This window comes from Pinus tabuliformis, chromosome 3_2 (assembly GCF_031772625.1).
Source record: "Pinus tabuliformis cultivar Carrire ecotype Pingquan chromosome 3_2, CPIR1, whole genome shotgun sequence".
Taxonomy (NCBI): Eukaryota; Viridiplantae; Streptophyta; class Pinopsida; order Pinales; family Pinaceae; genus Pinus; species Pinus tabuliformis.
Window position 1 is genome coordinate 354,248,371 of NC_142302.1, and position 128,778 is coordinate 354,377,148.

General features: G+C 35.1%; 1 protein-coding gene across 1 annotated transcript; it reads left to right on the forward strand.

The window, feature by feature from the left end:
• The first annotated feature begins 18,263 nt into the window (after nucleotides 1-18,263).
• Nucleotides 18,264-85,400, forward strand: LOC149180924 (uncharacterized). The gene is made up of 4 exons (XM_089416390.1): nucleotides 18,264-18,418; nucleotides 18,903-19,403; nucleotides 19,532-20,939; nucleotides 81,116-85,400. The coding sequence occupies exons 3-4, from the start codon at nucleotides 19,689-19,691 to the stop codon at nucleotides 85,028-85,030; spliced, it is 5,166 nt and encodes a 1,721-aa protein (XP_089272516.1). The 5' UTR covers nucleotides 18,264-18,418; nucleotides 18,903-19,403; nucleotides 19,532-19,688; the 3' UTR covers nucleotides 85,031-85,400.
• The last annotated feature ends 43,378 nt before the right edge of the window (nucleotides 85,401-128,778 follow it).

The following is a 128,778-nucleotide window of genomic DNA, read 5'->3' on the forward strand; positions in this document are numbered from 1 at the left end:
CTTCAGAAGAAGAGGCTCGTTTCTTGGAATTAATCCAATTGGATGAAACCCGTCGTGATGCCGCTTTGGCTAACGAAGCCCATAAGAAACGAGTCAAGGCTCAGTTCGACAAAAATGTCAGACCCCGTGTCTTCTCAGAAGGTGATTTGGTCTTGCTTTATGACCAAGAATCCGATAAATTGGGAGCAGGTAAATTTCATTCCTTGTGGATGGGCCCCTATATTGTTAAAAGGGTGTTAGCAAAAGGAGCCTACGAGTTAATGGATTATGACGGAATTCCACTGGCGCAGCCCCGTAACGGGTTGTACCTCAAGCGTTACTATGCTTAAATAGTAACCTGCATTCTTTTGTTGTATTTTGTTTTCGCTAAAGTATTTGTTCTGGTCAAGTGATCCACCTTTTTCATTTGTGGCAGATGTCGAACCTTCTGGAGACATGTGTTGGATATGCCGACGGAGCGAGTCGTAGTTCGCGGAATCTATCCTCCGCAGCCTGGGCCATTTTTGATCCAAGCGGCGAGTTAGTAAGTTTCAGAGGTGTGTGTATTGGGCAATCAACGAATAACATCGCTGAGTATAGCGCGTTGATAGAACTACTCTCTGATGCCATCACACGTGGCATATGCCGACTAATTGTCAGGCTAGACTCACAGCTCGTAATACTACAACTCAATGGTATATATTTCGTTCGCAATCCAGCTATTTATCGCATGTTCCTAAGGGTTAAGATTTTGGAAAGACAATTTGATTCAATTCAATATCAACATATTTCCAAAAACTTAAACACATTAACCGACTCATTAGCAAATTATGTGTTAGATAGACATTTGCAACATTTATAAAAGAGACACATCATCAATGATTGTACATATGGATCATATAACTCAACCAGAATAAAACTCGAAAATAAAAATATATATAAGTTGTTTATAGTTCATACATAATGTTCTGTAACCAAGAAAAAATTGGTCATATGACCTAAAACTCAAAAAGATGCTAGGGGGCACCCTAGCCTAGTGGTGCTCATGGTAGCACGTCACGGCCTGTGCAATCATGTGCAAGAGACGAGTCCATCGTCTAGGCACACCAGTAGTGTGACGCTGCAGCTGTAAAGGTAACTCATCAATCCTCACATCGGGAATGCCAAGAGTAAGGCTCTCAACCTGCTCCTGCACAGCTGTAAGGGTCTCAGTATCGTCAAGGTCGCGGAGAATAACTCTCCTAGCAGGCTCCACTGCCGGGGCAGCAATTGGCGGTCTCGGACGAACTGCTGGACGGACAGGACCAACATCTGCATGCACCCAAGAGTATGATTAAAAGTCTTGATAGAATAAAGCACAGCAACATTATGAATAAGAACAGTAAACGGTGATATGGTCAAAGAGTTTACCAATAGTGCCCCACTGCTCGCCATCCGGTAGCACCAAATCCGGATCACCTCGGAAATCCATACCCACATATGGATACTCGGAAAAGACCATCTCCTGGCGCTCGAACCACCTGAAGAAGGCATCAGTGAAAGTAATCTGAGGTTGACCAGCATGCCTAGACATGTGATCTACCCACCTCTGCATGCGTGGCTCGGTCGGAGAAGGCAAGTCAAGTATAATGTACTGAGGCTGCATCAGTGGGATTTTCTCCAAGGCGAAGGCAGTCAGAATAGAACCAAATCCAAAGTTATTCAGCTTCCCGTCCTTTACCTTGGTCAACTGACTTTTCATCTGAACAAGTACTGCATCACACCAGTTGAATACTTTCGGTTGGAGACACTCCAAGGCGTGCTGCGCATAAGATCTGTTGGCAACATGTAGAGCTACGCTACCGGCCATCCTACCAATGGTATACAGAATGGACCTGAGAGACCTGTCAGTAATCTCACGGATAACAACCTTGCCGTCTCTGCTCGGCTGGGAACCTTCCCTGCAATACTGGCGGACATAATCTCTCACGGAGTCGGTCCCCCGGGCCGTACCTGACAAAGAAATGGGGGCACCTCACCTTGACAATCCAGTCAAGAAGTAAATGTCCTCTATGGTCGAGGGGATAGATTTTCCCCTAATCTGGAATACTTGGTTAATGGGATCCCAAGCATCAAGCATATACTGCAGCAAAGTGATCTGTGCTCTCATGCTAGAGATACAGAAAAACTTCAGCAGGCCACAGTTCCGCAGCGCGTTCACCGTGACAGGGTCATGGAGGGCAATCATGTCCTCCTCTTCATGTTCTCGTTCTCGCCATGTAAGGGACATTTTGTTCAAAGTTCCCTGCAAAACAAACAAGAGAAGGAGTAAGTTCCTGAGTTTGATGAAAAACTGGCGAAAATTCATCAAAAAATGAGCTGAAAACTCAGTTTTCTGAGCCCAACGCAGGCAGAGAGTGTCCCACCTGCGTTGAAGGTCAGGCTGCCTTAAGGCAGCTTGACATTCAACGCAGGTTTCGAATGGGAAACCTGCGCTGAAGTTAGGGCGCCCTGGCAAAACCCCTGAGGCTCAGAAAAGCTGGGAAATAGGCACAAAACTGAAAAAGGAAACCATGAAAAGAAAGAGCTAGGGTTTAGCTCCTACCTGGTCCAGACGGCGCTGAAAATCATTCGCAGAATCTCCTGGAATCAACTGATGAAAATCAAGGGGGAAGAGGCACCTCCAGAGCTCCAACAAACCAAATGCAAATGAAATGGTAAAATGAGAGGTAAAAACACTTTTTAATGGCTTTTTACATAGTTCAAAGCGAAATATTAGGGTTTTCATCTCATGTTTATGTATTTCTAACAAAGTTTGTTGCAGCAATTGAGAAATGCAGTACTATCTTTGAAAAGAGAAAAGCTATTTATGGTAAAAATCAAAATTTGACTATAAATCGAGCAGTTTTAGCATAAAGTTCATGCTCGTTAAAAAATAAACGCAAGATCCGAGCAGTTTTAGCACATAGTTCATGCTCGTTAAAAAATAAACATAATATTGAGCAGTGTTTTGGCGCATTCGAGCTCTTTAAAAAATGAACCCAGTACCGGTAAATAACCATTTGAGACCGTAAATTCATCAGCCATAAAAAGCCTTGGTCGTGTTTGCACCTGCCACCTCCACTTTCATTTGGCCGATCGTCCACCCCCATATGATTGTTTACCCATTTTGAGGAACAACTGCAAAGAGTGATTTCACCTAGCCATCCTTGTGACACTGCCGTGATTGGAAAATTCCAACCTGTACCTGGAATCTGCTGCTATCCCTGTTTATCACTCGTTCCTCAAAAGACGAGTCTTCTTTGAGCTCTTTTCAACTGACTCGTAATATATGAAAAGTTTGCCGAGTTTTGGCCTTCCAGCTCGTTAAAAGGACCGGAAGAGCTATCCCTCCTCTAGATTTTAATCTTTTTGGACCTGAGGGATTATTGCACAAAAAGGTTTAGCACTTGTTTTATTCGGCTCGTTAAAGTTATCGAAAACTCATCCCTTTCGTATCGTTTTATACTTTTTCGGACTTAAGGGATTAGATGACGAAAAAGGAATTGTGGAGTTGACTTTATGTACCTTTTCAGACTCTCTAAAAATGAAAAGGACCAAGTTTTCCTTGTCGTTAGACTCGTTAAAATGATTAAATACCGACAAACTTGTCTTTAGACGAGAACGAGTTTCCCTATCGCTAGGCTCGTTAAAACATAGCGATGGGCTTGCCCGAAGGGCAGGTTATAGAACAAGCATATGTTATCCTCCTCAAGCTTGACAAAAATAAAGAGGTACTGGTCAGAAATGACTGGGGAAAAATTGGGAGAACCTCAAAGCTTTAATGGTAGCAAGTCGCTCTTGAACATGACACTTTTCCTCCGTACCACATCGGGTTGGGTTGTTTCATTCACCGGTCTCATCACCATGGTCTCGCCAAACCATCCACATTTGGGGTAATGCTACCGATCCATCGCATCAGTGTCGTTATATGTTCAAGAGATGTTGTTCAGAAAGAGTCAACCGTGTCCCATCCACTACCATACATCATCTTTCATCCTTTCATGACCGCCACCCTGAATCATATTTCACAGATTGTTTTCACCTCCATTAAAATCATTAGCTCCGTTCCGTGTCACTGATGTGGGATTCATTAAGGCCCTCCTTTGACATATCGCTCCTTGTTGACATCAGCTCATTATCCAAGGAGTTGGTCTAGGAACAACCCCTTCAGTACTTTGAAGCTTGCATGCCTCAATGGCAAGTTTCTCACTTCTGGCGACAGGTATACATCAATGACCTTCGACCAGAAGATTTTGCGTGGTGTTCGACGCCAAGTCCTATATTCACACCACGTGAATTGTACTGCAGTACCTTGAGGGTCATTATCATTATCGGTGATTCCTCTCGCGCTTGTTAACGGTTTACATCATTGGCCGGTAATCAAGCGATGTCTTTCCATGTTCGACTTCAGCGCAATTCTCACATGGATTGACTTGTACTTAGAGTGAAGATCGAACGAGTTTGAAGACCCCGGATCTAGTTTCATCCATCCAGGCTGCGATATATATTCAGGAAATAAAGACATTGACATGTGCAGCAGATGATCATCCTACTCAAAGGATGATAATTTCAGCAGAGAATTATCAGTCTATCATCAGACGATTGTCTGTTCTATGTACAGAAAAATGTATTTATAAAGCTGAGCATGGGAATGCCCACCTCAGCTAGATCATGAAAGCAGTATGAAAAATAATGTATTGTATTGTATCTTATTACAGGTCACCTCTCAGCGATTGAATGAACTTCGGATCCTCCTGATAAAGCATTTCACCCGATAAACGACCTCATACTTTAGGGGGCAACTGTTATAGACATTTTTGTGCCTTACAGCATGAAGCATGAAATGTCCATAATCTAAGGGATCCAAAGTCCCTAAGCATGTTGTTCCTACCCCTAGAGGAACAAGGTCAGCAAACCACAGCACTGAATAAAAGTTCTCCACTTGAAAACACTCAAAAACAAGGCAATTCTGGATCATGTCAACTGCTCCACTGAGCATCTGCGCTGAATGTCAACTGCTCCACTGTCACCTGCGTTGAATGTCAACTGCAAAGAAGGCTACCTGCGCTGGGCGAGTTTGGACATGTGGCACAGTCATTCCTCAAGGTGTCAATTCCCAGGAAGCTTCCAAAATGACACTTGGATCAGAGAATTCGACTGGTGATGAGTAAGAGGTTCCAAATCTCCAAGTGGAAGCAAGAACCTCCAAGTGGACTTAAGAACTGAAGTGAGAGAGGACACTAGTCAGCTTCATGCCAGCCTCAAGCTGACTCATCCTTTCTCCAAAACTCCTATATATAGATCTCTCTCATGAGGTCTAGGGAGGCTGGAATCTTGTGAATGTAAAGAATTGCTGTTGGTTTGAGTTTAGAACTATTGGGTGATTTGCTTTGAAGGAGGTGAAGAGGAGATTTCTTTCTGCTGGGAAGGTGATGCTGGATTGGGCCTCTTATGGTTGTATCACTTCCTGAACTTTACTTCTTCCATTAATAAAGCATTTGAGGTTCTTCTATATGCATGTGTCTCAATGATGTATTGTTATACTTGTGTATTTGATTTATTCTAATCCTTGAATCAATTATGAATGTATGCTTCTTGTAGTTTCCCTCTCTTGCCATTTTGCAGGACCTTGGTGTAGCTGGGTCCAGTGAAAGAGCAAGGAGTTGGGAGCAAGCAGCAAGGAGAGAAGATTGGATCAACCATTAGCGAAAGACATCGGTTAGTGGATCTCTTTCTCCCCTATTTTACTTTCATAAAGAAGAAATCTTAGATAGCTTTGCTTTGATTGTTGCTGAGGTACTATCACCCTTAGAGTGGGATAGGGTCATTCCTTATTGGATACTTTTCCCAACAACAAGACCGAATAACGCAAAAAGCTTCTATCGGCACTTCTCCCTTTAATTTAGTTTATGGGAAAGAAGTGGTTCTTCCGACTCATTTATCAATTCCCTCTTTGTCTCTAGTTCAATACATTGATGAAGTACCCACTTCCTCCTTATAGCTAAGACGAATGGAAATAATCAAATTAGAAGAACAACGAGAACAGGTTAGGAAAACGCATGCTCATCATCAAGCACTAGTAAAATCCTCTTTTGATTCAAACATAATGACCAGAAAAGATTTTCATATGTGAGACTTAGTTTTAAAGTGGGACAAGGCTCATGAAGAAAAGGGCAAACATACAAAATTTCAAAGAATGTGGCTTGGTCCTTTTCAAATTTTAGAAGTCATAGGTCCATCAACGTTTGTGTTACAGTATTTAGCAGGTAAGAGAGATCCTTTGCCTGTTAATGGACAAATTCTCAAGAAATATTTTCCATAGAAGATTATTCTTCTATTTTTTGTAGAGTAGTTATTTTTCTTTTCATAATAAAACCAGTTGTGAGTAGTTACATTAGGCATTTACGAAAAAGACACCAATTCTCTTTCAGATTTTGAACTTTTTGCTTGTATAAATAGCAAATCTTTTGGAAAATTGATCTCTATTATTGATAGATACAGTTAAAGACTCTAGCCTAGAGATGATACTAGTTTCAACTTCAAAAAATTTGATGAAAACAACCTTTAGTGAAGAAATTGTTTTATCTCAGTACAATGAAAGGTATCAATAACAAAATAAAGATTCTCTATAGAACAGTTGTTTCCAAAAACTCTATTATTGTCATCCAGAGCTATCTTAAGGAAACAATGACTTCCTCCCTACTAAGGAAATCGCAACTTTCAGAGGAACAACCCAAGGATACACTTTATCTTGAAGAATAAGAGGTCTCATCACGAGCCGGCTTATCATAATCACAGATATTATAACTTGCTGACTTTGCCGATACTGTACACCACAACAGGGCAATGACTCAAGATTGTTGCAATCAAAAGACAAGGGGTCTCATCACGAGCCAGCTTGTTCAGCAAAGTTATAAATCAAGTGAATGACTGTGTCATAATTTGGCTACCAAACTAAGACATTGTTCTTTAAGAATAAAAAAGAAAATCAAAGCAATAAGTGTGGATATGGATTTTTCTTTGAAAGTTGTAGGCTGCCTTAAGTAGGATACAGGATCATTGTTGGGTAACAAGTAACCCTGTTGAGGCTATAAACGCCTGCTGGCAGCAGAGGCTCTACCTACGACAAATGAGCATATTTAAAACTGGTTTACAGAGGAGACTTTGTTTTATCTTTACAAGACCAAGTAATGACTGATGTAAATACAAGGACTAGCCTGAGGAAGCAAATAATCAAAGTGGAAAATGGTTGAAACAAAATATCATTGACAGTTTAGAGCATAATGTACTTTATCTTTCCATAATAAAGTTTAATTTTCTGAAAAATTTTCTGTTTTGGAAGTTTAGAAAATTCAATAGAATAACAGAGATAACTGGTTCTTCCAAGTGAATCGCCAATTGTTGTGGCCACCAACAACCCCCTCTTTATTTAGTATTAGCAATAACACTAGGTAAGTGGGGACCCTTAGTCAAAAAATTCAAAAAATCAATTAGTGCTCATATATGTTACTCCTTAAGAAACATCGCATCGCACAAAGAAGGATAGGACATTTCCTTATGAGTAAAAATGATAAACTGCGAGATTGCGACGCGAACTCCATCGCATCGCATGCATTAATAAAAACTCACATTGGAAAACCTTAAAAAATCACCGATATGCGATATCACATATCGCAAAAATTGCATGAAAAACACATAACGATTTAACGATTACAGTGATATGCGATTTTGCGATACCGCGATTTTGTGATACTGCGTTCTGCGATATTGCGATACTGCGATCTGTGATCTTGTGATAGCGCGATCAAGAAACCTTGCGATAGCACAACACGATGAAATTGCGGTAATGCGATACAGCGAAATGCGATACTGCGATGCAAATCGCAGAAACATTCCATCGCAGATTTTCCTGGCTCAATATTCAAGAAAAAGTTTTCCATAAACCAAGGACTGGATACGCGCTTTAATGATAATTAATGAATTATATGCCAGTTGTTAATGAAAGATGGTTTTATGTTGTTCAAAGAGCCAGTTCACATCAAGTGGCGTGCTTTTGCATATCCGTAGCATTTAAAACTTTCCTGTCGTTATTTATTATCATTACTCTCTCCTCACCTGTGAACTGCAGGAACGAAAAACAAAAGTTACACAAAGCAATGTGCAGGAAGCTATGAGGAAGAAGGGTAAAGCTCCAATATTCAAAGACAGAGAAAAGACGCCCTCATAAACAGATACCGCATGCAACAGAGCCGCAGATTCACAGAATTCTGCTGAGCCATCCATTATAGACCTTTCATATACGGCCATGGTTAAATGAGTACTGAAGGATGCTGATATCAACAGGCAGTTTAATGCTCAGGGTCAAGAGCTCACAAGGACATTATTTTTACAAATTTTGAAGCTTTATACCCGATAAAGATGAAGAGGTGCAAAAGGAGAAAGACGCATCAGAGAAGCCCGAATCAAAGAACGGAGGCAGTTTCCGATGCGCGATTAGCGCCTAGCGCTAATCGCGCATCGCTGAGAAAATTGTTCGAGAAGGAAAGCCTCTAACTGCTCAGTCACCTGTAAGCTAAAGAAAAGGCAGAAGCAATCCAAAGGGTTAAACAAGTGAACTTGGATTATTACTGGGCATACGCAGTAAATCCACATAGTCAGAGGATGACTCTCGAGTATATCATCGACTTTGCTAAGAAGATGGTGCCAGCTCTTACCAATTCTGTTTGCTTAGCTCAACCAAAAGCAGAAGACAGTCAGCCGACTCTACCCAGGCCAATACTGAATGCTTGCAACATTAAGGAGCAAATGCAGAAATAGTTAGATATCAGAATTAATTTTTAGAAATAGTTTTGCTTAGAAAAAGGGCGGTCATTTAAACCGTATCCTGAATCTGTGTAATTAAGTTAGTAAGTTAGTAGTATTTAAACCCTTTGCATGCATTTAGAGAAGGGTCCAGAAATTTATCAAAAACTTGTCCTCAGAACATGCACTTTTGCACCCTCAGAGGGGGTTTTGGTGAATGAATGGATCAATATTTGTTGATGTTTGCATTTGATATCTGCTACTGATGTTGCACTTATGTACTCTTAGTGGATGTTAGAGCAAGAAGAGATAAATCATTGTCGCTTGAAGCTTATGAGTAGGACTAATCATAAATGGTACTTTTATCTCTTGACCATTTCTACTTATATGTTAAAGTGATATACAGTTTTTAGTTGTTTATGTATTATTGCATGAATGCCTGAGTTATCATTTGGCACTTTTGTACGGTGATAGCTATTTATTTATGCTTAACGTATGAATAGCTCATTATGCGATATGTTTTTCACAACTGTTTCGTCTAACTTTTTATGAGAAGTGGTTCATCCTTATTGATTTCCTTTCTTATAATCGCTGAATGATCTTTATTACCAGTTGTTATTTGAAATTTCTTTAGATCGCATAATACAAGAATTACATCCCGGGTTAGTATAGACTTAGATGTGTTGTTTATTAGAATTCAATAGCATAGAATTAGATTAAAGTTAGAATTAGAATATCTTAAATAGGAACTGTTAGATCAACAACATCGAATTCTACACACACACACACACAGATTGGGAAACTGGTCCCATTATCCCCAGTCGGACCCGCTATACCAAACGAATAAGGAGCTGCCAACCAAGGTCCGGACCGGGCGGGTATCCCCCTTGTTGTCGACCCGATTTTCGGGGCTTCAACAAAACCCTAAAAAGAAATCAAGCTTGAAACACACATTAATCAAATCAAGAGGCAATTGCAGTCATACAAGCATAACAACCAAGACAACTATGAAAATAATTGACAGAGTGTAAAAAGGCTGAGAACAAGAAGAAAACCCTAATTTTTTTAATCCTCTAGGATCATTGTGCCTCTTAATGGCAAAAGGGCAATGCAAGAGTAATCAGCGCGACTGTAATTAACAAATCAATGATGGCATCACGACTATTAAGACTGAAACCACGATGGGCGAGGAAAATAAGGGAAAAAAAACTTCAAGACTAGTACAGACTGAGTGTCCCCAAGCAATAACTAGTAAGTGAAAATAACTACAAAGAAGTAAGCAAGCCCAAAAACTGACGGTTGGTCAAACTCATCATAGAATCAGGGTGAAGGATTGGATGGAAAGGGTTATATCTTCCCCAGTGGAGTCGTCATTTTGTCGTATAGGCAATCCTCTCTGTGGACATAGATGATCCCTCTAGCCCAATGAGTGGGACTAGCAACCTACGTGAAAATACACTAGACACTTTCCTAAGTTACAATCGAAACAGAATAAGAGGAAGATGGCCTACCTCGTTCTGATGCTACGATATCCTCATTTGTCGAATACCTCGAATCGCTTGCGCCACGGGCTCGGTCCTGCTGCTCGTAGTGTTTTAATGCCTGCACAAGAGATTAAGGTGCAACAAAGAATGCAAGAAAAAATAGAATAATCGAAAGTAACCTTCTTAACATATCAAGGAGCATTAAGATAAATGATGCATTAACATACACATTTATGGAAAATGAACCAACAATTGTATATTTTAATAAAATAAAGGAGGAATCATACAACCAAGCCTTGATGTCAATAAGCTCTCCTTGAATGAATGTTGAAGGCCAAGCTAAAGCTCTCCAAGCACTCCTTCTCCAAGCCAAATGAGTAGCATGTAGGCACAATCTCAGCATAAGGGTGCAAATAGCCAAAGACCAACCATTTGGGAATGGGAGAGGATGAATATATAGGCAGGGAAAGGGAGTTAGGATCTTTCCAAAGATAGGAGAAGGACCTCATCTCAAGGAGGTAGCTCATATGGATAAGATCAAAAGGCCAAGTTGAGAGAACTCGACCTCATCCATGCCGAACAACCTCCAACTTGTCGTTCTGGAAGCCTCTAGATCACGAAGCTTCTTGTCCTCTTTGGGAAAATTTCCTTTTAGGGGTCATCACTGATATCTAAGGAAAAAGTACGATGGCATCGCGGGGCTAGTATAGTGCAACTAGCGACCATCATGATTTTCAGTATCAAGGGAGCGATTATTCTACAATTAGGGTTTTAGAGCCATTTCCTTCAAGGGAAGCTCAAGACATTTTCCAATCAGTGTTTTAGGGAGGATCTGAGTTGCATATCTGGATTAGTACACTGCATGATGGCCATGTTTTGGGCACTCCGGGGTATGTCATGCGTAAGTGCAGGAGGTGTGACAAAATACTATGTAACACCTTGTCCTTCCTCTAGAGATTGAACCCTAAGCTATGTCCCTTGGCCCTAATATCCCCACATATTGACCAACAAATGGAGTTTAATAAAATAAGCACACTTAACATACAAAAACTACAAGAATGAGTATAATATTGTAAATAATTGAACCAAATGGTAGAAATCACATTTCCCCTAGGCTAAATTCAAGACACAAAAACCAAGACCAAAATACTAAGCCCAATACATGGAAATTAGACTATAAACCTTGAATTTTTTTTGTTGATTACTTCTTAAATCCATTGTCATAAATTTAGAATTCTAGATGTTTGACCTAAAGGCATAGATAGGTATTACATGGAGGTTAAAGGTCACCTTGGTGCTCAAAGTACATATATTATAGATCCTAAATACCTAATGCACCATTATCCCACAATATTGACAAATTAACTTGAGACCACATTCACATTGTAGAATTGGGGTAAGAGCTTACATGTTAGAGTGATGGGAAACCATCCATGTGATTCTCATCTCTCTACAAGCTTGGTATGCTTGATAAAGTTTCATATGATGATTAATGTAGGTTCCATGTATCATTTCCACATCTTAAAGACTTCAAGGGATACAAAAAAATGACCTCCATGCATTTTTCTCCCTGGTATAAATGAGAAGTTGTTTTCTATGCCCCTAAATCAGCGTTTGAATTGAGGACATACAACACATGGTAAAGTGAACTTTTGAATTGAATCCTTGCCTCCTTTTTGACTTGAACATTATTCATTGTAATTTTGCTATTCAACAAATTTATTTTTTTAACCTCACTTTAATAACTACATCATAATCACGAGAAACTATCAAAAACTTAATGTTGTCTTCCTTCACTAGGAAAAGACCCTGTAAAAATGCAGAAACTTTTACTTAATTATTTATAAATATTTGTATTCCCAAAAAATAAACAATTTTTATTCTTCCTTTAGGATAGTAAAAGATCCCCTCAAAACTGCTACACATCTTCCCATAAAACATTAAATTAAATATGAAGCTTTTCATTACAAAATAAATTTCACTAAAAATAGTTATAAAACTTTCATAGGTCAAATATAAGCAAAAATTACCCATCTTCCCATAAAACATTAAGTTAAATATGAAACTTTTCATTACAAAATAAATTTCACTAAAAAATAGTTATAAAACTTTCATAGGTCAAATATAAGCAAAAATTGACAAAAGCAAAATCTATACATTAAAGATAGAGTGAAAATTAGGTTGATGTGCCTTCCTCAAAGGTATGATAATATGTGTTATAAGCATGACATATGGAGTCCATGTGTATATGGTTGAAGACACCTATATTGCTACCAAATTCACGTCCTAGAATTTTCACACTATTTTTACATGCATACAATTAGTCCATAAAATCTAATCATGTCATGCATAAGGGAAGGGAAGTGTATATGGTTGAAGTCAACAACATTGCCTACCAAATCCATATTTTAGAATTTCCACGTAAATTTTTAGATGCATGCAATCAATTCACGAAAATATCACTTTCCCTTGCCAATTTTGACTAGCTTACTAAAATGGATGTACAAGCTTGCTTACAAGTTTAGTTAGTGAGTGTTCTTCATGATATAATTGGGGTGTAACAAAACATGATAAAACTATGTTTTTTAAAATTATTTAAATATTGTATTTTATATATATTAAAGTTTTGAGAGTTAGTTTAATTATCAAATTTTATCATTTAAAATATCTTTAAAATATTTTCAGATCAAATTTTGTAGTTAAGTTTGGTCTAAAATAATCTTTTTAAATAGATCTATTTTTATAAATATGAACTACATAAAAAATAAACAATTATAAATATATTTTACACTATCACATCAAATTATTTTCAATTAAAATTATAAACTCTCAAAAAATAATGATTTCCAAATTTATATATATAAATATAAATATAAATAATGTATCAAATTGATTACCAAGTTTTTATTTATATATATAAAATGTATCAAAATATTTTATGTAATTTTTTTAATTAATTGAAGTGATTTAATTTATTTACAAATTAAAAAAAAAAATTAATTAATATCATCTCTTATTTCAAAAAAATAAAAAAATCTTTATATGTAAATTTGTATTACAATATATAAATAATGTATTTAAATATTTTATATAGTTCAACTTATTTGAGAAGACATAAAAAAATAATATATAAAATAACTTATTTAGTTTAATTTACTTAAAAAATCATAAAGAATAATACACCAAATGATCTTATTTAATAATGGTTTGTTATTACGGATTACTATTTTGTTATACGAAAAGAATGGAAATAAAATCGGAAATAACTATGGAGTGTAAATGAAAACTTTGTTGAATTTATTGATTAGTTAATATTTTTAATTTGAAAAATTTATAAGTTATAGAGTTATACGTGAAAAACTAATTATAAGTTTTTTTTGTTTTCTTTTTAAATTACATATATATATATATATATATATATATAAATATTAAAAATGTTTTTATTATATTATTAGGAAAATTGAAGATATAAAATTATTTTTAACTATTTTTCCAGTTGGTTGGATTTATTAGTGAGTAGAATTGGAATGTAGTGCATAAGGTTTTTATAATAAACATTTATTTTGGAAGGGCTAGATAGCCATACATGCTAAAAGGGAGACAAAATAAGTAGAAATTTTGTAGATGACATATCAAGGTGATGGTTGAAGAGGATGCATGGGTGAAGCTACCATTGATCTATGTTGCCCGTGCATATGGAAATTGATGTGTTCCATTTTGACCTCAAGTTCACGCAGGAGGTCATTAGTGTGTCATTGGCTCCTGCGCATATTGGCCAGTTGATGAGCCCCAAATTTGGTAACATTTTGGGCTCATTTGGCCTAACTACCCTTGCTCAATCCTTCATTTTTCATAACTTATGCATCATTTTTTAGTATGTTTATGTCATTTGTACAAATAAGGGCAGTCACTATTCCTAGGTGGCTAACACGTGCTCATTTCAGGTTTTTTGACACATGTTGGAGCAAAACCGAGCAGATAAGGGCTAGGAGACAGCCAAGATGGGGTTGAGGATTCGTAGGAGGGTTGTCCACGGCATTAAATGGCCTTCCTCGGGATCTTCACCCCCAACTCCGAGCTCCAACAGCCACCACAACCGGATTTAGAAGGCAGCCAAACTGATTTTGAGGAAGCAGCTGTTCACTCCCAGTTTGGTAAGCCAAGTCCCATAGATTTAGGAGGCCAGCTTGGGGCCTCGTGATGTATAAATGATAAGGCTTCAGCCTTCGAAAAGGACTTTTGGAACACTGTTGCACATTCTGCACTACGAGCTGCCAGCTCTGTTTTTGCTCTTTTGTAGCCATCATTGGCAGACCTTTTGACTTATGATTATTATTTTTTAATGGGAAGCAGTCAGATTTGATCTCAGTTCTGAGTTTCTAAAGGAGCCATAGCTCTCGGGGTTGGGCCCAACCTGAGAGCCTAGGGCCTCCTTCTTTTGTATTGATATCTTTTCTTTCAGCAGTATGGTTTTCTTTACATGCATTTGAAACGCAGTTTGTTGAGTTAGATTTCATGGTGTGGTTAAGTAGGTCATTGTTAGAAGATAGAGTTGCTCCATATGTTTAGAATAGAGTAAAGAGATTAGAATTGATAAAAGTTCCAGAAAAGGGTTGCCTGCACTCTCATTTTCACCTCTTTCTAGGGGCTGGAATTGCAGACAGTGCTTCCCAACCAAAAACATTGGTTTGCGTATTCATGCAGTCTTTGGTGCAATATTTTCATTTGTAGAAGTTATCCATGCGCTCAGACCTCTTTGAATGTTTCTTTGCTTCAGTACCATACATGGTTCTCTTTAGAAATAACGTTGTTGTTCATTGGTTTCATTAAACAGTTAGGATAGATTAGTAATATTTTGATATTGTGCAGGACGTGGATGATTTGGTTCAGTTTATATTGTGCAGTGCATCTCCAGCATTCTCTTGTCCTCCTAAGCTTCGTCCAGGCCAACTGCTCATCTCCAAATTAGACCCCTCGTCTCACAACTACTCTACTGCCCACGTCATCCTACCTTTTTGGCCTTCCATTTCCTCTGCCCTCTTTAAGACAAACTAGCTTTACACACCCTCTCATCACCTCATCTCTCTGTCACTAAGCCATTACAAACCCCTCTCCTACCTCCCTATCCATCCATGCAGCCTCTTCCACTCACCCATCACCCAAAATCCAATCGTAGAACATCCTGTAGAAATTACTGAACATCCTGTAGAAATTCTGAAACATCCTGTAGAACCCCTGCAGACTTCCTGTAGAAGCTCATAAACGCGGTCTCTTGGCAGCCAAACTTTGTGAAACTCTCTGGGAGGATGTTAGGGACTCCTTAGACCCTCTCTGAGCCTTCCCGACTTCTTCCAAGCATTTCTCCTCCATGATCCGCCTCTGCACAGTAAGAAGCCAGTTAAAAGCACATGCATGATAATTATACATAACTTATTCAAAAATACAAAAAGATGTTTTCTTCAGGTAGAAGTAGTCTAGACACATGCATCTTACCTTCATAGAAGTAATGGCATCTCTTTCAGTAGTTTGCATTCCCATCTTTGCATCAGTAGGACTAGCTGGTAGAATTAGGGTTTGCGTTTCTTGTTGGCTTTCAGTTTCTCTCTGCAAGTAGATTAGCTTCCTTTGAGTTAGCTTTCGTCCATCAGTTAAAAAGCTTCTTCTAAGAGCTCATAGAAGTTGGCTTAAGCCCCTAGCGGACTTGTGCCAGCTGACCAAGTGACAGCTGCGGCAAGAGCTAGTATTTGTGCATACAGCACCGTCGCTTCCAAGTTTGTTACGAACTACCGGGTTGATAAAATTAAAGAAGGAAGCTCCAGGAGTTGTAGCATTATTGCTACAATACTGGAGCCCACCACCAGTTTCTCCAGAATCTCTATCTAGCTATATTGAATATCAGTCATATATGCCACAAACTTGTTTTGGTCCTCATATCTATGCTCTCTGAGAATATCTAGGTTGGCGTGGATTCCCTTCAATTGTTTCGTGAATGATTCCAAGGTGACTGGTAGGTCCACGTGACCTGGAGAGCAGCCCAGGTCCTGGGCAACTTCGCCCTCTCTATCCATGCTCATGGAGTCTTCCTCGATGAACGAACTTTATTTGTTGACTCTTGTCGCAGCCTGCCCATGCTGGTTGCCACCTCTGCGAGGTCATCCTCGTTGTTGGGGCATACTTGCATAAAAAACTATAACCGAGACCTGGACCACAACTCGGTCACCAACACCTTCAAAGACACCCATCAAAGGGACCCATAGTAGACACCAATAAACCAAACTAGATGAAAGTCAAATAGACCCCAATGCTCCACAAATCCCGCAAAGACCAAGGGTGGTGGATTTCTTGGCCAAACTCAGATGGTGCTTCCAAGCGGCTCAAAGGCCTTTTGGATTTAATACAGTTCCCCACCCCAACTAGTACTCCCAAATAGACACCGCTTTGCAACAAGCCTAGTGACTAATAGGTTTTCCACATACAAAATGACAACACACACAATTTTAACAAATCCAATGTGAGGTTGGACCAAAGGCACCACTAGACAATATGTAACAGGATGAGAATAGACCTAAGGGAATCTGAGGCTTTACCGCCCTGAAGCAGCAGGAGAGAAGACATAAAACACAACTTGGAGGGAATTGAGAGAAACTCTATGACATGGGAGCGCCACAAATCTGACCTTAACAGGTGAGCCCAATACCTAGAGCACGAAATCCCCCACGAAGAAAATCAGGTTCCTATCCCAATAGACACAAATGACCCATGTCAAAACCACAAGCTAGATAGAAGGAATACCTGAATACAAGTGAGTGGATCTCGGGACAGGGGCCAACAACGCTTACAAAAGTCGTCGCTGGCGGTTGCAATTCCTAGACAGAGAAGGAGAGCTCCAGGGTAGAAGGGTTGCGCGTCTGGATCCCAAATGAACCCCTGAGAGTTGCCTGATAATGAAACTCCAACATTAAGACCTTCCTCAAATTTGCGTTGCCCGTTCGGCTCCAAGAGCAAGCCCCCTTGGTAGCCACTACATAGTCTTGCCTCCATATCCCCTTTATTCATCTCCCAATTCACAGAACCATTCCATATTTGTCTGAAGAGAGCAATAAATATACCTAACGCGTCTAGAGACTTCGTTGTCTAAACACACTATCGATCAATACCATTTATGGCTAAGAGTATGTTTGAGCATAATAAATAAATAAAACCTGAAACCACTTAAACCATTGATGGCTCACCCATGTAAAAAATTTAATTTTTAATATAAAAATTAATTATTATATATTTATATCACATATTTTTATTTGACGCTTCATATCGTAGTTTCAAATAAACCAACTCCAAAATGTAATCTTAGTCGCAACCTTGTTTCATTTTGTGTAGTGTTACGCTAATTTAGGGAATTTTGGAAAACATTGGAAATAAAACTGGTTGAAAATTTTGAACAGATGAAAACGTACATAGTGCGTTCAATGATTTTGAAGAAGAGTATTTATTTATGTTTTCGAGGGTGAAGAGAAAAACAAGAACAAATATTAATACGAGGGATGCGAGATTAGACGGGATCACAGGCAGAGCGATTAAATGAAATAAAATAAAATAAGAATAATATGAAGACGGAATTTAGGTCGGAGGGGTGTTACGATTTTATGTTAGATTCGGAATTTGTGGAAATCGAGGTGGGGTTGGGCGTCAGAGTTGGAAGCGGGAAGAATCACGCACAATTATTTGGAAGGGCGAGGGCGAGACAAGACATGACATGTCGTAGATAAATATAGATGTATATATATATATACTACTCTCTTCCTCTTGCACCTTTCGCACGGGAAACCACAGACCCCACCCCATACACACCCACCCGCATTCGGTGTCACCATCGTCACCGCTATCATCATCATCATGGATCATGGGTATGGATGTATGGGTGTGGGTATGGATATGGATATGGATAGATGAATGATGCCCATGGGATATGGAGTATTCGCATCCATCTTCCACCGGCATTTACAGAATCGCTCGGTCGGTCTGTCTCTCCATTTTCATTTTTGCCTCTGCGCAGTGCCCCGGGATGGAGAAGCTGCTCTATGTCTTGCGGGGAATTATCATTTTTCTGTCGCTTCAATAGACTGCTTTTCCAGGTGAGTCGTCCTCCCTTCTTGTTTCCCTTTTGTTTTTTCCTTTTCGTCGGTGGGGGGCGACTGTGAATCTGTCAAAATACAGATCTGTTTTGCCTTTTCTTTTCTTCTCTGGTGTGGCTTTGGGCCATGGACAATAAAGATCAAGCACCGCCTGCAAATGGTTCAGGAAAGTTCCGCAAGGAATATAGTCGTTGGCAGCCCCTTTCTTTGATGGAAACTGATCTCTTGAGTCAAACCCTCTTTGTACACGGATCTGTCGAAATTTCTTGCAGGTTTTCCACCATGAATTTCTTGAAAGGTTCTTGTTTTCCGTCCACATCGCCTTGAAAAAGGGCCGGCATAATACTTTAACGTGATCGGTCGACTTTGCAACGATTTCAAATTCAGATGCTATTTTACTTGGCGAACAAGCTTGATATTCTTGATTATTTAATTTTTCCTTCAGAAATTGGAATTTTTAGATTATATTTTGACGGCATTGCAGGAGGCGTCTGAGACTTGAAGGTCTGCCGTGGACTTTTCCAAAATATAACCTTGACTTGAGCACAAACATGGCATACCTGTTCCTTTTTTTGTTTATATGGTTAGGTAGGTGGAAACAGCTGTTACATAGGGTAGTTGAGGTGCTTTTAATATAAACAGGTTTCCGTTACACAGAAAGGAGGACGATAATACAATCGAGGGGGGAAGTACAGGTGTTGTCCAACCATCTATGGCTGCCGACAAAATTCATCCAAATGGCACTCCGCCAGTTTCGAACCTGCGGAATGTAGGGATGAATACTGAACCTAATCGTCCCGCAGTGGTGGCTGCCGAGAACGCTTTATCTGAAATTAAAGCGGGCCAAGAAGTTGGAATTCCGGTTTTAGAATCTTAACAAAGCCGATCAATGTTTAGGGACCTCCAGGAATCCGGGGAGTTATTTTGAAGACCGGCCTCAGAATATTGACGGCAGAAGCGTCCTATGCGAAGGTTTCTCCATACGGTAGGTTAAACTTTAAAGCTTTAGTCTTTCTGCGTTTCTTTTTAGGCATTGAATTTTTCGTGCCGGACGAGATCAAATGAATCTTCTTTGCCCTTTAAATATTGCGTTCATGGTTCTTGGATATACAGTGAATATGTTGCAAAAGTTAGAAGTGTGGACATAAAGAAATGCTGGCCACTGTCTGAAAGCCTACTCGATGCTAGTTTAAAAGAAGGGCGAAAGCCCTCACTTCCGCCTCTAGTTAGGCCTAATTACAGATGGTGGTCATGTCAACAGTGCCTGGAAATGTTTGGGGAACATACGCACTTTGGGGCGTCGGTTGACGGGCGCAAATCTCTGGGTTCTTTGCCGGAAAATAACTCCCAGAATATCGGCCACATCATGGAACAGCAGCTTATGGTTTCTTTAGATACAGATCTTGACGTCGCTCCGGGTATTTCTCAGGATGGACAAATTAGAACACTGTGCACAGTTCAAATCTCGGGACAGGAGGACTTATCAAATATTGCTGGAAGCGAAGACGCTACAGAGAACAAAAGTGAGAGGGTGGATAATTGTTTGGCTGAAAAACATGGTCGGAACTTTGTTGCGCCTGCTTCTATTAAAGACCGTCACTCAGAATTTGAAGCGCCAGAATGTATTTCTTTGTCAGATGTTAATGCTGCTGAGGTTGGAAAGGTACATAAACGTGTAAAAGCAGATACGAGTAATGGCACTCGAGGTAATAAAAAACACAGTGTGACCAAAGAATTCGACAGCCACACCCAGGTAAAGAATTCAACACTTCATTTAATGGAAAAGGAAGGTGATTTGCTAAATGATTTAGGAAACTGCAAGAAAAAGGCCAAGGCAATTAGGGTCCCGGATGAGGCAGCAGATCAGGCTCGAGCGCAGTCAGTCTCATTGGAATCTGAGAGAATCAAAATTGATAACCTGAATCCGGAGGCAACCAAAGTTGAGGGGATAAGACACCAGAATTTTGATATTGGCGGTATTGAAAGTTCTGGTGTAAAAGTATGTCCAGTTTGTAAAACATTCACTTCAGCGACCATCACTGCTGTAAATGCTCACATGGACAATTGCCTTGCTGAAGTGTCTAAGACAGAGAAAAAACAGATTAGAATGCGAAAACAGAAATCAAGAACACGAAAGAAGCGGTCAATAGTTGATATTTGTGCAAAAGCTCCTCCAGTTCAAGTTAGCCTGGACTATCTAGACAATTTCCAGATGTATGAGGACACAAACGAGTCAGACTGTTCGCATGGTATGGATGTAAATTCGGACGTAGCTGTGGATGGCACAGCCAATGGCGCGCTAAAAGAAAGCAGGAAAGCAACTCAAACCAGTTCAGAAACTGCAACTCGGGATGACTCGTCAACTCTTAAAGGCAAAAGAAAGCATACGGCTGAATCACATTACTCCATTGAATTTGGAAAAGCTGCGAATGGAGATGGACAATCAGAGTCTTTAGAAATGAAAAGGAGAAGACAACGGATCGGTATTATAAGCTGCTCTTTAAGGTCAAAAGATTTGAAGGTACGTCTCATTTCATGCTATACATCTTTCTTCTGAATAATTCGTTATTTTGTCTGTGGATCTTGATATTTGCTTATAGCAATGGAGTTAATTACTTTTCAAAAAACCAGGCACTTATGCATGAAAACTTAAATATCCTCTTATGTTCATCAAAAAATTAAAACCAGCTCTTTCTTCAGGCACATATGCGTGAAAACTTAAATATGCTCTTATGTTCAAAAATTTAAAACCAGCTCTTTCATAGTAATTGATGCCTTTGGCCTGATGTCAAGGACTTCCGTTTCTTCAGTAATTGGCCCCATAATGTAGTAGCTTTTAATTTTCGCAACTGCCAACTTGTGACAAGCGCAGGGAAATAAGTATTGGTTCCATAAACCCATAAACAGTACAAAGATTTGTTCTCTGGTAATGAAAAACATGGATTTGTTCTCTGGTAATGAAAAACATAGTGTAGATGGTTGTCATTCAATATTAAAAGTTGCAGAAATAATCAGGAACAAGGACAAGAACGAAGATGCTGTGTCTAGTTAGTTCAGAAATTTGCCAACAGATTGGTAACAAGAAACCGGATTTTTTAACTCTACTAGTGATTTGAGGGATTATACATCCATTCATATTGACCAGGGGTGTAAGTGGGACTTTTGTATGTCCATGAAGATATAGTAGAGTTTAGACATATTGGTCTGATTCTTATGAAAACCAAAGGAATTATAATCCATTCATATTGACCAGGAGTGTGAGTGGGACTTTTGTATGTCCATGAAGATATAGTAGAGTTTAGAAAAATTGGTAAGTCTGATTCTTATGAAGGCCAAAGGAATAAACTGCTGCTATTTTTGTTATTATTTTAGGGAATGGTTTGTCTACAACGTAGGAGACCTGCGATTTTTGTTATTCATTTTAGGGAATGGTTCGTCTACAATGTAGGAGACCTGCTATTTTTATTATTCATTTTAGGGAATGGTTCGTCTAGGAGACCAGGAAAACTAAAGAGGTGAATTTGTTATTCATTTTAGGGAATGGCTCATGTACAATGTAGGAGACCAGGAGAAGTAAAGAGGTGAATTCAAAAGAAGTTTTAGTAAAATAAGTTTTTATTACAGGCCACAATAGTTACCCTAGCTGTAACTTCCATAGAATCTAAGCTATGACTATGACCATCTATATAATAGAGTTTGAATGTGAATAGAATTAGTAGTCATGACTAAAATGCTAAATGCATAGAATTAATCGAAAGTTCGAATTTAAATTGAATGAGTATTAATCTTTAACGGTGGCCAAAATGCAGCAAGGGCTTTATATTAAATTGTTATTCACTATCAAGATGAGCATATAACCATCAATGACATTCCCAAACAAAATTATCTATTATATAATAGAAAGGGCGGGAATCAACTCTACTGAATTCAATTATCTTTAATGGTCAATGCAAAAAAAATCCATCACAAAACACTATGGAAAAGACCCAAAGCAACTCCAATAAAACTAGTAACTGAAAATTTGGTGACTAAGAATAAGTTTGTCCAACGATTTGTATGTTCCTCGGCATCTTCTAGATTCCCATCGTAGGAACAAAATGAGTTGTTAATGCCTCTCTTCTCTAATGGTACATGGTAAATAAATCCTGATTAATAATTCGGCATTGTAGTTAGAGCCAGCTGAATCATCCTCAGTTTTTGAACAAGACAAAAAAGACCAGCTATAGCATCGAAATTATTCAATTCGTTGATTTTAAATTCCAAAATTTGGCTTCGAACCTGTAAAGTTTTGTCCTAATGTTCAGTAAGAAAAGCAATGGCGAATCCTTGAAAAGCTTACTTGAATTAATTAGGATCTCGGGTTAAGCAATCTACAACACTAACTCGAAACCCTTCGTCTCTTAAACCTTCACCTCTTCTAGCTCGACTTTGCTGCAAGCGCTGTTCAGGCAAACCAACAGATGTTATATTATCACCTGCAAAAGTGAAACCCTTGATGCTTGGTTTACGCCCCCCAGAATGAGACTAGAGAAAAGACACCATCTAGTATTTATTAGATCAAAAGTGTATATTTCTTCCCAATCTAGTTTTCAGACTGAGTTATGGTATATGCAGGTTAACAATAAATAGATCTTAACCTGCATTTATTACAATTAAAATATATATATATATATATATATAAATTTTAATTTGTCAGAAAAGTCGGTTAAGTAATAATAAAGCCCACTACTTTATTAGATAAAGACAAAAAAATATGTAACTTTTAATTTGTAAAAAATCATTTGACTAATAATAAAGGTCACTGCTGTAATATTTAAGACCTCTTTAAAATAAAATAGGTGAGACCTTTTAGATGTGAAAAACCTCTTTATTTGCGAAAGAAGTACCTTGACGTTTTTATTTTAGATGATATGCATTATAATATTTAATAAGCCTTTCACCTAAATAGATAAGGCACTTCGATTTGGGAAAGACACCCTCATTTATAATATATTATGGTAATTAATTGTACTTTTAAATTTAATATTTCTTATCATTGACCTTTTCCTTTGGTACCTTGTTCGTTTTTATTTTATATTATATTATAATAATAACTAATAAGCCCTTTACCTAAATAAATGAGGCCTTTGGATATGGGAAAAGACAGACCCTCATTTATAATATATTATAATAATTAATTATACTTTTTAATTAATATTTCTAATCATTAACCAGATTTTTTTTTTAATTAATATTTTTTTATCATTTATTTGATACATCTCTTTCACATAGCTTATATTGTGCAAATAGCTTAGTATTTTTTATTTAATATTTCACCAACACAGTAAAGTAAAACTGTGGTGATGATAAAGTAGGAAGGGGTTCCTTTGGAGGACTTTTCAAGAGTAGCGAGGTGAAAAAACATTGGTCAAATAATCTATAATTTTAATTGAATGGATTAAAATTTTTAATTTTTTAAAGTACTGATTATTGATTTTAATAAATAATAAAATAGGAAGAAAATCAAATTATTTATCTAAATAAAAATACATATCCCTAAACAATTAAAGCCAGTATCTTATAACTGTCGTAAATAAATAAACAATTTATCCTGGTATAGAGCTTCTATTCCAATATGAAGCTTAGCTCTTGTAAAAGGCGCTCAGCTCTGGTAAAAGGTCAGCAAAGAAGGTTCCATGAGATAATGCATTTTGTCAACTTATCATACTTGAGAGCTAATGCTGTGCTATTTTACATAACTACAATTTATCCTTGCATAGGGCTTCTAATCTAATAGGTCTTACTTACTGTAGAAGGCCAGCAAAGAGTGTTCCATGAATAAATGCGTTTGTTTTGTTAGCTTATGAGAGAACATATCTTATTTTATAGAATAAGATTAAATTGAATTTGATGTCGTTTCTCATCCACATCAAAGAATATTACTAGGTAATCTTAGAGCATTAAAGAGGTTTTGTATGGGCGACTTTCATAAATAGGGAAACGCATGGATAGGTGAACTTGGATGATAGCCGGTTAAACATGATGATTTTATATATATAGATATTTAATATATAATTAATAGTTATTTAGTTATTAAAAAATTAAAAATAACTGATGTTACTATAATATAGATATTCAACATAATGATTAAAAGTTTAAAGTTTAATATTATTATGATATAGATATTCAAAAGATATGTTTATATATTAAAAAGTTTAATATTATTATGATATAGATATTCAAAAGTTATGTCTATATATTAATGTTGTAGAGGTTTATGATGACCTTTCTCCTCATTTTAATTGGTGTTATAGTAGATCATTATCTAAGACATTATCATTAATATTGGATATTTTTAAATCATTTTTAGAGAAAATCATGATCACCAAAATTGTGAAAAATATTTCACAAAGATTACAGATCTATGGTTTAAAGTTTATTGTCTATATTTTGGTTTAAGGTTTATTGTCTCTCGTAAGGATTATAGATTTATGATTCAAGGTTTATTGTGGTATTAGAATTAATTTATCTAATATTTTTTACTTGGAGGGGTTGTTCAGTCTATTATGTTATGCTATGATATGTAAATATTTTGATTTAGGCAATGTACATAAAAATAAAAATAAAGTATATATATATAGCCTAGATCCATCTTAATTCTATATTTATTAAGTATAGAAAGAGACCAAATCTCTAGGGGTGCATATTCTTTTTCAAGTTTTGCACTCAAAAAAGAGGTTTGTCATTACCCGAGAGATTTAGATTCAGAGTTAGATGAATTGAGACTTATGTTAGTTTGTCTATCTAAGATAAAAATACCTTTAGATGAAGATGAAATTTTCGGCTAAAATTATATGTTATCATGTATATTTAGACATAATCACTTAGAATTTTTATAAATTGATAATTGAATATGTTTTACTTTTTTCTTTTTTATCTTATTAATTAATAATTAAAAATAAGTAGAAGTGTAGAATACATTTATCAATTTAAAAAAAAAAAAACATATATTTTTTAAATAAGGATTTTTTTTGGGAGCAATTTTATAGGATAAAAACTTCACACTTTAAATCACATTAATGGTGGTTTAAGTATTTTGGAAAAATTTGACACAATTTTTATCCAACCCCAACATGCAATAAATAGGCATATAAAATCATAAATTTTTTATGGTTTTCCAATTTTACATGTTGAAAACCACCAAAAACTAATTGGCTAGTGGTTATTGATTAGCATTCATTCATTCTTAGTAATTTTCAGTTATTCTCTACTATTGTTTTTCATTTCCTATGGGTATGAAACACATCCCAACATTCTCCCACTTGTCATATACCTTGCAAGGGTACAAAAAATAATGCATCAAACTTTAAGCTAATTTCTAGGGGTTGTAAGGCTTGTAGAGTCACAACACCACTTGAATTTATCTTCACTCACCAATTTTGTCAATACATTTGTAACATTATATAAAATGTCATCTTTCTCTAGCATCAATTTTCCATCCTATACCATTTCCCTAATGAAATGGTATTGGGTATTTATATGCTTTGTCTGAGTATGAAAGGTTGGGTTCTTAGCTAGAAAAATGGCTTTACTACTATCACATTGACCTTTAATGGATCTCTAACTTGACATTACTTATGATAATTTCATTAACCCAATGGCCTCTTTATAGGCATGAGTAGTTTCCATATATTCCACCTCTATAGTGAACAAAGATACCACGTCTTGTTTCTTTCTCATCCACTTAATGCTTCACTAAACAATCAGTAAATGCATATTCTTGTTGATCTCCTTCTACTTACATCCCCTGCTTAATCAAATTTTATATAACCTTGTATATCCACCGAGTGTGGCCTCCTAAGACATATTATGATGGAAAATGAATATTCATAACTACACAAATACTTGAATACCTTCCTCAATGTATCCCAATGTTTACATCCAAGATTAGTTATGAACCAAACCAATATTCTCACTACTTGGGTAATTCTTGGTCTAGTACAAACCACAAAATAGAATAAGCTACCAATTACACTAACATAAAGAGCATGAAACATATTTCACATCATTGTGAGTGTTGTAGGAAACTACTCAATTGAAAGGATAGTTTCCATAGAAATTCCATAACTCTCAATAGTTAGCAATCTGCTATGTGAAAACATTGTAGTATAGAGTTTACATAATTCTAACTCTAGGTCAACCAAAGCTTTCTATTTTCTCTATATTTCCTAATCTCCATTTTTAGGATATGTTTTGCCTATCCCAAGTCCTTCATATCAAATTGTGTTGAAAGTTGAGACTCGAAATGATGAGTCACATTCTTATTGTTATCAAAGAATAACATATCATTTGCATATAGAGTCATAACATGGAAGTAACTACCATCATGATTGTGATGCATACAATGATATGATTTGAATTTCAGAAATTCCAACCCTAACACAAAAGAATTATACTTTTGGTACTACATTTTGAGAGGATGTTTGGGAACATATAAATTTTTTTTGTGGGTTAGAAACCAATAACCCTTTCTCTCTTTTAGTTCCCTACTTTGGTTGTGTCATATAGATATTTTTCTTCAAATAACCATTTAGGAATATTAAATTTTCACATCCCTTTGTTCTATCTCTAAAACAAAAGTTGCTACTATAGATACTATGAGTCTAACATATGGCAATATATCAACTAGGGAAAATATCTCACCAATTTCTATCCTTTTAGCTTGAGAATATCTTTTTGTAACCAAATCTCTTCTTGTTCTTCTCAACGTTTCCATCTAAATTGATCATTATTTGGGATACCCATTTACACCAAATATTTGTTTGTTCATCAAGCAATTGTACCAAGTTTCATGAATCATTTTTTCAAAATGCAACTATTCCCTCATCAATGGACAATCTCCAAGACTCCTTATCTTCCATCTCTATTTCCTTTTTCACAATTCCAGGCTAATTAGTGTTAGCAAATAAAGAAAATATACATTTGAAATCAAATGGATTACAATTATACCCATATGGTTTCCTTCTCTCCTAGGTGAACGTTCTTAAATTTTGAGGTGGAATTTCTTCCTCCTCTTTTGAACTTTCTAAATTGTCTTCCTCATTAGGCCCATCATGAACCTTTTGTTCATTTTCTAGTTCAGCTTTCTTAATATTGGCCAATTGCTAAACCACTAACTTCTTCTCATGCTCTTTTGGTCGCATCATTATGGAAGAAGATTTAACTTCTTTGAAAATTCCGTCTTTTCCAAGTGGACCTTCTTAATGTTTGAGGTGGATATTCTTCATCCTCCTCTGAACTCTCTGACCCGCCCTCCTCATTAGGCCCATTGTGAAACTTTTGTTCACTTTTTGGTTAAACTTTCTAAATATTATGTGGTTGCTAAACCGTTGACTTCTGCTCATGGTCTTCTAATAGTACCACTATGGAATAAGACTTAACTTCCTTGAAAATAACATTCTTGCTATGTAAAATGTCTCTAGTGACAAGATCTCAAGCTTGTACCCTTTCACACAAACTCTATAGCTAATGAAGATGGATTATACAACCTTGTTATCCAACTTTAGTTTGTTCTCCTTAGGCACATGACCATATGTCTCATCCAAAAACACAAAGATCCTAAAGTGAGGGCATTTTTCTCGTCCGAAACTCCATAAACGTCTTCTTTACAAGAGCTTATGTGGGAGATTGGTTAATCAAGAAACATGCAATAACAACTACTACTACCTAGAACTTCTTCTCTAAAATTGCTCCACTAAGCATACTTTTAGCCCTCTTGATGAACTTTCTATTCATTTGCTTTGCAACTCCATTTTGTTGAAGAGTATAAGGAGTTGTCTTATCTCTTTCAATGTCATTCTCCTTACAAAATTATCATGACTATGTAGAAGAAAACTCGTCGCCATTATTAGTACTCAACACCTTAATATGTGTACCAATTTGAATTTTTAACAGAGTTAAATCCATTGATACATTTTGCAACTCCATCCTGTTGAAGGGTATATGGACTTCTCTTATGTTTTTTAATCAGTCCTCAACATCTTAATCTTCTTACCATTTTGATTTTCCAAGAGAAATATAAACTCCTTAAATCAACTAAAAGCCTCATATTTATTTTCAATAGAATATACCCATGTTCTTCTAGAATAATATTTAGTGAATGGCACGTTATACGAGTCCTTCGAAATCAAAGAAACTTTAACTAAACCAAATACATTAATTAAATCCAACATGCTCGAAGATTTATGAGAACTAGAATAAAATTGAAATTGAGTTTGTTTTTAAAATATGCAGTGGTTGCTCAATTGGTGATCGTCATATTATGATGTATGATGTAAACCATGGGATTCAATGTTCAAATCCTTGTGGGTCAATCCAAAAAACATATATATATATATATATATATATATATATATATATATATATTGCAAAAATTAAATTCTAGAGAACAACTATTCAATCAATTGAGAAGAAATTTTTTATTTTCAAGGCTCATGGGCCCTTCTCACTTATATGGTTCAATCTTTGGTGCCATAACTTTGTCTTCTTTATAGGTAACATGCCCTTTGAAGTAAAATCTTGTTTAGGTACCTAATAATCATGACCAATAGAAGTATATACATGTTTTGATTGTGAAGGTGTGGGGCCTAGAGATCACTTTGTGATAGGAATTGAACTATTATACTGAATAACGCATGCATCAAGTTGAAACAAAGTGACCACACGAACACCCTTAACCATATCTCATCATACTGTCATACACCCTTTTTCCCATCAGGGAACTTGATCAAGATTTTAGCATGACAAACCATGTTGAGAGGAGAGTCGTGACCAAGGTATACCATTCCACCATCATATTTTCCATACATTGAAAACTAGTGCCAATGGGATGTCATGAAATGAAGCCTTGAAATTTATCAACCATGAGCTTTATCTTGTATGGTTTCCAAAGCTACAACAAAGGTATCTCCACCATCCTCTTGAGAAGATATATAGACTCATCACCAAAATCATTATTTGAGTTCTTGTTTTTCCTCTTCCTTGTAGTTTCTTCTAGAATTCATGACCTCGCCATAGTTCCAACATTTTTCCTTGGACTTTCCAAGAGACTTATGTATCACATGAGAATTGGATCCACAATTTTCTCTCTCCTTTCCTCTCCTTAGTTCTGCAGAAAAAGTTTACTAGCCAAGGATTTATCTTGATATAAATCCTTCAACATCCTAGAGTTGTAATTTTTTATTCTAAAACATTCAATAATATTGAGTTAGCCAAACATAGCTTGGCCTTTCTCTGCAACATCACACACTCTTCATCTTTCATACTAGCAAGTTTGGTTCTAGATACTAATCTATGAGAAGATCTTGCATATTCAACTTCCATAACTCAAAGTTAGTGTCATAAACTTCTTTATTTTTAATCCAAATGTTCTTACTATCCTTTTACAACAAGATTTTCTTCTACACTAGCTCCCACTTGACCAAGAGTAGATAAAAATACTTGTCCCTAACACCTTGGGTTCAAGGTGATTAAGCTTTGATACGAAATGAAAGGATGTTGAGGTGCAGAGTGTGCTCCCTACACTAGTCAGCGAGAAAAAATGTAAAAATTAAATAGAGACAATTATAGAAATAAAAAACATAAGAACACACAACCATTAGACAATGATTTTGTGCGAAAACCCTTCTAGAAGAAAAGTTACACTCTATAAAACACATTGAATGTATTATTCAGCAAGTAGTATTGTAAACATTTTAGAAAAAATTTGACACCATAATAATAAGTTAAAATTCACAGAATATCTTTCTCAAAACCTAAGTATAAAAGAATTCCTAAATACTTTAAGATTTTTCAATTCTATATACTAAAAACCATTCATTACCTAATAGTGATATACATTTATTCCTTCCACTACTTAATAGTTTTCTCTATCGTTACTATGCATTTATTCTCTACCATGTTTTGCATTTATGTCTTACTATACTACACAATTATATCATTTTCTCTATTGTTACTATGCATTTATTCTCTACCATGTTTTGCATTTATGTTTTGCTATACTACACAATTATATTATAATAATAATAATAATAATATCCATTTTTAATTAAATTAAGTGGAACATCTATGTTAGCCTTAAAAACAGAGAAGCTAAGAATATGATAAGTTACATATGATGCTGATTTGTGTATAGATAAACATCATAGAGCTTTTTATGAAATGATAATAATTAATAATCGGTCCCTGAGACAATTTTATATAAAGGATATTGTAATCTAATAATCTAACTATTAAACATTTCCCAATTTCCTTAATTAGCATCTATTGATATTGATAGTATATGTGTGTTATGTAAATTAGCGAGAAGGAAAACGTTTGTAATCTATTTTAAAAGAAAGAAGTTAAGAAAATATAAATTAAAGAATTGTTTATTTATTTTGTACATAAAAAGAAAGTAAGAATGAAATATACTGAATGATATAATGCTTATATAAATAAACAATTAATGGTTTAAAAACATATATTGATAAAAATATTAATATAATAAAACAGAATATTTATTACATAGGTCTTTTATATATATTTTACTATGTTTATATATTTTTAATAGAAATATTCAAATTTTAACAAAAAATTTTTAGACATCTTTAAAATAATTGAGATTAAAACTATAATGATATATTTACGTTTATAATTTTTAATATTATATTAATATATTAAATAAAAATTTATAATATATAATATTATAATAATATTAAATTATTTAATTATAAATAAATTAAAATAAATCTATTTTAATTTTAATCAATTATATATAAATAAGTTTAGTTATTTTTAACTTTCAAATTATGTTTCAGGTAAAGCTATTCTAATTTATTATTCACCTGAAAGTCAAATATGGGCATGTAAAGTACAGTCCCCCGAGAACAAAATACTTCCATTTTTTTTTTTTGTGATAAATGATGAAAATATGCATTCCCTAAGTGACTGAAGTTGAGATTTTTTCTAACCTGATACCTTAGCAAACTGTTTTAAAAATCGGGTATCATATAAAAGGAACGTAAGTTTTCGTGCAATGTAACATCAACAAAACAGAATTGGGTGCCGGCGGCTTTACTTGTAACTCTACCTCACTATTATTATTCAGAACTCTTAAAGTTCACAAAAGTAGTCCAAGTCCAATCATGCTGACGTACCATGGATCGGTATTCTCTATCTGAAAATTTTCACAAACTCTTAAACAATGGCTTCAAATTCCGGACTTCAAACGTTGTCAATAAAACAGTACAGTTGGGTTTTAGAGGTTCAGAAACTAAATGGTCTAAATGATATGTGTGAGGCAGGCCATCTTTCAAACGTTCATTAGTTTGGTGACTAATATTTTTATCATCTATAAAGAAATTTCTGTTGTTGTCAGAGGTTTTTGGTTCTACACGACGTGTTTTGCATGCAACAGTTGATCAAATCTATAATTACAGTTGAAGGGAAACATATTTTTTTGGAGGTCTCTACCCCCTACGTTGCTTTTGATAGGTTCGTTATCATTAACATTTTACTTTGTATTAAATCAGAAGAGGACGCAGATTTAACAGGCTTCCATTTCACAAAGCTTGTGATTGCAACAGCAACTAACTGGTGTATTTTTCGTTAAGTGAAGTCCATGCAGTAACGTGACTCTTTAAGCTTGAATGAGCAGTTTCGTAGTTTCTATTCTGTGCTCTAATACCGTAGGTTTTAAAAAACAAGCAGTCTTTCCATTCATCTTAAAACCGGCGTTTATCCGAGTTTTCAGTGTGCAGCCTAGTTGAAGGGAAACAATACCACTGTCAAAAGCTTCGCACTCCACAGTACCTTTATTCATTCATCGTCACAAGATATACAGAAGCTGAGCACTCCACAGTACATTTATTCATTCAACGTCACAAGATATACACACGTACTAAAACCAACCAGTATGAGTTGGCAAAACGAACGTTATTAGTCATAGCTACTTGAAACAACTTGAAGCAAGGCGGGACAAATTTTCCTCTTTCAAAACCAGCAGGCACGATCAGAACATAAAACTTTTATACAATTGTGAATATAGGGGTTCTCCAGTCTGGTAGGGAAGAGGAAGAGATGTAATTTGTTGTTTATGTTAACTAAATATTTTTAGTTGCCAAATAAAAAAAGTCAATTTACTCTTAGTTTGGGCTCCATATTTTGACAACTCATCATTTTTCCAATAACATTCTTTTATATATATATATATATAACAAGATCCAATCTCTGAAAGTGTAAACTTTTTGCATAAATTTTACATCTCAAAAAATTTCATGTTTATCTGTTTCATAAATCCAGAGTAAAAGACTGATTTAACACCCAAAAAGAATAGGTTAAGAGCACTGCAATATCCCAGTTACACCTATCGTACTTAATGTCCAGCTCCAATCCGCAAATCCCACTAATCTATCGCTACTAAATTTCGAACAAAACTGCTAAAAAAGTATACCAAAAATCCGTTTAAACAGTTAGACTACGCGCTGTGAATAGTGCTTCGTAATTTTAGTAAAAAACCATCCGAGATTTGTACATTTACGTTAAACAATGATGCGGTGGGATTTTTGTTCGAGGGTTTTGGTCAATCCCCAAAAAGTGAGGGATTCGCATCAGGTCCGGAAGATATGTAAATCGTATATTGAGGTCAAACGAGTGGGCTGTCTTTATGATTAAACTTGATAGCTTGCACTTGGAGCTATCCGTACGTCCAATTTAACCGTGTGGGATCATCCCAATCAGAATAGGTACCCAATCCCATCAGCGCGGAGGGACCGGCCGATACCATTACGAAAAGCAATAATTAACCGGCGGAAGTTCGCCGGAAAGGGAAGAGTTTTGAGTGCCAGTTGTTCTAACCCAAAAGACGAAACCAAATACTGGAGACTAGGATATTTCATACGTAATTCAGAGTTGGAATTTCAAAATAGACATACCTGTCAAATTTGACGGGTTTGGGTTGCAAAAGATTTTAACGGCAAATCACCTCGACCGTCAAATTCCATTCCTGCATATATTTTTTGTTGCCCCGTCAAATTCCATTCCTGCATACGTTTCTGTCGCTCGATCATCGTCAGGGCGTGAGAGTGCGACCAAATTCGATGGAAGATTGCGCGACAGAATGAGCAGCACTCCAGAAAATGCCGCCCCGTTAAGTGGAATCGTTGGGGCTTTTAGTGGAAAAAGTTGAACGGAAGGGGGCCTGCCCTGCCCTTATGTCAACATCTGGCCAGCCTTATGCTTGGCTTGCAACGAAGTGATATAACGGCAAAGACAGAGTTGTACCGAGTACGCGATAACTACTGTGTGGTGGCGATTCGCGAATCTGCGCTAATCCGCCTCTGCCCACACGCGTATGGTCAACTTCGCATTGGTGAATAGAAATATTAAAAGGACCGCTCCACCGTAATTTTAATTTATTTCGATTTTATGTCGTCCTGGGCACACTTACCCAAGTCCTATTCCCGCCCCCACCAAAGTTCTTACATTCCATATTTTCATAATTGTCATTTAAATTCATTGTACTAAAGTGACGTTTGTGTCAGGTTTGCTGTAAGCAAAAGATTCATGACGAGGTGTGAGTTAATAAATAGACCATCTTCGATTTAGATTTTATAATCTAAATCCAATACACTGAAAAATTGAAAAGATGTTTGTGTTAATTTTTTTATTATTTTTTCCAGATTTCTTTATTTACTTTCAATTTAAAACTTTTGTGTGATTTTTTAATTATTTTTTTGCAAGTTTCTGCATCGACTTACTTTATTTTTATAATTTTGATTTAAAATCAGTATACTGAAGGTGACGTTTGTGTTAATTTTATTCGTTTGGCTGCTCTTTTTCAAATTAATTTATTAACTTACTTTATTTATATTTTTTATATTAAATTTAAATTCAATACACTGGATAACGTTGTTTTTCTTAATTTAATGGGAGTGACTGAGTTAATAGGTGACTAACTTTCTTTTCCCTTGTTAATTTAAATTTATAGTGGAAGGAGTTGCTTAATAAGAAGGAAAGTTTATTTTTTAAAAATTAATGAGCGACAAAGCGAGTGAACTCTAAATATTTTATTTAATTTTTTAAAATCTAATTAAATGTTTTAACAAAATTAATTTAATATTTTCAATAATTTTAAATTTAACTTAATTCACGGCGAATTAATTTGAGGAGTATTTGAAAATATAAAATTAATGGAAGTTGATGTTTTAAAAATTAATGAGCGACAAAAGCGAGTAAACTCAAAATATATATATATATATATTTTTTAAAATTTAATTTAATTTTTTTTTATAAATAAATAAATGTAATATTTTCAATAATTTTAAGTTTAACTTAGTTTATGGGGAGTTGATTCGGCGAGTATTTGAAAATATAAAATCAATATGCTAGGAAAATGTTAAGAATTTCTAAATGCAAGACCAATCTAATTATCTATTCTATTAACTTTTTTTTTTAAATTAAATTATTAATCTTTTCAAATAATTTGGAAAATCTACTTAACACTTTTTTAGTTAAATTTTATGATTTTTTGGGTAATCATTTTAAAGAAATCTTTTAGAGTTCGAAATATTTTACAATATTGGAAGTTTTACAAGTTTTAAATATTTTTGAAAATATTTTGCAATATTGGAATGATATGTTAAATTTAATTTTATAAGTTTTAAATATTTTTCCACAATATATATTTTGATAAATTTATTTCACTTGTGAAACTTTTTATACCAGTTTTGTGATCTTTCAATTTTAAATTTTTTTGTATCATATAATATATTTTTAATTTAAATTTTCAATAAATATATTATTAATATGATGGTGATGGTTAACGTTAATTGAAACTAAACTTTAGCCTATTGAACCTAAAAAACGAAGCGAAAACGAATTTAGGAACTATGAAATATGTACAGAGTACTTATCCTTATGTCCAAACGATATGGACTTTCGAAGTTCAAGGTGGATGCAAAAATACACAATTCCATTGTGAAAATAAGGAATTGATTTTAGACGGTAACACTCTTTCTCTCAATTATTCAAACTTAAACCTATAAATATTACATAAATCATGGAATTGATTTTAGATAGTAACACTCTTCCTATCAATTATTCAAACTAAAACCTATAAATCTATATGTAATAATAATTCATACTTAAAATTAAAAGTAAATTAATAAGAAAACATTTTATTTTAATTTTTACGATTCTCCCTCGAATCATTAATGGCTGGAAAATACAATAGAGCCTCGGAAAAATGAAAGTTGGCCGCTTAATAACGGAGTTGTCTATAATGCGACTTTTTGGAGATTTCGGTGATGGAATCCGGCGGAAGAAATTGAGGTTAAATCTTGATTTGTTGCAGTTAAAATGGTTTTTTAACTGCATATTTGGATTCAGCACCCTTCAAAACCCCTGTGACACTTTCATTGTGCAGAAACTAGCGATCAAACTTGTGATTCCAATAAATTCCTATCGGATTTCGACCGGAAAAACCCGCCAGAAAAACTTTCAAAAAATCGCGTTATAGACCACTTCCTTGATAACTCACTTACTTCCTTGAAATTCACCCAAACAACGACAGCGTTTTATTAAAGAAAGCGTCACCTCATCTTGACGTCACCAATTCAATACTGCCTTTTCAGCGTAAAGCGAAAGGTCGGAGCGGAGAATGCGCCTCTGAGCAGAAACCATGAAAGGTTAATTAATTTAAGGAAGACAGGACGTTTTCTGCTCAAAATTTTAATAATACTCGAGGCGTGTATCATCTCTCATCGCTCATGTGGAGAGCCAATCTCTTGTGGTGAGTTGTCCACATCGGACAGCTAAGTCGGGTGAAGTGTTCGGAATGACACATTGGCCGTCATGTTTCACGAATTTGTTTTTTTTTTTGTTTTCACGACTTATTGGAGCCAGTTTTCTTAGCCTTTTTTCGCTTTCATCACCGCGCTTCAGAAAGCGATAGGGGATGCTTTTTGTACGCAAATCGATTTTATAAAATCAAATAATATCTGATTCGCTCTACGTGCAAGTCGCTTTCAGTGTTTGTTATCATCACTGGAAAGTCATTTCCTCAGCTCTACGTGCATTGTTAAAGTTATATATTCGTTTTCAGTGTTTGTTATTAATTATCACTGAAAAGTCATTTCCTCAGCACTGTGCGTCGCTGACTGACTATACAGGGCATTGTTTCTTTCTTCACTGGATTGCGTATACCAAAAGAAATTGTGAAGATAAATTGTACTGAACAAGGAAAATAGGCAGTCGAAAATGTCACGATAAATAATGCCCCCTTGAAATTGCGAATCTTTATAATCCGCAATGTTATATACGCTGGCTTAGAATACATTTCTCTGAAGTATTAGAATATGTATAGCATAGCTGATACTGTGATTAAAACTTTTATTACTCGATCATTGGGAGTAGGTTGGAGTTTGAAAATTAAACCACAAAATGAAACCACGTATTAAATTTCAAGGTTTCGTTAACTTCATTACCGGTTTTAACATTTTTATTAAAGAGTGATAGTTATCCAAAAATCGTAACCGGCTTTACCGAATTTGACAGGCAAATTAGTCGGTCAATTTCCATTTTGTAATTTAGCAAAGAAAACTTATGGCTTTCATTGAGCTTTCTACAGTTCAGTTCAGTATTTAAAAATTTAAAAAATTAAATAACTCTACAAAATATTTAAATAATATCCCACTCATAAAAAAAATTTGCACACAATTTTTTTATTATAATAAATTCATATTTAAAAGAAATCAATATATGCTAATATTAATACTGCTAATAATATTAATACGGCTAGTATTAATAATATTAATACTGTTCAGAAATTTGCACATAATTTTTTTATTATAATAAATTCATATTTAAAATAAATCAATATATGCTAATATTAATAATATTAATACTGTTCAGACAGATTAATAATAAAATTGATGGCCATAAGGCATGCACAATTTTATCCCTATTCAAATTAGATTAATGATTTCTTTTGGTTCAAATACAATCAAGTCAATTTATTGGGGACTAATATCCACCCTGATATGTTGAATTCCATGTTATACATTCTCGGATCTCGGATTATTACAGTTAATCCCATTATGCATATCTCCATATCCACATGTATTATTGGATTATTAATAGTAATATGATGATACAAGTTGATATTCATTATCAAATTATAATAATGCAATGAAGTATATGTATCCCTCTACGTTCAATATTGAGCAGCAAGGTGAATATGGTTCACCCCATTCATAATCTACCTGTTATCGAAATTCTTTTAAACATCTCAAATGACCAGGGAACGGTCGTCCTATGCTCGTTTCTTTTGTAGCGTTTTATTTATTTAATTAAAAAATTTTAACCATCGGGCATACATTATCTTGTTCGAAAACAATTTCAAAACTAAACAACAACTTAACATCAAAAATAAAAATTTCCACATATATTTCCCAAACTTGAAAGACGATGATCTAAAACTGTAAGACTAAGTTATCTTTTCAATCATAACAAAAATATAATTGTAATTTTTATCAACTCATTGTTTAACATATAGTATTCCAGCTTAATTTGATTTTAATTTTTATTAACTCATTAGTGTAACATATAGTATTCTAGCTTAATTTGATTTTAGATTTAATTTTTGTTAACTTAGTGTAACCTATAGTATTCTAGCTTAATTTGATTTTAGATTTAATTTTTGTTAACTTATTAGTGTAACCAATAGTATTCTAGTTTAATTTGATTTTAGATTTAATTTTTGTTAACTCATTAGTGTAACCTATAGTATTCTAGTTTAATTTGATTTTAGGTTTAATTTTTATTGATGATGATGATGATGGTTAACGTTAGCTGAGACCAAACATTGGTCTATCGGTCCTAAAAAAACAAATTATTTATTTTTATTTAAGATTTTATTCCTATGCTCAAAAAGCTTGGAGGGAAGCCTCCCGAGCTCACTATAATTTTGACATTGTAAAAGGCTAGGAAGGTCAGTATTGTAATAAAGATTGTGAAACTGAGATCTAATGTGGTTGTATGCCGGGCACTCTAAGAGGAAGTGGTTTTCATCCTCAATGTTCCTATTCTCACATATATGGCAGATCCTTTCCATCCATGGCGTTTTAGGAATTGTCCAACGACATGTTTCACTATGGAGCTCATGATAATACGTTCTAATCTTTACTATATTAATTTTCTTCTTTGAGCTAGTTAAAATAGAGAGATACTTTTGATCTTCTAGGGTGGAGTTGATGACCTTCTTATAACAACTTAATTTTCTTTTAGCCGCTAAATCTCTCTCACACCACATTTTTTCTTTGAACTTCGAAGTAACAATATCTTTAATGTTATTTATGTTTTGCAATGCATCATTCTCGTTGATCTCCCAATAGTTTAACCAAGCCCTTGTGTCTTTATGCCACCCCCGATTGAGCCTTAGGTGGTTTTCGCTGGAATTTAAAGCTAAGCTTAGGAAGTCTATAATCGTCTATGTTATTGAGTTATCTTTTAGTGTAACATATAGTATTCTAGCTTAATTTGATTTTAGATTAAGTTATCTTTTCAATCATAACAAAAATATAATTGTAATTTTTATTAATTCATTATTGTAACATATAGTATTCCAGCTTAATTTGATTTTAGATTTAATTTTTAATAACTCATCACTGTAACATATAGTATTCCAGCTTAATTTGATTTTAGATTTTTGGAAATTGAATAAATATGAGGAAGTGAAATAGTTTGATTTCCCAAATATTCAATTTTCCAAAATATTCCAAAGTCTCCGATCAATTATAAATTTTCTAACAATGAGGGGAGTGAAATATACAAACCAACAATGAAGGGAGTGAAATATACAAACCAATGGATGCGAAACATTTCAACCCTGGGCTGGTCATTTGGCTGTTGGCTGAAGACGATTGTACTATAGAGTTTCTCGTGTAGTTAATGGATCCTTTCTCCATAGCCTATTATAAAATAATTATTGATAAGCTATTGGATCTTCCTAAAGATTCCCTTCTTTGGTTGTCGAATAAAATTAGAAACACAACGTTATAAGCCGTTTCCAGCATAGATTATGAAACGCTTCTAGATAATTAGGCTTTTGATACTCATAACGAAGAACCTACCTGCCATCATAGCCGATGGCATTGGTAGGTATTGGTTGCATAAAACGATTCTCGCGCGATTTATTGAGTAACTGCCTTTAAACCGATTCTAAATAAAGTGAATTAATTATCTAGAAGAGGTCAATGAACATATAATTTATAATTTTGGAGGTTCGATATTTAAGACCCATTTTTTTATTTTATTTTATTTAATTGTAAGGTGAATTTTATATTTTCACGTAATTTTCGAAGTATTATCTTGTTAGAGTCGAGTAACTGTTTCTTATTTTGACTCATGAAATCGGATTCTTTGCTCCGTTCCTCATCGACAACAATTTTACGTTGTCATAAACCATGTGATTTGAATTTTGCTTGTTAGTGAAACAGTCATTTTTTGCTTTATTTTTTTTTAAATAATATTATAATAAGTGTGATTTGGTATTACTCGTGAATATAACTTTATTTATTATTTAATTTTTAATTCTCTAGAATAATTTATTGATGATCTATTAATGGACTTGATTCTCTTTAATATTTAATTATTTAGAATAATTTATTGATGATCTATTAATGAACATGATTCTCTCTAGACTGACTTTAAGGTTTTAAGACTAATACTAATACGTTTAAGACTTCAAATCATAACAAATAACTTAGTTATTTATTTATATTAAAAAATAACACTTAAATAAACATAATCTTAAGTCATATAACATTTAAAAATATTTCATATAATTTATATTAATTAAATATTTTGATTTATCTTATTAACTTTTTGATTTCTAAAATTGTTTTATAAGTAAATTATTTTTTGTAATAAAATTGTTTTTTATTTTAAAATTATTAAATTTTTTAATTTTTAAATAATTATATTTTATAATAATTATAAGGTGAAAGTTTCCCTTTTCTATCATCACGCTCATGGATGACCTCCTCCTTTTTGAAAATTTCGGTCTCTTTATTAGGTTGAAGTTTCCGGGTCATTTGGGACACTTTACTTCTTTTATCATGACGCTTGTTGACTACTCATCCTCCTTTTTGAAAATTTCGGTCTCTTTATTAGGTTGAAGTTTCTGGGTCATTTGGGACACTTTACTTATATTATAATAACGATTATTGACGACTTTTTTGGTTTTGAAGATTTCGCCCTTTTTATTAGGTTGAAGTTTCCTCGTCATTTTGGATATTTTGCTTTTTTTTTTTTTATTTGAAAGAAGGGTTATTTGATTAGGTTGAAGTTTCCTGGTTATTTTGGACACTTTGCTTCTTTTATGTGAGCGAAGGTTAGTTGATTAGTTTTATTATTTTGTATTTTTGTATTTTATTTTTTATATAATTAATAAGAAAATTATAAAATTTAAATTTTATTACAAAACTGATAAAATTATAAAGTATGTTTAATGTTAATTTATTATTATTAAAAAAATATTTTAATAATGTTATGTTTAGTTTTAATTATTATTATTTTTATATTAATCTATAATAAATTTAGTGTTAAATATTTCTGGAATAGCACTTTGTAATATCTGTGATTTGTCTGAAGTTTCTGATGGTAGCCTAATCTATCATTAGGGATCAAAGAGAATCTTACAATGATGGATAGAATTACCATGAACAGATCACACATATTACATGGTGAAATTTTTAACAATATAAATATGAAATCATTCATTCATATTTGTCTTTTTAATATTTATATTATTTTTTTTCTATTTTAAAATTAATAAAATTATAAAAAAATTTAAAATTGAAATTCTAAATAGTTTTTTTAATTCAGTTTCAATAAAAAGTTAATCATCTATATTTATTAAACAGTTTTCTTTTTCTTCTATTTTGATTTCTAGAAGTATGATGATTACAAACAAAATGATTTTAATTTCTAAAACTATAATGATTAAATAGTTTTCTTTTTCTTCTATTTTGATTTTTCCAAAACTATAATGATTACAAACAAAATGAACTATAATAATTACAAAAAAAATAATTTTATTTATAGAACTGTTATAAATATTTATAAGACAATTTTTTCTTCTATTTTGATTTTTCCAAAACTATAATGATTATAAACAAAATGAACTATAATAATTACAAAAAAAATAATTTTATAAACTATAATGATTACAAACAAAATGAACTATAATAATTAAAAAATAATAATTTTATTTATAAAACTGTTATAAATATTTATAAGACAATTTTTTAATGATATATATATATGAAATAGTTTTCTTTTCCTCTTATTTTGATTTCTACAACTATAATGATTATAAATAAAATTATACATATTTATAAGATTTTTTTTTATTTAGGAGCAAATCCTTATACCTGCCATGCTTCCTATTGATTCTGAACAATAATTACAAACAAAATGATTTTGATTTCTAAAACTATTATGGTTATAAACAAAATTATACGTATTTACAAGAGAATTTTTTAATCATCTCTCTATATGAAATAGTTTTCTTTTCCTCCTATTTTGATTTCTACAACTATAATGATTATAAATAAAATTATACATATTTATAAGAGAATTTTTTATGCAGGAGCAAATCGTTATATGGTTTGTTCAGGTTCGTGAAGTTCAGTGCGGCAGCATCGTCAGCCACCCGATCAACCACGACTCTCCCTTTTATAGATAATATTTGTATTTGAATAAAGTGCGCTCCGAATCACGTATATTTTTCTATCTAACCATTAAATTACACTCTAGATTTACTGGTCAGTTTGTGGAGACCAAATTTTAGAGGAGTGGAGACCAAATTTTCTCCTCTAATAATTAAACCAAGACCAAACTCTAAACTCTAGACTTGCTGCCTGCTTGTAAGGACCAAACTTCTTCATCTAACGATTAAACCACACCCTAATCTTGCTGGCCAGATTTGGCATCCTTGAAGGTCGAAATGCTCCCAACCATGCGAACAGCCCTATCTCCTTTGCGCGTTGTTCGTTTGGAACAAAATGTGCTACGGGAAACCTCCGCTATGCTGTCTCAGCTATATATGATTAATGCGGGTTCACCTAACATACTACTATTCTTCGAGGGAATATCATGCACCCGCTCTCTCCCTCGTCTATCCTACACACTTTGTATTAACTCGCGGTTCGTTAATCGAAACATGGAAAGTGACTAAATCCAAACCCCAGTGATTAGTGTGAGTTGTTAAACACAATGTAAATCTGTCCACGTATATTATATTTATTTATTATTTTTAAATTGGGTGGCCTTAATTTAATAAGACTACCTCTATTTGATTTTCAATATGTGCCCCTATTATGAGAACGCACATGCTCTTCATAAGTAGACCTATCCAAACTGTATCTATGAATATTTTAATGAAACTTTGACTTACTCACATGAGGGGTCTATATAAACCAAGCTTTTATTTAATTAGTGAAATTCATTAAAATATTAACATGGAGGCTGGAGATGATCCCCTCCCTTCTCATGGTTGTCGGAAATAACCCCATCTTCTCTGTGCCGTTGGCTTTTGGCTAAAATTAAAAAATCTAAAACATTTAATAGTTAGGAAACGCTTTTTGAGTTTGGAACAAAATCTGCTAAGGAAAAACGTCGTTATGCAGTCCGATTCGTACTCCCTTCATCCTATGGTTTATATTATTTCGGGGTCCAGTCCTCCACGTGATAGTTAATCACCATTTAACTGAGTGTCCTTATATTTTAATGAATATTTTTGGCACCAACATGTGGTAGTCGTGCTTCAACCGAATTTTTATTTAATTAATGAAATTTTAATATTGGAGTACGACTTGAGGAGATAGCCATTGTAGTTATTATTATTATTTATAAATTGTTTCATTTTCAAAAAGATAAAGGAAAGTGAATAATGAAGAAACAGAGGAGTTTTAAATTGGAAATAAATATAAATGAGAGGAGTTTTTTTCTTGTTTGTTTTGTGTTTTTTTTATATGGTAAAAGGTATGAAGGAGAATTAGGAAGTGTTAGTTTATAAAAATGACAAAAATAAAGAAGAGATATGAAAAATAAAAATAAAAATAAAAGCGGATAAAATATAAATAAGAATAAAAAAAAAAAAAAGAAGAGCAGTAAAAGAAAATTTAAAAAAAATTAAAAACAAAATTATTATATATTAATGAAAAAATTTAGAAATTAAAAAGTAATATTTAAAACATAAATATAGATAAAATTATTTATTTACTAATATTATTGATAAGAAAAATTGTCTGTAAATAACATGAAACTTAATCCCCAGAAATTCTAAAGAGCTCTTGAACTTTGGTTTATTATAATAGATGAAATCCCTCATATATTGTCGGCGTAAATTTTATAAATGTTTTTTTGAAGTTCCAAGAGAATGCATATTGAGCCAAGGAAATGTTATTGGTTGGTTTTTTATATTTATTTTGTGAGGAATTTTTATTATCATATATTTTCATGATTTTTTTAATCAGTGGGCTTTGCTTTTTTATTTATTTTTAATTATATTTTATAAAGTTTATAAATAAATTAATTTTAATTAAAAATAATATTTATTATTATTATTATTATTATTTTATGTTTTAATATATATAATTTTTTAATAATGTTATATTTTAATTTTATTTTAAATTTAATAAAATAATTTTAAGAAGATTTAATATTATTTTTTTGAATGGAGTAAAAACTATATATTTGGAAGGGGTTTTTTATTCATAAATATAGGGCTTATGGTTTAGTATGTTACTTGAAAAAACAAGGTATCTGTTAATTTTTAAACAAATTTGAAATTTGTAATTAAAAGTTAAAATTTTGAAATTTGAAGTTAAAAGTGTGGAGAGCCGTTTGAAGTGTGATAATGCTAGAAGCGTGGAGGAGCCTGGAGGGCTGAGGAGAGCCGAGGAAGAGCGCCGAGGGTTGTGGATGCTGTGAGCAATTATTGTTGTTGGTGCCCGTTGTAGCTGTTGTGAATCTTGGAACTGAGGTTTTGTTGTTTTTTGAGTTCGTTGTGCCATCCATAGAGGCTGCTAAGTGTGCTTGAGGAGGTCGAGCCATGGGAGAAGGAGATGCTTGTCCGATGTATTGGATCATGTGCCAGCATGAGAATAGGTCATTGTTCTTGCACGACCAGTTTATTATAGCGTGTGCGGTGCCGCCTATGGAGCTCTAGACTAGCGCTGGAGTGGGAGCGCATTATCTCACTGATTATTGGTTTCTTCAAGAGTTTCTAAGGAGATTTGACAGCTAAGCCTGGCAGAGGCTAAAGTCAATGCTTGGAGCTATGCCGAGGGTGTTTGGAGCGACCTCGGTCAGAGCTGCGAAAGGATTGTGTTGGCTCGGATTTGTGTGTCGAGGGGTGGATAGCTGCCTGTAGCATTGTCGAGCTGCGTCGAGTTGCTGTCATAGTGAGCGTTGTCACGAAAGAGAAATCCGAGCAACAAGGGAGTTTTTCTTGTGGAGCAGTATGCAATTGCTGATTGTTGTTTGAGTTGGTGTTTGCATTGAATGAGCTTGTGTTGAATCTGGGTCGGTCAGAGAGCAGTTGTTACAGCCAGTGGTTTGTGTTGAATAATTCATCCACGTGGACCTGTGTGCGGAGAAAAGTATGTGTTGTTGTGCCACTGTTTATTGAGCGTCTGATTGCTTGGTGTGGACAGTATTTGCTGAGTGAAGCGTGGAATGGTGAGGAGTCAATCCTACTTATGGGTGAGGACTAGGCTGTTGCTGCTTATTGTGATGTGAAGTAAGAGGCGTGAAAGTCGAGGAGTTTTCGGTGGAGCTGTTGCAGCGCAGAGGAGTAAACTCTGTCATGGCTACTGTTTGACGAAGCTTCTGGAGCTAGTGGGATCGTGAAGCCTAAAAAAGCAATGAACATTGTTGCCTGATATTTGACTCCGTGTGTGGAGATATTACCGGGAACACCGTGTGTGGAGCGCCGCGTAGAAAGTCACCGGTTTGATTGGAATACAATGCGTGCGATAATGTTTGATGGTGAATTTTTTATGATGTTCTTTTAAAGAGTCTATCTGGAAGTATTTTTGGGCCGGGTAATATTTTTTTTATTCCGGTAAGATTTTTGAGTCTGGAATTATTTTATAAATATAATGGTTTTATTGATGAACATGAATTTCAAAAGGTGTAGTATATTCCACATGTTCCTATAATCACTGACAGCAAAACTTGCTTTTCCCAGAACCAAATTATTAGAAATTTGATTGGATTCGCTTCTAAGATGATTGCGGCAGTGGAGGATACAACCATGAATATTGTTGAGAGGCTGCTCATGTTAGAAGATGACTGCATTTTGGCGGCTCCTCATGGAAATGAATATTGTTCAGAGGCCGCTCATGTTCGAAGATGACTGCATTTTGGCGGCTCCTCATGGAAAGTGGGGAGAGAATGGATTGGATTATCTTGTTTTCATTGTTCCGGATGTTGCCTTGCATCCCAATCTGTATAGGTTGCTGATGTTAAGTACTTAAGCAATGAGCAAAATAAGCTCATAACGAAAGCAAGAAATGTGAAGATGAAACTGCATCAACAAATGAACAAGGATGGACCCTTTAGCAAAAAGGCAAAAATAAAAAATATATTGTTGTAAGCCTAGCTGAGACTTAGACTAGCAGGCAAGTTAAAGTTTAGGTCATCGTGTTGGACTTAATGATTACATTCCATATTTAAGAAGTTGGTTTGTGATGGTTGAGAAATTCTCTCAACCTCTCTATCTAATTTAGCAATAAGTTGGATTTCAGAAACTCTATTTAAAAGAGTAATCTGAATGTAATGGTGTGTGAGCGTGTTTACACATACACCAGTTGTGCATAATATTAGCAGGCAAGTTAAAGTTTAGGTCATCCTGTTGGAGTTAATGCTTACATTCCATATTTAAGAAGTTGGTTTGTGATGGTTGAGAAATTCTCTCAACCTCTCTATCTAATTTAGGAATAAGTTGGATTTCAGAAACTCTATTTAAAAGAGTAATCTGAATGTAATCGTGTGTGAGTGTGTTTACACATACACCAGTTGTGCATAATATGATTGTGTTTCTGTAATTGTGTATGATTTAACGATTTCTCTTCGGTGTCGGTAAGACATCAGTTTCAGTAGATGGAGATCATTATTGATTCTCATGCTTATGCATGTATAAATAATGATGTTTAGTAATGAAATAAGTAAGCTAAGTTGATGAGTTCCATTTTCTGTCAACCCTCACTCTCACTCGTAACTAGATCCAAGTTTGATTTCTTTAGTGTTCATCCTATTATAGTTTTCGAGCCATATGAAAATTGATCATATGCTAGATTGATAATCCCTCTACTAACAGAGCAAAACATACTTCCTTAAATAGTACAAATAAGCAACCCAGAGCCAAGCAACTCGTAACTAGATCCAAGTTTGATTTCTTTAGTGTTCATCCTATTATAGTTTTCGAGCCATATGAAAATTGATCATATGCTAGATTGATAATCCCTCTACTAGAAAGAGCAAAACATACTTCCTTAAATAGTACAAATAAGCAACCCAGAGCCAAGCAACTCTTCTTTCTCAACACTATCGAGACAGAGTTACACCCTTTTCTGGTCTGGGATTAAACAAGTATTTTGACAAGGGATTAAACAAGTATTTTGATAGGGGACAATAACACAGAATATAGATTCTATTAACTTTGGGAAGGAATTAATTACAGAGGAAGAGAAATACAACCCCGCAATAATTTCTAAATTAGCACAACTTAAACCCACAAAAATCATTGTAGAGAGTTACGCATAGATGCCCAAAAGACTAAAAAAGTTTGGATTAATTCGTGGTCCAGGAATATGTACAGAGACACAAACCTCCTGTCCGAGTTCTTCTTGAAGTTCCCTAGGAAACTGCACCCTTTTTCTACATAATACCTTGTGTACACTAATAATGTTGAGAAAATATCTCTACAAACACGTAGAATTTGGACATTTATCCAATATTCTAGAACTACCTAACAACTAATCTAACACTTGTTATTTTTAGATAATCTCATCTGGGAAAATTATCCTAACATCCAGATATTCTAGAAATTTTAGACCTGATCTCACATCAAATTTTCCTAATTTTTAATTTATACAAAATAAAAGAGTGGGAAATAAGATTGGCTTCAGAATTTACATGACCATTTTTGTTTTAAACAAAATGGTGTCTTCCTAGAGTGATGCTCTTGCATCATAATGAGAAAAGTTCTTCATATAAATATCTGTGAATTGACATTCATCATCAGCTCAATTGGAATTATAGCATTGAAAAAATTGTAATTGGAGACTTGAAACCTTATTTATGGGCTTGAAAACAATTGTAAGTGGACAAATCTTTGGATATGGAGTAAAACAAAGTTCCTCTTTGAGACTTTCATCACCCATGTTATTGTATATGGATGTGAGGTTTGGGATTGCAGTATATCTAGAGAATCCTGGAGGAAGATTGAGTTGATCCAAAAACAATTTATAATCTACAACTTTCAAGATTAAAGGAAAAACTTCCTACTCTATCCTTATGATTAAACCCTATCCCCATTGAAACAATTGCTATGACTAGGTATTTCATGTATAAAAGGAATCTATACAACTTGAAAGCCAAGAGGTTCCATAAAATTGCTTCTAACTCTAGCCAAAGCCCTCACCTCTAGCTCAAGACAGACTGACATAAAGATGTCTAGTCTTAGTTAGATCATTAGAGGGTAAAAGAAGAGACCATCTAGGAAAATAAGGATAATATTAAAAATATTATTATTTCCAAATTTAAGGATAAGTTGTGGGATGATAAGGAGTTAGAGGGGAAAAGGAAGTTAAGGTATTTTAAGGAGGTGATCGACTCCAATCTTGAAAACAAGAATTATCTTTTTGTCTTGACCAGTGCTAAAAAGAAAATAAACATTGACAAGATAAGAACTAATTTTCATGATCTTCAAAGTGAAGTGGGAGTTGGTCAATTCCCAAACACCTTCGAATGAAAGATTCTGTCACCTTTGGTATTAAGAGGGTTGAAGATGAAAAACACTTTCTCTTGGATTCCCAACTCTTACTGACATCCATTATAATTTTCAAAATCTTTGACACACTACCAACTTTCTTGACTTGTTAAGTCAACAAAACTATGTTAATAAGGAAGCCATTTGATCGGGGAACCTCTATCACTTCTCTCTCAATTAATCTCTTTCTTTCTTAAATCTTTGCCACACTACCAACCTTCTTGACTTGTTAAGTCAACAAAACTATGTTAATAAGGAACCCTTTTGATCAAGGAACCTTTCTCTCACTTCTCTCTCAATTAATATATTACTTTCTTAAAGTTCGATAGACCACACCACCATCATCATCAAATTTCATAACAAGAAACCAGACTAGTTATTTGTTAAATAATTATTGAATCAATTTATTTAAATGTTTAATTATTATCACATTAATTTTAATAAAGCCATTTTTTATTATTATTTTAACATATATTAAATTTTATAATAATAAGTGAGAATAATCCTTTCTTAAATACTTATTCTTAAAACTATCAAACAATTTTTTTTAATCTTTTAAATGTTAGGTATATTCTAAGTTATTTCATTATTATTATGTTAATTTTAATATGAGTGGGAAAATTTTAAAAATGAAAATTTATCTTAAAGTTCAAAATTTTTGGCTAATGTTACTAGTTGGTAAATACAATTATAAAATGTGTGGTGAATTTTTTTATAAAAATAATCAAATTTCTAATCATTTTATAAAGTTTTTATATAAAAATTTGACCATTTTTAAAGTAAAATAATTTCATATTATAAAATTTGGGTCAAGCATTTTTAGGAAAAAATTGACATTAGTCAATATTTGTTTTAGAAAAAGCATGAAAAATTAGCTCACTTGAGAATATTAGCCCCTAAAATTTTCTTTGATATGAGTGATTTTAATAGGACGAAAGAGTCTCGCACCTATGCTATACTAAGAGGGTTGAAAATGAAAATCACTCTCTTGGATTGTCCAACTTTTACTCGCATTCATTTTAAATTTAAAAATATTTGTCATATTACCAACTTTTTGGAATGCTTCTCAGGTTCTAGTATAGAAATAAAATTTAAAAAAATCTCAATTATTCTCTTTCGTGTTTAAAATATTAAAAGAAATAAATTATTTATTTTAAATTCATATTAGATTTAAATTTTATTGGTCATTTACCTTTTTAAAATTCAATAAACCATTATAATTTTATAAAAAGTAATCACCATCAAACATATATAAAATTGTAAATATATATTAATAATATAGCATATTTTAATAGATGATGGTCGTCTTTATCGAATCCACATGCACACAATAAATACCTTAAAAATAATTAAAATGGTAAAATCTGAAACATTTTAACATGAATTAGTGGTGCGTTATTGGATGTGTGAATATATTCATCGATTGGAAGTCTCGCAATGGGCTCCGCAACTACGCCAATATTATTTCATGAATGTATCCATCCATAGGAGGGTACGGGATAGAGTTAGAGAAGGACCTCCACAATTACACGGATGTCATTACCATTCCGAAAAGGAAGGGCTTCGTTTTAGGAGTCGTTCCCTACTAGGACTCCAACAACAAGAAATCGAGTCCCTCTGAGTCTCTCTTAGGAAGTTGCATCCCACTTGAAAAAACTCAAACAACAAGAAATCCCTTCCATTTATTTATGAATATACACCAATCCGTTTTTTTGCTTTCTATGTGTTGGGATGTATAGATGTTTGGTACAATTATTAGTAGATGATCGAGGTATAATCAAATTATATAGGTTTCTTATTATATAACTAAAATATTAGTAGATGATCGAGGTATAATCAAATTATATAGGTTTCTTATTATATAACTAAAATACAATATTTATAAGCAAAATTTATCAATTATATATGTGTGGGTGTTTAGAGGTATAGTCAAATTAGGAAGTGTAATTTTAATTTTTTTTTGGTTTTTTGTTTTAATTAGGAATGATGTGTTTTTACATATATAAAACAACCTGGAATTAATTAGAGAAAATATGAAAATATAGATTTATTTATTTAATCAATAATGATATTTTTTAAAGTTGTTTTTGTATTGCAATAGAAAATATTTACATTAGTTTAGTAAGATTATTATTTTTGGCTTGCTACTTTGGAAACCATATCAAATGTAATAAAGGAGAGAGTCAACGAACTTACAAAATTACGAGTCTAAAAAATAGAGACCAAAACCATTTGCTACACCACACATGGAGAAACCAACAACAAGAGACAAACATAGCATCCTTGTCGTTGTAGAGTTTGTGCTACCAAGAAAATTAAACTAGAATGGAAGTAAAAGAAAACATTACTACAGTCTGCTCCGTTTATTTTGTTGCTTACCACCCGCATTAGGGTATTGATACCTTGAGCTGCTATTTCTTTGCATTCATGTTTTTAGCGAGGAAGGGTGGAAGGGATACCAAGAGGAATGGTTGCACATAGATTAATAATTATAATTAACACATAAGCCATTTAGCACATATAACACCAATTATCTATTAGTTATATAACTTATAACATTTTCATCAAATGATCAATCATCAAACACAATATCAACATTCAATTTTAAGCATATAAAATTTGTCATCAACAAATTGTAATAGATAACTTCAACTACAAAATAAAATAGAGCATCATATTCATTACCAAAGAGTTGTAAGATTCAACTAGTGGTTCAAAAGTAATCGAAATTGTCATACAATGTTTACAAAAGAAGTTGTAATAAAATAACTTACAATGTTCTAGAGACTACTTCTAAATAGAAAAAAGAAAAAGAGATAGGGATATCTACTAAGCTTTCCTCTTGCCATGAGAAAATTCTAGTTTATTTTCCCACGATTTATGAAGGAGAGAAGTAGGAGTAGGTGGAAGTATTTGTGGAACACGACCATAGGTTGCATGCCCCCGACATAACGTTGGATGCTATGAAGATAAAGGCAAAGCTCTCGCATTTGGAATCTTGCAAGTGGATGGGGGTGGTATGTTTTCTCCATGTCATTGAACACCCTCATCATCAACCAAAAGTTCAATTTCCAAGCAGCCTAAAGCTATGGCTACATTATCCAAATTATCCTTTTATGGATTATAGTCCCAAGTCACATATGTTCTATGATTCTTCGTTGCATCACAATAATTGGGCAACAAATTCAAGTTGTAGTGCATGTAAACCAAGGTTTTTGCTTGGTCCACATTTAAGTTATTTGTCATAATGTCATGGATGAAGTTGTGGGTGATCCAACACCTCTATATAGAAGAATTGTTAACAACCTATGAAAGCACCCTCACCACCAATTTATGTTGATGTGTCATAGAGAAGCCATATGTATTCCACCATTTAATATAACTCAACCTATCTTAATCTTCAATTACATGCAAGTTAGCATAGACTCGATGTTCATTGATGTATTTTCTCAATCGGCTTCATACTTGAGCACACTCATCTTCATTAGGGACTGTTTCAGGGAAAACTAGTGTCGATTCGAACTGCTAGTCCCACTAAGACGGGTAGCTATCTTAGAAACAAACAATGAAAGCTTTTCAAGAGTTCCTTTAAGTGTGATAGATGGAAGAGAAGAATAGAGGACCAACCTGGATCCTTTGCTTTGATCCTAGCTTGATTTCTCCTTTCCTTGATAGAATTCGTCACTCCTCTCCTACTTGTCCTGCTTCAAAGAGTACCTGTAGAGTTCAAAGTAACAACAAACTATCAAAGCATCTCTATCTAAAACATCATAACCAATATGGAATCAGAAACACATTGATCATACAATTGCATTCATAAACAATAAGATTCACAAATATAATATCATATGGAGGAAAACTCAAAGAACTTTATTATTAGTAATGTAAGAGAGGATTACAACCCAGTTGTCTGATCTAGCATCATCCTCCTAGTTGTAGAAGCCCTCTTCACCTCATGAACAAGAAAATCACCCAACAACGCAATGTCTCTTCTCAACAAACCAACAACACTTCCTTACAAAATACAAAATTCTAGCCTCTAGATCTCTCAGATGAGGGATCCATATATAGATGTCTTGCAAGGGTGTGAGTCAGTGCTGGGTTTTTGATTAGTGTCATTCCACTGATAGTTCTTGGTTCTGCTTGGAGATTTCATGATCTCTTACTCATCCCTGGGCGAATTCAGAGAGGCAAGTGTCACAGGAGAAGTTTCTGGAAGATTCCATGATCATCCACCTTGCAAACTGTCTCTGCCATTTGTCTATTCTCGCTCATCGCACCCCACAGAAGGCCATTTCAATATGCATCGCACCTGGCCAGTTAGGCAGTCAGTATGCATCGCACCTTGTCCATGGAGCAGCCTGTATGGTCCAATTTTGGCCAGTTTTGAGTAGTTTTTCAGGTGGAACTTCTGGGAAATGATGTAATCAGCTGACCATGATCCTTTAGGGTATGAAGCAACAATTTTAGGGACTTAAGGAGTCCTTAGTTTATGGACATATGAGTTTGGGGTTGCAGTGCCCAAATATGTCTATAACAAATGCCCCCTAAAGCATGAGGTCGTAAATCTTCTGATGTCGGGTGAAATGCTTTATTCATGAGGATCCGAGGTATTTGAACTGGAAGGTGACCTGTATAAGATACAATACAATACATCATCATCATATTATTTTCATGATCTAGCTGAGGCGGGCATTCCCATGCTCAACTTTATAAATTCATTTTCATGTACACAGGACAGACAATCGTCTGCTGTTGCGGACTTGTGATTCTTCGCATGAAAATTCATCTTCCCTGGCTTGATGACTATCTGTGTAGCTTCTGTGTACATTTGATGTCTTTATTTTCCTGAATATATCGTAGCCCGAATGGATGAAACTAGATCCGGGGTCTTCAAAACTTGTACAATCTTCGCCCAATGTACAAGTCTATCCATGTGAAAAGATGTTCTGAAGTCAAACATGGAAAGACATCGACTAATTACTAGCCATTGATGTAAGCTATTAAAAGACGCGAGAGGAATCACCGATAATGATGATGACCCTCAAGGTACTATAGTACAATTCACGTGGTGTGAATACATGAGCTGATGTCGAACACCACGCAAAGTCTTTCAATCGAAGGTCATTGATGTAAACCTGTCGCCGGAAGTAAGAAACTTGCCATTGAGGCATGCAATCTTCAAAGCACTGAAAGGGTTGTTTCTAAGTTAAATTCTTGGATAATGAGCTGATGTCGACAAGAAGTGACCTGTCATAGGAGGGCCTTGATGTATCCCACATCTATGACGCGAAACGGAGCAAATGATTTTTGTGGAGGTGAAAACGATTTGATGATATGAGGTTCAGGAATGGCGGTCATGAAAAATGAAGCGTGGATGTAATGCAGTGGATGAGGCGTTTGCTGGATGGTGAATTCTCTGAATGACTTCTCTTGAACATATTGGCGACATTGATATGGACTGGTAGCGTTAACCCCATGGATGGCACGGCGGACCAATGGTGACGGTGAATAGAAACCCAACCCAACTCAATCACGGTGATGGAGTGAAAGTGTCATGTTCAAGAGCGACTTGCTAACAATAAAGTTTTTCAAGTTTTCTTCCCATTTTCCCCCAGTCATTGCTGACGAGTACCTCTTTATTTTTGACAATCTTGAGGAGGATAACATATGCTTGGTCTATAATTTTCCCTTTGGGCAAACCTATTGCTTTGTGTTTAGCGAGCCTAGCGTCAGTGAGACTCATTCTTGTCTGGGTGAACAAGTTTGTCGCTATTTTTTTAACGAGTTTAACGACAAAGATAACTCGGTCCTTTTCTTGTTTAGAGAGTTTGAAAATGGACAAAAAGGAGACTCCAACAGTCTTTTTTCGTGGCATAATCCCTTAAGTCCAAAAAAGTGTAAAATAATACGAAAGGGATGACTTTTCGATAGTTTTAACGAGCCGACAAAGACAAGCGCTCGATCTTTTTGTTTAATAATCCCTCAAGTCCAAAAAGATTAAAATATATGAGAGGGATAACGTTCCCCTTACTTTAACAAGCTGGGAAGGCTAATAGCTCGACGATCTTTTTATATTTAACGAGTCTAAAAAGAGTTTAAAAGAGGCTCGTTTTTTAGGAACGAGTGATATTTCTGGGTAGCAGCTAGTTCCAGGTAAGTTTGGAACTTCTCAAAACATGGCAGTGTGAAGAGGGTGGCAATTAGAATCACTCGTCGTAGATGTTCCTCATGATAAAAATGGCTAAATCATACACAGATGCAGAAATACAAATATATTAAGCACAAATGGTGCATGTGCAAACACACCCACACACTGATTACATTCAGATCACTCTATTAAGTAGAGTTTTTGAGATCCAACTTATTCCTAATTTAGAGAGAATCTCTCAACCATCACAAACCAATTTCTCAAATATGGAATGTAAGCATTAATTCCAACATCCCCCCTTAATGATTACATTACATGAAAATAACAAAATAATCAAGCTTATCAGTAGATGCTCCATCAAGTTGCCTCATAACCCTCGGAAAGGTGTAGTTGGCAAGTTGGATTCCCGAGTTCTCTTCCTCAACTCCCGAATCAAGGACCTCCCGAAGTCAATTACTGGACAGCATCCCCAATCTGTCGCATAACCTCATTAGGAAACCACTTCCACGTCTACCACTAATGAGGGATCCTTCCCTAGATCCGCAACTGCCATACTATCTGGACAACCATCCATATTGAGCCTTACTACTACTTGATCTTTAACTACTGGCATCAGCCACATAGTTGAACTGCTGGTTATATTAAAAAAGTTTAATAGATTCACTCTCTTCATCATCAGAATTCCATTGGTATTCATCTGTGGTTATATTTGCTGATTCTTTCCCTTTTAACACATCACTAGCACGACTTCTGCAATTCCACGCTGTATGCCCAGCTTTCTTGCAATAATAGCATTCAATGTCACCTTTGTTTGCATTTTTCTTTCTCATCCTTGACTTTGTCCACAAGGCATTTTCTACATGAGAGTTCTCTTCGGCATCCTCTGGTTTCAGTCGCTTTTCCTCCCCCAGAAGTGCTGCAATTGTCTCTTGCAATGATTGTGTAGATATTTGACTCAAAGTAAAAACAACATTACTATAACTTGAAGGAAGACTATTTAATAATACAGCTTTAGCATCTTCATCCTCCACCTGTGTCCCAGCTTCACTTAATTGTCTTAAAAGAGACATTAAATTATTTATATGACTGGACACATATGTCTCCTCATTCATTTTCAGACTAAATAGTTGCAGCTTTAGGGAAAATTTTGCATTTGTAGATTTTACACCAAACAATTGAGCCAAATGTTCCCATATTTCCTTTGATGTTTTAGTAAGATCTACATGATGTAATTGTGAATCAGAAAGAGCAAGTCCAATGATAGACTTAGCTTTATCATCTCTATTTTTCCATTCAAGTAACTCTTTGGCATCTGTAGGTGCAACTTCTGAACCATTCACTATTCCCCACAAGTTTTTATTCATTAATTGCAGTTGTATTTTTACTTTCCATGAGGGAAAATTCAAACCACTGAATTTGTCTAACACCATAAACTCCATGATAAAAGAGAATACCTTTTCTAAAATGGAGAGAAAAAAACCTGTTGAGGAAAAAAAAGATTTTACAGGCTTGAAAAAAAAACTGTGCGTTCCTCACCTCTTTAGGCTTGAAAGATCCGGTGGCTCTAAATGATGTTTCTTTCGACTTCTGATTCTGGTTCCTCTCGTCTGGATTCAGACTCCAACGTATGATTTGTATGCAGACGAATCACTCGTTATTCCTTGAATTCCACGGATTTTACTGTCGCAACTTTACTCTCACACTTATAAAATTCACCCGCGTTGACATGAATGGGAAACGCATTCCAATCAGAGGTTTTAAAACACGCCATTTAAAATATAATTCGAAGCATGTGATATTCTTCAGGGAAACTCAACGAATCAGTAAAAAATGACGTGCGCTACATATTGAAATTGCGTCCGGCGTTACACATGATATGCTGCAAACAAAAGGAAATAAAATCCACGCTCTAATTCACTTCTGATCCACGCCCTGTGCAAAAATAACTCGCACTCATGCTGTAATTAAACAAAAGAAGCTGGAGAATTAAGATCTACACAGTATTAATCAACGCATCTCATTGAGACGGTGACTGTTCAAAGCAACCAGAGCAATTCTTTCATCAAAATAGCAGAGCCAAGCCTGGATTGAATTTCACAGCCAGTACATCTTTCCAATTACAAATATCCTCTTCACAACACAGGTTCACAGGTTCAGATCTAGCTCTGATACCATGATAAAAATGGCTAAATCATTCACAGATGCAGAAATACAAATATATTAAGCACAAATGGTGCATGTGCAAACACACCCACACACTGATTACATTCAGATCACTCTATTAAATAGAGTTTTTGAGATCCAACTTATTCCTAATTTAGAGAGAGTGGTTGAGAGAATCTCTCAACCATCACAAACCAATTTCTCAAATATGGAATGTAAGCATTAATTCCAACACCTCAAATGGGTAAACAATCAAGTGGAAGAAGATGGTTGGCCGAATGAAATGGAGGTGATGGAAGGAACACAACCAAAGTTCAAAAGGGCAGATAGCAAAGCGATCACCAAAGGTTATTTACCACAGGCGGGTTTATTTTTTTAATGAGCTTGAACCTTGTGCCAACATGTGCTCAGTGTAGGTTGATTTTTTAACGAGTTTGAACTTTGCGGGAACATTACTCTTACCAGTCTTTTGATAATGTCTCTTGGTAGATTTATTTTTTAATGAGCTTGATCACTACTATAACATGTGCTCATTACCTTTTTATGTAAGCTAGAAACGATCGAGCTATGAGGTTAAAGGGTTAAGAACCTACAAACTAAAAAAACAAAGGTCGCTTTTCACTTGCATGCAAAGGTTTGCATGCCCCAAGTTTTTCAGTAAAAGGAGAGTTTCCAGGTTATCAAATGGAAGTTCTTGCGGTTAGGCAGGATTGTTTCTGTTGGGAGACAAAAACTCTTCCTTTGCGATGTCCATCGAAATAGACAAAGGTGATTGTTGTGAGCCCCAATCACATAACGTACGAAGATGAATGCTATGAGCTTCCATTCACAATCGTACAAAGAAAATAATCACGTCATACTGATCACATAACCTATACAGGAATGTTATTTAGTCCAAGTATTATGACCTTTCAAGAAAGTCTCTCTTTTCCTCTGGGTTCGCCTACCAAAGCAGACTAGGGTGCATGCCCCCTAATCTTCATCACACTCACCGAACTACTCGCGGTAATTAGGTGGATGGGATGAAGATGGAAGAGACATTGTTGATGTAGAGAGGCCATTTAGGGATGATGGTTGATTTATAGCTGTGTTTGAACCAGGAAATGAAAGCTGGTCGACAAGTTGTACCAGTCTGCCTTCATGTGGAAAACACATCACTCGAAAGAATGTGGAGATAATGGCTTCCATGCTATATATATAATCACGTCCAAGGAGTAGATTGTAATCTAGTGGACCTTGGACTACCATCACATTTAAATAAACGGTTTTCTTTCTCAAAGTTATCGGTAACCTTGGAAGGATCCCTAATGGTCGACTGGTTCCTTTGTTTAAGCTCGACAAATTTTGTTTTCCAGGAAAAAGCGATGGCGAACCAAGCGCTTTCCAAGCAGTTGAGGAAAGGATACTCATCGAAGCCCCTTCATCTATGATTGTACCAGACACGATCATTTTGTAAACCTGTACTATGATTTAGAATGGTACATTAGATGGAAGGCGAGGTTTCGTTGGTTGATTCCAGTCAAAGAAAACAACTAGACTACTTGGAGGAGGTACCGGATAAATGTTCGGATAAGTTTCATGAACTGGGGGGGTCTCTTCCTGTGGTGAAGGAATGGGCGGATTGCCCCCAAGTTCATTAGACTCTATATCGACAAAAAGAATTTGAACGATGTCGTTCTCATCCTCTTTGGAAACTATATCATCTGAAGGTGGATTTTCTAAAGGCAAGACTGGGTCGACTGCCATCTCGACCAGTTGACTTTGATTCGGTATGGACTCAGAAGGTTCACTTTCAATGATAGGTGATTCGATCGACAATTGAGTTATGTCAATCAGGTTTTCAACTAGCGAAGGACTTGGTAAGAGTTTCTTGTATCTAGGTGGAAGCTGCTGTGGTGAAGCAGGATGGTTATCCAAAATGATTTTGGCTTCATCCAGAAAAGGACAACGGTAAAGAGTGTGATCACCTTCACATAACCTACATGGAACTCTAGCTTTTCCTTTCTGTCGATTGACTTCGTTTTCACTAGTTGATGGTGTGCTGTCAACTTGACTGTTAGGGGTTGATGACACCGAATGGTGCAATCGGGGAGACCATTCTCTCAAGATCCGCGGTATGCAGGGGCAATCTCGATGGTAATGGTTCTCCTTGCAAATTGCGCATGGAGTTTTTGGTTTGGAAACTTTAGTGTGTGGATTTTCGCTAGACGATGCTTTGGTGTTCCCTTGTTTAGCTGGCTTCTTCTTCTTCTCCTTCCCTTTCTTTTTCTTCTCAGTTACTTGGTTTTTAGTGTCACTAGTTTCACCAAGTGAAGAGGAAGAAGGGGAAGGAGAAACAAACGAAGTAGAAGGCGAAGGGGTAACTTCAGTATCATCTGGTTGCTGATTAGATTGTTGAGGAACTGCAGTGTTTTGAACGACAGAGGTCGAGAAAAGCCATACTGGCAGGCCGATTGTGATTCCTGGAAGGGACAATGTAGCCATATATGGAGAACCAATATCTCCCCAAGAGGAGAAAGGACTAGGATTCCCTCCAAGGGGGATTCCTTGATTGGTATTCTCCATTATCTCGACCTCAGATCAACGTAGGAACAAGGATGTTATTTCGTTTAAAATAAATTTTAAAGACACTTGGACGCAACTTTCTTTTTCAATTTTTAAGAGTCGAGAAAAAGCTAAAGGTGACTCTGGTTGCCTTTGATTTTTAATGAGCTTGAAGTGACAAGTGTTTAGATGGACCTTTTTTTTTAAGGAGTCGAAAAGGAACGAAAGTGACGCTCTGGAAGTCTAGACAGAGGGTTTACCAAATCGATCGTAAAACTGCAAAATACACCTTGGTGATAAATGATAGAGAAATTACCAAGGACTTATGTACGACAGTCAATCTTCCTGAATGTTGTGTTCAGTGCATTACGATCGATAGGGCGACAGACACAGCTTCTTAAGGATAAAGAATAATAGCCTATTGTGGTCTCCCAATATATACATGATGGTACGGGGAGCACAAGTCTGTATTGGCACTTGTCGTATCAAAGAGGAGGAATCACCCAACCTACGATGAAAACGATAGTTACTAGGTTTTACGACGCTAGAACATGTCTCTAGCCTAGACTTCTAGATGTGTTGCATTAGATTCCAAAGCGTTTTTATGTTCATTGAGGTTTATTTTATGGTTGATCTTATTTAGAAGTTTGTCTTTCAAGGTTCACCGCACGATGTAGATGTGAAATTCCTAAATATGCAATTTAAAATGATAAACAGTGGTTTATGTTCTTTTAGCAATGAAAATCCTAGCTACAAAGGAAAGAAGATAACAATTTTCTTTCAGCAGAGAGCATAGAGCACACACTAAATGCACTTTCCTAAACCAAATTTTGCAAGCATTGAAAATGCAGATGCACATGCATGTATTTGTTTTCCGCTTTCTTAATGTGTGAATGACAAAATGAAAGCTAAGTACAGATCTGAACTATTTTCTTTCAAAGTGACAATACTAACAATTTGTTTTTTTCAAAACGAAAGGAAGACTAAGACGACACTTTTCGATTTTGAATTTAAAACTGTTTTCGACACTTGAAATACTAATAATTTCAAAATCAAGTACAATGACAAAAGTACAATCAACTATCTAGAAGAGGAAGACTTTACGACACTCTTCTTTTGATTCAAAATGACAATTACGACACTTGCATCAAAAACGACAGTTCGATTAGGCTACTTTTGACAAAGGAGGATTGCAAATGATCGACAAATACACAAAAACATTTACAATTCCTAACTGATGGAGGCTGAAATAATGTGAAGGAAGATGGTTACTGCAAGAAGGTACTGATCATGAACAACAAAACTACTGAATAAAGCTGAAAACAGAGAGAAAAACCAAATTTCAGAGAAGAAAACACAGTTTACTCAATCATCACACCCGTAACACAGGGAAACAGGGATGCATCTCACCTGCAACACACGGGAGGTGTGATGCATCCAGGTTGCATAGTTACAGACAGTGCAATGGGCCAGGGAGCGAAGCTGAGCTTCGTTTTTGCTCAAAACTTGCAGCTAAGTTCAGTGATTTAGGCTGAGTAATGATGGACAGTAAACAAAAAGCATAAGGGTAGGATCTGATGAGGTTCTGAGCTACCACAAGGGCACTTAGGATGCTTTGTAATTCAGATGTTTAGTTCATAAACCAACCTGGAGATTGACTGAAGCAGCATTTATCTACTTCGCAATTACATAGCAAAGGCGTTTCAAAGGCTTGTTGGCTAACTTCAGGCTCCATCTGTAGTTTATAAAGCAAACAATAAACCAACAAAACAAACTATTCCGTCCCCAGTGGAGTCGCCATTTCGTTTCAGGGAAAACTAGTGTCGATTTGAACTGCTAGTCCAATGAAGACTGGTAGTTATCTTAGAAACAAACAATGAAAGCTTTTCAAGAGTTCCTTTAAGTGTGATAGATGGAAGAGAAGAATAGAGGACCAACTTGGATCCTCTGCTTTGATCCTAGCTTGATTTCTCCTTTCCTTGATAGATTCGTCACTCCTCTCCTACTTGTCCTGCTTCAAAGAGTACCTGTAGAGTTCAAAGTAACAGAAAACTATCAAAGCATCTCTGTCTAAAACTTCATAACCAATATGGAATCAGAAACACATTGACCATACAATTGCATTCATAAACAATAAGATTCACAAATACAAGATCATATGGAGGAAAACTCAAAGAACTTTATTAATAGTAATGTAAGAGAGGATTACAACCCAGTTGTTTGATCCAACATCATCCTCCTAGTTGTAGAAGCCCTCTTCACCTCATGAACAAGCAAATCACCCAACAATGCAATGCTTCTTCTCAACAAAGCAAGAACACTTACTTACAAAATACAAAATTCCAGCGTCAAGATCTCTTAGATGAGGGATCCATATATAGATGTCTTGCAAGGGTGTGAGTCAGCTCTGGGTTTTTGATTAGTGTCATTGCATTGATAGTTCTTGGTTCCACTTGGAGATTTCATGATATCTTACTCATCCCTAGGCGAATTCAGAGAGGCAAGTGTCAGAGGAGAAGTTTCTGTAAGATTCCATGATCATCCACCTTGCAAACTGTCTCTGCCATTTGTCTATTCTCGCTCATCGCACCCCACAGAAGGCCATTTCAGTATGCATCACACCTGGCCAGTTAGGCAGTCAGTATGCATCGCACCTTGTCCATGGAGCAGCCTGTATGGTCCAATTTTGGCCAGTTCTGAGTAGTTTTTCAGGTGGAACTTCTGGGAAATGATGTAATCAGTTGACCATGATCCTTTAGGGTATGAAGCAACACTTTTAGGGACTTAAGGAGTCCTTAGTTTATGGACATATGAGTTTGGGGTTGCAGTGCCCAAATATGTCTATAACAGGGACCAACTTTTCTAATGCAACCATATACTCATTTTGTACTTTTGGATCTATGTGTCATTTTCTAATAACTGCAACCCTAAGCGTTGGTGGACCAATTAATATGGAGAATAAGATTTGGGTGTAAGGACATACCTTAGGGCATGGATTGGGAAATTTATATTATCCCACTTTTTGGATACATGTTTATGTCCATATGATCATAGATTCCATCTCTCGACTCGATAATGTCTTTGATTCAGCCTATGATGCTATCCATTTTCTCACACATCTCTCTAATCACCAACTAATATATATTTAAAAATCAAATCACACTATAAATGGGCTTGGTAAATTGTAGAACATACCTAACCTGTTTCCAAAACTAATCATCAAGCACTGTGTTCTCCACCTCTTAAAATTCATGTTTATTAGATGCATATGTAGCACTATCTTTCAAATCTTGCCATGAAATACTTGATACCTTTCTAGCCAATGCCTCTCTTACCTTCAAAAGGAACCTAAAGATGAGAAAATCACTGAAAAATATGGTATTTGCAAACTTTAGTAGTTTCAACATAGATTAATTGTGAAAAATGTAGTGGGCCATGCTACCCTTGTTAAAAAATTGTATCGTTTTCTTCCCTCTCTTGTGTAATGCAATAATCCATCTTTCAATCATGGTAATTTTTCTTAATAATATCATGCATGCATCAAGGTGTTCAATATTGATTATAACACTCTAATAAAAGTATGTTAGTATACATCTCTTAAATAATTTCTCTCGTCCCCTTACAAGTAGAATTATCAGTGATGACTTGAATGACATTGTATGGCCCAATCTCTTGAATTGTTTTAACTAAGGATTTTGAAATATTAATACTAGTCTTGTAATACGCTAAGTAGTCATGGAATGAAAGGAAGACCTCCACCACTATTAAGCATGCAATGAATTGTTAGAGTTTGGATGCAATTTGAAAAGATTAGTGCATGCTAATATAACCTATGTAAATTCTGTGAGGGAAAGAGTTCGTTGTGTTATATCGGTTGGCTAAATGGGTTATTGGCCCCTTGAAATTTTATGTTGTATTAGGGTTATAATTTACTATGGTTTTCTTACCAACATAAGCAATGCATTCTCAAGTCTTTGACTGTGAACTTTAATGTGTGTAAGTACCTCTAGTGGAACACCCAAATTTTGATGCGGTCCTAGAGCCATATTCAATTAAGTTTAGATCCATGGTTGGGTGATAGTCACTGCACCTACAAATAGGGATAAGGAAGCAAGAGGTACATGGAATCATTTTTAAGCATTCCTCTTCTTAACATTAAACTTGATGGCTAAAATTACTCCATTTGGAAATTTTGTGATTAAAAAGTTTTGATGAAGTAGAAACTCTTGGAACTTGTAAGAAGTAAGGCAATTTCTCTTATAGATGTGCAAGAGTTGATGAAGTACTAAATCAAGGAAAATTTATATCATATCAAAGTTCTCAATGAAGGAAAAATTGTATCATGCCAACTATTGGGAGGAACAAGAATAAAAATAAAATACCTAAGATAGAAGTACAATTAGTCACTATATGCCTACACTCAAGAGTTCAACCACTACACCATTCAGTGTAGAATGATGAAAAAAAACCAAAATGGTCATTAATTTCATTGGTAGATTGATCACACAATCACAAAATGTTTGAAATGCACACTACCAAATATATGTGTCAACAAGATAAGTTAGAAGAATTCAAGAATAGTTGGAGTATAATTATGTTGTTAAGCACAAATTGATGGTCAAGGAAAGAAGTTTTATTAAAGACGACATGCAAAAAAAATCCATTCATGAGGACCACATAAAATAATATTGAATCCAAGTGTCTAGATAAGAACATAGCATGTTGAATAAAAACATTAAATTATATTCTACTATCCATTGTAAGCATAGTGAAGCATTTTAACAATGAAAGTTGGAGGTTACATCTAAAGTCATTAGAATTTTCATTCACCAAATTGACAAGATAAAGAGAAATGTATTTGAAAACACATCCAAAGGCATCTCTTTGACGGAAAACACACTTCAATGAGACAAAGTGCATTAAAATATATTCTTTATTAAGATCCAAATCAACTAGGAACTCGTCATTTCAATGTTTGATATTGGAAGCAAAGGAGATGTCATCTTAGAAGCAATAGTAAAAAACATAACCTTTCCACAATTGCACACTTTAAAACCTACTCTTTAGGTTGGCTTTAACATGAAAAACAACTTGCATGTTCAATGAATGTGCAAGGCAATGTTGTCCATCTTAGATTATTATTTTGATAAGGTAGAGTGCAATATTGTTCTGTTGGATGCATGTGGTTTTATTGTAGGTAACCATTATTTGAGGGATTGATATGCTATCTAATGAATGAACTTGAATCGATGTAGAATTGTGAAAAATGGCCAAGCTTAATCATTGAAACATATGAAGATCCAACAACTTTAACGCTTGTTTCAGTTGCAAATGCATAAATTGACTTATTAAAGATTCAAGACATGTTTTGGTTATTTTTTGGCCCAAAGAGGTAGGGAGAGTGGAACTCCCTAGCCATTTTTGAATGGATGTCAAGACTTTATCATACATATACTTGGTAGAAAAGTTAGAATTATAGAGGTAGCTTGATAGAATATTGATGTGTTAATCTACATTTTTTGGAGAACCTCATGAAATGCCTCCAAACTACACAATCAAACCCTAAATTGACTTGAAACAAGGTGTTCCTTTTCGGAATGAGTAGTCCTTATTGGAGAATGAAGAAATAGAGAGGTATATTCAATAGTTATTGTATAAGTTCCAAATTTGACCAAGTTCATTGTGATGTGGATTAGATATTGTTCTTGTGCTTGAGAACAATGGCATATGAAGGATGTGTATGAATTATTCACTGTAAATAATATTTCCATTAAGAATCAATATCTGATGTCAAGCATTGATGCCCTAATAGATTGACTTCCCAGAGCCAAGTATTTAAGTGAAATAAACTTGAAGTTGAGCCACCACTAGATTCATATCAAGCTATAATATACATGGAATAATTTTTTTAAGACAAACTAAGGATTGTTCGAATGGCTTGTGATATATTTTGGGCTTAACAATTCTTTCCACATTAAAAAATTGATGAATTAAGTTCTTAAACTTTATCATGACTCTTTGGTAATTGTTTATTTGAATGTTATAATAATCTTCAATAAAACCTAGGAGGATCACTTGTAGTAGTTGGACCAAGTATTTGAAACATTGTACAAAGAGATGTTACTTGTGAATTTGTGCTAAGTATACATTTGGATAGGAATAACTCGTTTATTTTGGATTCCATGTGAAAGAGGATGGAATGAACATGATCTGACAAATACTTCAACCATCATCAACTAGCCATTATTAATTAACTTTTGTTACCTATGAATTTTCATGGGAAACAATAAGTACAGAAGGAAATTCATTACACAATTTACCCATGTCACACACATAATGTGATGAATTAGTTGTTGATTTTTGATAGCTTGGGAGGTACTCCAAGTTGTAGGGTTCGGGGTTTGGAGGTTGGAGAGCCACAAAAGTCTTTTGTGGGCTTGGTACCCAAGGTTGGGGTTTTTCACCCATTGATGTTTGGGCCAAAACTATGAGGAATTCTTGACATGTGATGGATGGAGATGATAGAGGATGGCGAGGAGAATCCAACGCTTTGAGAATTATTGGAATCTGAGATGTCCTTGATGAGATATGAATTTTGGAAGCTGACAATGAATTTTTGGGCATTCAATTCATGTAGGCTTGAAGTGGAAATGTCCAAAAGGCATGTCACTTAGGCAATTCGGTGGAGCCCTCTTATTTGGTATAAATAGGAGGTGACTGAGTTCATTCTACGACATCCAAAGTGCAACACAAGGGCAACAAAGGAGTGAAGAAAGAAGTTCATAGAAAAGAAAGAAAACTTCTGTCTGGGCTGCAGATCCTAGGATCAGACCTCAAAGAATATTGAAGGAGAATTTTTACGTTTTCTTGTGAGTGTTTGAGGGCCGAGTTGGATTAGATTGCAGTCCGAGTTTATTGGGCAAGGTTATGGATTTTTTTGAGTATGTTTGGGGTGGTCTTTCTCCAACCGTAGTGCCTGTTTTGTTGCAGACATAGGCCGATACCTGTAGCTTCCTGTGGAGAGGGTTGAAATTCCTAGAAACAAGGGACAATAATCTGTTTAGGGTGCCACAAACCTTCCTCAAGCTAGACGGGTGAGTTGAGAGGGTTGGTAGGCCTTAGTGTGGGTGGATACTAGCCCTAACAACTAGTGAAGGAAGGAGGAGTAGGGAATGAGGAGGCCGCAACTGTAGAGAGGCCTATGAGGCAGTTTATAAAGGCTGACGTGGACCATGGTTATGCCCTAACCATATCACAATGCTACAATAGTTCGAACAATAGACATGGGGTATGGTTGCAACTTGTTTTACGTTGTGATGGATCAAGTATTGACCAGATTGGATGGGATTTATTTGCAGCCTGTGGGAGCCATGTGTTGGGGTTGTCTTAGGTGATTAGAAACCCTAACTAGGAGCAGATCCTATAGTGATTGGATTGGATGCCATTGGACTGGTGGAGGGAAACATGTTGGTAGCCCAAAGTAGCCCTTAACAAGAAGTCATAAAGGGAGTTTGACAACTGACGTTTAGGTGAAGTTTTGGATCCTAATGTGCAATACATTGATGGAATAGTGGAATTCTAGATTGGTAGATTGGAGCTCAGGTATTGGCCAACCTAGAAGAGAAAATTGGATCAATCTGTGTTCATTGAAGAAGAAATGACTTGCAGCAGTGATAGGTGGAAACCCTCTTGGAGTCTCTATGTGTTGTCTCTTGATGGATTAAGGGGCAACTATAGAGTAGAACGAAAACGAAGGACCAACAAGACAAGATACAACATAGAGGCTGAGATTGTGCACTAGGGTAGTGAGATTGTTATTGTATCTTGTATTCTTGTAATTATTGATGATTAAGGGCCATTATCCCTAGTGTGGAATCCCTAGGATGTTGTATTATTCAGTTGGTTTAATATAACGAAGATTGGGTTGTTGTAGATATTTCTACAATATTTTGTAAAAAGTTGTCTATACTTGTGCATGTGTGATTTACTATTATTTATATTCCACTATGCAAAGTAGCTTTGTTGAGATTCTTGGTTTGGTAGTGTCAGAGATTTTAAGATTATATCCTAGACACCAAGGTCGTGGAAATTCAACATAAGTACCAAGTCATTTTTAGTTGGGGCATTGTGTAACATGAGATGATGTTTGAATACATCATGCATGGATTCATTGTTGTTCCAAAATACCCACCTTTATTGATATTCAAGGATCCTTCAATATTAAGTTGTTTGCTTCTAGACATGCCATTGAGGTTTTGATGCATATCGAAGCCTCATCACCTATGACTCTAAGACATATATTGCCATAGTTTTACATTATTTAGTGTAAGACAAAGAGATTTGTGCGCTAGCTCAAGCTATGGCGTGATGCCTTTTCTTGATAAGAGACCTTATCAATAATAATCACATGACTCTTTACTTCCTCTCGACATGAAGAAAGGTTGTGAATGCATGCCACATGAAGTGATATAATGGGTAACACATTTATGGGAATTTAATATTGTGATTAAGTATAAAAAAATGAAGAACCAATAAATTTGTATGTTAATTTTTAACACTTCCAACAATTGTATTTATCATGCACACACAATTCTAGAAGTTTGTTTTCAATGATTTTAGATAATCTTATGCACATTGTGCATTCTTAATGCACATATATGTGGTTTTGTACGATTATGTGTGGGCTCCATGAAATGAAGAATTCTTAAGATTCCCCATTAAATGATAGGATTATGTACAAGTTGAATGTCATATGTGTTCCTTAGTGAGATCATAAGCTATAATTTTTTCATGTGGCACACCATTCTAGGATAATTGTACAATTTAGAGTGGGGTAGACAATTTCAAACTTGTAGAGCTATTTATACTAAATGATTATAATACAAATGGTAGCAAGATCTGTGAAAAGTTGCACTCTCTATTGCGTGTTCAACCTATCAAATAAGAATTTGGGAAAGTATATACAACTGCAATCCTTGACAAATGCATGGGAGTTTATTTCAATGGATCTCCTTGGAGGATTACTGACAAACTAGTAAGGGTCATGGCTATCTTATGGTACTACTAGATCACTTTAGAAAATTGATCATGATGATACCATACAAGAAATTAGTGAGCGCACAACAAGCTCCACAATTGTTCTTTGAGAAGTTGTGCATGCATCCTTACTTACCATTGTCAGATACTTCTAGCGATAACAATAAGATTCATTAGCTACTTGTGGAAAGCATTGTGGGGTTTGACGGAAACTAAGATGAAAATGAATAGTGACTTTATCTTCACAAAAATGATTTACTAAACATAGTGAATATCAACAATTAAATTGTTGTAAACTTCTAATCACGGGCATCCAAAAAAATGGGATTCCAACAAAACAATTATAATTTTTCACTACACAGTATGGAAGGCAGTTCACCTTTTGAAGCATGATTTGGATATTTTCCAAAGGATTCGTTAGCTATTTTCGGTGTAATTCTTGAGGTAAGAGCAAGAAAGGAAATTATTACACATGGCCATGATATATGGTTTATAGACAACATATGGAATATTTAGGAGTAGGTTCAAGAGACATTGCACAAGATTCATTTGAAGCATAAATATCGACATGATCAACACAATAAAACACTTTGTTTTGTATCAAAAAGAGTTTTGGTTTGCCTTTAAGTTGAGTGCTTAAGCAGAAATAAACGAAAATTAGGTTTCTTAGATATCGTCCTTATATTATTCCCCAATATATTCAACATAGTGCATTCAAGTTGGTCTTACCATCCTACATGGGTATTCATCTAATCTTTAATGTAAATTGCATGATGCTTTGTAAGTCATGCATGGTGGATAATGATGAGGAATAATTTATCATGTTTTCTCCTAAAGTGTTGGTTATTGTGTTGGAAGCGCGATCAATATTGAGAGGGGATGGGGGTAAATCAGTGTTATGCTATATGGATCAATTTTACCACTTTTTTCCTTTCTTACACAAATAACTAAATCATCAATATATCATCAACAACACAATACATATAGCATTTCTAAAGATAAACATAAACCATGAGTAGCACACAAATCATCACAAGTCAATTATGAGAATACCTCGAGAACATCATTACATAAGGAAACACCAGATATTAGGTGGAAACCACAAATCGGGAAAACCACTGCTGCTGTTGTCTTATTCTTCTTTATTATTAATAAAATTATTCTTTACATATGCATGCATTGGACAACACCAGTGTACAAGCCTCTATTTGCAAGCAATGTGAGCCACCACTCCCAAAACTATGTAAGCCACCACCTTCACTAGATTTTCCAGCCACCATGGAAGGAAGCCCCTACTCCCTAAGCAAATTCATCAATCACTGCCAGAAGGAAGCTATAAATCCCTTAGCAAGCCACCACTCACCTACAAGCCTCTACTTGAAAAAATGAAGGTCCCAACCTTCAAACCCACATGGACCTAATTTCATCTATTTTTAAACTACGACCCATGATCTCTGCATACAATAAATGTGAGCCTCGTTTCATGTTATTTTTAGACTGGGCCCCATGTAACATTAGGCTCAAACACTGAATACTTTCTCCCCAACACAATCTCAACGACAATCAATACATCACCTCAACATAATCAATAACATACATATAAATCTGCAATACTGCGATAATCTAATATACAATGTACACAACGTGAAACCTCCAACACACAAACTGTCAAAACAACACCATCAACAACATACATATTCTGATCATCCAAACTCAGCCATGTCTCAACAATAGCAACCACACACAATACATACAATAGAGCTACAACCATATTAAATCTCTCCAATAATAAAGCCTGATCTGCTCAACTATGATCCCCTGCATATACAATGTTAGAAATTTAAAGGTGTCGTAGAAAACATGCTAACATCCAATTCTCCATTGGAGCAACAATCTTCTCAATAAAAACCTTCATAAACATGCATAAAACACTTGCCGAAGTGTGCATATAGAACTTCGCAATAAAATTGATTCCCTTTATCAATCTTCTACAACTATGTCTCTCCTCTCACATGGTGCTCAATGTTCTTAATTCTCTACAATGACTTTCTCTCACAAAGGAACCAACCCCTCTTTCACAAATCTTTCTCCTATAAGTAGATGATCTGAAGTGATTAAACAATAATATCTCAGAGATATGGAGAGACAAAACTCCTGTTCATACTCCGATATTTTTCTCCTTGACTTGATCCAACACTAACATCATTCAATGAGAGACTTATCTCTAACTTGATCACCTTCTAAAATGAAGACTAACTCAAATTGACTCTACACCATGAAAAACCTTGGGAAAATATTCTAGGAAATTCTCATGGTGTTTTATGTGCATGCACATGGACTAAAAAATTCACCTACAGGACATCATTGCTGGGATTGAAATGTCTCCCAGCAATGACCATCATAGGGATAGTGTGGACACCCGGGGAGGTTGTTGAGATCCTCACGCTATGCTAGTTATCATCCCGTCAAAGTCGCTCCAACTTAGGGAAAATACAACTTTATTTGGTGAGAACTTGTTGCCACTATGACACCACTTCCTCAAGCATTGCCAAGACCTGTACACACCTCAACAACACTTCAACAAGCCTCTGTAATAATCATGTCAAATCCTCCAATCTTGTTGACATCAATGCCAACATAATTGACTCCATTGTTGATTCCTTAGGTGGACATCCTAGGTTGACATTAATGCCAACAACATGTGTCCAACATATGGATGTTGGAACAAATGTTAAAGAAGATGGAGTTCTTAAGAACAAAGTATAGGTTGCTAGACAAGGATCACTTAAACTTTATTGGTTCAAGCTAAAATAATAGTGGCCCCAAGGCAATAATGGTATGCATTGGAGAATACTTAGTTTAAATTTCCTGAAATGACATCAATTTTGTTGGGGTGCAAGAAATCCTAAGTAATAAGGTTTGACCTAGGATCAAGTTAGAGATCGACTATGACTAAGAGAGCTACATAGGATAATTATTTAACCTAGAATAATTCCTTGAGTGTAGTTGTCTGTTACAATGTGGATGTGGGAAACTTGACTTGCAATAAGGAGTGACAAATTGAGTTGTCATATTTCCATCTGCATTCTTGATATCATTATACAAGTGTAGTGGTTCCATTTGTCATGCATGCTAGAAGTGATGCGCAAGCACAAGTAAGGTGCATATGATTGGGCATAATCTTGCATACCTAAAATCAATGAGTGAATAACTTGAGCTTGGACAAACCATGCAAAGAAGCTTAATGATCATAATTGTTCACCAAATTACCTACTTCTTAGTCTTCCCAACACATTTACATCATCATAAACAATCAAGATATGAACGAATGAGATGCAAAGTTTCATGTTTCTTTATGTTACCTAGGAACATATTAATATCTACACTCCTCCCCTCTAATGTAATGGGGTTAGTTGTAGATATTATTGGATTGGAATAAGCTTCATGTTGTTCACATCTCTAATATACAACAACTTTTGTTAATTAGGTTTGGAGTTGATACAATTTCCCAAAGCTCTTGCCAAATGTGCTTTATACATTTTTTGTTTGTTTGAATGGCTTTATTATTTGGTCTTTCCATAATATAGTAACTATGTGAGGATCTAGAGAACGCATTACATGTTTATTGTGTGGATGCACTTATTTCCTTTTAGAAAAATCTATCTCATATTTTGTTGGGATCATCCTAAAGCACCAAAAACACAGTCAAAAGGCCTATAAATGGCTAATGACCCTAAAAAACGTGATTTAAGGGGAAATATCCAGGTGTTGGGCCCAAAATCCATTGTCTAGGCCATAAAATCTATCCTCTTTTCCCTTCATGTATGCAATTGGGTACCTAGTCCTTCTGTATGGAATAGATTCCATCTGCAAGGCTTGTACCATACTTTAGTCACACCTTAATGACACTTAAGCCTAGAAAACATGCATTAGGCACAAAACCCAAAGGTTATCATACCCCTAAACAATGGTTTATGTCATAATAACCTTACTTGTAATATATAATCTATGAAATTGGTTTGTTAGTCCTTCAATAGGGAAATGTTTTCACCTTGAGGGTTTAGATATTATTGTTGGGGAACTCACAAATGATATTTGAGCCAAAAAGGAAAAACACTCATTAAGAGAGATATCCATGGTGTGTAACCCGAAACCATAGATTATGCCATAAGACCCACTTTTATCTCTCCTAATTCATGAAGTTTGTCCCATGATGATCCTTTAGTAAATCAAAGTCCGATATCTAGTGTTGATACTATGATTTAGGGTCTTGAAAGGAAAAGACTCTATCTACGGAGTTCATGTCTTGGTCGCTCTTGAATCAAATAAATGCATAAAAATCAATCATGTGAACATGATTAAACATTATTCATATGGATACACCTCACAAGATGCGGGAAGAAACACTTAGGTCACTAATCATTGGTAACACAAGTCATCTATCTTGTTTTGCCCTATGTTGTGGCTTTATTCCGTATAGATGGATTTTAGGTATAAATCACGTGGATTATTATTATTATCAAACTTGTTTTAATGAGTTGTATTTAGTACACAAGTCATATTTATTTAAAACAATATTAATTAGATTTTGTGTGAGGAAAAATGTGTCCAAAACATGCAATGGTTTAATACAATAATGAGAAATAGTGATCACATATATATGACTATAAAACATACTTATTATACCATCATGCACCAAAAAATTATAGTTATTAAGAAAGACACAAAAATATAACTTTTTTCCATTTTCCCTTGGCCCCTAACCCCCTTCACCACCTTGACACAGCCCCCCTGCCCCCCAAGGTATCTATTTCTAAGTCTTTTGTGCACATGCCAAATTTAGGTTGATCCAAAGATTTGACAGTTCCTATTGAACCTTTCATAGTTATATCAGTGGAGTGTTCCACATGCAAGTCTTCATTTTGAAATTAAGAGATACCATTAAACAAGGGTTCCATTATTGTTGTAGAGGTTGGAGGAGGAGAGAATGATTTCTTGACGAAGCTAAATATATGACATAATTTTATTTACTAGAGACTTCAAAGCTCCCAACTAAGTGTCCAATTCTAAGTGTTGACATGTGACAAGCATGAAGGAAAATAATTCATTCTTTGCTAAGTCCCAACCACTGTAACATTGTATCCATAGTGCATATCTTAAATTTGTTTCAACCAACCCTTACTTTCTAGTCACATTCCTCTCATTAGGAGAAGTTTGAGGTATAAAATGGGCATCGCAAGGAAAATAATAGTTAAAATAATAAATTAGGAGTTTGAATTTTTTTAAGAAAAAGAAAGGAACCTACTTTTTTTGTTGTATTTTTGGCTTATTTCATTATAGGTTTACTCAAATTTCAGTGTAGACACTGTTGGATGCGGAATTACATTCCACATCCAAGGAGTACCCACTTTGCATACTTTTCAGAAGACCCAAATGTAAAAAACTGAAAATACATGAAAAAATTGTGTTGAATATGTTTTTTTCTATGTTTTTTCATTTTTTTTCAATATGGGTTTTACTCGGAATAATGAGGAGGGGGTTGCGTTGACTGCACGCTGCCACAGTGGTTTCCAAAGGCCGAGGAGAGCAGAACCTTCTGCGGCGTGGACCAGATCTGCATGTGCGCTCTGTGTGGCATATTGTCAAAGGCCGTGAAGACCAGAGCCATCTCTGCGTGGTGAGGAGGACTGCGCCTGAGACCAGAGCCATCTGCCTGTGTGTTTTCTCTACGCGAGGAGGACTACGCCTATTGCTGGCTTGTGAACCGTGAGGAGAAGCTGCGTGAAGACCAAACCCTCTGCCCTGCGTTGGATCAGAGTGTGACCTCTGCGTGCTGGAGCAGAGAGGAAGAGTCTGCGTGGTCATTGTTTACCTCTGTGTGTTGGAGCAGAGAGGGAGCCGTGAAGACCTGAGCTATCTGCTATCTGGATTCGGGTAATTGTTTTTAAATTCGAGAGAATTTTTTTTTCCAGAAATTTGTTCAAATTTGGAGGAAAGCAAATCAAAGGGTTTTTTCATTAAAATTGAAGGAAAGAAAAACAAAGGTTTTTCATTAATTTGAAGGAAAAATCTGTTGAAGGGTTGTTTTTTGTTTGAAAAAAGGGGAATTATCTTTTTTGAATACAAAAATATTCTTGAAGAAAATGAAAACCCTAGTTGAAAGACTGAAACCCTAGGAGAAAAAAAATGGCCAAGATGTCGAATGCAAAATTCAAGGTGGAGAAATTCACTGGCAAGAGCAATTTTGCTCTTTGGAAACTGAAAGTTAGGGATCTGCTGGTGCAACAAGGGTTGCACAAGGCATTGGATGGGGCAACTAAGAAACCTGCAACCATGACTGATTCTAACTGGGAGGACTTGGATGCCCGAGATCTCAGTACCATCAGGTTGTGCCTGGCGGATGAAGTTCTTTTCAACATTGTTGAAGAGAGTACAACTTCAGGTTTATGGGAAAAACTATATATGACAAAGTCGTTAACCAATAGAATTTATCTGAAAAGACAACTGTATAGTCTTCGAATGAAGGAGGGTTCAAAAGTTGCAAAACACTTGAATGTTTTTAATACACTTATATGCCAATTAACAGATATGGAAGTTAAAATTCAGGAAGAAGACAAAGCTATAACCTTGCTGTGTTCTCTTCCCGAATCATGGGATCACTTCGTAACTTCAATCAGCTTGAGCACTGTTGATTCTTTGAAATTTGAATCAGTTGTGGGAGCTCTCTTGTCTGAAGAAGTATGAAGGAAATCCAGTACTGAAACGCTGCATCAGAAGCCATGATAGCTAGAGGACGGTCAAAGGAAAGAGGAGAAAAAACAAGGGGGTCTTCCAGATCTAAATCAAAGGGAAAGAAGTGTAAGGCAAAATGTTGGCACTGTAATAAAATTGGACACCTGAAGAAAGACTGTTGGAAACGAAAAGAATCTGATAACCCGAAGAAGGAAGCAAATCAAGTCGATTCAGGTATGATAGACGAAGTTTTATCTGCTGAAGAGTTATGTATGATAGATGAAACTTCACCTGTATGTGATGTCTCTTAGGGTTTAGAAAGTTGGCTGTTAGACTTTGGTGCTTCTCATCACATGTGTCCACACAGAAATTGGTTTACTTCATATGAAACTGTAAATGGTAGTTCTGTGTTTATGGGTAATAATGTATCGTGTCAGACAATTGGGATGGGAAATATCAGGATTAAAATGTATGATTTCACAATTATAACATTAACTAGTGTTAGACATGTACCTAATTTGAAGAAAAATTTGATTTCTTTGGGAGTATTGGATTCGGATGGTTATAAGTTTACAGGTCAGAATGGCATGCTGAAAGTCTTTAAAGGCACCCTAGTTGTTATGAAGGCAGAAAAGGTTGGAAATCTTTACAGACTCAAAGGAAGTACTCAGATCAGTGAAGCAGCGATTGCGTCAGAAAAAGAAGAAGTAGGTACTCGTCTATGGCATCAGCGATTGGGTCACATGAGCGAGAAAGGTCTTCAGATATTGATGAAACGTAAATCTCTTCTCGATTTGAAATCTTTGAAGTTAGATTTCTGTAAACATTGTGTGTATGGAAAACAGTGTAAACAGAGATTTAAAACTGGAAATCATAATAGTAAAGATATTTTAGACTATATTCATTATGATCTATGGGGACCATCTCCTATTGTATCAAATGGAGGTGCTCTATATTTTTTAACGTTTATTGATGATTTCTTCTGTAAAATTTGGGTCTTTATGCTAAAAAGGAAAGCTGATGTATTCAATGTCTTTAAACAATTTAAAGCAATGGTAGAGAAAAGAACGGGCAAATCAACTAAATGTTTAAGAAGTGACAATGGTGGTGAATTCACTTTAATAAAATTTGAACAATACTGTAAGGATGAAGGAATTATTAGACAGAAAGCTGTTGTTTATACTCCTCAACAAAATGTTGTTGCTGAACGTATGAATCAGACTCTTATGGAAAGAGCCAGAAGCATGATCAACAATGCTAACTTGCAAAAGGAGTTGTGGGAAGAAGCAGTATTCACTACTTGTTATTTAGTTAACAGATCACCTTCAGTAGCAATTAATTGTAATGAAGAGGTTTGGACAGGTCAGTCTTGTGATTATTCACATTTAAGGATATTTGGTTGTGATGCTTATTCTCTTATTCCTAAAAATCAACGTTCAAAATTAGATCCAAAGTTGAAATGTTATGTCTTTGTTGGGTATGACTATGCAGTGAAAGGATACAGGTTGTGGGATCCTACATCGCTAAAAATAGTCATTAGTAGAGATGTATCATTTGATGAGTCTTCTCTTTTAAAATCAAATGTTGAAAGAATTGAACAGGAACAGGTATGGCCAAATCAACAAATTCAGTTGAAGACTATACCTTTTGATGACAGTCAAGAGAAAGAAAATACTTTTGGAGAAAAAGTTGTTGAAGATGCGAAGGAAGCTGTTGAAGTTTCTGAACAGTTCAACAACCAGTGACTCGAAGAAGGTCTACAAGGGAAAAAAAAACTCCCAAAAGGTATGAAGATTCTGCTTCATCTTTTGCTTTGATTACTAAAGATGGGGAACCTTCTTGTTATCAGGAAGCAGTAGATGATATAGATAGCGAAAAATGGAAAAAGGCTATGGAAGAAGAAATGGATTCCTTAGCCAAGAACAATACCTGGAATCTTGTAGAACTTCCTGAAGGGAGAAGTGTTGTTGGATGCAAATGGGTCTTCAAACTGAAACAGAAAGTTGATGGAAGTATTGAAAGGTATAAGGCGAGATTGGTAGCAAAAGGGTATTCTCAGGTTGAAGGTATCGACTTTCATGAGATTTTTTCACCAGTTGTAAAACTTGTTTCTATTCGTACTGTCTTGGCACTAACTCCATTACTTAACCTTGAGTTAGAATAGTTAGATGTTAAAACAACTTTTCTACATGGTGATTTGAATGAAGAGTTATATATAGAACAACCAGAAGGTTTTGTACGAGGTTGCAACAGAAGATTAGTTTGCAAGCTCAAGAAATCATTGTATGGTATGAGGCAGTGTCCCAGACAATGGTACAAGAAGTGAGACTCCTTCATGGTGAGCTATAACTTCATAAGAAGTGAGTATGATCATTATGTATACTTCAAATGTTTCAATGGCATATTCATTATCTTAGCTTTGTATGTTGACGATATGCTTATTGCAAGAAAAAGCATGGAATAGATCAACAGGTTAAAGGCTCATCTCTCTAGGACGTTTGATATGAAAGATCTTGGAGCAGCAAAACATATCTTGGGCATGGAGATACACAGAGACAGAAAAATGGTAAGCTTTGGTTATCACAGTAGAAGTATGTGGAGAAAGTACTTGAAAAGTTTTGTATAAACAATGTGAAACCTGTTAATGTTCCATTAGCTTCCCATTTTAAGCTTTCTTCGGTTTTGAGTCCTATAACTGATGAAGAAAAGCAGTATATGTCTCATGTACCATATGCAAATGTTGTAGGCAACTTAATGTATGTGATGGTATCTACAAGACCTGACATTTCACATGCAATTAGAGTTGTCAGCATGTTCATGGCAAATCCAGGTGAAGAACATTGGCGAGCAGTGAAATGGGTGCTTCAATATCTACAAGAGGCACAAGTGACCATTGCGTCATCTTTAGTGGTAGTGAAGGATCAGTCTGCGGATATGTAGATGCTGATTATGCAAGTGATTTGAAAAAAAGAAGATCTACTACAGGTTATGTCTTCACTCTTATAGGTGGAGCAATTAGTTGGATGTCAAAGCTTCAAGAAATAGTTGCATTGTCCACTACCAAAGTAGAATATATAGCTGCTTCAGATGTCAGTAAAGAAGCAATCTGGTTAAAGGGTTTACTTGATGAGATTGGAAGGACATAGGAGAAAGTGAATGTACTTTGTGATAGTCAAAGTGCTATTCATTTGGCTACAAATCCTGCTTATCACAGCAGAACCAAGCACATTGATGTAAGGTATCATTTTCTGAGACGTGATCAATGGCGGAAAATTAGCTCTTCAAAAGGTCCATACGCGAGAGAATTGTGCAGATATATTCACAAAGCCAGTTACAGTAGAGACGCTGCGATGGTGTTTAGCTTCTCTTGGTTTGCAGAAAAGATGATGAATGGGCATGGGCAAGGGATTAGGAAATTTGTTGTCAAGGTGGAGTTTGTTGGAAGTTTGACAACTAATTATGTAAATTTGGGTAAAATGTATTAATTATTAACAAGTTAGTTTTATACCGAAACATCGGTTATGTAACTAAGGAGGCTCATATAAAACTGATGAATGCCCGAACTATTGTATGGAGAATCAATTTATTGGTTGAATAGAGATTCCAATCCCTTGCCCCGTGGATGTTTCCTTGACATCTTGTCAAGGTTTTACCACGTAACTCCTGTGTTATTACATGTGTGTGTGCATTCAATTTTCCAGTGAGTTACCTTCTTTCTTGGTTAGTTTATAACTGTAAATGCTAACTCATCTAACAACACATGACTATAGGGTTAGGTAGCGATAACGCTTAATCCAAATTTTCTCTCTAGAAACACTCGATTCTCTACCTTCTTTGTTTCCTTCTTGTACTTTTCCATTCTTATGGAGAAGATTTAAATTTTCTCTTATATTCTGGCAACTTATAAGCTATTCCTTGTGAAAAGGGAATGGAAGTGTCTACGAAGGCGGAGGAATTGCCAGGCTAAAAGTGGTCGGGCAAAAAAATTTCAAAAAATCTTGCACCAGCAGTGTTTGAATCATGTTTTTGATGGTGTTTGAATCATGTTTTTATAGTGGAAATGGTTCAGCACCATCAAAAACTTATGGAGTACCCAAAATCTTGAAGTTTGACAGCTGTAACCTGGATTTACAAAAATCCTTACCTGATTTCATGAAAATCTTGCCGGAATTTCCATGATTTTCAAGGCAAAAAAGCAGTCTGAAAATTTGACTCCCCTCATCATGGCTGCACACTAATCAATGATCTTGACTGCTCAAGCAAGTTCACATCTTTATTTAGAATTCTGGAAATCTGATAAACTAAGTGAATTCAACTATTTGACTTAGTTGTTTGACCTAACTGCTATCTATCAAATTTTCAAAATATTCTAAAACCTAATTTCACTACTATTTATCAAATTTTCAGAATATTCTAAAACCTAACTACCCATGGCCTAAAGACTTAGGCCAGTTTTCAAAAACATGAAACTAACCATTTAACAAAACAAAAAACAAAACCATCTAAACCTCTCATCAATCTCCATCCACCTTGCTCTGCAATCATTTCGAAATGCCACTTCCTAAGATGTTGCTCCAGAGATATGTTTCAGATAAAACTGATGACATTTTGAGGAGATCAGCTGTCTCAATTGTTACCTATACATCTGAGATTGACTCAGTTGATACCCATACATCTGAGATTGGCTTTAAGGAGCTCCATCGGTAACAGTTATCTCATCTGGTAACCCTAATTAAGATCCGTCTTATTGTTCACCAACGGCTCACCCATGCGCAATGCGGTTTTATTGTCATAAGTATAATCTTGCAGTCCTCAAAAGTAGAGAACATCTTATTCACATTTTCCACTGGTTGAAGTATTTGTCAATTTGAATACAAATTGTAGTACTATAAACATCAATTCTAAGTGCAGCCGTTTATTTGGAATTTGGTATATAATTTTTTTTTATAAGATTTTAATTTTTTTAATGTATAAAATGCTTTTTTAAAATGTATAAATGGAGAAATTACTCGATTATAATATATATATATTACATTTTGATTTTCAATCCATTTCTGTCGGGACAAATTCCATACCCATTTATTTGATGATTAGAATTATTAAACGATTAGAATTATTAAACAGTCATTTCTTCTTCGAAATTGTTTTTTAACGGTCATTGCTTCTTCGAAACTGCTCGTTGTTTTTCCAAATTTCGAATATAAAAGGTGATTCTTTCTGATCTCAAAGAATATTCTCAATTTCTGCTCTACCTGGATTATTACACCTGTTACAAGCTTTTATCAATTATTAATTTCCGTTTTGAATCGAAGTACAAAACACATATGGTGTTTCTTTTATTACATTTGGTGATAAAAGTTTTAGTGACATTTTAAATTTTTGTTATTTAAAATATATAAATAAATTTAATATTTTCAAAAATATTTTTATATTATACAAAACTCGAACTTATAATTTTAAAAAATCGTTAACAAATCTTAAACAAAATCTACTGAAAAATATCATAAAAATGATAAAAGAAATGTCAATCTGTTAGACGATACTCTTCTTTTCTCCAAAGTGTGATAGCTTCATAGTAACTCATTTTCTCGTGTCGTGGCTGCATAAATGTTGATTGGTTTTACAGTATTAATACTCCCAATTTCTGCACTACATCCAAGATTAATTTGACCCACGAGGTATTGCAACAATTGCCATTATTTTATTTCGTTTTCATGTTTGCATTTATAAATTTTAGTCATAGAGATTAATTTGACCAAGGAGGTATTTGAACGATGTTATTATTATTTCATTTCATTTTCATCTTGAATTTATAAATTTTCCTGTTAAAGGTTGATTTTCAATTTTCAATTATTTGTTAGTATTTATTTTAATTGAAAAATATAACCGTGGACGAACTGTAAAAATAACGTTATATTTGATCGACAGACCAACCGCAAAAAGCCCAGGAAACATATAGACGATAACGTTCTTGTCAAATTTATTTCAGGCTTCCTTGAAAACAGCAAAAAAGGCGTCCTCTACTCAACGGGAGAAACCGATTGATGGCGTAGAGCATCACGTAAAGTACTCTAGCAAACCAGTCAAGCTCAGAAGTGATTCTGATGGCGAGCAACTGAATTCAGAGCAGGCAGTGTCGAATGCTAAAAATCAGCAGCAGTGGTCTGGTACTTTCAGGGAAGATATCACACCTCAACCTACCGCAGAGCATTCTGCAACTGTGCCACTCAAAGATCTTAGGGCCTTGGAATGCAGCATTACTGATATCTTACGAGAAAGACAAAATGGTAAACTTTGTGCAAAAGAAAGTACCGGAGAATCCCCTGCAGCCTCAGATGGTACTGGTAATGTTTCGGAGTTATCAGGCATGGGAGACACCGTGTCTTCATTGAATGAGTCGCCTCTTGTTTATACGAAGAAACTCCAAATATTGGGAGGCAATGAATGTACACATCAAAATGCAGGCAACAGTGGAAATTGCAAATTGCAGGCAGAGGAGGGGTCATCGGAACATAGGGATCAAAATTTGCTTAAAAGGCAGTTTAAAGAATGTAATAATTACAGAGAAGTTTCCTCCATCAACCCTGAAAAGATGGGGGGATCTGATCACGAATTGAATGCACAGCATGGGAGTACTACCTGTTCAAAATCTAGTCTCATGCATTCCCTTGAAGATAACCCTCTCACAAAATCAAACATTTCTTCTCAGCATGAACCAGCTAAATTTAGAATTGATGTTGTCCATCAAACTGAGGAGGAGACGGGCCAGCACATCTACTCAACCCATAATTTGGAAGATGCCAATAACAGTTTGTGCCTGCAAGATGTGGACAGGCCAACAACCAACTCCAGGGCTTTGCCTTCTTTTGAAAATGAAAAACTAATATCAGAAACCACAAAAGTAACAGAGGGTCTCATAAACAATACCGGATTAAATCTCAATCAGAAGGTTTCTGCTATTCCCAGAGACTCCAAAGGGCGCTTCATTAGATCTGCGACAATGAATGGGGAAAAGGAAGGCGGGCTCTCATATTCTCGATGGAAACAAGCAGATAGACACAAGTGTATAAAGCGGTCAAAGAATTCTGTAAACGCTTCTGCAATACACAATGAAACCGATTTTTCTATGAATGCTGCCCTTTCCTATGCAAGAATTGGAAAATCCACTCCCACGGAAACATTTTTTCCTGTCTTCTCCAGCGATTATCCTGATGGGGGGAAATCCCTTTCAAAATATCAATCTGTTCCTGAATTAGATGGTGCTGTGGCAGGACAAGCGGCACCTTCATCTCTTGTACTTAATCATGTCGAAGCACCGTTATCTGAAAAAACACACGATCTAGCAAATTTCTTTATTCAAAAAAGATGCTCTGATTATGGTCATATAGGTTTGCCTCTGGATTCCCAAGGGGAACTCATCAAATATTTTCCTAACACTAGAGATAGTCATTATGATCTCTACCGGATTCAGAATTCTACAGCTGAGAATGACCCCTTTGTTACAGAATGTTCAAAGAGGCTTCCAGAATTCAATTTTGTAGAAAGCAGGAATGCCTCCAATAATATTTCTGAAGTTGAAAGGATACTTAAAATGCCTGGTGACTCTGTTCTGCGCAATTCTAAATGCCCATCCCTGCAGAATTACTCCATCCCCTGTAAACAAGCTGACTATCGGCACCTGTACTCTGTGTTTAAAACTAATCAGACAAAACATGAGAAGGCGGGGTTAGTACAATCTTCTTCACTTGATGAACTTCAGAGGGAATATATTGGAAATTCACAAGTTAGCACTTTCGGTTCATTACTTAGTAAAACAGATACAAGTTCAAGTCTGAATGTGTGTATGCCTTCAACTGTTGAGTCTGGATACAATGGAGAAGGGAAGCAAAAATCTTCAGTGTTTGAGAAAATTTATCCAGAAGTACAAAGCTTAAGAAAGGAGCGACCTGCCGCTCAACCTGTAATGAGGCTAATGGGACATAATTTTATTATTGGTGGTGAAATTGAAGCAGGAAACAACTTGAAGGACTATCCGCAGGGCAGTGACAATAAAACTCCAAGTACCTCAGAAGCCACACTGGACCTCTCTTCCTCAGACAAGTCAAACACAGTCCATAAGGGTCATTATACTGCTTGCAAAGAAGGCCAATTGTATTTTCCATGCTCGGAACCTAATACTTTGTTTCAACATTCCATCCGAAAAGAAAATATATCAGAATGTCCTCAGAATTACTGGAAGCAAATGGAATTTCTGGATACAACTTCTGCATGTCATACAGCTGAAAATCTGAGGAGATTGAATAGCAGTGTGCCTAAAATGAAGGGAAAGAGATTCCCAACAAGCTGTGTTCCTTCTGAACAGCCTCTGAGAGGTCAATTTTATTCTGAACCAACATGGACAGTAGCTTCTCTATTCGATAATCCTATGGCTAACACAGTTATTTCTCCTATCAACCAGCTGTCCTCCAACACAGCTGCCAATCAGGGAGACAAAATAGCATATAAATATTCCTGTAACTCTGTAACCTCTGAGTTGGGACAAACTGAGCGTTCAAGATCAGGTTGCAACCTCCATGGCACTTACTTCCAGAATACTCCCGAACATGTAAGAGATCCAGCAAGGCTCCACCAAAACCAAGTCTACAGCCAAAACCAAAGCTCAAGTTTAGTGCTACATGCTATTCCAAAACCGGTGTCTAGTGGTTGTGTACATCCTTCTACAGTTCGGGAGGCCACTAGTCATTCTGGTTCCCTTCCAATCCAATCAGACGCTCTCCAGTTATTACAATATCATTCTAAATGTAAGCCAAACTTGCCTCAGTGGTTTTTAAATGCACAGAAGCAAAAAGAAGCAATTGAAAGGACAAGCTATAACGAGAAACACTCTCATGCACCAGTACCCTCTTCAATGGAAATGAAATCTACAAAGCAATTTCCCTTTCCGGAGCCTCAACCTGCATTTACACGTGCCCTTGGTCATCCAACTTATTTTCAAACTGCATCTCCATCTCACTGCAAAACAACTACCTCCTCTGCAACTCTGACAGATTCTGCAGCCTGGACGATGAATGGGAGATACAATTCAATCGATTTAGTTGAGAGAGAAAGTATGAAATTACCCAAGAATATGACCAGAAATACCAGTGCAATTAGCCACGAGAAAGGAAATGTACCTGATATTGTAGATCTTGAGTCACCTGAGAGAAAATACCCCAGGGACGGAAGGACAGGCACCAGAAAAAAGTCTCTCCAAGAGACAACAGGATTGCATGGCAAAGGGCTTCTGCAAAAGCATGAAGGTTGTACACAAGGTACATCAAAGAAATGTGATTTGTATTTAACAGGGCAGAAGTTGCTCAAACGAAAGGGAGTCTTTCATCATGAAATCAATTCACCCAATTTAGCTGCCAATTATCTTAAGAGTAGAGAGATGCCTGAAAATGACTTCCTAGATGGAAAGGGTGCTGAAATCTGGAGAGTAACTGACAGTTCAATTCAAATTGCCATTGGCGAGGACAGTCGAGATAGGACGAACTGTTCCATCAAGAAGAATGCCAATGAGATTTTTTCTAATGCTTCCCTGCACTCCGGGGTGCCTCCAACATGCCGAGAGAATGGAGGAGCTTTCAGGAAAGCCAAAAATAATCTTATGGAAAGCCCCAAAAATAATCTTATGGAAAGCCAGTTTGGGACATCCAGAGTTGGGTTGCACGGCCCAAGTACAGAGGCCTCCCTCAAATTGGCGGAGCCAATGAAATTGAGTGGAGGTGCAAAGCACATACTGAAGCCTCCCTTTCAAAATGGGAGTGCAAAGCAGTCCTTGCCTGTACATTATACTCTACCGTTTGCTGAAACAACTGCTGAGGGAAGAGATAAATTTTCATGGTGCAAACAGATACAGTGACGAAAAATGAAGGCCACCACCTGGATCAAAACTGTTGAGGTGCGCGAGCGGCAATAACAAGTTGTGATGAATACTATCGATGGAGGATGCAGATTGCCTGTTTGAACGTGGTAATTGAGAAAATGATCACTAGTACTTGTGATTTCAATTCTGGCCAATAACAAATTCTTGTCATACAAGGAGCTCACTGAAAATAACAATCCTATTGAATATAGGTAAGAAATCCATTTAAAAATGGAACTAAAATTTCCATTTACAAGTACTTTTGGCTACTGATAGATTGAGATGATATACTTGTAACATTGCGGTTGCTGTATAGCCACAATAATTTGTTTATACTTCATCAATAATGCTGTTAGTTTATTATGAATATGGGTGAAGTGGTTAGAAGGCTTTAAATAAGTTTTTAATGTTATTAAATAAGTTTTTGATATTCATTTATATTTATCATCATTAAAGAAATTTAAAATCTTTAAATAAGTTTTTAATGTTATTAAATAAGTTTATGATATTCATTTATATTTATCATTATTAAAGAAATTTAAATTCTTTAATTTAGAGGGTATTATCCTGGTGTTAGCAATTTTAATCATATATATATATATATATATCCAGAAAATTGCAAAACATTTATACAGTTTGAGTGGGCCTAATGGTTAAGAGCATCTCTTTTCTTTCCTTTGAAGAGTTCATTGTTTCAAAACAAGGAGGTAGAGTATGTATACCTTTGTAAACTCAATAGTCAAGTTCTCTGCTATCAGGTGTTCTTTTTAATAATAATAAAATTCAAATGATACATATTTTTTAATATAGTTATGTGTTAGTTTTTTGAGATTGCAAAGTTGTGAAGCATTTATTAAATTAAGTTCTTTTTAATAATAAGAAAATTCAAATGATACATATTTTTGAATATAGTTATGGCTTAGTTTTGTGAGATTGCAAAATTGTGAAGCATTTATTAAGTCAAATAATACAAATTTTTGAACATGGTTATGATTATGTGTTCATTATTTGAGATGCTTTAAATAAAATGAGTTTAAATGTGTTTTAATTTTCAATTTATTAAATTTTAAATGAGTAAAATTTATTATTATTTTTAATTAAATTATATTTTTAATATAAATTGAATTGTGGGGAGAGATATTTTATAGCAAAGTATGAAAGAGAGGTTGTAATTTCTATACAATAAAATATACTTCCAAAAATAACAGTAAAACATAATGTTGAATATATATATATATATATATATATATATATATATATAAAAATTTGTTTTTATTTATGAATTTATAAACAGTGTTTCCAGAAAAAATAATAATATGCATATCATATTATAATAAAGTTAAATATTAATGATTTATATTCATAATCATTATATTTTATAACAAATAATTTTTTTTAATGAATGAATGTATAATTAAAAATAAAAATATTTTTAATATAGAAATTTCATTTACATATGTAATTATATGTGTTAATTGAGGTTATAATGGGTGGTTGGGAAATGAAGGTTATTTTTTCAATTTATGTTCAAATAACCGCTAATAACATAATGAGATATAATTCTTTATATTCATGTAATAGTAAAAATATTTTTGTATATAGGAATGATAATATTATATAAATATAAATATTCTTACAACCAACATAAATCTATGCTACCTCCTAAATCAAACTTTTTAAAAATAAAAATTTATAATAACAATTTTTTATATTAAAATGGAGAGTTTCTCAATATGATTAACTATACCTTATAAAATAAGGTTAATTTTTATATATAATGTTTAAAATGTAAAAAATAAAATATATGATATAATTAACAAATCATTAAAATATATTAATTACAACTTTTTATAATATTATTTGATTTGAGATTTTTATTAGTTAAAGGAATATTTAATAAAATAATTGTAAATACCATTATTATATTATTATTTAATTTTCATTATTATTATTAATTAAAATAATATATTTATTTAATTAATTTGGAACATTTCTCTAGTCGAAAGATAAATACCAATCCATTTTCATCTTTGGGATAGGATAGTTTTAGCTTTCACTATACTTTTCAAGGGCAAAGGGCAATAATTGTTTCAATTTATATGGATGAGTTTAAATATAGTAATATGCTGAGAATTAGAATATAAATTTATGTATTTTTTTTATATTATTTTAAAATTTAATTTATATTAATAAATATTAAATTTAATTGTTGTTTAATAACAAGAGTTGTATTGTAAATATATAATTATTTTACACTTTAAAATTTATTGTATTTGTGTTGGTTATGATTAATTTATAATAATGGATAATGGAAGAATAAAATTTTTCTTATTAAAATGAATATTTAAATAAATAAATTGATCATTGATAAAAAAAAAAGAAAAAAGATTGTATTAAAAAATGTGTTTAATATTTATTAAAATTTTGACTTTAGTTATATGTTTTTTTTGTCAAATAATGTTTTTTCATATATAAATATGTAACATATTTAAACTTGTAATATTTGATTAAGGTTGTGGGGTGTCTAATATTGATCTTTTTTATTACTTCATGGAGATAGGGTCATGAAAGTTATTCTTACTTCAACTTATTTAAAACTCATTTTTGAGAATAACATCTCTTTTTTCTCATCAAGCAAGTTCTAGACAAAAAGTTATGCCCACTTGAAGATCCTCTTTTTAAGGGCCACATTGACATCCATACTGTTTGCTTGGCAGACACATTGTGGCCCTTTTTCCAACGTATCACCATTGTAAAATGCTCTGTTAGCTTCCACATAAACTTGATAAGTTCACATTTGTCCTATTGACCAACCATCCCCTTGGGAAAAAATTCATTCGATTAACTCATTTCTTTGATATTTTCTTGGCCCAACAATGGGACATCAATTGATGGAACCTAACTTTTCTCTCCTTTTCCTTATCTATCTATTAGGTCACCGGGTCCTTGGGACACTTAACAATTATTCTTTTTAGTTTTTATAGCCGATATGCCATAGGTAAATAATGATAAAACTAATCTTCATCAACTATCAAGTGTTTCATATTTTGTTAGTATAGATTGGTAAGCTCGATATGGAGGTCCAACCTCTCGAATGCCTAATCCTCAATAGTTGATCTCCCAATAGGCTAATACTCTGATCTCTGGCATGAAATCATGTCTGCCTCCATTGCACTTGACCACCACCTCCACACCATTATGCACTTTGATCCATGTCATCCTACCACATCATCAAGTACCCACCTTAGTGCCATGTCATCATGATACATTACTTAGCCACGCTGGTTGCCAAATTACTGACACATGTCAACCCTACTGCACATCATCTCACCACATAAGTTTCCATCTAGCATGCCACATCAATATTTTATGTCACCAAATGTACCATGCTATCATGCCACATCCTCTAGCCCATGTGTGCACCTTATCAGGCTTCATTGATATAAGGAGGAAATCCCTATAGCTAGTTTTCAAACTCTTGATGCTTGACCTTTGAAAGCCCAATTCCCTGATACTCATATCTATCACTTGAAAATTCCCGCCTCCCTCCCTTAAACCATCTATCTCCATTACCCAACAATTGTGTTGGGTTATGTTAGTATCAAAACTTAGTGTAGGTTATCATTAATTGATGTGTCTAATTGTTAAAACCCTCATTGCCCAAAAGCTAATAACAAACCTTTGATGGACCAAGGTCAATACACTATCTCTCAATAACATACCTTTCTTGTTAATGCGATGCTTTTCGCTCAGACTTGATGATGTAAAATGGTGATGGAAATTTCCTTATTAGCCAACAACCATTGTTTAGATCCATTAGCATCGGGATTTTCTTGTTTGTGGTTGGTGTCCCATGTTCCAACATCCACTACCCTATGCTTCAATAGTTGATATGTTGACCAACTGATATAATGTAGTTAAATGACTAAGGTACTCTCTATTAGTGTTGAGTCTAGTTGACTTCTATTTGAGGTATTCCTAATGTTGTTCTCGACATATGACCTTCCAAACTTAGCCCATTCTAGACGAGTGCTTGGTCACAACCCCATTATTGCCCATATGACCATAGGCCGAGGCTAGGGACCCCACAAACCCTAAATTTTTTAATAGATGGACATTGAGGGGGAATGAATCCCTAAATTTCTCCAAGGAAAAGCATGATTTCAAAGGGGATTTTTAAGTTTCTCCTTTAGGGATGGAAAAGGTTTTGACAGGGAAAAGAATTGCTCAAAATGCTTCTAAAACTACAAGAGTCTCCACTAACTGTGAAGATATCCAAAATTCTTCATCTCATTACATTATTCTATATCTGTCTTCAAGCTCTTCAATATAATTCCATTAGCTCCACTGTAGCTTGTACATAGTATTGCCTACCTCATGTGGTGTAGTACTAGTGCTACGTTTGAATCTTTAGTGTACTCTTTAATAATTTTTCGTCACATTTCTGAGAGGAAATATTTCCCATTAAGTCTCCAATTTGCAGTAAAGGCTCTTACTCATGCCTCTAATTCCACAAGGATTTTTGATCACTTCAACAAATCCATAGATTATCTAGTCTATATAATAACATACCATGGACATTAATAATAACTAGGACTAAGAGTCTAATAGTCTCATTCTAAAGTGACCCATTATTTCATTTTCATAATCATGAAAATCAAATCATAAAAGAAAAATTAAAAATTGATTGACATGGATATGAAAAGTATACAACCATTAGAACCGCATCTACTAATCCAGCTCATAACCAGGCCTTACATAAATAATAATATCCATTCCACATACAAGCACATAAATGTACAAATTTCATCAATTATCATTTCTTTCTCATTAACATGGTTTTCATTATAGAGATGAAGTCCACAAAGGTACTTATTAGATCCATTTAAGATTAGTTTTCTGCAATTGATGAAGGGTGAGCCACATTCCATTAGAAAAATTTTGAGGTTTAAAATGGGCCTCCTAAGGAATATTATAACATAATAGTGGAAATAAGAAAGTAAGATTAGATTATCTCATCAATTTTTGGAGGAAAAAAAAGGAAAACTACTTTTTCAACTTGTATTTTCAACTTATATCCCTACTGTTCTACTCAAATTTTGAGTGAGAGCACTCGTTGGATGCAAAATTTATTTTTTCATCCAATGAGTACCCATGTTGCATACTTTTGATGCACCCTAAGACACAAAAAATGTGAAATGCATGAAAAAACATGATTGCAATCACATTTTTTCATGCATTTCACATTTTTCGTGTTGTAGGGTTCATTGAAAGTATGCAACATGGGTACTCCTTGGATGGAAAATTAAATTACGCATCCAACAAGTGCTCCCACGTGAAATTTGAGTGAAATTTTAAGGACATAAGTTGAAAATACGAGATGAAAAATTAGTTTATTTATTTATTTTATCTTTTTACCTTTTTACTCAAAAAATGGTGAATCATCCCCCATGGTTGACATCATCATATTGAATCGTATTAGTTCTTATAAAGTTGACTTTTGTTGTACCATTCTTTTGAGGCCCATTTTTGACCTTAAAATTTCTTTAATGACACCCCACCATAGTCTCAACTACACTACAATCCATCTTTTAGATAGACACCCTTGAGCCAGAGCTTGAAGCCACAAGGGAGTTCTCATTCAATTTTATAGGGCGGAGTCATAAAGGCCATTCTCCTTCATCTAATAAAGCTCATTACTTCTCTTAAGATTACAATAATCCCATATTCTAACTAGCTGTTATGGTTGGTTTCTTAGTTGTTCTACATAGCAAGCACCGAAAGAAAACATATTCCCCAAGCTATCATTGGTGTAAGGATGAAGGTTACTTTCCTTCGTCACACATAAGTCAGTACTAGGTATTTCAACCTCTAGAGCAAGGGCATGTTCTCTTTCACAATGTGGCCACAATGGGCCTACATAGCATCACGAGAACCCTTATCTAAATTAACAGTGCATCAATTCTTCCTTTTTTTTTTCTTTGGTGCATGTTTTTTAACATGTTTTCTTATTAATTTTCCACATTGGGCTTACACAATGTAGAGAGAACCCTTCACTAAACTAATAGTCCCTCAATGCCTCACTCTGGTTCTTTTATGAATAAACTAAAAATAATCCTCAACAATGCTAGTTGGTCCCTTATCACAGGCTAAATACTCAAACATTGACCTCACTCATAAACTAGCTGGATTAAAATCATGCATAAGTTTGTTTTTTTCTCTTATATGAGAGCCTCCTCTCACCTCTTGTCTTGTCTTTCTATTCTCTGCACTTCAATCTACTCCACTTTTCTCTTATATCCCCCCCCATAGATGCTCCCTCTTCCTTGTTTTTTTGGAAACCTTTGAGCACTATTGAGAGGGGGGCGAGGGAAGGAGGGGCGGTGGGGTGAATCAATAGTGTGACCTATATATGATTTTTGACTTTTATTAACTTCACTTACTGAATCATACATATATGCACTAGTAACTCATTAGATTATCCATGCATAAACATATAAGCAACTAAATCATAAACCATGTGAGCAACATAAACAATAAAAAATGCACACAATCACATTATCACACATGAGACACAACATTTCTGGTGGAAACCCTTATGGGAGAGAAACCACCCTTGTTGTTGTTGCTCTGCTCTGAATTTCTAATATATCAAGAAATTGATCTTTTACATAGTCTGATGACTCTCATGAGCATGGAGACTCAACCTCATATACATATTGCTAACTCCCATTCGCTAGGAGACTCGATACTAGTGATCAACCTTGAATACTTTGTTCTCTATGGATCTCTATGAATCTCTACGGACTACCATCCGTTGAAGGCCACCACGATTAGTCGATCCTTGCCCAACTACCATTGGACTATCCAACCACCATTGGATTGAGAAACTTCTTCCTTTTGCTAAAGCTTCAATATCACTACTTCACCTCCATGAAGTCACTTCTCACCAACATGCATTCCTCCTTTCATGTATTTTCAAATTGGATCCCAAGACACTATGCTCAACTAGAAATAAGCTCTGCATACATGCTCCCAGAAACAAGATCTCATCATCAAATCAAAATAAAAACATGCACAAAACATGTGTTATCCAATAGCAAAATTGTGGCCATACAAATCTAATATCAAACCCTCACATCAGAATGTAACTGCTGCATACTACAATTGGCAACATACAACACTAAGGCTATGCACCAAAATTAATAACAACTCTTGCAAAAACAAGTGTGAGAGTCTCCACAAAAACTCTCTCCAGCAGTATACACAACTATCCAATCAATCTCTAAACCAACAGCTCCAATTCTGATCTATTTTGTTGTATGCTTCAGATCTGCTCATTATTTAGCCATTAACACTCATGGACTGAAGCATTTGAGCTCTACACAAGATCTAAAGCATCAACACTCAATGCAACCTTCTCCAATACACTCTCTAAAATCCTCAACTCAATCAACCATCACATAGCTCCAAGATCAAGAATATAAAACCTGTAAGGTGAATTTGAGCTTGGGGCTAGGATCAAGAGTGCACAAGTTGGACCAAATTAATCCACTAAGGTCACTACTAGTGCACTAAATACATTCACATCATGAGAGGACCTTTTCAAACTATTTCCGACTTTTTCAAACAATTCTTGAAGCCTCTAGGAATTTCCAACTTAATTTCCTTCCAAACAGCGTGAGGAATGTGGACGAAAAGTCATGAAATCCCTCAGTCACATGCTTGACATTGTTTGAACTCGACTAGGGCTATAGCCACTCCCATAGGCCTCCGTACATGCGACTATGGCTAAGGAAGAGGAAAACCATCATGTCTTCAACACAAGACCTCTGCCATATGTTGCATCACCTTCCTCTACATCTGTTCTAGCTTCCATACCTATGACATAGCCTCTGACACATTTGCAAGTAGACCAAACATGCCTCCCAAGTATCTCTGCCAAGTTGACCTAGAAGGGCCAACAAACAAGGTTGGTAAGTGTGCCAACAAGTCCTCCACTCTCCATTAGACCTCTAAACAAGTTGCAACACATATGAACAAACCTACAATCCTCTGTAGCAACTCTGCAACAACAATATCATCATCATGAAGCCATCACATAGCAAAAAGTCATCTCCATGAAGCATAAGCATAAATACCTAGATGAAGACATAGTTGACAACTCAACTAGTGTGCCATCAACCATCACCATCACATTTAGATCTGCTCATCAACCTGTAGCGGCCTCCTCTACCATTTGTAGCATCAAGAAACCATCATGACATGTCCATTAATGCACATCCCAACTCCTCCATGATCAACATGCTACCATCAAACTCCATCAATGACCATCTCTGATACCATGCCATAAAGTGTGTCATCATCAATAAGATCAATCATCAATGCCAACACATACCAACACACACCATGATCCATCAATTTGCATCATCATGAGGTTGACATAAGTGCATGACCTATAGAGTTGATATCAATTCCAACACAACCATATCATTGTTAATACATCATGCCAACCAATATGACCACCAATTAGCATCCATCACACATGATCATGACGAGTATGACTATGACCATGACCTTGTTGACATCAATGCCAACACAACAATGCCAACACTTTCTTTTTCATATGGTTTCCTACCCTGATGGGTTGCATAACTAGTCAAAAGTCTAAACAAAGAAGGATGCAAAACCCATACTTATAAAAATTTTGGTACCACTACCCCACTCCTCTCATTACTATGGGGGTTATCACTACACCTTCTCACTCTATATTTCCCCAGGGGGGTTATCACTACACCTTCTCACTCTATATTTTCTTGGGGAAGTAGAAAATTTTAGATTCTTGGTTTAGCCAAATAAACCATTGGCAAGGATTAATTTCATAAATCCCTTTTGTTAACTTCCCTTCTCTCATAACTTCTCATAATTTATATCAACACTTCACCTCTTCATCACTTATTATTAAATTATAATTATAAATTTTCTTAATATTTTAATAAATTTATATATACTTACCCATATAAACGTTATTATCATAATAAATATAGTTGAAATTACAATATCAATGATAGATTAAAATTTGGAATGTTAAAAAATTATTAACTACTAATTTTTCCATTACATATCTAGAAACTATTAACATTGTATATCCAAACTTGAAATAAATGTTTCGTGTTAAACGTTGAATTGAGGAAACATTTAAACTTTATGAATTAAGTACAATAATGGAACTTTTATGTTTACAATTGAGGTGGAGATTGATTAATAATGAAGTTGGATTACTAATGGATATAACTAATTCATTCTATCTTTCATGACTCTCATGGGAGTATATATATAGATATATAAAATTATTATGTTAAATAAAAAGATTAATATTTGGGTTATAATGAGTTATTGTGTCATTCATTTTTATTATAATTTTTATATTTGTGGTTCATGTCTGTATTGAGTATATATTATGTTTATATAGATTTATCATGTGATTAAAAGTGTTTAATTTTAATTTCATTGAGACATGAAAGGTTGAAAATAAATTTTTATTTTAATTAAAATTTCAAAAATTTAATGTGTAAAATGTTGAGTTAAAATCTATAGAAGTTGAATATTTTTTTCAATCAAAGATGTTTGGAGAAATCAAAAGTGTTAGTAAAAAATGGCATATGAGGGTTCTTATAGCCAACTTAAATGAGAATTGTCCAATTAGGAAAAAATGAATAGAACTATGTTATAATTTCACAAATCACATTTAATGTGAAATTAGTAGAGTTATCATGTGTAAGAACATTACAGGAAAAAAGTTAGAATTATTAAGTTTTGGTAAATTGATAATAAAATTTTCTTCACATTTTAAATGGAGGGAAAATTATGATTACATTTTTAAATGTTCAAATTTAAAATATATTGAGTTACAAAAAGTAAAAATAAATAAGCTTATAGTTGATATATAGAGTAGTGGCCAAATAAACATTTAAATATGTGTATAAAGAGTTTAAAATTGGTATAACTTTCGATTGAAAGTTTTCGCTAAGCTGATTCAAAAGTTGTTGAAAAAGGCATGAAATAATAATAAATTGTTTTTCTCTTTAAAATTATTTGGCATTATGACATCATCTAAAGTAACTAAGAAAAGGAAATGAAATAGTAATAAATTGTTTTTCTTCTAAAATTATTTAGCAGTATGACATCATCTCAAGTGACTTAGGAAATATCTCATATGTATAGCCCATTTTTCATTAGATATGAATATGGAATTAATCCCACTGAATGGTTAATTTTGTAAAACAACAATAAATATGATTTCGATATGTTGCTATTTTTATAGTGAAGATTATAATTAGAGGGAAAGTATTGATTTTAACAACAAATGTAACTGCACTTTTGGAGATATTTGAAAAATACGTCTCAAAGTAACATATAAATAATAATGGAATAAAATTATTTTAATATATCGCTATTGAAGCTTATAAATTGGTAAAAATTGTTTGGTTCAACACCAAATATGATTGCACTTCGAAGAATTTTGAATTTTTTTTATAGATAAATGGATAAATGAAATATGATTGCACTACGAAGAATTTTGAATTTTTTTTATAGATAAATGGATAAATGAAATAAAATCAAAACATTAGGGGAATTTTGAGGTTTTAAATGAGACTTCTAAGGAAAATATAAGAGAAGAGTTGTGGAATTTTAAAGAGAAAAAAAACGAAACTATTTCTTTAGTTGTATTTTCAGTTTATCTCATTATACGTTTACTCAAATGTTAAGTTTAGACACCTGTTGAATGAAGAATTAAATTACCCATTCAACGAGTACTCAATATGGATACTTCTGAGTAGATCCACATTGAAAAATTGAAAATGCATGCATTTTCAATTTTTTTCGATGTGGGTATACTTTGGAGTATGTAGAGTGAGTATCCATTCGATCTGGAATTTAGTTCTACATCCAACAGATGCCTACACTTGACATTTGAGTAAACTTATAAGGATATAAGGCAACAACACAATTAAAAAAATAGTTTTCTTCTTTTCCGTCCAAAATATTTATCCTTGAGGATGACATCATCATCTTGAATCTCATTGGTGCTTTTAAAGTTAATTTTGTTAATACATTTTTTTTTGAGGCCCGTGTTTCACCTCAAAATTCCCCTAATGGAGATAATCAAATATACAAATATGAATTGAGGGAAATGAAAGAAGAACTTTCCAAATTGTAGAAGGATAACAAAAAACAAAAAAAAAAAGAACATAGAAAAGAAGGGAATGAGTTCTCCAAGATGCAATCTCTTAAAAAAATGTCTAGCAAATTTGTTAAGAACTCAAAGAAAGAAGACATGCGCAAACGAGAAAAATAATAAGGCTAATTTGAAGGAAGTGGAAAAAAGAAAAACAAAGAAATCAAAAGATCGCATCAATAAAATGAAGACATTCACAAAAGAATAATAAATAAATAAAATAATAGCTTATAAATAAAGACAATCAATCACCCAAGATGCAATCCCTTTGTCAAGCATTGAGTAATGAGGTTAATAACTTAAAGAAAAAAAGTTGGGAAAATGAGAAAAACAATAAGGTTAGCTAAAAGGAAGAATTAAAAAGATAAATGGATAAATCATAAATTCACACGGTCATAATGAAGAAAATCTTAATGAGGTTAACAATGTTAAAATGCGTTTAAATAATAATATACTATTAGGGATTGAGAAACTACATGAAGGGTTGAAAATAAAATCTCTAATAAGGTCAAACAAAATCTAAAAAATGATGAGATTAAACCACAAATGCAAGAAATGATTGAAGAAGGATGAAAGAAGGTTATGGAGAACATCATCTTGAAGGCTTAGAAAGAGAAGGAAGAGAGAATATAATAAGGTTTCTAGAGAAAACTTGAAGAAGTTGAACTCCATCCTCAGGATGTAAAGGTAAAATATAATTGTGTTATCTCAATGGCAAGTGTGATTGAAGATCAAACATAACAATTGATACATGTTATTTTACAAGAATAGAAAATTGATAATAAGGGTATAGAGAATGATGGAAAAACATCAAAGCTTAAACCATATTGGCACCTTAATTAACAAGAAAGATGAGATAATCACATTCACACTATCAAGAAATATGATTACAAACTAATATACATTAATTAAATATATCATCAAGGAACCAATATATGACATTATATTAACAAATACCAACAACACCAACCAATTGAAGAAGTTACAACCATGGATGGAATCAATATAAAAGAGGTCATTAGGGATTATATTAAAATAATTTAATATATATAAATTGATGGAAAATCATTAGTTGAAAAAAGATAAGAAATGAAAAGAAATACTATTACCTAGTTTCATCATATATAAAGACATTGATTGCAAATATTTGAGAATAAATATTTTTAAAAAGGGTATTATGTTATGGCTTTAATAGGTATATATCTATCTATATATATATAAAAGGATGTTGATGATGATGTAATTTAAGGTCATAACTTAGCCATATGCTAAAATGTTAAATTAACATATGTGAATCCTTGTTTGTGGGTATGTATAGCTATGTGAATTCACATAGGTTACATATCTTAGCTCTCTCAAAACATATAAAAATCAATAGAATCATTACTATACACAAGAAATTATGATTTTAATATATCGAAGTGCTTTGCTTATTAGGAAGTTATTTCCTAATGCATATGGGTCATTACTATTATCACTATAGAGTAACTCATTATCATTATCATTTTGGGAGTTATGATCTGTGTTTATATTTATATATTGTGAGTGCAATGTATTATGCTAGTTTAAGTATCGGGTTCATGAAACTCCATGTACAAAGGTCATTAAGGGAAATTTGAGGTTTAAAATGGACTTCTTAAGGAAAAAGATAAAATGATAGCTAAAATAATAAAATAATAGTTTCGTCAGGAAAAATAAAGTAATAGTTATAGCCCCTAAGGGGAAAGTCAACTGACAATGTCCGTGAAGATGAAGTGCTATATACCAATAGCTTCGAGGTTCAAACCCCCCGATTTACTTGTGTTTGCGGAAGTGGCATATGTAGGCACCTAGGGGTTATAGTGTTAATGGTTGGAATCGACCATATGTCACGCGATTATGAAATCGCCCAAGTCGTTGATTCCTTTAGTCAATAAAATAAATAAATAAATAAATAAAATAATTAATTTTAAATCTTAAAGGGAAATAAGAAAGCAAAACAATTTTCAAGAGACACATTTTGCTAATACATTTTGAGTTTATTGCATTGAGGGTTTGACAAAAATATGTAGAATTGGGCTTCAATGGATGTGGAATTTAATTTTTCATCCAATAAATACTTACACATAAAATATGAGAAAGTTTATAATGAGAAAAAAACTTTCCTTATATATTTTTAGTTTATTCACTTATAAAATTATAAAAAATATATAATTTTTTAAACATATAATTATATTTTAAATCCAATAACTTCTTACATCTAAAACTTACATAAATTTATAACAAAATAGAATAAAAAAATATATACAAAATACAATTAGTTTTCTTCCTTAAAATATTTAATCAAAATAATTATCTTAAATTCTATTAATTTTTTAAAGATTTATTTTACTTAATTTTTCTAATAAAATTTAAATATTCTTAACCAATTTCATCAAACTAAAAAGAACAATATTTTATGAAACATTCAAAGACAATTTTTTTTTTAAAGCATGATTTATATACTTAACCTATTTGATAAAGAAATAAATATTAAAATAATATTAATAGTTTTAACATATCCGATACTCCTTAAATTTCTAAATATTATATTATAAAATATTTGCTATAGTTTGTAAGATTTAAGTATTTTATTCCTTTTGATCAAAATATAAGATTTGAGTTTCAATATCGAGAGATTATTTTTTTAGCATGTTTTATGTAATAAATGTATTTGACAAGAAAGTGATATTAATTATTTGAAAATATCGCATATCATTTATTATATTTAAATCTAGTTATTTTTGGTGATTTTTTTTGGGAAGTTTTTGCAGTTTTTTTGGTTTAATTTCTAATGCATTTTACAAGAAGAGGATATTAATTATTTGACAATATTATATATTATTTATTATATTTAAATCGAATTGTATTTAGTGAATTTTTTGGAAGTTTTTTGGTGGATTTTTCAAGTCTAATTTCTCTAAAATCCGGAATGAATTTATTAAAATCACAAGCTTGATGGGTAAAGTTCCCTAGGGGTCTAGGGGGTTTTGAGGGTGGTGAATTCATATATACAGTAAAAAAATGAGTTTAAATAACACAAATCAAGGTTTCAGCTAAAATTTTTCCACAGAATTCTCCACAAGAAAGTCCAGAATTCTAAATATTTATATTTGTACATATGAATCATTTTGTAAAACTTAATTAATCACTATATAATTTATTGATGCAATGATTTTTTTATTAATACTCAACAAATTGTATAAATATAAGTATATTTTTGAAATCACCAAATTAAAAATGATTATTATTTAAATTATATATATATATGTGGGGAAAAAATTAATAATAATTTAAGATGAATATATATTTTTTATTTGTTAATTTTTCTTTTCAAAAATATAGTTTTTTTTTATCGCTCTCATATAATATATGATATTTATTTAAAAAATGATATTATATAAAATTATAATTTTAGTTTATATTTTTTAACCAATTATATCATTATAATAATAAACTCAGTGTACGTTTATTATATAATTTGAATAATATAAATTTTAAATATATTTATATTTAAAAATATGAATCAGTGTTTTTAATTATGAAGATTTATTTTCAATTTATTAAGCAGATTTTTAATCTGTTTATAAGGTTTGTTACAATATTATGGGTCAATGTCACGTCTTATCATTTTGTTTGTTTGTTGACTATGACTCGGTCAAAATACCATAGCTTACTTTATATTATTTTGTTTTTAAAGAGTGGGAAAGCTTATTATAACTTAGTTGTCAAACCATTAGTGTGGACAACTATGTGTAGCTTCTATCCTCAAATGTAGGCTGACTCATAACCCTTATTCAAGGAAAACTACATGACTTGGTTTGTAAAGGGTAGACTCTAACTCGTGCCAGATGTCTCTGGGTATTGCGTTGTTTGTTTCATCTCTGGGTAGTATTCGGTTTCTGCTTTGGGTGTTGGGCTTTCTTTATGTCTTAGGAAGACTAGCTTCGGTTTCTGCTTTGGGTGTTGGGCTTTCTTTATGTCTTAGGAAGACTAGCTCTTAGCCAAGCAAAAACAGTTTTAAGATGTACTCCAAGCCCAAGCTCACTCACTTTAAATGATAATTATTCATATGATAATTTTGTTTTTTAATTAATCAATTTAATTAAAAAGACTAATAAAACATAACTATTTTGTAGATAAATCTCAATCTTTTATTTGTATATATTATTATAAATATTCTCTAAAATATTCAGTGGAAATTAAATCTATACTATCCATTTAATAATTATTAAAAATAAAATTAAAATAATAAAAACTCTATTCGGAAAATACACATACTATCTAGATAAATATTTTATTGTACCCCTATTCAAAATTAATTCAATTAATAAAATATTTTTATATATCACTAAAAAATAATTAACAGCCTTTCTCTAAACTATTTTATATAAAAATATAATATAATGTATTGTTTTATATGAAAATAGTATTTTATATATAAATACAATATAATGTATTGTTTTATATGAAAATACGATATGCCGGAATAACATACATTTTTGACATATGAACATGTATCCAATGTACTTCAGTTTCTTTTGCATGTAATGCTAGTTTTGCATGCATTTGCATTTCTGCGGACATATATAGGTGCTTTGATTGTAAAGTATTTCTCGACCTCTAAGAAACCATGCCTTCCCATAGACTATTGTTTTCTGCTTCATACCTAAAAATTATTACCCAAAATTCTTTTCATGTCGATAAACAGAAATGAAGGCCTAAAATGCTCCTCTGAATAGCTATGAGCTTAGTTTTCTATTTGCGGAGACTTATAAAAGAAGAAAACATGGTTGTCCTCTTCCTTGCAGTTGTTTCATAGAGCAAAATGCAAATATCACCGGCATTATAAAAATTGAAGTACATATAGCTTAGCAAGTACCTGTCACTGAGCCGACGGACTACATAACCCAACTCATTCCTTGGCAAAGGAGTGTACAAGTCTTATTGAAATTTTGTTCAACAGTATTCCCTTAGGTTCCACCGAGCAAGGACATTTTTTACAGAAATTGTTCTTAACTTTTTCCAAGTCAAGATGCTTCAGGGTGGCATGGTTGTTTCAGCTGAAGAGACTCAGAATGTCTTGCAACAGGAGCGTGTCATGGGGAATCGCAGGACTGTTGGAATAATGTAGAAATAGAAAGGTGAAAAAACAGAAAGTCTGAAGAAAAGCAAAAGAAGGGAGGAAGGAAGAGCGTAGAAAGTAGATAAGGTTGTTGAGTTGTCAATAGGCGTTGCTGAATCTTTTGCATCTGGAATGTCCAAGCAGAATCATATGTACTTATAAATTGAACAGTTGTACAACATTTTTGAATCAATATAGTGTGTAATTTCATATTGTGCAAGTGTTTCTTTTGTAATCTCTGGTATTCTAACTTGGTACCAGAGCTTATATGTGAATTGTTTTTGCTATTTGCAGAAGTGAGGTGAAGGCGTTGAGGTGGAGCAGTTGTTGAAGCCTTTTTTTGGGGTGTTGTTTGATTCTGTAAGAGCAAGTCATAGACTTTGTGAGTTGGGTGTATTGGCGGTGAGCGCATCTGCATTGGAGTCTACATTGGAGACCAGATCTACGTTGAAATTTAGTTAGCGGCCTGCATTAAAATCTGTATCGAGCCCTGTGTTGACTATCTGCATTGAACCTGCATTGAGTGGAGAAACACCCCGTGCATTGAGTCCACCATATCCTGAGGTAAAGTTCGCTGCGCAGTCCGCATGAGTGTTCTGTGCATTGATAGTCACGTCAAGCGTCGGGTCGATTTGAGAAGTGAATAGTTATTAAAATATAATTCGCCTGGAATTTGGTGTAATTTAAGAAGTAATTCGATTGTCATCTGGTGAGTTTACCTTTCTTGCGAGTTAATGACTTTGGAGCAATTCAGTTTCATATTTAAAGATATTAAAAAATAAATAAAAGAGCACGTGTTTCTTTTATGAGGACTGGGCACATGAGTTTTATTAAGAAGTTTTAAATTAGGAGAAATTTTATTTATGGTGGCATGATTGTGATTTAGAGACTTGGGCTAAGTTTTGGAGGGATGAAAATGTAGTATAAAGTTTATTATATGAAAAGTTTTTAAGGAAAGTTTATAAAAAAGATTTGATTTATGGTGGTATACATATGATTAACGTAAATTATTCTTTTGAGATTTGGTTATTTTGAAAAGCTAGTTGGATATTGAAATAAATAATTGTGGTTGGATGTGAATTTTTTTTTTATTTTTATTTTTTATTTTTATTTTTTTTATTTTTATTTTTTTATAAAGATGTATTATTGTAAAGTTGTTTGTAATTTTTATTATTATTTAATAATGCCAAATTTATTGAGTAATATTTTAATGAGTATTATGTTTGATGGTCTAAATTATATTAATTGGAAATTTAAGTTGTAAATGATACTGGAAGTATATAATTTGTTCACCATAGTGAGTGTGATGAAGTCAAATTCACAGTTGTTATTGTTGTCTCTTATTGGGAGAAAATTGAGTTGAAAGGCTCATGTCTGTCAAAGACAACATCATTCCTCATCTCAGAGATTGCCAAAGACAACATCATTCCTCATATTAGAGATTGCAAAACATCCTAGGAGACATGAGACGTGCTCAAAACCTTGTTTGAAACAACAAATTCAATTCAGATTTTATTTCTAATGAGTAAGTTGTTGCTTATCAATATGGAGCAACATGAAAGTATAATCAATTTTATTTCTAGTGTTAAAGATTTAAGTGACAAATTAGGTGATATTGGTGATAAGGTGTCACATACCCGGACACATAATAATTTTTTTTTTTAATGCTAACGATTACACTTACCATTTGTTGATATGGGTTACATTACCCAGGCTTGACATGGGTTACATTTACCATGGATTGATATGGTTCTGCGTGAAATACTTGTTTACGTTAATATTCCGCTTCAACCACCGTATATGAGGCCTCCGTGTATACACTTAAATTGGGCACCTTGCATTTTTTCTGTTGCCGGAAGTAGCAACCCGAGGCAGCTCTGGTCAGTGGCATTGTTGGCATTACCAGCGGTTAACATTTGGACGCGGCATTTAATTCCGCCGGCCTGATCACGTGAAGGGAGGGTGTGGTCCGGTGTCAAGAGATACCGCCTAAATTTGCCGCCCCAATTCAATGGTTAAGATGATCAGGTGTGGATCCAAGGGTGGTGATGCCCCCTGGCTCCACTCCCGGAGATTGACTCTTTATTATCGTTCCCTTCTCGATAATTCGAGGTTCTGCAAGGCTCAGCGACTTGGTTCCTCCGCTCCACCTCGTCACGGCCAGAGGTTTGATTGAAGTTTCCTTCTACCGAGCGAGCACCTCCTCCGCCGAGCGAGCACTGTCTTCGCCAAGCGTCCACTATGCGCGTTATATATACATTCGTTGAAGAATTTTGGGGTAAGGCTACAGTCGTAACGTATTTTATTTTATGTTGGGTTTTGTCGATCTCGGTTCTTTTATGATTTCCCCCTTAGGTGAGCAGTGCTAATGGTTATCTTACAGTTGTGTTGATGTGTGAGTGAAGCTGTTCCGCCTCCGAGCTCGGTTCAGGAGGAGAAGGGTCTCCTCCAAAAGCTACGTTGACCCGGCTATCCTCCAGGTGCGTCCCTTCAACGTTTTGCATGGTATTTAGTTATGGGTTAACGTTTCTTTTTCCTCGTTTTGATCTTATACCTGCCGGCAGAGGGTCTCCCTCGTGCCTGGCCGTGGCCCAACTTTACTCTTCCATGGTTGGTCGCAAATGGCAACGGGAGGCTCTCCACTGTCTTGCTCGGTGTCTTTTCTGTTTGCAAGATGTGGGTTCTGGGCGGAACCCTAATGTTTCCAGTGTTTTCTGAGTTGAAAGAATTTCTAGATTATAAGATCTGTAATTGCATTTCTAAATAACTGTAAATTTGAACTGTTATACTGAATATGTTTTTGGGACTGAGTTCCAAGCGCAATGCTATTGGTTACCGTCGTTTGGACCCAGAATCATTTTGTTTCTTGTAATCAGTTTGTTACAGTCTCGCGGCCGTTGCCCATTTTAACTTTGAATCTCTGTCTTTGTTGCCATGTTTGGGTATTAATTTTGAAGAGTAGATATGGGTAATATCGACCCAGATACTGCACGATTCTGCAATACACTTGCTGTTTGGTAGTCATATTGCTTAATTCTTTGTAATTGGTAATGGTTCAGGTTTATATACATGTATTCGTTTGTCAAAGCTCTCATTAAGTGTTTGGTAAGATTATTTTATAGCTGCTTCACCTGATGGAGTAACAGTCTCGGTCGTATCCCGACCTTTTGCTTACCTTGTATAAATGGGTAAACTGTCGTTTTCGTGCATGCCAACAAGCCAGGATTTGTTCTCAGTTTCGTAGTTCGATATAACTCTGTTTTTTTTTTAAATATTATTTCTTGATTAATAGCCGATGGTTGCTCAGTTTATTTCAAGGTTTTTCTTTAGATAATATCTTGAATGTAGCTCGGATTCCGTTTCCATGAGATTGCACTCCATTATTCACTGCATGTTACTTAGTCTTTGTTTACAATATTATTGCGGAAAGGTTTTGTGCCACAGAATTTTACCCGGCTCTAAAGGTTTACGTTTTTTCTTTGCGTTCTAATTCAACAACCTATTTGGGTTTTCTCAGCATACGGCTACAGACTGCCATACTCCTTCCTTGGCCGTTCTTGTAGCCAGAGCCCGTTACAAATCTTCGGGAGTATACTATCTTTTTCATGTACTAAGCTTTGAGTTATTATCATTATAGTTCCATTCCACTGCGTTTACGCCTGTGGCTTCCCTTCGTTCTGACGAAGATTCTCTTCCAGAATACTCAGGAAAACAGTTTCACTAATAATTCTATTTACAGCCAGTTTTATAGTTTTCATCTTCGTATCTGTTGTGTTGACAGGGAGACTGTAAACTTTTACAGTTCGGGTCTCTGCCCAGCACCGTCTCTTTATCCCTTGCCCCTTTACAGGGCACAAGAAACAAAGTTTCCCAGGTTCAGATATCTAACACCTGCAACCCTTCTAATGCAGTATTATTAAGTATCATTTATATCCTTTCAAGGAAACAAATAACTTAGATAACTTGCAGATAACTTACAGATAACTTGCAGATAACTTGCACATAACTTACAGATAACTTGCAGATAACTTACAGAGGTTCAAGGGTTTCAGTTTGACTTACCTGGTCGCTGTCAGCTCTTAAATCCCTTAGTAAATCACCTACAGAATTTGTGCATATCTGTTTAACCGCCCATCCGTGAGACTCGTCCTTCAAGACCAAAGTCTCCCCCCAAGCTTTCTCTTGCCGGATCACTATCCTCAGCAAGGTTGCACTTCGTGCTCGACTATCTGGTCCTTACCAGACTTAGTCTTTTCATTTTTTGCCTTTTCTTTATTTTGTCTCTCTCTCTCTGCCTGTCCCTACAGCGCAGATTTTTGCCATCCCCCTTCCCTTTTCCCCTGGAAACCTTTCCAGTTAGGGAAGGTGGTTATATGCAGTTTTGATAACTGACTTTCTTTACCAATTCCCTCTCGGGAGTTGCCAACACTATCATAAGTATTTCTTTATTAGAATATTTTAATGCACATATAAAATAGAAAGAAATACTATTAAGGTTTTTTTTTTTTAAAAACAAACAGTCTTCCAATGTTATTCTTAATTTTGTCTTTTACCATAGTAAAATTTAAATATTTACATTTTCCCGGGGTCATCACATCTCCCCCTCCTGAGATTGGACATCGTCCCGATGTCTGATGTTCACAAACAGCCCCGGATAAGCTTTCTTAAGAAGCTCTTCATCTTCCCAAGTGGCCTCATCAGGCCCATAGTGCTGCCACTGCACTTTAACTTGGGTAATAACTCGCTTCCGCAGCTGTACTTCTCTCTGGTCGAGAATGCTCAGCGGCTCGACCAGGACCTCTCCTTCCGGTTCGACCTGCAACCATCAACAGTACCAGTCATTTATCTCCAAAATACATTTTCAATTAGTTCAACTGAAATCAGTCCTTACCCGTATATCTTGCCATTTGATCACATGCTTAGGGTCGTAAATGTATTTTTTAAGCATGGAAACATGGAAGACATTGTGGATCCTAATGTGGCTTGGCAGGGCGAGCTGGTAGGCTACCGGCCCAACTCTTGCCAAGACCTGGAAAGGTCCAAAATAATGGGGTGCAAGTTTGGCGCAACCGCTCCATTGCAGGGTACTTTTCCTGGCTTGAATTCTTACGTAAACATGGTCTCCAACCTGGTATTCTTTGAACCTTCTTTTCCGATCCGCAAAGCTCTTTTGTTTGTCTTGAGCAGCCCTTAAATTAATCCGTACCCTTTTTACCATGTCCTCCATTTCTTTGAGCATTTCTGGTCCCAATCTTAATTTGTCCTCAGGTCCACTCCAACTTGAGGGTGTACGACATTTCCGTCCGTACAAGACTTCAAAGGGGGTCATTTATATTGATGTGTGATACCCGTTGTTATATGAGAACTCAACCAAATGTAAATATTCTTCCCAATGTGTCGGTTTCTGCATTACGCATGCTCTTAACATGCCCTCTACTACCTGATTCACTCGTTCTGTCTGACCATCGGTCTGGGGATGATAAGCTGTACTGAAATTCAGCTGTGTACCCAGTTCTGTAAACAATGCTTTCCAAAAGGTTGACGTGAATTTTACATCTCGATCGGATATTATTGTCTTCGGGAGCCCATGCAGCTTAAACACATTCTGCATAAAAATGTGTGCAATTTGCACAGCTCTGTAGGTAGATTGCATTGGTATAAAGTGAGCTGCTTTACTTAATTTGTCTACTACTACCATAATAGAATCATTGTTCCTCTTTGTTCTAGGCAGCCCAGTTATGAAATCCATGGATATGGTTTCCCATTTCCATTCTGGAATGGGCAGAGGTTGCAATAACCCCGCCGGATGTAGGTGCTCTGCTTTGATCTGTTGACATTCCAAGCACCGCGCTAAATATTCAGCTACATTCTTTTTCATTCCTGGCCAATAGTATTCTTTTCGAAGTGCAGTGAGCATCTTTTGGTATCCTGGATGGCCTGCGTAGTGGCTGATGTGAAACTCATCCAAAATCAGGTTTTTAAGACTATTTTTATTAGGTACATACAACCTCTTTTTATAGAGCAGCATTCCAGTCTCATCTATTTCATATCCCTGCTGATTTTCTTTGCTGGAAAGCTGTACCTGCTGTTTTATTTGCTGGTATTTGGCATCTTGATCTGCTGCTGTTTTTATCATTTCTTGCAAGGGATTTCTCCATTTACTGGACGAAATTTCATATAAACATTGCACCTTCCGACTCAGCGCATCAGCCACGCGGTTTTCCTTCCCTTTCAAATGCTTAATGTCAAAATCAAATCCACTTAAGAAATCTGCCCAACGGGCTTGCCTTGTATTCAGGGTGGGCTGACTGAAGTAATTTGTCAAACTGTGATGGTCTGTCAACAACAGAAATTTCCTTCCCATTAGATAATGCCGCCACATTTTTAGTGCATGTATGACGGATGCTAATTCTAAGTCGTAGGCAGAATATTTCTGCTCATGCTCCTTCAGCTTTCTTGATTCATAAGTGATCACTTTTCCCTCTTGCAATAACACACCGCCCACGCCTTCCCGACTTGCATCAGTACACACCACGTAATCCTTATTAGGATCAACTATACTCAATATGGGAGCAAAGGTGAGCAACCGCTTCATTTGCTCAAAGCTTTGCTGACATTCTGGAGTCCATTTGAATGCCCTTCCTTTCTTTTGCAAGGAAGTAATAAGATATGCTACCCTTGAAAAGCCTTCCACAAATCTTCTATAATAACCAGCTAACCCCATGAAAGACCTGATATCTGCCACATCCTTTGGTACGAGCCATTCCATTATGGTCCTTATTTTTTCAGGGTCTACTGCAATCCCTTCCTTTGTGATTACATGGCCTATATACTGTATCTCCTCTTTGAAGAAATCGCACTTGCTGAATTTAGCATACAGTTGGTGTTCTCGGAGAGTTTGCAGTACTAACCTGAGATGTTCCTCATGCTCCTCCTTAGAACGAGAGTAAATCAGAATATCATCGATGAATATTAGCACAAATTTATCCAAAAATCAATGAAACACACTATTCATTAAACACATAAAAGTGGCGGGTGCATTGGTCAACCCGAAAGGTAGCACTACAAATTCGTAGTGCCCATACCGTGTTCTGAAAGCTGTTTTAGCGATGTCTTCCTCCTTAATTCTAATATGATGGTAACCTGATCGCAAATCGATCTTAGAAAATACTGTTGCACCCTTGACTTGATCAAAAAGTTCATCGATCCGAGGTAAGGGATATTTATTTTTGATCGTGAGCTTGTTCAGCTGACGATAATCTATACACATTCGAAGGGTTCCGTCTCTCTTCCTGACAAATAACACCGGAGCTCCCCATGGAGACACACTGGGACGGATGTAATTTTTGTCTAGCAATTCCTGTAGTTGCATTTTTAATTCGATCAACTCGGGTACACTCATTCTATAAGGTGCCCGTGATATTGGGGCTGCCCCTGGTATCAATTTGATGGTGAAGTCTATGTCCCTTTTTGGGGGTAGCCCGGGTATATCTTCTGGAAACACATCCGCGAATTCTTTTATTACAGGAAGGTTGTCCAGCGTGGCCGTTTTATCCTTGGAGTCTGCATAACCTACCTGAATGGCATAGATTTGGCACCCTTTTCTGATACACTTAGCTAGCTGAGATGCAGTGATTGGCCGGACCTGCACTGGTCGTTTAATCCCTTGCATCTTTTGTTCCTTTCCAAAGTCATCTTTGTAGTAAATGGTTTTCGTCTTGCAGTTTACTAACGCCCAGTGCTTCTCTAGCCAGTCCATCCCAATCAGAACATCATATGAACCAAGTGGAAGCATATTCAGATCTGCTACCACTGGCTGTCCTGCTATTGTTAGAGGGCAATTATTAATCTTTGCCAACACTCGTCTTTTAACCCCCGTAGCTAGCTGTACCAACCATGAATTCTTGAATTTTTCAGGCTGTAACTTACATTGTTCTACTATCTTTGGGCTAATATAACTTAAAGTAGCTCCTGGATCAATTAGAACAGCTATAGAAAGGTCTGAAATTTTACCTTCAAATTCCACCATGGTGGGCTGGTACTCCGCCTGACGGTCGTCCAGGGCTGCGTTAATCCTAGGCACGCTGCGTCCCACATCACCAACGGTTGATGCCTCGTGAATCTGGGATATTCGATCGGTTCCCTTCCGTTGCGGGCAGTTTTTGACGTAGTGCGGTCCTCCACAACCCCAGCACTGTACTGGGGGTCTGGTTATTCCTTCGCCCTCCAGCTTGGCAGACTGTTCGCTCATTCTGGATTCACCGATTGTCTTGGATCTGAACGAACCTCTTTGTACAGTCCGACTGTTCTGCCCTTTACTTCCTCCCTTAACTCCACTGCTGCGACTTCCTTTACTGTTTCCAACAGTTTTACTACCCCTTTTTTCATTCCATTTTCTATTTGAAGCGTCTCGTTTCTGTTTGTTCTGCCGATAACAGATTCTGGCCTTGCGAATAGCTTCATCCATCGTCCTAGGATTGTCAAACTCAATCCTTTCTCGTATATACATGGGTAAACTACTAACAAATCTTTGCACCTTGGCTTTTTGTTCCTTACGGTAGGGCACACAACGAAGCAGGGAGGTAAAACGATTAATAAACTCGTCCATAGTCTGCTGTCCCAACCGCAAATCGTGGAATTCCTTTGCCTTTTCATCATAAAAGCGCTCGGTCAGATATCTTTCTTTGAAGTACTTCTAAAAATTTTTCCCACGTTATGGTTCGTTCGCTTACCCCCTTGACGATTTTGACCTCCTCCCACCACAGGGTTGCTTTCTCTTCTAACTGAAAGATAGCCAATCGTGCCTTCAGGTTATGGTCGTATTCATACAGCTGGAAATATTTGTTCATGTTAATTAGCCATGCTTCAGCCGCTCCCTCTTGTTCCCCATCAAAGTGTGGGGGTTTAATTTTCCGAAATTCTCCCTGTAATTCCACCCTTTGATGTTTTGAGGTCTGCTGTTCGGATGCATTATCAGATTGATCCTCTCCCTCTTCCGATTTTTCAGGTTCTGCTTGATAATGTTGCTCCTCCGTCATTCTCTACTGTTCTGCACTGGGATTGGCTAGTGGCGGGTTCTGCCTTTCAGACAAACTCTTTAAAATTCTTTCTTGCTCCATTGTCAATCGCGCATTATCCTCTCGCAACCAGACCATCTCATTTTTCAGTTCCTGGACTGTCTCTAATATGGCCAGGTTTGTGCTCCGTGTCTCTTCGCCAAGCTGTACCCACAGCTCTGGGTTATCCGTAGGATTTGTTGCAGGTTCCTGGTCTGCTATCGTTCTGTGCGGAGCACTGCTAGCTCTCTGCATACTTACTGTCACTATCTAGTGTCTCGCTGTTGTTCTTCTCTTTTCTTCTTTTTTTTCGCCTAAAATAAAATCAGGAGAATAATTGACACTATTAGTTATTTGTACATCTTAGTGACCGAAAAGGAAAAAATGCTGTGTTTACTTCCACAATTTAACATGTTCAGACTTGTCCCAGAGGTCACAGTATGGAAACCTCTGCTCTGATACCAATTTGTCACATACCCGGACACATAATAAAAAAAAAAAATTAATGCTAACGATTACACTTACCATTTGTTGATATGGGTTACATTACCAAGGCTTGACATGGGTTACATTTACCATGGATTGATATGGTTCTGTGTGAAATACTTGTTTATGTTAATATTCCGCTTCAACCACCGTATATGAGGCCTCCGTGTATACACTTAAATTGGGCACCTTGCATTTTTTCCGTTGCCGGAAGTAGCAACCCAAGGCAGCTCTGGTCAGTGGCATTGCTGGCATTACCAGCGGTTAACATTTGGACGCGGCATTTAATTCCGCCGGCCTGATCACTTGAAGGGAGGGTGTGGTCCGGTGTCAAGAGATACCACCTAAATTTGCCGCCCCAATTCAATGGTTAAGATGATCAGGTGTGGATCCAAGGGTGGTGATGCCCCCTGGCTCCACTCCTAGAGATTGACTCTTTATTATCGTTCCCTTCTCGATAATTCGAGGTTCTCCAAGGCTCAGCGACCTGGTTCCTCCGCTCCACCTCGCCGCGGCCAGAGGTTTGATTTAAGTTTCCTTCCGCCGAGCGAGCACCTCCTCCGCCGAGCGAGCACCATCTTCGCCAAGCGTCCACTCTGCGCGTTATATATACATTCGTTGAAGAATTTTGGGGTAAGGCTACAGTCGTAACACATTTTTTTTATGTTGGGTTTTGTCGATCTCGGTTCTTTTATGATTTCCCCCTTAGGTGAGCAGTGCTAATGGTTATCTTACAGCTGTGTTGATGTGTGAGTGTAGATGTTCCGCCTCCGAGCTCGGTTCAGGAGGAGATGGGTCTCCTCCAAAAGCTACGGTGACCCGACTATCCTCCAGGTGCGTCCCTTCAACGTTTTGCATGGTATTTAGTTCTCGGTTAACGTTTCTTTTTCCTCGTTTTGATCTTATACCTGCCGGCAGAGGGTCTCCCTCGTGCCTGGCCGTGGCCCAACTTTACTCTTCCATGGTTGGTCGCAGATGGCAATGGGAGGCTCTCCACTGTCCTGCTCGGTGTCTTTTCTGTTTGCAAGATGTGGGTTCCGGGCGGAACCCTAATGTTTCCAGTGTTTTTTGAGTTGAAAGAATTTCTAGATTATAAGATCTGTAATTGCATTTCTAAATAACTGTAAATTTGAACTGTTATACTGAATATGTTTTTGGGACTGAGTTCCAAGCGCAATGCTATTGGTTACCGACCCAGACCCATTTTGTTTCTTGTAATCAGTTTGTTACAGTCTCGCGGCCGTTGCCCATTTTAACTTTGAATCTCTGTCTTTGTTGCCATGTTTGGGTATTAATTTTGAAGAGTAGATATGGGTAATATCGACCCAGATACTGCACGATTCTGCAATACACTTGCTGTTTGGTAGTCATATTGCTTAATTCTTTGTAATTGGTAATGGTTCAGGTTTATATACATGTATTCGTTTGTCAAAGCTCTCATTAAGTGTTTGGTAAGATTATTTTATAGTTGCTTCACCTGATGGAGTAACAGTCTCGGTCGTATCCTGACCTTTTGCTTACCTTGTATAAATGGGTAAACTATCATTTTCGTGCATGCCAACAAGCCAGGATTTGTTCTCAGTTTCGTAGTTCGATATAACTCTGTTTTTTTTTTTTAAATATTATTTCTTGATTAATAGCCGATGGTTGCTCAGTTTATTTCAAGGTTTTTCTTTAGATAATATCTTGAATATAGCTCGGATTCCGTTTCCATGAGATTGCACTCCAGTATTCACTGCATATTACTTAGTCTTTGTTTACAATATTATTGCGGAAAGGTTCTGTGCCACGGAATTTTACCCGGCTCTAAAGGTTTACGTTTTTTCTTTGCGTTCTAATTCAACAACCTATTTGGGTTTTCTCAACATACGACTACAGACTGCCATACTCCTTCCTTGGCCGTTCTTGTAGCCAGAGCCCGTTACAAATCTTCGGGAGTATACTATCTTTTCATGTACTAAGCTTTGAATTATTATCATTATAGTTCCATTCCACTGCGTTTACGCCTATGGCTTCCCTTCGTTCTGACGAAGATTCTCTTCCAGAATACTTAGGAAAATAGTTTCACTAATAATTCTATTTACAGCCAGTTTTATAGTTTTCATCTTCGTGTCTGTTGTGTTGACAGGGAGACTGTAAACTTTTACAGTTCGGGTCTCTGCCCAGCACCGTCTCTTTTTCCCTTGCCCCTTTACAGGGCACAAGAAACACAGTTTCCTAGGTTCGGATATCTAACACATGCAGCCCTTCTAATGCAGTATTATTAAGTATCATTTATATCCTTTCAAGGAAACAAATAACTCAGATAACTTGCAGATAACTTACAGAGGTTCAAGGGTTTCAGTTTGACTTACCTGGTCACTGCCAGCTCTTAAATCCCTCAGTAAATCACCTACAGAATTTGTGCATATCTGTTTAACCGCCCATCCGTGAGACTCGTCCTTCAAGACCAAAGTCTCCCCCCCAAGCTTTCTCTTGCCGGATCACTATGCTCAGCAAGGTTGCACTTCGTGCTCGACTATCTGGTCCTTACCAGGCTTAGTCTTTTCGTTTTTTGCCTTTTCTTTATTTTGTCTCTCTCTCTCTGCCTGTCCCTACAGCGCAGATTTTTGCCATCCCCCTTCCCTTTTCCCCTGGAAACCTTTCCAGTTAGGGAAGGTGGTTATATGCAGTTTTGATAACTGACTTTCTTTACCAATTCCCTCTCGGGAGTTGCCAACACTATCATAAGTATTTCTTTATTAGAATATTTTAATGCACATATAAAATAGAAAGAAATACTATTAAGGCTTTTTTTTTAAAAACAAACAGTCTTCCAATGTTATTCTTAATTCTGTCTTTTACCACAATAAAATTTAAATATTTACATTTTCTCGGGGTCATCACATAAGGTTTGTAGTACAGATTTGGTAACAGGCAATTTAAAAGGTTTAGTAAAAGATTATCAAACATTTATTTCAAGTCTCTTAGCTAGAGAGAAGCCACCTACCACCTACATTTGATGAATTGATAGGGATTCTTCTTGAAGGGGAAGAGAGGGTGAATAACTTTGATTTAGGCTCTACCAGTTCAGATTTGGCATTGGTGGCGAAAGGGAAACAACCATATAGAGGTAAGCCATGGGGAAAAAAAGAAAAAATGTATAGCTCCATCTAAATTTGAGTCTCATGTTAAAAATAATGATGTATGATCTTATTGCAAGAAACTTGGGCATCATGCAAAAGATTGTTATAAAAGAAAATACAATGAGTCTAAACAAAGAAATAGAAAACATAGTAGCAATTTTGTGAACAATGATACCTCAATCAATGAAGGATTTAAAGATCTTAAGTTGTTCATTTCACAAGTTACCTTTTTCTGCAAAAACATATGATGTCAATGCATGGTATGTTGATTCTGGTACCTCATCTCATATGTCCTCTAATAGGGATTGCTTTGATAAGTATTATGAAAACCTTGATGGATTATATGTTTATTTAGGAGACAACAACTCACTTAAAGTACAAGGGTATGGAGTAATAAGTGTAAATTTACGTAATGGACAAATGAATGAGATTCATAATGTAATGTGTGTTCTTGGAATTAAAAAGAACTTAATATATGTCTCTGTTGTCATTGACCAAGATTTAAAAGTGGAGTTTGCTAAGTCTGGATGTGTTGTCAAAGATATCAAAAATCACTAGAAGGTTGTTGCCAGAGGTACACAAACTAGAGGATTATATAAGTTGAATGTGACCAATAAGAGCTACAAAAATGTCAACAAAAGAATTATGACATTAGAGGTATGGACATCTTAATCAAAATGACTTGGTGATACTTCAAAATAAATCAATGGTTGAAGGACTGCTTGTTTTGAAAAGTGAACATATGGAATGTGAAGCATGTGCTTTAGGAAAAAAACATAGAAATGAATTTCCTATACACAATGGAAAAAGACAAACAAATATACTTGAGCTAATTCATATTGATGTTTGTGGTACAATGCAAACAAGATCACTTGGCAGTGCATGGTACTTTGTTAGTTTTGTTGATGATAGATCCAAATGTACTTGGGTTTATTTCATTAGAGGAAAGAGTGATGTATTTGAATATTTCAAAGAATTCAAGACTATGGTTGAAAAGAAAACTAATAAAAAGATCAAAATCCTTAGATCAGAGTAAGGGGGAGAATACAAATCAGGAGCTTTCATTAATTATTGTAAAAGGCACATATTCCAACGATAGTTTAAAGTGCCTAAAAGTCCTCAGCAAAATGGAGTTGCATAGAGAAAGAATAGAAAATTGGTAGAATGTTGAAAGGTAAAAACATTTCTAATGGTTTTTGGGAAGAAACTATTAAAACCATTGTTTACTTGAAAAATAGGAGTCCTACCAAGAGTTTAGATTGTAAAATACCATTTGAAGTATTTCGTGGATATAAACCAAATGTGAGTCATTTAAGAGTCCTTGGTTGCAAAGCATTTAAGCATATTCCAAAAGATGAAAGAAGGATGCTTGGTGAAAAATTAGTTAGATGCATATTTATTGGTTATTGTGATGATCAAAGACTATATAAATTGTTTGATCCCAATCACATAAATTGTCTACAAGTAGGGATGTGGTGTTTCATGATAATACAAATGAAGATGATAATAATAAAAATAATGATGCATGGAATACATCTTTTGATAATAATAATTATGCCAGATAGATCCACATGTTGAACACGAACTAGTACATGAAAAAGAAAAGAAACAACTATAGGTACAAGGTTAAGAAGCATCAAGTAGTTAGAAAACTCCAAGAAGAGGAGAAGAAGATGAAAGCAAGAGAACTCTCAGAAATGTAGAAGAAGATGAAAGAAGAAGAACTCCAAGGAGGTCATCACAACAAACTCAACTCCCTATAAGGTATACATGTTATGCATTAATGACTCATGTAATGAATGTGGTTGAACCTTCAAATTATGAAGAAGCTAAAGAATTTAAAGAGTGGAGAGATGCAATGCATGAGGAATATAACTCTATAATAGAAAATGACACATGGGAGTTAACTAAACTACCAGAAGATAATTTTTTCATATGATATAAATGACTGTATAACACATGGGAGCTAACTGAGGTACATGAAGATACATTTCTCATAGGATATAAATGGTTGTATAAAACCAAGTTTAATGCATATAGTAGTATAGAAAAGTACAAAGCTAGATTGGTTTTCACAAGGTACTCACAAAAAGAAGGAATAGATTATGAAGATACATTTGCACCTATAGCTAAGTTAAACACAATCAGAATCATGATTGCATTAACTACAAAGCATCATTGGAAAATACATCAATTATATGTGAAATCTTCTTTTCTAAATGGTGAACTAAAAGAAGAAGTGTATTTATAACAACCTGAAGGGTTTGTTAAAAAGTGGCACGAGCATCTTGTTTGTAAATTAAAAAAGGCTTTATATGGTTTAAAACAAGCACCAAGATCATGGTATGAAAAGATTGATTCTTTCTTCCATCATAAAGGTTTTGAGAACAATAAGAGTGATCCTAATTTGTACATCAAGAAGGATGAAAATGGGAATATTGCTTTGATATCTTTGTATGTTGATGATCTCATCATAATAGGTAGTGCATCTCAATTAATTAAAGAAATTAAAGGAAAATTGTCATAGGAGTTTGAAATGAAGGACCTTGGTGATTTACATTATTGTCTCGGTATTGAAATTTGGAGGGAATCTGGAAAGGCACTCATCACTCAAAGCATGTATACAAGAGAAATTCTCAAAAGATTTAACATGAGTGAATACTAAATTATATAGTGATGATGGCATTAAAATGTAAATCGTACTTTGTATAGTCAATTCGTGGGAAGTTTAAATCACCTCATCATTACAAGACATGATATAATATATAATGCTAGTATCCTTAGTCAATTCATGGGTAAGCCTAAGGAAAGCCATTAGAAAGCAACAAAGAAGGTCCTTAGCTATCTCAAGGGAACTATCAATTTGGGTATTTAATATACTAATGAATTTGGTGTTGAGTTCTCAGGTTATTTTGATTCTAATTGGGATTACATAAATTCAATCTCTAGCTATGCATTCAATATTAGATCAGGGATGAGAAGCAAAAAAAAACCAACTATTTCCTTTTGAATGACAAAAGTAGAGTACAAGGCCTTGACAAGTGCTGCCAGTGAAGTTGTTTGGGTGAGACACATTCTTGAAGATGTAGATAAAGAACAAACCAAGACAACCTCTATTAAATTTTCAGTGTATTACGCGAAAACAAAACATATCAAAGTTCAATAACACTCTGTAGGAAAAAAGATCTCGTAAAAAAAAATTGATTAGTCTATTGTAATACAGATGAAAATGTTGCTCAAATGAATATGTTGTTGATAGGATGACTTTTGAAATGTGTAGAAAGCATCCTGGAGTTGAGATTATTGAATTGTCCATAGAAGTTTCTGGATCTCTTGTATCTAGAATGTTGAAGAAGAATCATATGTGCATATAAATTGAACAGTTGTACAGGATTTTCGAATCAATAAAGTGTGTGATTTCAAATTGTGCAAGTGTTTTTTCTTTTGTTTTGGTGTAATCTATGGGAACCTTTGATCAGCAGTATTCCCTTGGCTTCCACCTAGCAAGGACATTTGTTACAGAAATTGTTCTTAACTTTTTCCAAATCAAGATGCTTCATGGTGGCATGGTTGTTTCAGCTGAAGAGACTCAGAATGTCTTGGAACAGGAGCGTGTCACAGGTAATCACAGGACCACCTTGCTGGGCGTATCCGAACTCCTCCTTGGCCTGTTCCAGCAGTGACCTAAACATTTGGTGGTTTAGGTAGGCTGCCCAGATCACAAATCGCTTCATCGCAAGAAACATTACCATGTCACGGGATCGAATCAACATCTTTTGAATCACATCCTCCACAATATCATGCTTATTGGGTCAGAAAGAAGCAGCAGCCGATCGTTGCACGTCGCAGAAATTTTGATTGATAAAAGCATGGAAGCAGCCCATCATCCCACAATAAGTTTTTCGGCGAATAATTTCAATACCTGCATGCATTTTAGGTCTACATCTGAAGGTTTGCCGTGAATCCCAGATTCGGGTCCATCCCCGGCCATAATTTTCAGCCAGATCCCACACGTGTAACCACGAGGTCCATTGATGGTAAACTTCTCATCAAATTTTGAAAACTTGCATATTTTAATATTTTCTTAAATTAAAATATAAAAAAATTTATTGGCATCCAGTTCCGTGTCCATGTGAGCAATCTGCTGCATCCTGAATTTTACAAGGAAACATAGTGCATCTCCAATTGTTTAAAGAATAGCAAATGACCCTTTCAATTTCCACACTTCTAATAAAAATACTACAAAAATTTCAGATATAATTAAACCATAAAATTTCTAAATTAGGTTAAAGTGATATTTTAAAAAGTTAAATAACATTTTAAAGAGTTTTTTATTGTTAGGTTAAAGTGATATTTTAAAGAGTTAAATAATATTTTAAAGAATTTTTTATTGTTAGATTTAAGACTTTTGTGATCTATAATGTATTTACTAGTTTTTCTAATTAATCATATTATTAAAATTTGATAGACTTTGTGAACCAATTAATATAGTCGAAAAAGCCCATAAATTAAAAAAAATAAATAATATGAAGAGTAACCATTGATAAACTAGTTAATAATTAAAACACAAAATTTTAAAGAAGTGTTGTACACGTTAAAATGATATTTTAAAGAGTTTGTCTCATTTTAAATATATTTAAATGGTTAATTTCATTAGGTTTCTCGATCGATACAATCTTTAATAACGCGTATTATTGGATTCTTAATTGATACAAACATTAATAAAACATTAATAACATATATTATGAGATTTAAAAATATAATTAGATTTCTCAATTGATAACAGCCTATATATATTATTTGTTCACAATTTACAATACCCTGAGACCATTAATATTTAAATCCAGTTGAATGGGTACATTATTAAACGCACTGAGCATGTCTTCGGATCCTTGAATTTTTGGCAGGTTCAGTGAAAGAAGAGAAGGTTATAATTAAAAAACCGAATTAAGCAATTCAATGAACAAATTATAATTAAAAGACGAGATTCAACGACGTGTAAAGGCATTCAGTGCTTTTGCTATAACGTTTATTATATTTTTTAAACGATGGCAGGAACCAACTACAGCGCAGATTATCCTTGTTTAAACTATATTGTATTCCTTTCCGGAGTTATTAAAGAGAACGGAGAAACATGTGGCACCAAAATTCAAAGTTAACATTGTCTGCACTATTTCCTATTTCCTTTTAGCGGTTGTGAAATGTTCTTAACAACAAAATCCGTTATCCAAATAGCAGTATCATAATTGCCTTGAGAAGAAAGTGCGCATTCAAGGACTCACAATATTTTTCAATTTATAATTTTTTTACCTCTTTACAGTAAGCCACTATTACAGGAAGGAAATTTGAAAGGAAAAACACTATTTTTCTGAGTACTAGCAGTAGGTCATTCTTATCTTTAGAATTAGGTCATTGTTATCTTTATTGTAGATTAGAACATACCGTAGTATTAAGTGTTTTTGAAAATTAACCTCGGTGAACTTTTTCACACTGACAACATTAAAAAATAAAATAAAAATATTGAAAACTTTTACAATATTAAAAAATATAATATATTATTTTGATGAAATATTGATTTTTTTATTAATGGTATATTTGAGAAATTTTTTAGTGAGGTTTTAAAAGTAATTTTATTTATTTATTTAATTTTTAAATAGAATATTTAATATTAATATTAAAAAAAAAATCTTTAAAAACTTTAGATACATGCAATTTACAAAACAAATATAAGTAAATAAAAATTCAAGAGCATGTTTTTTTTTTAATATATATTATTATAGTTATAATATAGGTAAACCTTAACTAATAATATTATATAAATAAATTATTATTATTTTAATATTATTAATAACTAATTTATTATATCATGATAACGACTAGTTTTCTACCTAATTCATATTGAGTAGGTCAACTCTAACTTATAATATTATATAAATAAGTTTTTCTTAGATTATATTATTATTTAAATTGATAAATTATTGACAATTTTGATATTAAATAATTAATTATTACATAACAGCTAGTTTCTAACTAAATATGAGTTAAATAATTTTATTTCACCAACAGCTAATTTTGAAAGGCTAACACTGAACAATGATGCATCCATGCTATTTATTCTTTGAGATCATTGATTTCTCACCTTGTCCTAAGGATGAACCACATTAGTTGATTCGAAACGTGGAACGAATCCTTACAATGCGATTAATCAAAAACACTGTTTTCTATAATTTATCTATAATTTACTATTCTCTTTAACGAAATTTACACACTATAAAATAAACATTTAAAATATTCTTGAATTAATATGTCAAATCATAAATAAATTAATTTATATATAAGATAATTTTCAATAATATATAGTCAATATTTATATAAAATTTTCTCCCTGTTATATATATATAATTATTAAAAAAATAATATTTTTTAATTATTATATATTTTAGTATATTTAGTAGAAATTTGATGATCCAATTTTTGCAAATTTGTAATATTTTTATTGGTTAAATTACATTTTTAAATGCATAATTATATTTAGTATTTATGAAAAAAATGGTTAGAATATACTTAAAAAAATCAAAACATAAAAGAATTAATATAAAGGCATATGAGATAAATACAAACTTATCACGAAACGTGATAAAATAAAATATTTCAAAGTGAATATTAGAATTCTAAAATGAAATATTTGGTTGGAATAATGAGATTTTCTAATTAAGTGTAACCTTTGACCTTTCTAAACTTTCCATTTAGAACATAAGATAAAAACATAAATTTACGTGGATAAATTTGCTTTTGAATTCTTCATAAATAAATTCATGGACCAATTTTTAATATTAAGACAATATAAGACAAAAGTAAACTTAAAAATAAAAGGAGTCAAAGAAAAATTTAGGACAATACACCAAATTTAGGTGGAGTAATGGGAAATACCTTGGGAAAGAGTAGGGCTTTACTTAATCAATGAATACATACATACATTCACTCACATTCCATAAGTATGAATATGTGTAAATACTATATATTTTAAGTTAATTTTATGTGGTCTTACACCTAATACTATCTTGTTTGAGATCAAATAGAAGTTTAAGTGAATATTTTTACTATTGTTTCTATCTCATTGCTACTAATCCTTCTCAAGATGCATTTCATCCTATTTGCATCAACCAAGCCAAGTGTAATATCCATCTATGTTCATGTAAATATTCTTTATTTAGAATGAACCATTATTGAAATACAACATGGTGATGTATTAAAAAATTGAATATTAAAGATAAACTCGATAATTACTTGGGAAACATTTTTAGTTAATGGGATCCTTACCCAAAATCACTAAGGTGGATGGATAAAAACAAGATAAACTTCCCTTAGTTACTCCCAAAAAATCCCTACGGGTGGCTAAAAGTGATTTAATATGATTGGGAGGAAAAAATATTTAAATCACTCAGTGTGGAAAAAAACCGAGCAAGGGGGAATAAAACACAACCAGAGACAAAGGCAGGCTTTAACGAAAAAGGGAAGATTCTTTTTGGAAAATAAGAAAAATCCTAGGCTATTGGGGTTGGCAGACCCTGGAAAGCTGGACACCACTAAAGAAAGGCTGTTAGGGAGGTAAGGCATAAAAATGCATTGCCTAAAATCACAAGAGGTTGTTGATTATGGGGGGATGTCACGATCCTTCCCATGATACATGAAAATAATTTTTTTTTAACTTATTATAACCTTTACATGTTTAACCCTAACATAAACTTTATGCCGCTCATACTCTGCCATTACACATAGCTATTCGGGTTATTAACAATATTGGAAATATATCGTTTCCATGACAACTATACAAATGTTTGGTTCATGGTTTGTTCGTATGCATTGTTTACACGTATACTCATTTGACAACCGGAATGTGCGCTGGCATAATGTTTTGGTGACCGAAGTAACATTTCCGGCGTTGAGTTGTTGGGTTGCTATTAATTTTATGGGCAACTGTTTAATGCTCCCAGCACAGCTGTCCTGTGTCTCCTGCTCGGCCATGTGAACACGTCGATTTCCGTATCCTCGTCCCTCACGCCTTTGGTTCCCGCTTCTTTTCAATGGTGTGGATCTATCGATCTGGATCGGATGGTGGAGATCTGTCTGAGGGTTTTAGGACTCTTATTAAGTGTTTTGAGTTCCCACTTGGCTCATTTGGTCCTGAAACTGCTCCCGGATTTTGTTTGCCCCTTCGCACATCGGATTTATTTTCATTCTCACCTCCTCCAAGGTCTCATCTGCAACTCAAGGGTTTCACGCTCGATTCCCTGGGATTATTTCACACAAGTAATGTTTTTTTTCCACAGTTTAACCCATAGTTTCGCTATTATGTTATTATTTCATTACGGGTTTTTACTGATGGTTTTGCATGCGTATTAACAGTTCTTGTTTCTTGGGCGTATGAAGGTAAAGTTATGGCGTTGCAACCTTCCAATTCGCTGGACGACGGGCCTTCGGCATCCCGACCTCCTTTGCTGCGTACCAGGTATGCAATATCGACTCATAGATTCCTGGTGCGATGATTGGGGTTTCCTTTTTTTTTTGCCTGAGGTGGCTGTGTGATTTATAAATGCTTGATTTTTCACTGGCTTTCAGATTCCTATAATCTGATCGAGGTTACCGAGGACAGGGTCCTTGTGGTTTTGCTTTCGAGGCTATTCATGTGTTTTCGTATTCTCAGATTTTTGTGTTCCCGGCTTACCCTATTGGGTTGTGAGGAACAGTCGGTTCCTTTCGCGCGGGAGGTGCCTTAGCCGTTTTCAGCAATTGAATTATCTCGAAGGCCTATTTGTTTTTCTATGAATTGTTAATCAGATGTAATTATTTGTGTACAAGTAGTAAGGACTACTGGTGAAATGGTCGCGGAATATGGACCTCTCTGTTTTCAAAGGATATTTTATTTACATCTCCGATGAATATTTTGTTTATACTTCCAGTTCGTCGTTTCCTGGAATAGATACTTGCTCTGTAAATGTTGTTTTATTTCTGGGTTTCCTCGGAAGGTTTAATAGCAAGCTAACTATATTCCAGAGTGCTTGACTCCAATGTTCAATGGACTTGCCACTCTGAATCGGTTAAAACGTTTATAATGTTATCCCTGTTGTTTTTATATAATTTCATGGTTTCATGCTACGGCGGATCTGCCATTGTCCTGTAGAAAGAAAAACTATTGTCTGCTATCTACTCGGATTCGACTTATTATTCCTTTTTGAGCTGATAAGGAAATCTGTTCTGTTTTCGGCACATTGATCCTTACTGTTGATGTGCATTGGTTATGATGGAAGAATTATGGTTATTGCTGAGATTATGGGTTTTAGTTAATTTGAACATTAGATACTCCTGCTGTCGTATCTACTACCGTGGCTACGGTGAATTGTGCAGTTTGCATTTTCGTTGTTTCATTGAATGGAAATACTGTAGAGTCTGGTTCTGGTTCATATTCTTCTTGAACCCTCTCTTAAGATTATTCATATTCTTATGGTTAACAACTACCTCTATCTGTATTTTTTTAGTTATATGTAGTTGCTTTACAGTTTATGCAAACTGTCTCGTTTGTTATAATCTCATATGGCCTTCTAAACTCTTTAATGTACGTTCACACCGTAAATGTTAAGGTGTTTAGTTGGTGAGGGTTTTCTCACTTCAGTTCTGGTAACCCTAGCTTAAAGCCTATTATAGCTTGAGGCCTGTTATTCTTCTCCCCTCTAATGATGAACAAGCTCAAGTCGTTTAAAGATAACTTAATCATTTTCTTTATGTTTGTAAATACATTAACTCCTCGGAAGTTTATACAGTACAATTTGACCTCCGTCTTGTTGTTTTCTTTTTCTTTTCTTGAAGTTAACAATAAAAATAACAACATCAGGTTTTTTCCTCAACAGTCATCTATTAATATTTCGGTAATATTTGCCTGAGCTGGGTATTTTACAGCAAGCATAATAATGATATAAGATTGTATAATTTTAATTGGTTTTCACAGCCAATCTACTGTAATTTTAGCTAACATTATTATCTACAATCACTGTTGAAATAATTTCCTCAGAGGCTATTACATACCTGGTCAGCCAGATTTGTAATTATGCTTCAGAAGTTCACGTGTAATCCTTGTTTGCTCTTGACCACCCAACCATGAGATCCATCGCCAAGACTGGAATCTCCCCCCGAGCTATCTTGCAGGCCTAAAGCCCTCAACAAGATACATGCAACTTGTACCTGGTTATCTGGTCCTCACCAGACTTAACCAGTTTTCCTTTCTTTCTTTTTTCTTCTGTCTGTCCTTACAGCACAGAATTTTTGTCTCTACCCTCCCTTTTCCCCTGGAGGCCTCTCCAGTTAGGGAGGGTAGTTTCATGCAGTTTTCATAACTGATTTCCTCTTCCAATCTTCCTTTCAGAAGTTGCCAGCATTTCAAGAAGTATATATTCCTTTTCAATATATATTTAATTCACAATAAAATAATATGATTAGAGTTTTAAAAACAGTCTTTCAATTCTATCTTTTACTACAGTAAAATTCCAATATTTACATTTTCCGGGGTCATCACATCTCCCCCTCCTGAGATTGGACATCGTCCCGATGTCTGATTTCCATAAACAATTCCGGGTAAGCCTTTTTAATGAGCTCTTCATCTTCCCAAGTGGCCTCATCAGGCCCATAGTGCTGCCACTGCACTTTAACTTGGGTAATAGCTCGCTTCCACAGCTGCACTTCTCTCCGGTCGAGGATGTTCAGTGGCTCGACTAGAACCTCGCCTTCCAGTTCAACCCATATATCCTGCCATTTGATCAAATGTTTAGGGTTGTAAACGTATTTTTTTAGTATAGAAACATGGAATACATTGTGGATTCTAATATGGCTTGGCAGGGCGAGTTGGTAAGCTACCGGCCCCACTCTGGCCAAGACCTGAAAAGGTCCAAAATAACGAGGTGCAAGTTTGGCACAACCGCTCCATTGCAGGGTACTATTTCTGGCTTGGATCCTCACATAAACATGGTCACCGACCTGGTATTATTTGAACCTTCTTTTCCGATTTGCAAAGATCTTTTGTCTATCCTGAGCAACCTTTAAATTAGTACGTACCCTTTTTACCATGTCCTCCATTTCTTTGAGCATTTCTGGCCCCAGTCTTAATTTATCCTCAGGTCCACCCCAGCTTGAGGGTGTGTGGCATTTCCGCCCATACAAGACCTCAAAGGGGCTCATTTGTGTTGACGTATGATATCTGTTATTATATGCGAATTCAACCAAATGCAAATATTCCTCCCACTGGGTTGGTTTTTGCATTACGCATGCTCTTAGCATGTCCTCCACCACTTGGTTCACTCGTTCTGTTTGACCGTCGGTCTGGGGATGATAGGCTGTGCTGAAATTCAACTGTGTTCCCAGTTCGGTAAACAATGCTCTCCAAAAAGTTGATGTGAACTTTACATCACGATCAGATATTATTATCTTCGGAAGTCCATGTAGTTTGAACAAATTCTGCATAAAAATGTGAGCAATTTGCACAGCCTTATAAGTGGACTGCACAGGTATAAAGTGTTATGCCTTACTCAGTTTGTCTACCACTACCATAATAGAATCATTGTTCTTCTTTGTCCGCGGCAATCCTGTTATAAAATCCATAGAAATAGTTTCCCATTTCCACTCCGGAATGGGTAAAGGTTGTAATAGCCCCGCTGGGTGCAAATGCTCCGCTTTAATCTGTTGACACTCCAAACACCGTGCTAAGTATTCAGCTACATTCTTTTTCATTCCCGGCCAATGGTATTCTTTTCGAAGTGCGGTGATCATTTTTTGGTACCCCGGATGTCCTGCATAGTGGCTGATGTGAAATTCATCCAAAACCAGATTTTTAAGACTATCCTTATTAGGTACATACAACCTCTTATTATAAAACAACATTCCAGCATCATCCAATTCATATCCCTGCTGATTTTTCCTGCTAGAAGATTGTTGTACCTGCTGTTTTATTTGCTAGTATTCAGTGTCTTGATCTGCTGCTGTTTTTATCATTTCAATCAAGGGATTCTTCCATTTACTGGACGAAATTTCATACAAGCATTGCGCCTTCCGACTTAATGCGTCGGCCACGCGGTTCTCCTTCCCTTTCAAGTGCTTAATTTCAAAATCAAATCCACTTAAAAAATCCGCCCAGCGGGCTTGCCTCGTATTTAAGGTAGGTTGGCTGAAATAATTTGTCAAACTGTGGTGATCTGTTAGCAACATAAATTTTCTTCCCATGAGATAATGCCGCCACATCTTCAGTGCGTGTATGACGACTGCCAATTCTAAATCGTATGCAGAATATTTCTGCTCATGCTCCTTTAGCTTTCTTGATTCGTACGCGATCACTCTTCCTTCCTGCATCAACACACCGCCCACACCTTCCTTACTTGCATCAGTACATATCACGTAGTCCTTATTAGGATCAGCTATACTCAAGATGGGTGCGGTGGTGAGTAAATGTTTAAGTTGCTCAAAACTCCGCTGACACTCTGAGGTCCATTTGAATACCCTTCCTTTTTTCTGTAATAAGGTGATAGGGTATGCTACCCCTGAAAAACCTTCCACGAATCTTCTATAATAACCAGCTAGCCCCATAAAGGACCTGATGTCTGCCACATCCTTTGGTACGGGACATTCCATTATAGTCCTTATCTTTTCAGGGTCCACTACAATCCCTTCTTTTGTGATTATATGGCCTAAGTACTGTATTTCCTCCTTGAAGAAATCACACTTGCTGAACTTAGCATACAACTGGTGTTCTCGGAGAGTTTGTAGGACTAACCTGAGATGCTCCTCGTGCTCCTCCTTAGAACGAGAGTATATCAGAATATCATCAATAAATATTAGCACAAATTTATCCAAAAACCCATGAAACATGCTGTTCATTAAACACATAAAGGTGGCGAGTGCATTGGTCAACCCAAAAGGTAGCACTACAAACTCGTAGTGCCCATACCGTGTCCCGAAAGCTGTTTTAGCAATATCTTCCTCCTTAATCCTAATCTTGTGGTAACCTGATCGCAAATCGATCTTAGAGAACACTGTCGCACCCTTCACTTCATCAAAAAGTTCATCAATCCAAGGTAAAGGATATTTATTTTTGATCGTGAGCTTGTTCAGCTCACGATAATCTATACACATTCGAAGAGTTCCATCCTTTTTCTTGACAAATAACACTGGGGCTCCCCATGGAGATACACTGGGGTGAATATAATTTTTGTCTAGCAGCTCTTGTAGTTGCATTTTTAATTCTGTCAATTCAGGTACGCTCATTCTATAAGGTGCCCGCGACACTGGTGCTGCCCCCGGTGTCAATTCGATGGTAAAGTCTATATCTCTTTTAGGTGGCAGCCCAGGTATCTCTTCTGGAAAAACATCCGCAAATTCTTGTATTACGGGAATGTTTTCCAGTGTGGCTACTTTATCCTTTGAATTTGTACAGCCTACCTGAATGGCATAAATTTGACATCTTTTCTTGATACATTTAGCTAGTTGGGATGAAGTGATTGGCAGGATCTGCACGGGGCGCTTAATCCCTTGCATTTCCTGTTTCTCTCCAAAGTCATCTTTGTAATAAATGGTTTTCATTTTGCAGTTTACTAGTGACCAGTGTTTCTCTAGCCAATCCATCCCAATCAGAACATCCTATGAGCCCAAAGGAAGTACATTCAAATCTGCTACTACTGGCTGTCCTGCTACGGTTAAAGAGCAATTATTAATTTTTGGCAAGACCCGTCTCTTGGCCCCCGTAGCTAGCTGTACCAGCCATGGATTCTTGAATTTTTCAGGTTGTAACTTACATTGTTCTACTATCTTTGGGCTAATATAACTTAAAGTAGCTCTTGGGTCAATTAGAACAGCTATAGAAATATCCGAAATTTTACCTTCAAATTCCACCATAGTCGGCTGGTATTCCACCTGATGATCATCCAGGGCTGCGTTAATCCTTGGTACGCTACGTCCCACATCGCCAACGGTCGACGCTTCATGAATCTGAGATATCTGACTAGTACCCTTTCGCTGCGGGCAGTTTTTGACGTAGTGTGGTCCTCCACAACCCCAGCATTGAACTGGAGGTCTGGCCATTCCTTCACCCTCCAGCGTAATAGGCTGTTCACTCACTCTAGATTCACTGATTGGCTTAGACTTGAGTGACCCTCTTGGTATAGTTCTGCTTTTTTTCCCTTTACTAACTCCCCTACTTCCATTGCTGCGACTTCCTTTACTGTTCCCAACTGTTTTGTTACCTCTTCTTTCATTCCATCTTTTATTTGGAGCATCCCCTTTCTGTTTATTCTGTTGGTAGCAGATTCTAGCCTTGCAGATAGCTTCATCCATCGTCCTAGGATTGTCAAACTCGATCCTTTCTCTTATATATAGAGGTAAACTACTAACAAATCTTTGCATCTTGGCTTTCTCTTCCTTAATATAGGGCACATAGCGAAGCAGGGAGGTAAAACGGTTGATAAACTCGTCCATAGTCTGTTGTCCCAATCGTAAATCATGGAATTCCCTCGCTTTTTCATCATAGAAGCGCTCAGTCAGATATCTTTCTTTGAAGTATTTCTGAAACTTCTCCCATGTTATGGTCCGTTTGCTTACCCCCTTGACGATCTTAACTTCCTCCCACCATAGGGTTGCTTTACCTTGTAACTCGAAGATGGCCA

Coding starts and splice junctions, on each gene's coding strand:
- LOC149180924 (XM_089416390.1), top strand. CDS start 19,689: ATGTTTGGGGAACATACGCACTTTGGGGCGTCGGTTGACGGGCGCAAA. Junction 20,940..81,115: donor TAAGGTCAAAAGATTTGAAG/GTACGTCTCATT, acceptor AATTTATTTCAG/GCTTCCTTGAAAACAGCAAA.